The sequence below is a fragment of the Semicossyphus pulcher genome, unplaced genomic scaffold, assembly GCF_022749685.1.
Source record: "Semicossyphus pulcher isolate SPU_LCO1_2020_fin unplaced genomic scaffold, fSemPul1.0.p SCAF_8, whole genome shotgun sequence".
Lineage (NCBI taxonomy): Eukaryota > Metazoa > Chordata > Actinopteri > Labriformes > Labridae > Semicossyphus > Semicossyphus pulcher.
In genome coordinates, this window is record NW_027211759.1 from 26,995,626 (window position 1) to 27,139,804 (window position 144,179).

General features: G+C 43.2%; 3 protein-coding genes and 1 non-coding gene across 4 annotated transcripts; 2 read left to right on the forward strand and 2 right to left on the reverse strand.

The window, feature by feature from the left end:
* The first annotated feature begins 1,962 nt into the window (after positions 1 to 1,962).
* Positions 1,963 to 2,034, forward strand: trnap-ugg (transfer RNA proline (anticodon UGG)). The gene has a single exon. It is a non-coding gene; the product is annotated as a tRNA-Pro (tRNA).
* A 1,555-nt stretch (positions 2,035 to 3,589) lies between these two features.
* On the reverse strand, positions 3,590 to 56,137 carry lrp5 (low density lipoprotein receptor-related protein 5). Its single transcript, XM_069685884.1, has 29 exons — positions 55,989 to 56,137; positions 44,412 to 44,615; positions 44,103 to 44,319; positions 43,805 to 43,873; positions 43,594 to 43,722; positions 38,442 to 38,638; positions 38,193 to 38,324; positions 33,693 to 33,781; positions 33,367 to 33,585; positions 32,465 to 32,553; positions 32,129 to 32,300; positions 18,034 to 18,250; positions 17,798 to 17,951; positions 17,575 to 17,710; positions 16,264 to 16,508; positions 15,444 to 15,628; positions 14,898 to 15,046; positions 14,500 to 14,677; positions 13,032 to 13,228; positions 12,433 to 12,632; positions 11,696 to 11,886; positions 11,324 to 11,533; positions 10,470 to 10,595; positions 9,503 to 9,739; positions 9,266 to 9,376; positions 8,937 to 9,176; positions 8,670 to 8,812; positions 8,479 to 8,576; positions 3,590 to 7,380 (listed from the first exon to the last, which is right to left on the reverse strand). The coding sequence occupies exons 1-29, from the start codon at positions 56,062 to 56,064 to the stop codon at positions 7,056 to 7,058; spliced, it is 4,935 nt and encodes a 1,644-aa protein (XP_069541985.1). The 5' UTR covers positions 56,065 to 56,137; the 3' UTR covers positions 3,590 to 7,055.
* A 25,306-nt stretch (positions 56,138 to 81,443) lies between these two features.
* cunh11orf24 (chromosome unknown C11orf24 homolog) lies at positions 81,444 to 89,516 on the reverse strand. The gene is made up of 2 exons (XM_069687039.1): positions 89,507 to 89,516; positions 81,444 to 88,567 (listed from the first exon to the last, which is right to left on the reverse strand). Exons 1-2 carry the CDS (start codon positions 89,514 to 89,516, stop codon positions 87,633 to 87,635), a joined length of 945 nt encoding a protein of 314 aa, XP_069543140.1. The 3' UTR covers positions 81,444 to 87,632.
* An 8,958-nt stretch (positions 89,517 to 98,474) lies between these two features.
* Positions 98,475 to 102,979, forward strand: cox8b (cytochrome c oxidase subunit 8B). Its single transcript, XM_069686735.1, has 2 exons — positions 98,475 to 98,769; positions 102,672 to 102,979. Exons 1-2 carry the CDS (start codon positions 98,662 to 98,664, stop codon positions 102,765 to 102,767), a joined length of 204 nt encoding a protein of 67 aa, XP_069542836.1. The 5' UTR covers positions 98,475 to 98,661; the 3' UTR covers positions 102,768 to 102,979.
* The last annotated feature ends 41,200 nt before the right edge of the window (positions 102,980 to 144,179 follow it).

The following is a 144,179-nucleotide window of genomic DNA, read 5'->3' on the forward strand; positions in this document are numbered from 1 at the left end:
GGGGCCCCAGCTATTCTCTGCTACCCAGGGTTGGGAGGGTTATTTTAAAAATGTATTCCCATACAGTTACTAATTACAGTTACTAATTACCTTAAAAAAATGTAATCTGTAACTTCATCCAAGTATTACAATTTTAAAGTAACATAACTGATTACTTTCAGTTACTTTGAATTACTTCAACACTAAATCTGCAAATAAAGACAAGAGAAAATACATTTCAAAACTTTTGTCATGTGTGAATGCACATTTAAATGTACTTAAGTCTGCTGTTCACACTACTTCACGCTCAAACTTCAAGTAAACTGCCATAAACTAATTCGAGTCACAGGCTTTTTGTTTTTACCCACATCCCGTCCGTCTACAGCATCACCAGAGTCACAAAATATTTTTCAGTAGAAGAAGAAGACGACGACAGGTTAGCTGACATTTTAACTGAAATTCTGTGCAGCTAACGTTAGTGGTTGGTCTTACCTGTAAATGTTTCTTTAAATTAGATGTCGAGTCCTTGGATAGCGACAGCCAGAAGGCAGAACTTGCACTGTACTCCAATATTGTTCCCATTTTCTCCTTTGAACACAAAACGCTTTTTTTTTCACCACCAGCCATGGCAACTGTTGATGGCAACTTTGAGGAGCGGAGTTTTGAGACTTGTGTGTCTTGACGTTTCGTAGCGTGTGTGCGCAGGTGCATTGTATTATCACAGACGGTCAGACAGACGGTTTAGAAATGAGACTCCAGATGATACAGAGCATCTTTATATCGTGTTCCTTATTGAATGTATTTTGAAGTGTAAGGCTGTAAGTGACTGGATTACTGAAAGTGATCAGGCAGAGTATCGGCCCTCATTCCTCTGCTGCATGCTCTGTCCTGCATGATTTAGGTGTAATATTTGATCGATCCTTATCGTTCAACAACCACTGAAGCAGCTAAGCAGATCATGTTATTTCTTATAAACTGAGATCTGTAGTTTCATCTGCAGAACGTGAGATGCTTATACTCACCTTCATCTCACCTGTCACTGTTACATGTTAGAGGTCTTACAAGGTGTATCCATCAATTTAAGAGCCACAGGAAGTCAGTTAATATCATGTGACCAGTAATCAGGACGTTAGCGAGCATGCGGATGAATGGAGCTGTTTTATAACATCCAAGTTAATCCAGTGACATCTGCAGGAACTACTCTTACCTTCAATAGCATTGTGGGTATGTATGGTCTGTATAATCCTTATCTTCATTCTCAGATTATTATTTAAGAGAAAATATTTAGTTTGATGCTGCAGTCCTCTGAGTTACTTATTACTACTCGTGGGCCACTGAAGGCTCTGTTGAAGCACAGGCTGCTGTGTGTCTCCCTCTGTGGCTCCGTGGCTGCCTCACACAGCTTCAACAACCCTCTGCTAATTCAAATCACCTTAACAACAGTCACATTTCACTGCTTGAGATGCTAAAATACAATGCAATTTAATGGTTATAAAAGATATTAAGACAGTTTCACTTATATATGTAGTAATTTAAGTAGGCTACAAGTGAACAGGTGTTTTAAATATTTTACCTTTCGAACTGAACTGGCTGCATCCCTCATACATTTTCATAGCAGACATATTAACTTATCAGGAAAAGTACAGGTGGGTTTTTGTTTTGTTTTCACAGTCATGTTAGGAAGAGAGTATCTGCTGTTCATACCATTCATATCAGCTTACTGTACACTGCATTACTTACTGTGAAAAGGAAGCTGCTCCATATTTTATATTATTCATAACACTTGTTCTTTTCTTGCCACCAGACAAACCAACAAGGATCGTAATAAGAAACCGTGTTTATAGAAAAATTATACACGGTAAATCAAATAAAGTGCAAATGCTGTGATGGACCAGTAGATGGAGTCCTCACACTACTAAGAAAACCAAAACAGTGTCGCATGAAGACATTTAAATTCCTATCCACATATTGTACAGGCACAGCGGCTCGTTGGTCTAGGGGTATGATTCTCGCTTTGGGTGCGAGAGGTCCCGGGTTCAAATCCCGGACGAGCCCTTCCTTTTTTAACACCCTCCATCTTTACACTGTCTTCACCTATATTTGAATCGTCGTTGTATTCTCCTGTCAGTCCATTGCAATCTAAGGTGAAACACTTGTTAATACATGCTGGTTTATTTTCATTTTATTTCAGTCAAAACTCCAACAACAATAAAAAAGGAGAAATATTATTATACATTACACCTGAACATTATTATAAAAGTATATTCATCTTTTGTCAATAAAACAACATTATGGGGGTTTAGTTAATAGGGGCCCTACTAAAATCAAATTTAATGATTAATTATACAGTTCTACATATTTTGTATTATATTGCTTCATTATATCTTATTCTTGTTGTATATTTTTTATCTAAATTCTATTTAAGGTCCCTGACAGCAGCAGTTCTACTGTTAAATAGCTTTTTACTTATTTTTATTCTACTTCTGTGTTTATTGTTCTGCACCTAAACACCAAGTCAAAGTCCTTGTATGTGTGAGCCTACTTGGCTCTAAGTTGATTCTGATTTTACTGACTGCTAAATATTTCCAGTACGTGCTGCATAACTCAAAGAAAGAGGTCAAACATTCAGAAGAGGAAGATGAGATTGACATTTTAACTTTCTTCTTAAAATGCAAAACAAATGTTCTTATTTTTCATTATGCCTGCCCCTTATGTTCATCCGTACAATACTGGTACTCCTACCGGCAAAACTATAATACTAATACTACAAAATACTGCTTGTACAACTGCTGTCATTACTGCTACAACCTGTCCTACTAAAACCTCTAAAACGACTACTGTGTGTACGAAAACATTAATGTTGAATATTTTGACAGGAAAAGAACGGCTGCATTCCATTTAGCTTAGGTCAGAGTTTACCATCATTAAAGCTGCAGTAGGTAAGATGGAGAAGAGAGGGGACTTTGCTTCAAAATTCGAAAGATTACAAAGCCCTCCCCGCATAGGAGGCTGTCATGCGCACGCAGGCTAGTAACCACGGCAACTGAAGGAGCCAGATATACAATATGGCGGACACACTGGTAAAAACGTGAAATGACAACCGCAGCCGTTGTATTACACCACCAACACTATCGAAGCAGATACAAATCAAACCAGCGGAAATCAGTGTTTTTGCTGTGAACGGCAATCTACAGCTAATTCTATTTAGCAAAACCAGCTGTGCTTAGTTGGCTAACAGAGACTGTGGAAAAAACAGAGCCAACTAAGCAGCAACTCACTGATGTTGTAAACATTTAGCCGTGAGAGCACAGCCTGAGAGACTGCTCGGCTCTGATTGGTTGTGTGGTTCGGGAGCAGTAGGAGGAGCCAGAGGAACGTGTTTTTTTCACAGATTGTCTCTCTGCTGCATGTTTAAAGTGACAGTTTGAGCAAATATAATAAAAAGTTAGTTTTAATAATGTTACCTACTGCATCTTTAATGTGTCCCCACCTGACTGTGATGAATACTGATTTTTCCAACGATTACTTTTAATAATCTGCTTTGTACAGCGAACAAAGAACCACATAATGAATTGACCTTCAGCTCAAATCAAACACAACAACGTTCCTTAAAATAGAACCTTTATTATATAAAAATGCTTTTGATACAAAAAATGTCACAAGTGTAAATTACACAAAGCATTTTTAGCTGAGACACAGATACAGGTTTTAAGGAGTTTTACTGACACAGTGGTTTGAGGCGGGGCCGACAGCCCGAGTATTAATGAGTCACAGAGTTTCCACTGACACATTCAGTCACCTGACATCAGCTGTGAGGTCACCTGACAGGAAGTGGACACCTCCAGAAGTGCTGCAGATTTCTTTAACCAGGCCTAAACTGGTGAACCTCTTCTTGGCACCATGGCTGACACTGACACACACTTTACTACTGAAGTAAGCTGTTCCATGTGTGCAAAATCAAACTGTATTATAAAAATATCAGCAAAGAAGCTCAGAGGAAGATTGTTTGTCCAGGAATTATTCAGTAAAAGGAAACGGCAGTCTGTCTCTGAGCCCTGAAATCTCTCCCCGGCCTGTGTGAGCCTGACTCTGCGTTTCCTCCTTCCTGGGAAATAATGAGATCCCCTTTCTTTTGTAAGTGCATAGAATATCTTCACACTTCTTGTCGTATCTCTTGTGATGATCATTGTATAAAATAAAAACGGTGGTTATTGTGCCCTTGGATCAATGCTTTAATTGAACATCTGGGGAGTTGAGCCCTTGTATAACATGTCTAAATCCCCACTAAAGAAACCGTCACATTAAATATCACGAGATAATAAAGAACCGAGCGGGTCTGTCTTATTGCACGACTGAAATCTTTATCAAAACTGTCCGTTTTCAGCGTGAAGGTTTCAAGCTAACAGTTTGTTGTTGTTTAACGTAGCGATGAGAAAATGCAGACAGTGAAGGAGGAGACGATTTACACGTCTACTTCCTGTGAGCCGGACTACAGCAAAGGCAAAACAGAGCTCACTTTAAGGGCGGCTATGGCTCAGGAGGAAGACCAGGTCGTGACCCCTGACTCCTTCAGTCCGCATGTTGAAGTGTCGCTGTTTAAGACATGACCGAAGGCGCAGGTGATTTTTTAGATCTCGATGGGGTGAAGGCTGATGTTACTGTAAGGCAGACACAAGTCTAATAAGGCGTTATATAAGTGCACTCTATTTACCACTGACTCAGGTTCACGCTGCAGGAGGTGAGCACCTGATAGGCCTCAGAATGCTTCAAGTGCTCATCAGGCTGACTCACCCTGCATTCATGGCGGTGGAAAAATTACAAAATTACAAATACCAATTTTCTCTAGCTGCACAAGAGCTTCATCCCGGCACTCTGCAGATCTTTCCTCACAGAAGAATACAGACGGAGGCACTGAGTTGCTGTAGACGGAGCTCTTGATAATTAAATACATCACATCGTCCATTTTGTTTACACACGACCACTTGAAAATTGTGCACACTGTTGTAAAAACGACTTCCAAACGGGCGATTTGGGAACCACCGAGGAGCACGTGAATGCAGGGTGTCAGCGTCTAAACCAAATATCGAGAACACTCTAAGCACTGATTGGCCAGGTGTGAAAGTGGGCGGGGCCATGTGAAGCATATTAAGAGCTTCAGTATATTTCTGGGTCAGTGCTGAATGAAGTGCTTCAGTGGGAACTCTTTGACCTGTTTCTTACAGACTCCTTCAAACCAACAAACATGACTCACAAACACACATAATGATCTACACACAGACAGGTACGAATATCAAAAGTCGCTATAAGAATAATCTGTTATGAACTGTAAAATAGCTTCATGATCTATGGTCAGTATGAAAGTGGTAATTTGGGGCTTTCTGTGTAATAATCATAATAACTGGTAGAGTATGTACACGATAGCAGCAAACATACTTTTGGTAAACAGGAAGAAGAAGGTGATGGAAGAGGTTCAGATTCTCACGACTCAATCATTGACTTCATTACACATATGTACAATAGCTTTACATGTCATTTGGTATGTTGTGATGTCACGGGACACAGACAGGAGTCTTTGTCTTTGCCTGAAGAGCTCGACCACTTCATTAGGCCAAACGTTTTACTACAAAGAATTTGAAATGTGGCGATTTTTAAAACAATGTACAAAAGATTTCACACTTTGATTCAGGGCTGGGCGATAAAACCATGAGGAGGTTAAAGGTGATACATGTTTTTAGTCTGCATACTGGCCGTTAAAACGTTTCCAACGGTTTACTTTTTACAGTGCAACTCTGTAAGATCTGTTGGTTTTTATCTTTTAACCGGATAAAAGATTTTAGTCATTCTGAGGTCTGAAGTTATCAGAGAAACAAGCAGAGCTAACGTCAGCTGCAGCTCAGCTAGCAGCCGCTGAAGCCACACCAAAGAGCATTCTAGAAACACAGATTTTTAACATGAAACAGGTTTATCAGAGTTTTACTGGCTTTAATCACTGGGTCTGTTTGTTTCAGAGAGGAGGAGACCTCTGCGGATAATTCGGCTAACGGTAAAACCTTGTGAAGAATACCACTGAACAAATCTTTAAACTGAGCTAATGTCATTAGCAGCAGCTCGGCCTGGCCGCCTATGAGGGGAAAACACTGAATTTTCATGGTTTTTTGATCTTTACTAAAATACGACAGCCTTTAGAATGTGTGATAAAAACTTTAAAGTGGTTTCTTCAGGCCTCCATGATTATCAGGATGCTCTTCAAACTGGCAGCATGATCAAATTATACATGATAAATATCGATATGGATCAATATAGAATTGCCCAGCCCTACTTTGATCTTGGCCCTTATCCACCCACTAAATCATTCATTTATTCATTCATTATTCATTCACATTCATTCAGTCATCGTCTGTGAATTATCTAATGTCCTACATCAAGTGAAACATTCACGGCTGTCCACTCGTTCACCGCTCCATCGTCCACGCGTCCACTCGTCTGTCTGGCCTTGTTGTGAGGAGCGGTGGATCAGCGTGAATAAAATAGTAAAATAATTCCGATTTCTTTTGTTCATCTTATTTTAACACTATGTACAGTCCTGCCAACAAGGACGCCGTGAGGAAGGACAAGACAAACGGTGTGACACTGAGAGTGGCCGTCCACGCTGCACAACAACACACACCTCTCAGACTGAGTTCATGCACATGTTGAGGAGGAGGCAGGAGCAGCAGGAGGCTCGTGTTTGGACAGATTCGGGGCCCAGCAAATGAAGTCTTCTGCTTTTGATGGAATGAAAATGAAAGAGGGAGCTGCTGGCTGCGTTCACTCGTCATCTCCTTCTTGTGAGCGAGCGTCTGAGCGCGTAGAGGTCGGACTGATCGGATGAAGGTCACCCTGAGAGCTCCAGGACGACTGGAATGATGAATTGACGGATGTGGGACCTTGAGCAAGGCACTGGAGCCGAACCAGCAGACGTAGAGCAGCAGGTGTGAGCCGGTCCGGGCTGGAAGTCGGCACGAGTTCTTTCCCTATTAAAGTGGCCGGAGCAGACCTCCCCCTCCCTCCTCACAGGACTCCGGGTCGTTGAGGGGTCACGAGGAGTCGGTGCAGGGTGAGGGCGGAGGCGGGCACAGGTGGAAGTAGGAGCGCTCTGTGGAGGGGGAGGGGGGGCAGCTCTCCTCGGCTGACAGGTACTGTGAGCGGGGGGTGGGGGGTGGAGGGTAGGGGTCCGAGTCTGAGTTCAGGTCCATGTAGTACTTGTTGTGTTTGCCGTGGCTGCCGTGGCCCACGGCCTTCCAGCGGCCCGCTGACGATGTCAGCCCGGCCGGCGGGTGGTGGGGGGTGTAGTCGCTGTCACAGACGTCGGTGCTGCAGGGCGTGGTGGGTGGGGCGGCTCCTCGGACGGGGTGGTACGGCCTGAGAGGAGGAGACAGAGTTTAGGTCAGAGTTAGTGTCATCTTTATTTTAACTGTCTGTCTAAATGTCTCGCTAGCTGCTTGTTAGCTTATAATGCTAACTCAGCTAACGTTACAGCCTCAGTGTTTCTGTTGTTTTGTAAATTAGGGCCCTGCAACTATGAGTGGAGGAAACAACAGATACAGCATAGTGTTGACACGGTAACACCAAGTTTCAATCTTTTATAGTTGCAATTATAATTGTATTTTACAAATGAACCTTTTTTGCCTGAGGGTGAAAAAACAAATGTTTCCAGTCCACGAGATAGAGCTGTAGGTTCATTAGGTTAGATGTAGGTTATTTACTTACGGGTACATCATTTGCAGTTGAAAAAAAGATAATAAAGCAAACAATTCATGCTATTACAATACTGAGCATTTGGCTAAATGTTTATAATCCCCATGATATCCTATCGTGACATAAGTATCATGATAATATCATAGCATAGGGCTGCTGGTGATTCCCTTACCGACCTGTACGACACCCAGTCTTTGCTTGGGTATGTTGCAGGGTCACTATTTACAGACTACAACTCTATTCTGTTGAGATTATTTCCCATCATGCTCCTGGTGGGCATTTACAAGAAGAGAAACAAACAATGGAGCAGAAACACAACCGTTTGTCCACAGCTGGGTTAGCATTACGAGCTAGCAGGGAGCTAGTGATGCCTTTCCTTCCTCCCACTCAAACCTTCACCTGTTGGCTGGAGCTAACAGTGCTACAGTTCTGTGCTTACAGCAACCAAGCATCCAAGTCCAGCTTGAGTTGTTCTGAAAGACACTGAGGAGTCGGCCATTTGTTTCTTCATTAATTACATTTTGTTTAAATTATGTTTTTCACTGAGCAATCAACACCACAGATCACCCTGACGGTAGATGGACTTTGCTAACCACATAGCTACTTTTGCTAACCACTTGTTTCTCTGCAGCTCCACCCTCTTGTCCAAATATGGTCACTTCTGGCTCCAAAAAAACAAGATGGCTACAGCCAATATGCCAAAAAAGAGGAAGTGACGTCACAGTGTGTGTGTGTGTGTGTGTGTGTGTGTGTGTGTGTTACCTGTATGATCTGGTGGTGGAGGGACTGTTGGAGGAGTAGAAAATCTCAGTGTTGTAGAGGGAGCGGTCCGTAGCCGGGGACGGAGGAGGGTTCAGGATCTGCAGACACAAAGAATGAAAATATGCAGGTGTTATTTGACCGAGGAGAAGAAACAGTGGTGTGTGTGTGTGTGTGTGTGTGTGTGTGTGTACCTGAGGGTAGAAGGCTCCTTTGGTAGACGAGGAGCTGCTGGATGAGGCTCCGGTCACATGGTTTCTGTCGTAGAGAGGAGCTCCGCTGCTGCTGCTGCCCATCAGGCTGACGGAGCTCATCATGGACTTCCCACAGGAAATACCTGCACACGCATAGTCATGAAGCCCTTTGCATTTGAGTTATGTGTTTTTTTATTGACACAAACATAACAGACAGCCCAGGACACAACAGAAAGGGTCAGCTGAGGTCAGGTGAAATTATGTTACCTTGGAAGGTGCCGTGCTGCGAGCTGCTCGGGGCGATGAAGTTGAGGGGCACATGCGGCGTACCGCTGATGTACTCGTGAGGAAACGTCCCACTGGGGCCTTTGTAGCGTCGACACACGACACGCTGGCACACAAAATACGCCCCGCCGATCACGAAGACGAGCAGGATGATGGCGATGACCGGGCCGATGGTGTTGGGTCCGGTGTTCGGGATGCCGCTGGACGGAGGAGACACAAACTCTGCAGACAGAGGAGACGGGGTCAGGGACTAATGGAGGACAAGTATTTGACCAGGAGAATGACATATATGTGCAGGTGAGAACTTTTACCACAGGCGAGTTCATCTGATCCGTCAGGACAGTCGGAGTAGTTGTCACACTGTTGTTTCTTAGTGATGCACTGGTTGTCTCCACAGCGGAACTGGTTAGGAGGGCAGATTGCTGCAGGACGGCAGGAAGCAGAGAATGATTAAGATTAGATTAAAAAATAAAACAGTGTGTAATAAAGTACAATGTTAATATTTTAACTGCCAAAGAGTTCACAGTGAGTCATCATGTTAAACGTACTCTCACAGTCCTGCTCGTCTGAGTTGTCGGCACAGTCGGGCTCCCCGTTGCAGCGGCGCTGAGCGTCGATGCAGCCGCCTTTATCACACTGGAACTGAAACGCCGAGCAGACGGGACAGTTCTCCTCGTCGCTGCTGTCGTCACATTCAGGGAAGCCGTCACAGCGCCACGCCATGGGTATACAGTCGATCTCCCCTGTGGAGCAGGTGAACTGCTCTGTGGAGCAGGTGGGAGGCTCTGAGGGGAGGAGAGGAGGAGGAACAATGAGGTAAAGCAGTCCCACATAAGATCCTTCAGAGGGAGGATGCTGGTGCAGTCAGACTGGAACAGGTGAGATTGTAAACTTGTGTCTCATACTCCTCTAAGTTGTAAACTTTGTACACCTTACTTGTGTCGTGCATATATTTCCACACATTATTTCTTCACTTATGAGAAATGAAGACTGAAATATTTGACCATATTCCTATGTTTATTGCCGTGCACCTTGAAGGAGCGTGGAAGGAACTAAAATGTGTCACTTAGCTTCAAATAAGTTTTATTGAAAATTAATAAAAATTCATTTAGTACGACGTATGAGAGCACCATCTGGGTACTCTGCACTTTGACCTTATGGTCAGTGGTGTAAACGTACGCATGTACAAAAGTGTAAGTACCAAAAACGCTCATAAAGACACAGAGGGGAAGCTAACATGGCTAGCATGCTAACAACAGCAGTCCACAAAGTTTCATTTCATTTCACTGAGCGTCACCTCTCTGCCAGGGCTTGTGCAAACACCACAGTGACAGAGGTTTATTGAACCATGAGGTTAGAATATGAACACGAGGTCAGTCCCCCCCCAAACCACCTGGACCTTTCGGAGCCTCAAAGTTCAGTCATAACTCACTGTGTGGATGTGCATGTGAAGTGAGCGTGTTTGGACTTTCGCTCTGACTGCACCATGATCCTGTTGTGTGTTTTGTTGTTTACCTCCACAGTGCAGCAGGTCCTGCAGTAACACCAGGTGCATGGGACAGGAGCATCGAGGTGTGCCGTCTCCCTTAGCAATGCAGATGTGAGAACAGCCTCCGTTGTCACGTGAACAAGGGTGGGATGCTGGAGAGAAGAGACAGTCACTTTACTGGAAAACACCACATTAACATAACCAGACAAAAGAGGTAAAAGAAGGTGTAGTTGTAGGATTCCTACAGAGATTGACCTTTTGGTAAAGATCAAGATCCTTTTTTACATCGCTCTCTTCAAAGCCACCAAACTCCACTGAAAAATACAGTCATTTTACCTCGCACAACAGGGCTGTTCCTGGTCTACCGCTGCCTCAAGCAGTTAGTTTGTTTGTGTGAGTGTGTGTTACACAAATTTTGAGTTGAATCCGACCTAACCATTTAAACACAGGAATACAAAGTTGAGGCAGCGGTCGACCAGAAGCATCCGTGATCTGCAGAGGTAAAATCAGTGTTTTTATGAATGGAGTCTGGTGTGTGTGCAGAGAGCGATGTAACGTCTGTGTGTGGTTAAAACAATCATCTTCCTTTGTAACACAAAGGTCTATCTCTGTAGGGATCCTTGTAGGGATCCATCTGTAATGTTGTCACACACTTAGAATAACAATCTGAGCCTGTCAGTGGAAACAACAAGAACTTTTAGTGGACGACCTTTGACCCATCAAGGATTATGTTGCAGACATTACAGCCTGTTTCACTGCTGCAGGATGAACACATCTACTGGAGACATTCACTCACGTACCTGTGAGTCATTTAGACCCCAGGTTTTAAAATACCAGATTAAATGTATAAGGTAGTAAATGATTCCTTAGAGGTCCGTACCAAACTCCTGAGGATCCATCTCCTCCACGGCGTGGACGGAGGTCAGGTACGATATCCGTCCCTGTATGCGCGTGCGCCTGTCTCCTGTCAGTTTGTCCACCCTCTCGATCATCTGCTGCTGCCGGTCGATCCAGTACACGTGATCTCCCAGAATGGTCAGACCCATCGGCTGTAGGATGTTGGAGTCCTGGAGAACGATGCGATTGGCTCCTGAGGGAGACGGATGGATGAAAGAAACATGTCAGCGCTCCTCATTTGACTTCAAATCAAATTCAGTTTAAAAGGGAGGCCCGAAAACCGATGATCACCTGTCCATTTTTGTCCTAATTTTTCATGACTGCACACAAATAATATCTGTTTATGGTGAGTCACCTGTCAGGTCGCTGCTCTCGATGCGTTTGAGGTCGGCGTCGACCCAGAACAGTTTTCCCAGCTTGTTGTCCAGAGCGAGAGCGACTGGTCTGATGAGGCCGGTGGTGAACAGAGACTCTCGCTCCGTCCCGTCCAGACTGGCTCCTTCGATCTTTGCTGAGCGCTCCTGAACAGTGGTGAAGTACATGTACCTGCAGAGGATGGAGACAGGGTTACAAACAACATGCATGAGATCCACAGCTAAACAGGTCTCATTTGGGGTGTGAGAAAAACCAGTTCAGCATAGTGTCGTGATATTTTGCGTGGACATGCACAAATACACAGGCGGCAAGTATTGATTTTTAACATCTACATTATAACAGTGATATTGTTATCCTTGTTAGTATTAAGTTGCTGCAACACATTTTTGTTGCATCGTTAGAAAACGTAATAAAAGTTGTTTGGACTGAGTTGAGTGTTTTACAAGTTCAGGTTGTCAGCAGCAGCATGACACTTTTACGGCAGGTTTTTATGACCGTGTTTGTCTGCTTGACAATCCTGTTTGATGCAATAAATAATAAACGAGACATGAACTGATTCTTTAATTAGATGAAACTGATTTTGAAAGACAATTTCTCAGTAGTTAAAAGAAGGTAAAGAAGGTTTAAAATCGTTATATTGTTGGGCCTCTTGTTGGACGTCATTTATTTCCCTCCATAGAGTACAACATGTCTGAATGCAGTTCAGACACAGCTCACCCTTTCTCGGCGTTGACCACGATGGCGCGGGGCTTGTCGGTGTCGTCCTTCAGGACCACGCCCACCGTGTGTCCGTCCATCCGCTGCACGTTGATGGTGTTGGTGGTCTCACAGGTCCAGTAAAGATGGCGGCTGTATGGGTCCAGGCTCAGGTCGTGGAGCTGGTTGTCCTGAACGCTGCTGCTCACTATCGTGGACGACTGGAGGGAACAAAGACAGGTCACAAGGTCAACATCTGACAGGTTCAGGTCATCCTCAGGGCTTCACTGAGGTCCAGCTCTGATAGGACGGGTGATTCTAAAGTATACAGGTCTTCTTTAACTTCCTGGTGTCCCCTCCGGAGAGCTGCTATCCCTCCTGTAGTTATTTTCACTGTTGTTAGGAATCTGTCTATTTGTTTGTTGGGGAACCTACTGTGCACGTCTGCATCTTAGGACTAAAAAATCTTAACAGGTTTACTTCCTCACGTCACTTTTGTTTGTCCATATTCAAAGATTTGTGCTTCATAATTCCTGCAGATTTGACTTTTTTTTGGTCTCAAATTGTGAGAAAAATATGAAGGATAAACATGTTAGCGTCATGTATCATCTGAGCGTTACCATGGCTCCGTCGTCTCGGGCCCTGCGGATGTTCTGCCGGCCGTCCAGCCAGTACACCAGCCGGTCCAGCGGGTCGTAGCTGACGGCTCGGACGTTCCTCTGGACGTGGATGGGCAGGATGATGTCGGGGCTCTGCTCCCCCAGGACCATCCTGCTGATGCTCGCCTTCTGACTGAAGAGCAGGAAGCTGGAGGGAGCTGCACACACACAGAGACACGGAGGAGAGGGTGGAGGTCAGAACCCAGACAACACACGTTTACATCTGTTGGTGTTTGTAATTCATATGTTAACATTTCCAACTTCCTAAACTTTTAAAGTAACTCATTTTTTTATATTATCTACAACTTAGTTTTACACTCTATGTCTGTGGTATTAACCGAAACACAGCAGTAGCACGTATCAGAACTGTAACTGGCCGATAGATGCAAGCTTCCATTGTAGCGTGATTGGTCTACTGACGCAGCCGCTGTAAGTCCAGCGCCCTGTGTTTGACATAGTTGACAGTTTTAATCGTACAGCCTTAAAAACATTTGTCCTTGACACAGCGGCCGCAGGTTTGACTCCCGTCCTCAGCCCTTCGCTGCATGTTGACCCCCCTCTCTGCTCCCCTTGTTTAATCTATTGTTATCGGTATCAATTATCGTACTGGTATCAGTTTCCAGTATAAAGCAGCTCATTGACGAGCCGCCTCCCTCGTTCTCTCAGAATACTGACACTTCTAGAAAAGTCCGAATGATAGCTGAACAAAGCTTGAAGCCTGAACTTTTAGATAAATTCCTCGTCGTAAAAATCATTCAGCATTCTGTGCATGTTGTGTTGGATGGTCTGGCTTCTGACCTCTGACCTCCTGTAGACTTTAACTAAGGTCTATTCTTTTCTATAAGGCTGATCTCGGCCTGCTTTTATCGTACCTGTCATCATACCATCTTCCAAACATTATAGGAAGTTACTGCCTCCCCTCCCAGGACTCATCACTGTCTCATCACGTCAGAGAAACCTCTGAGCTAACTTTGACCTCTGTCTCAGTGGCTGAGTGACTGTCCTTTATGTTCCCTATTTGTACCTTTTATTTGAAACAAGCTTCTTTAAGAGACAGCCTTTATTCCTTGTTCCCATGTTTATGATATCATGTGGTCGTATTGAAATCAAACATCGCTCTGTTTTTTAATCATGTTGTTTCTGTCGATGCAAGCTCAACATTTCCTCCGTGCTCACATTCATGTTTCACTCTGCTGCTCTGACTTTCAGCTCACATCCTGTTTCCATTCATTAATTATTTACAGTCACTTCAGTACAATTAGCTTCCCTTAATAAAAGTCAACACTTCCTGCACAGGTGTTACACATCAGGCCTGCAGCGGCTCAGAGGGCTCAATCGATCCCTCGATCCCTTCAGAACAGCAGCGCTGTAGTTTCCCTCCCTGTTCAACGACCCAGCGTCTACAATAAGACACACGCTCTGTACTCACAGCTGCAGTTTCGTCCGTCGGGGTTCAGCGTGTAGTGGGACGCACAGCGGCACTGAGCGCCAGCGGGCGTGGCCAGGCACAGGTGGGCACAGTTCCCGTTGTTATGGGAACACTCGTTGTTGCCCTCCTGACGGGACGAGTGGAAGACCAGGATGTCCAGCATCAGCTCCAGCTGGCCCTGAGGACACAGTCATGCGACCACCGTAAAGCTCTCTGGATCTGATCGATGTGACCGACCGATCATTTTATTCTTTCTTTATTATTTTATGTCAAAAATATCCCCGATTTCCAAAACAGTTAGTGACAAGCCCCGATCAGAATGAGGCTAAATTAGAGTGAAAATATCTGGAACATTTTGCTGATTAAATGTAACACGTGAACAAACTAGTTCCACACACCTGCAGCACCACGGTGCGGTTGAGTCCGCTGCGTTTGTCCGCCCGTTCGATGCTGCGCAGGTTGAAGTCGGTCCAGTAGATAAAGTCTCTGTACTGAGTGAGGCCGAAGGGGTGAGGCAGGTCGTCCACGATGATCTCCCTCTGCAGGCCTGCAGGACACACGACAACGTTTAAATTAGAAATGAGGCGCTTTAACAGTCCGGGATAAACTGTAGATGACAGTGTATGTGGTCAGGAGAGGGTCATAACGTCTTTCTTTGGGTGTGAGAAAGTGAAGAGAAAATCTAATCCAAATCCAGCCTCTGATTTTAAAGATACCTGTGGCAAAGACAAACTAATGATGAAGGACATGCAGGTTACTTTTACTCCTCATTTTACACCCAACACCCTCATGACGTTTTTTATCATTGCCAAAACAGCTTCAATAATTCTTGTCGGGAAAATCAGTGAGATGCAGAACATCTGTGTTTGATGAAATATAGAAGGTTAGGAAGAAGGAAAATCAGACATGTATCATGTTATCATGCATGGTGACTGTCTGCACACCTTGCATGTTGGTGCTCTCGATCATGCACGTGTCCAGGTCGGTCCAGTACAGTCGATGGTCCACGTAGTCGATGGTGAGCCCGTTGGCCCGGCCCACTTTGTCCACCAGGGTGTTGGTGGTGCTGCCGTCCATGTAGGCCCGGGCTATACGAGGCCGACCCCCCCACTCCGTCCAGTACATATATCTGCACACACAACACACAGTCTCATCAAACCCTCCATCCCAGCGTGTTACAGATCATCAAAGACGCAGTAAAATGTGTTTGTTAAAATGTTTCTGTACGTGGATCATTTCTTCCAGAGGACCTGTTTCCACTCTGCGACGGCTGTTTCCTTCTAAACAACACGTTTCTCCTTTTAGCGTCTTTAGCTGTACGAGCATGAGAATGTGATCATTAAATTACATCAGACGCCTCGAGGCCGGCGTGCTGACAGCCATGAACCATGACATCATGAAGACATCACCAGGTGAGTGACACGAGCCCGGGCATCTGACAGGCTGGCACAGGTAAACACACACACACACACACACACACACACACAGGGGCAGAGGAGAGTGTCTCGGGGGCTTGGCCCGGGATGAACGGTGATGAAGTTGGCTTTGGTAACAAACAGGTTTAATACATCCTCCCGCTCTCAGCTGGAGGGTTGTGGGGAAGAAGAGGCGTGACGCTGGCTGTTATAGCTGCATACCAACACGGTGACATCGCTACACTCTCACTACCTCAGACTGAGTGAACACACACGCTACATGAAGTCATCTGCACCAACCCCTGAGAGACCTACAGGTGTTTCAGAGTCAACCACTTCCTGTTCTTACCCGTTGGCCGGGTCCAGAGCGAGTGATCGAGGGTTGTCCAGCGAGCGCGGGTTGTCGAGATCCTTGCACACCAGAACCTGCCGGTACTGTCCGTCCAGCCGGGCCACCTCGATGCGGTTGGTGCCGGTGTCGGCCCAGTAGATGTTTCGACCCATCCAGTCCACCGCCATGCCTTCTGGGTAGTCCAGTCCGAACTCGATGACGTGTTCTACAGAGCTGCCGTTCATGTACGCTCTGCTGATAGTCTGAGGGAAAGAAGAGAGAGTGAGGTGTACGGTCGAGTGTCCAGTCTTTTGTCCATCACTTTAGTTTCCTGTTTCTGTGATCACTTGTTTGTGTGCACTTTGTTCAGGTGTTACAGATGAGTTAATATAGGGATGCAGTTTTTAAAGATAACTTTTCTTGGCCTTTTGCCTTTACGCTGAAGAGAGACAGGACATGTGGGGAGGAGAGAGTGGGGGATGACATCCCCAAGTGATCGCAGATCGGCAGTGGAACCAGCGATCGGTGCGCTGGGGACTGTGTCTCTGTCCATGGGGTGACTGCTCTACCAACTGAGCTAAACCAGCGCCCCCTATGGATGCATTCTTGTAATCAAATCATAATATAATACATATATATATATATATAATATATATATATATATATATAATACATATATATATATATAATAGTTAAGCTTCGAGGTCCAGTGTTGGGAATCAGTGCTCTGAAGGTGGAAATCTTTTTTTCTTGGCGTCATGATTCAGTTCAGAATCGATTCCCAATTTAAAGTCTGCTTCTTGATTGAATAAATAGGAAGGCGTGCACTATTTTCAGACTCAGACTGAAATGCAATATGTTACAATGTTACAGTTTCATTAAACAGATGTTTTTGTCCAAACTGAAAGTGAATACAGGACAAGCAAGAAACAAGACAGGAGGGAACAAAGTCAGTAAGTGAGTGTATGAATCAGCTGGAGGTAAAGCAGTCTGTCACTTTCTGACTAAACAGAAGAGAAGTGTGAGTTTGCAGTGTTTTCATTTAAAAATGTTAACTGCATCTTCTGTGCTGTTGTTAGGAGGACAGCCCTTCTGCTGCAGCTTATCTCATCATCCAAAACTGTGCAGGTCTCCACTAACGTCACCTAACCTCTGGGTGAAAAGGAATGACGCATCCTAAAAGTATTATAAAGTAAATAAACCCAGAACACTTGCTTTAAACACATACATCCTTTTTTTTTACATTTGTGAATCGACTGAGAATCACAGAAGACAACAATTCAAAATTTCATCTTATTAGCAAAAACCTAACCACAAACTCTAACCCACCTTGGCCTGTATGTCTGTCCAATAAATTCTTCTCTCAGACACGTCGAAGTCGAGAGCAGACGCCTCTTTCACTCCCGTCAGAGGGATGGCCACGTCGTTGCTGTTGGTACCCAGAGAGATGCTGCGGATGTTGTCCCTGCGGAGACGGCAGGAAATGTTCCTTTTTTAATAGAGAGTAAATCATTTATTTTTCAGGAGCAGGAAGTACTGAGGTATAGTTCACCTGTTGGTGAAGAGCAGGAAGGCCTCAGGCACCACGCAGGTCTGCAGGTCTGACAGCAGCTCCATCCCCATGGGACAGGCACAGCTGACAGCCTGCCGACACCAGAAACAAAGATGGCTGCAGCCGCCGTTATCCACCGCGCAGCCGTTTGTACCTGGAGGAAGGAGGGAAAGTTTATAATCATATTTAACACCTTTTCGTGTTGTAATTTTCGCTCCGCATGTTCTGCTCCTCACCGTAAGTCTCCGTCACTTTCGTCGCCTTCAGCCCCATCAAATCCGGCAGCTGATCGACGATGATCTCTCGTACGGCCGTGGCTTTGTGGACCCTCTCGATGCTGCGTCGCTGCCAGTCCGTCCAGTAGATAAAATCCCCGAGCAGAGTGAAGCCAAAGATGTGAGGCAGCTTGTCCTCCAGCAGAGTCTGTCTGTTGCTGCCGTCCACGTTTATCACCTGAGAGAGGAGACAAGAGACTTCAGAGCTCGTCCTCGGATAGAGGCACGTAAAAAACTAATTCCTGTGCCCTCACAGTCTTTATGGTCGAATGTAATAAAAGGATCATTCAACGCTTAAACCCTTCCTCTTATGACCCAAAGAATGTGGTGACAGCTTCACTGAAATGTCCTTGAGCATCCACCATCAGCGCCATAGTTGCTATTCCGCAGCTGACCCTGACCTCTGACCTCTGGAGGGGGAACTCATATGATACAGAGGTTGGGGGTAAAGGGGCAGGAAGGGAGGAGAGCAGTAGGAAGCAGGATGGACTAACTGATGACACAAACAGTCAGAAAACGGGGATGTCCACAGGAAAGTGTGCGAGCGTCAGAAATAACTGATCTCTGCAGAACAGGGTGAAATAATGGAAACATGGCTGTAAAGTGATTTAAAAGGGGGAATTCCACCCAGTCTATTCTTTTCCTAATGTGATCACAAACTGACAGTTTAACATACAATGACAGAGGAGAGCCTGCTCTCGTGCTAATGACTTGTACAAAAGTGTGTGAGTGTCTCCAGTAGATGTGTTCATCCTGCAGCAGTGAAACAGGCTGTAATGGCTGCAACATAATCCTTGATGGGTCAAAGGTCGTCCACTAAAAGTTCTTGTTGTTTCCACTGACAGGCTCAGATTGTTATTCTAAGTGTGTGACAACATTACAGAAAGGATCCCTACAGAGATAGACCTTTTTGTTACAGAGGAAGATGATTGTTTTAACGTTAACGTTAACAGACGTTACATCGCTCTCTGCACACACACCAGACTCCATTCATAAAAACACTGATTTAAGCTCACAGGAGATGCTGCTCTGCTGCTGCTTCAAAAAGTTAGTTTGTTTGCATTACTGTTTGACGTTGGTGTAATTATGGTTAGTTTGGACCAACACACAGAAAATAATACAAAAAAATCAGGGCAACAGTAGACAAGCATGTCCTGCTCTGCAAGGAAAAATTATGTTTTTTGTCAATGGAGTCTGGTGGCATTGAAAAGAGTGATGTGGCCAAGCAGATTACTATGATAACATGCATAAAACCATGAGTTGTATGGAGGCAATAAATGGATAATTAAATTAGATTTCCCAGACAAGAGCACTTATTTGAGGCTTTTAATCTGAAAATCTAAAACAGTGGAAACAAAGGCACAATGGTGTTATGACTTTGGGATTTCTCTTGTTTATTTTTCAGTAAGCTCCATGGAAATGTAGATTAGTAATGCTTGTTAAATTATCATTAACATTGGTAAGGCCAAAGAGACAACATTTTGATGTGTGTGTGTGTGTTTGTGTTTGTGTGTGTGTGTGTGCGTGTGCGTGTGCATGTATCAGTCACAAGGCATCTATTACGAGACTGAAAGCTGATACAGACACGGCAGCCAACATATCCCCCCTGTGTGTGTGTGTGTGTGTGTGTGTGTGTAGAGAGAGTGAGAGCTGCAATCTAGAAGGCTGCAATTAGAGCTCATGTGCGGCCCTCCTGCTCTCCGCCCGGGTTATTACTGGACTGACAGGGACTGAAATAGACACATGCTTTAATTTTAGACACACTCGGCTCATCTGCACAGTGTTTTTCTTTCTTCCTGTGGTCTGTGTGATGCAGTGTCCTGCAGGCTGCACGCCCATGTTTAGACTCACTCTGACTCTGCACACAGGCCTGTGGCAGACTTTCTGCTGCCAGGCGCTGCTACGTTAGCCAGCCAGCACGCACATACATTACCAGTAGATTACGTTATATGATGCACAGTGTCATTTTAGTTTGAACTTACTGAGACAGAGGACAAGACAGACCAGCTACTGGTTTAACAGATGGCTCGTAGACAATTCAGATCAGCTATTAGCTACAAAGCTAACGCTATACTAGCAATATTCAGAGTCAATACGATTGCATACAGTTGACACAAAGTACATATAAAGTGACAGTTTGTTAAACAACAAGACTAGCTAGCTAACAGCCGTGTCATTGTCCCCTTATCAACATTAAGATTTTCAACAACAAATGATCGGCCATTTTTACTCTTAGACATTTTTACTATCTGCTGATGCCACTTTTGCAGTGATTTTTCAGACATAGATGCCCCCCCCCCCCCTTCCCCCCGAATTGAGCACACCACAGCTGACAATGTTTCCTGTCCGCCGTGTTCACTGTGTTGACCGTGTTTGCTGTCGGCCATGTTGTTCACTGATGGTCATGTTCTCGGATGGCCATGTTGTCGGCAATGTTTCCTGTAAGCCATGTTTACTCTGGGCCGTGTTCACTGTCGGACATGTTTACCGATGGCCGTGTTCACTGTCGGACATGTTTACCGATGGCCGTGTTCACTGTCGGACATGTTTTCCGATGGCCGTGTTCACTGTCGGCCATGTTTACCGATGGCCGTGTTCACTGTCGGACATGTTTTCCGATGGCCGTGTTCACTGTCGGACATGTTTACCGATGGCTGTGTTCACTGTCGGACATGTTTTCCGATGGCCGTGTTCACTGTCGGCCATGTTTTCCGATGGCCGTGTTCACTGTCGGACATGTTTACTGATGGCCGTGTTTACTGTCGGACATGTTTACTGATGGCTGTTAGCACGCATGATGGGATGTGAGGTGATGCTGAAGTGAGCCACAGTATCAGTAAGTTCAAAGGGGCTGTGCACTTCCTGCAGCTTGTGTGTTACAGGCGCCCTCCTGTGGTGATAAGATGTACTGCAGGACGAAACTCAGTGTTAAATAGTTTCTCTCTCTTCAGTCATCAAGGTTGTCATAATTTCCAAATAGGTTAAATAAATGTGGAAGTCCCTCATTCTTTTTAGTAGATGTAAGCTGATCAAAGAGTTGCAAATGTACAATAATATGGTGCTATCGCCCAGCCAACAGCCTGCACTGACAGAGTGATACTGAAGAGAGGGAGGGGAGAAGGACAGACACGAAGAAGGAGAGAAAGTCAAAGTAATGCATGGATGCCAACAGACACTGACTCCTTTGTCCACACACACACACACACACACACACACACACACACACACACACACACACACACACACACACAGGAAATGGTCCATTGGGGGTTGAACCTCTGTGTTAAGGAAACGACTACAGAGACCATTTCAGCGCTCAGAGCCAAACACAACTCAAACTGCAACTCAGTTTACCTCCATGGAAAACAAACTGACAGTAACAAAGGATGAGTTTTGTAAGAGCTGAAGAGTTCCAGTAACTCTGGATTTCACAAAACATTTCCTCGAATAAACCACATATTTGGATTTATTTCACCATGACCTCTGCAGCTCGCATATTTGTGCTGCTGCGCGCCCGAGGGAAAATAAAGCCGAATCTGAAGAATGAGAGTTGTTGCTGTGATGAGCAGCCGAGTATCCAGCTATCTGTTTAGTGAATACTAATTTAAATACCCATTCAGAGGGCGGGGGCGAGCAAACAGAAAAAATAAACCATTCACTTTGATGGGCCTCTGATCCAAGGGAGGTTCCCAACCCCTCCACAAAAAACCTATTCATTTATCACTGTGACACAATTAGACATGGCCATCCCAGTGAAAAGATGGCAGAGAGACTCCCTTTCTCTCCCTCTCCTCCTCTCCTGCTCGCTCTTTCTCTCCGCTGCCTTTTTCAGGGAAGAATTATGCACTGGGAGCGTGATTTTTTACCCCCGTCTTTCTTCATTTTGGGTGTGAGAACGTCTCATTTCTTGATGGACACGTAGGAGAAAAAAAAAGGACAAAAAGACAGAAAGAGAGAGCTAACACAAAAGTAACAAAGGTCTGATCGGACACGCAGGCAGAAGTCACACCGTCGCAGGACAGTTCACAGACGCTCACACACACACACACACACACACACACACACACACACACACACACACAGACACACCCTGATTCTGTGGTAAACACGAAGACACACACACGATGAATGGAGTCATGGAGGGTCGACACTGTTTCACCATGAACCCTGAAACTTTTCACCCAACAGGAAAGATTACTGCGTCCGTTTACAGTCACTAGCATCCCCTTTCTGAAACACCTGCCTGCAGCGGGAAGCATCCTGAACTGAGCTACGGGAGGCTGACAGATCACCGATGCCAATAATGTAAATGTCCTGATGTACCTGTCCTTCCACTACTTTTACATGATCAGATTTGTAGCGTATAAAATATTCTCCTGTGCCTCCTGCCTTTCTCCTTTCTCCATCTTCTACATCAGGGTCCTCACACTTCTTCTCCTCTCCCCCTGTACACACGTGATGTGAGTGAAACACCAACCATGCTGCAATAGATGTTAATTCCTGTCAATAGAAGTCCGGTGACCCAGGCGTCCCACTCCCCAACACAATTTTCCAGCTCCTCCTGGGGGATCCCGAGGCTTTCCTAGGCCAGACGGGACATCTAATCCCTCCAGCGAGCTCTGGGTCGGCCCCGGGGGTCTCCTCCAAAGGGAGGCGCCCAGGAGGCAATCCTGATCAGATGCCCGAATCACCTCAACCGGCTCTTTTTGATGCGAAGGAGGAGCGGCTCTACTCTGAGCTCCCTCCGATGTCTGAGCCCAGACACCCTGCAGAAGACTTTTCTTTCGGTCACTACCCACAGCTCGTGACCACAGGTGAGGGTTGGAACATAGATCGACTTGTAAATGGAAAGCTTTGCCTTCAGGCTCAGCTCCCACGACGGTCCGGTACAACGCCCGCATTACTCACTCATGAACGAGACCCCGAGATACTTCAACTCCTTCACTGGAGGCAGAGACTCACTCCCCACCCTGAGGGGGCAATCCACCGTTTTCCGGCAGAGAACCACGGCCTCAGACTTGGAGGTGCTGACTCTCATCCCAACTGCTTCACACTCGGCTGCAAACCTCCCAAACGCCTGCTGGAGGTCCCAGCTTGATGAAGACAACACAGTAACATCCAAGTCCAGAAATCCTTCAGTCTGAGCCTGAGATGAAGCTGAGGACTCATTCTTAGGATCCCTGCTATACTTCAGATAAATTACTTTATACACTGAATGAAGTCTAATGGTTTATTTCAAACACTTTTTCAGCTTGCAGAGGTGCAGTTGTTCTGTCTGCACAGATGACAATGTGTCACAGCTAATGAAAAAAGGAAAGTCATGAAAGTGAAGTTAAGCTTATAAAAATATGAACAAAAACATGAAGCTGACAGCTATCTCGTATTGAGCTTTATTTAAACATAAGTCTGTTGTTATTACTGATGTAATGTTAAAGCTTCTCTGCAGCTTGTATGAAAAGAAGTCGACCTGCTGTCTGTTGTGTCTCAGTCAAACAAACACACAGCTGTGCGCTCAGAGCTGCTCACCACAACACTGCTTACATCAGACCACAATATAACCATTCTAATGGGATACATGAGCTCAGCCACAACACACACACACACACACTGACACACACACGCTCTGCCTGTGTGCCAAAGGCTGAGCTCCCACAGGAAATGAGACATGCGGCTGCTGTCACTCGGTGGTAACGGGGATGGAGGAGCACACGCAGCTCCGACAGAGCGGGAAACAGGAAGAGACCAGGCTACGTTGGAAACTCTGAGCAGCAACAGGTGTGTGTGTGTGTGTGATTCTCTCTAACCTGAGAATCGGCACACAGGAAGCCGATCAGGATTTAGAGAAACGTGTCGGAGCAGAGGATCAAACCTCTGAACTTCAGGCTGCTGATGAAGATGTTGTGCGTGCGTTGTTATCACATGCGATGCAGAAACACTCCCTGTGACACTGTCAAATAATAATAAACAGAACAAACAATGTGAGCTGGACCTTATCTGACGTGTCTTCACCTGCCTGTTTTGATTGTGATGACAGTAACACACAACCTGTTTGACTGTAGTCAGGATCAACTCTGTCAGAGCTCTGGTATGATGCGTCTGTCATGTATCTTACTAAACTATGATTTCTGTTAATGAGCTACAACCAACAGCAAGTACGAGCCGTGAAGACCACTAACCAGGTGCGTTATTCTCATCGAGCCGCACAGGTGTAAGAGGATTATTTTATCTACATGGAGGTATTTTGTCATGTGTTCAGGCAGACACAGGAGATGTCCTGCTCTAACATCAATAATATGTGCCATTGATTAGCATTATGAATGAGCTCAGGGCTCAGACGATACACAAGCGACTGTTTGTGGACAGCTGTTCCAAAGCCTCGAGTTTACCATTTAGTCGTCTCCATCTTGTCTTTTGGAGCCAGAGAGTGAGGCCGAGAGGGAGGAGCTGGAGGGAATTCAAACGAAACGTATTCCTGATAAAAATCAACAGTCTTTTTCTCAAGGGAGTGACCTGTCAATCACAGGTAGCCCCGCCCTAAACCCTCCCCTCTCTCTCGCTGTGTGACTCTAAACGGGAGCATCAGTGACTAAATGAACATCATGTTGTGTTGAAGAAGACTTGGAACTAGAGACTGAGACCATAAACTCATTAGGAACATGTTTACTGAGGGAATAACTCAGGAGAGGAGGAGTCTCATAGACTTCTATAGGATCAGACTTATTTTAAACCCAGTGGAGTCGCCCCCTGCAGGACACTAGAGGCTTCCTTTCTGAAACTAAGAGAGCTTCTTTTATCGCCTCGGCATGTTGGTCTGGTTTCACCCTCACAAAGGATCGCTTGTATGACACTGATTTATTCCTGTCTCTGATTAAGATAGGATGATACACATCAGAGCGCTTTGGCTGTGAAACACAACATCGTGTTATCTTTAAAATCCATTAAACACTAATAACATTTTGCTCATAAAAACACAGCTTAGGGGCTGTGAAGGACTGCTAATGTCTTGTTTGTGGTCTTGTTCAACATCACATCTGACCGAGTGTGCTACGCAGAGACGTGTGCTCGCCTCTTCAACAGGGGAAACTACAGAACATTTAGTGATCCAGCCATAAGACCTGTAAAAACTGCTCCATGTTGTCTGGTCCTTTTGAGTCTGTCTTTGATCACACGTCTTAAGTGCTGATGTTGGTAGAAAAGGTCAGTGAAGCTTTGCTTTGTGTTAACGCTGGAAATGAAGAGAAGCTACAGTTCTGACCAAACCTTCAAACCACAGGAGAGCTCCACACTGACTCTTCTATGTCCACAGATGTGACACAAAAAACTGAAGACAATATCACAGAAAAGACTGAAGTCTTAAATTCTGATTAAACACATCCACAGCACTTCACTTATTAACATATAAGCTGCGTCCTGATCCAGCAGCTGCATCCTGCAAAGGCCGTATTTAAAGGCCGATTGTGTCACAGCGACGCCTTGAAGGCTGTCCTATTTCGAAGGCTCCTTCTGATGCGTCCTCCTTTTCCCGGGCCACAAAGGATCCACTGGGTGCATCCTTCGCGGCCCAACGTATCCCATGATTCATTGCGCACCAATTCAAACTAGATAGCAGACTCTTACACGGCCGAATAATAAACTTCTAAATGTAAAAGGTTTTTGTTTCAACTTCAGTCGAATAGCTGCGTTACACATGTTTAAAAAAAATGTAAGGGCCATTGAAACAAATTACCTTTAATAGGTTAAGTTACCTGAGGTTATTTATGTTAGCTAGTTAGCCCGCTAGCTACCTGTCGCTAGGCAACAGGAGCGGCGTTTGGTGACGCAAGGTTAGGAGCGGGAACAGCTGGTGATGCAAACAGGACGTCCTCCGTAGACCAGACCGTCTCATTTCAGGTCGGCTTTAACGTCTACACAGGCGAGGAATGACTCATCCTCCGTGGACCGCCTCCTTCGAAGGATGCAGCCCCTGAATCGGGACACAGCTATAGCCTCACTTCAGGCTACATGTGCACTATTTAATGTTGGAGCAGGGGCAGGTAGGAAATATGAAAGTCTGGAAGCTGGAAGTTCAGGACCAAGAAGAACTGAAAAACAATCCACAGCACGTTCCATCATCGTGAACTGGAGCTAGCTGTTATTTGCTATATTAGGCTGCTCTGCGCTTCATAGATTCATCAACATCTCCAGTTAAACCAGTGAACAGGAAGCTCAGTGTGCCGCTGCCTGTCAGCGAGCTGTAGCCTCAGAGTATGTGTTTTCCTGTCATTGGCTGCCGGCTCCATTATGGGCACAGCGAGTGTTTTAAAGAGCGGCTCCAGCGTCTCACAAAGCGTCTCAAATCATCTTTCACGGCCCTCACCGGGATAAAGCTCCGGGGCGGCACAGAGCCCCTCAGAGGCCAGCGAGCACACAAAACTTCATTTAATCTTTTATCTAATTGATCCATTGAGCTCTGAGAGGCAGAGACAAAGCTCCCGTCTTCATCTTCATCCTCACCGAAGACTGAGAACTCTCCTCTCATCGCCACGTTTCCATGTCCTCAGCACTCCACATGTCCTCGTCACATGTTCAAACTGTCTTACACTGAACACTATATTTATCCGTAACACATTCCTGCTCTAAAATAGTCCATGTAATGCTGTGTTAACCCCTCACCTCCTGGTTTATGGTCATCCTGAATTTCAGCTGAGCTCACAGAGGAAATACAGAAGCTTTAAAATACATGTTTTAACGTTCTGACTGCATCACGTGGACGATGATGCAGATATCTTCTATAGAGTCATGCCCCGATGTGTTCATCAGGATGTATTACACAGCTCTGATTGGTTGATTATGGTATTCAGAAGTGTAATTATTCCGCACCAGTCCATTGAAATGTCATGAATTTGCATGATTGCAGGATGCTGTGTCCAGAAAGCCAAGCAGCGTTTTGACACTGACCTCCTGATGTTGCATCAGAAACAGTCAAACCAAACCCCATTCAAAAAACGAGCATTTTAAAGCAGTGTTCTTGTCGTCCTGCAGACAGACCTGACACAGCCTGAGCTCACACCTGCATCCTGATGTAGTTATCGCAGCATCCTCTCAGCGTGTTTATTGTCATTAAATCTCAGTAACATCTGTTTGTTTTGGCTTCATAGCGCTGTAGTGAGACAGATCTCAGCCCACGTGTGACTTGATAGATACAGTGAAACTGCCACTCAGTGGAGACAGATGGACAGGCGCTCCACAGCTGACACAGAACGTTGGTAGTTGGTGTCCATCAGAGAAATCCTGGTACTGATCCGAGCTAACAGCTCATCACACTGGGCACTGGTCAGCCTGAAGGAGCTGGAAGCAGCAGGAGAGTTCATCCAGATCAGTGAAAGTAAAACGTATCACAGAAAGAAAACACTCGAGTAAAGAACGCGGTTAGAATAAGACTCAGGTAAGAGAGTTTCTATTCAAACAAGGTGCAGGGCCTTCAGAGGGGAAATTCCACCAGACACCTCCCAGCTCTCCAAGTCCCAGCTCACACACACACACACTCACAAAAGTGTTACCATATGGCTCCACAGTGTGATTGAATGGCGCTACGCATAGTCAATCTGCATAATCACAACAAAGCAGCCGTTTTGTGGGTGTGTGTGTGTGTGTGTGTGTGTGTGTGTGTGCAGAGAAAGCAACACATCAGTCAAAGCAGTGAACCCTCACACACACACACACACACACACACACACTCACACTCCTTTTGAAAAGGAGGGTGCCCGTGCGGTAACTTCAGAGGGTTTTTTCCACAGAGGAGGGGGAGGGGAGGGAGGCTGCAGAGGGGGAGTCAGATTTCTTTAAAAATACTTGAAAACAGAGAGAGAGAGAGAAGGAGAGAGAGGGAGAGAGAGAGAGAGAGAGCAAGAGAAGGAGAGAGAGGGAGAGAGAGAGAGAGAGAGACGCCCTTTTCATACAAAGATTCCACCTCAGCGCCGTGAGGAAGCTCCACCGTTACACCTTCTTTGTTTTTACACAGAACCAAACAGAGCCGTCATATTACTGCTTCAATGTGTGATTACACGTAGAAAGAGAGTTTTTCATGAGCCCTCTCATCCCGCCTCACTACCCGTCATTCAGAGCAGCGTGGTGGAATAACAGCGTAACAGTCCTGCCCTGAACAGGCGAGAAAAAAAGAGAGAGTTTTTACTCCTTCAGCTCTCCTGGTCGAAGTCTTCAGTCTGCCTCGGTCATTTATCATTCTCTCTCTTTTCTCTCCTTCAAAAGGTAAACTGAAGGCCGCTGTGCAGCTTTCAGCTCTCTGACACGCACCGCATTGTCTGAAGGAGACCTGCTGGAACAATATTTAATTATATACGAACACACCACAAATACAGTCAATAATCTGACGTATAAAAGATTTCACAGTCCAAACTCTGCCAGGCCTCAAACACACTGCAGCACGATGTTCACTAACTTGTTGAAAGACTAGATCTAATTTGCGGGACACATCTTAAAGAAGAAGAAGATTACTTTCCTGAAGTTGAGGTTTTATTCAGTGTTTTTCTAACAGGGCTTCTGAATTAATTGTTTGATGTGTAAAAGAAGAGTTTGATGTGGTCTGGTCGTAATTTAGAGAATTTAATCAGGATTGAACAAATTAAAGGTTCTTTTTCAAATGCAAGAATTTTAACTTTTACCATCCATTCTTGTGTTTGTGATCTGACACAAAGGAACAAAGCCTGCAGTGAGGACGCAGCAGCAAATGTTGAAACACTTACACACCATTTGGGCTTTTTAAAGGCCAATTCTGATGTTTTTAAACCATGGTTCTTTTTTAAACAAACTCTGACTAAAACGTACAAAAGTGTGTGACTGTCTCCAGTAGATGTGTTCATCCTGCAGCAGTGAAACAGGCTGTAATGGCTGCAACATAATCCTTGATGGGTCAAAGGTCGTCCACTAAAAGTTCTTGTTGTTTCCACTGACAGGCTCAGATTGTTATTCTAAGTGTGCGACAACATGACAGAAAGGATCCCTACAGAGATAGACCTTTTTGTTACAGAGGAAGATGATTGTTTTAACCACACACAGACGTTACATCGCTCTCTGCACACACACCAGACTCCATTCATAAAAACACTGACTTAAGCTCACAGGACACAGGAGCTGCTGCTCTGCCGCTACCTTGATCAGTTACTTTGTTATTGTTACTGTGCGACTTCGGTGTTTCTTATAATAATTTAGCATGAGGTGATCTTCAAGTTTTATCTAACACATGACCAAAACGATAAAAGAGTAGGACCCATCAGATGTTTGACATCTGTGCTAAAAATATTAAAAATCCTTTCCTGGTGAATTTGCCGTCCGCCAACCAAACAAACAATAAATAATTGAAACTTGCAGCACATCTCCTGTTCTGTCATCCAGGTATAACACTGTGGCTTCAAATCTTAGCCTGAGCCTTCGTACATGTGTGTAACAAACACAGAACATAAACCCACACAGACACACACACACGCGCGCACACACACACACACACGAGTGAGACACAGGCAGACATACAATGAAAATGTCTTCACACCCAGCAGCAACTTCTTTTCAGCAGGATAAAAACAAGGCTGAAACGTGAAAAAGCCCTTTGAGGTGGGTCCTTTCACCCTGACGGGGGGGAGGAGGAGGGGGAGACGGGGGAGGGAGGGAGGGAGGGAGAGCAGCCACCTTTTTTCAATTGGTAAGCATTCAGCCAGAAAGCTCCGGCATTCCCTCTTTTGTTCTTCTCCTCTCTCTTCCTCTCTCTGCTGCAATGGAAATATGTTAACTCGGGTAAACTCGGGCGATATTCTGCAGACAACAGAACGACGAGTAAACGACCGAATCACAGCGACGACGACGACGCTAACCAGACACAAACACAGACACAAACACAGACACACTCTGAGGAGCACAGAGGGACAGAAAGAGAGGGGGGAAACAGATGAATAAAAATACAGAGACAGGGTGTTTGATATGGACGGAGTGAAGGAGAAACACCTGCTTTAAAGGAGCTGCAGAAGTCTCAGGGTGAGGGGGGAAGGGCAAGCACAACAACAGCAACCCCCCTCTCACCCTCTCACCCTGCCTCACTTGGTTTCCTCTGCTGCTCACACCGAGCCTGCAGACCTGCTCACATACAAACCAGACAAGTTCAACTATAGCTTTTTAACACATTAACAAACCCTTTGAAAATATCCACAGAGTTCATGCAGGAGGTCTCTGCAACAGGAGAGTTGTTCTGATAGCCCAAACTGAAACCATCATTTGTTGTCCCCAAAAACGACCTTGTTTCAGGTAAAGGAACAACAGCTCGCTGTGAGCAGAGAGTGTGACATGAGTCAAAGCAAACAAAATGTCAGCTATCCATGTTTCCTCATGATGATAATATTCAAATACTTTCTCACACTGGTGTCAGAGGAGGACTTAGTGTCCAGCTCTCTGATCAAGTATCAGGAAGAAAGAGAAATCAGAACATCTCTCTGTGTTCAACAGTGCAAGTGTTCAGTGCTAAGAGTGTGACTGAAAGCTTCTATTAAGTTTTACTTGTGTTCATATTAGAAACAGAGAGTGTCCTGTCTGTCACACTGCTGTGGCTCAGTAATGTAAGCACTCTCACTTTGTCAGCAGTGACCTGATTTCACCTGTGATGCTGAACCTGAAGGCACAGTTTGACCTGCCGACCTGCAGCTCCTGTCATGATCAAACCTCATTCAGACTGTTTGACCTCTGTCACAATTTACCATCACATACAATGTTTGAGACCTGCAGAAAAACACTCAGAACAAAATCTGCACTCGTCCCTTCTGTCGACTTTAACTCTTGTTGAAGCTGCAGTTTTGATAAAAGTGAAATTGTGTGACGAAGCAACATTATGATTTAGTTCTGTGACGCTAAAGAGAGAAGAAGTTTGCTTTGTAGAGACACCTACTGTGACATCATCAGGATCATCAGGGTTTTTTTGCGCTCACTAATATCCTGCACATCTGTACAGTTTTTAATCACCTGCTGCACATATTTTGTATTATACGTTTTATATTATTAGTCTTATTGCCTGTATTTTATTAAAGTCTTTTACTTGTTTTTATTCTGTTCTGTGTTAATTGTTCTGCACCAAAACAAATTCCATGTATGTGTACTTGGCAATAAACCTGATTCTGATTCTTATCATGGCTCATACTGTGATCTTAATATCTGTCATAATAAGTTATGAGTGTGAGTTTGTGCAGCCCTGCTGTGAGCTTTAGAAGGTTATTTAATCATTTTTAACCAGACTCGCTCACAGTTATAACGTCTTCAGTCTGAGTCTGAGATCGACAACGAGAAACATACAAAGACAAGCAAGAGCAGGGAAACAGGAGGCGGCGCACAGGCTGCTGTTTCTGTTTAAAACATCACACCAGGAAGAAGCAGTCCGTTTGTAAGAGGGAACGTTAATGAGCCACTCATCAGATGAGTCTGTGTTTAAGAGTGCAGATCATCCTCTGCTTCCAGTTTGACTTTGAGTGTTTTAAGACATCGATCGTTCATGATCTTCCTCACAGGGAGCTTCTGACAGGTACAAGCTCCACCATTAATCAATAAAATAAGAAGAACTAACCTGAGGACCACTGAGCGTCATGTGGCTGTAAGGTTTCATTATGATCTACTGATGAGTCCATGTTCGCCCACAGGGGAAACACTGATGAGTGAAACCTGCTGCAGTTTGAAACAAGAGCCTGCGGACTCGCCGCTCATAAACATCAAACGCATTCAGAGCGCTGGACCAGCTCGTCTTCATCCCTGGAAAGTTCTGATTTCACCGGAAACAGGTGACAGGAAGTGGAATCAGACTGGACCAGACCGGACCAGCAGAGACCAGATCAGAACCAGACTAGAACCAGACCGGACCAGCAGAGACCAGATCAGATAACAACAATCTAACACACGAGTCAAGCTCTGCATTCCCCTGCATCATTACTATCCTGTGTGTCAGCTGCTGGAGCCACACACACACACACACACACACACACACACAGAGGACGATTCCACACATACATACATGCGGTTTTATGAGACGTACCTCTATCTTGTCCGTCTTAGCGTCTCCCCAGTACAGTTTCCCCGCGCTGTGATCTATAGCCAGTCCGTTGGGCCAGCCCAGCGAGCTGTTGAGCAGAACCAGCCGGTCCATCCCGTCCAGACTGGCCCGCTCGATCTTTGGATGCTCGCCCCAGTCGGTCCAGTACATGAATCTGAGGGAAAGAGAGAGGATGGAGCTGATTTGAGGCAGGGAAATTAGGCTTTTAACATGTCCTAGCCTTATGATTATCAGACGTTAGCTTCAGGAGGTCTATTTTTGGATTTATCCAACACCTGTAAAGTCCTGTTGATTTTGAAAACACACACTGACACCTACCCATTGACGGGGTCCAGGACGATGGCTCTGGGTTCATCCAGGTTCTCGGAAATCAAAATTTTCCGGGACGTTCCGTTCAGCCTGGTGACCTGGAAAACAAATTTTTACACATTTTAGGGTGTAAATTAAGATTTTACAAAACAGCTGTCACATTGCTCTCCAGCCACCAGACTCCATTGACAAAAACAGTAATTTAACCTTGCAGAACAAAGGAGTTGCTGGTCTACTGCTGCATGGATCGCTGTGGTTGTTTGTGTTATTCTGTGACTTTAGGGTTTTAAATGGTTTGTTCAGAACCAACACAATATTTGTCTTACAAACAAACTAACCACTCAGGGCAGAGGCAGAGCAGTAGCTCCTGTGTCTTGTGAGCTAAAATCACTGTTTTTATGAATGGAGTCTGGTGTGTTTGCAGAGAGCGATGTAACGTCTGTGTGTGGTTAAAACAATCATCTTCCTCTGTAACAAAAAGGTCTATCTCTGTAGGGATCCTTTCTGTCATGTCATGTCAGTGGAAACAACAAGAACTTTTAGTGGACGACCTTTGACCCATCAAGGATTATGTTGCAGCCATTACAGCCTGTTTCACTGCTGCAAAATGACCACGTCTACTGGAGACAGTCAGACACTTTCTGTACCTTTAAGTCATTTAGAGCCAAAATATGTAAAAATAGGTCCTAAGCTTAAAAATGCAGGACTACCTTTAAAGCATAGATAGAACATGAAGGAATGGACAATAAATGTTGATCAAACAATATAAAATCTCATCATCTGCAAAGATGCTGTGATTGGGTGCATACAGTCAGGACTGTAGATATTCAGTCAAAGGTTTTGTGATGTCACAGTGTACCATGGACAGCTTTCTACACCACATGAACCCTGATGTTAAGTCTCACATGTACCTCTATGCGGTCTGTCCCGGTGTCAGTCCAGTACAGATTTCTGGCCACCCAGTCCACCGCAATACCATCCGGGTGCTTTATCTCCGTGGTAACCAGCATCATGGCGTCACTGCCATCAATGTGGGACCGCCGGATAGCTCGAACCTCATCGTCTGTCCAGTAGACGTAACCCTCAACGGGGTCATAGTCTATAGCGATGGCATGGCGGATGTCATCCACCTGCACGAGCAGAAGGACAATCAGGAGAGTGCAACAAGACAGGACGGACATGTTTCAGTGTGTGTGTGTGTGTGTGTGTGTGTGTGTGTGTGTGTGTGAGTGTTTACCTGTAGGACTATATCTGTGAAGTCTGGCAGGTCCAGGGAGATTCTTCTCAGGTCAGTCCGTCGAGCCAGCAGCAAAACCTGCTCTGCTCCTGAACAAACACAAGAGATCATAGCTGTTCATCCTTGTTGATTTTGAGCTGCAGTCTGCCTGTACGCTGATGACTACCACCTTTACACCATCAGAGAGTCCTACATCGTGTACTGTCTGTCAAAGAAAGGAGTTGGATGTGTGGATTTCTTCCTAAAGGGGCACTTAGGTGATGCATGTCCATAAGTTTGGACAAACTGGAGACATGCATACTCTGTAACGCAAGCCCGGGACAAACCAAATATACAGGAAGTAGCGGTGAAGAAGGTTGACTGCTGTGAAGTTGAACGTCACCTGTGTCTGGGCCAAGAAGCCCAGACAACATTGCTCAGCCAACTATCACATGGGTTCTGCACCTGCATGCGAGGTAACAACTCTCCATACTCACAGGTGAAGGTCATTTGTGTTTGTCATTCAAAAAGGGAACCTGGAAGACCAAAAAACTGGATATACAAACTGTTAACTCAGACAGTTCTGTGATGAGTCTAGTTCTTATGGATGATCTGATAATAGAATGAACATGGCTGCAGCGCTTTCACCGTCTGCGTTTTGCTCGTGGAAAAGGACAGAACGAGTTGTTTGCCTGCTTTCCTCACGTCTGTTTCCTTTCTCCTGTACTGTTTCTCTTCTCGTGCACTGTTTCTGTTCTCCTGCACTGTTTCTGTTCTCGTGCACTGTTTCTTTTCTCGTGCACTGTTTCTCTTAGCTGGACAGTACATCAGATTGATTTCTCTCCCCGACAGGCTCCGACAATGATTCAACATGCTCAACCAGCCTAAAAGCCACAGACTAATTCCTACCTGTGCCAAAGGTGTGTGACATGGTTATTTCCTCATATTTGACAAAGACGTTTCCTTAAAGCTCCTGTGAGGAGTTTTTCTCTGGTAATGAAACAGACTGAAATACATTCTGATGCCTTTATTTGACCTACAAAAGTGAACCAGACCATCAGCGACAAGACTGATTATTTCTATATAGAAATTTCTAATGCCTGAAACTGCTGGCGGGGGGGTAGGTGTCAGGCGAAGTGGTTAACTACACACTGCGCTTGTTTATATTTTCCATGGCAGAAATTTAAAGTGAGTGATACATATGACTGTTAAAGAAAGCAGGACCACTTAAGCATGAACAGGACAAAAGACGGCTTTGTCCACAGGGGGCGCCACAATCAACAAACACCGAAATGTCCTCACAGGGGCTTTAAATAACAATCTGTTGCTGACCTCACGCTGATGCTTCAGTGACCCTGGTTTTTCAATCGTTAACTTCAGGTGAGATACAGGATGGTTACATAAAGTCCTTTGACTGTTTCAGCATCTTCAGCGCATACACCTCTCAGACAAGCAGACATTATGAGCTGAACTACAGTTCAGCTGCTCTATTTTGGAGAATTATCAGGAAACCTAAGGAACAACTGATAATCTGGGGGGCTAAAACACCCGCAGCGTGAGACGATATAAAAACATTTAGATGTGGGATCACAGAAACTGTAACTCTCCCTGTGTGAACATTTAGACAACGTTTGAGGTTTCACTCGTCTTTGGAAAATCAAACTTTCAGAACCAACACAAATACCACTAACTGTATTACCAACACTATTATCCATGCAATTGGCCAGCATGACGACATAATGATGAAATTACATGATATTCAATGGAGTTAGAAGGTCATGTAATCAAATATGGAACAGGCAGAGCTGGCTAAAATGAGTTGGAAAACATCAGAATATCAGATAATTGCCAAATCCAACATGGTGCATCTCGAGCTGGCTTTTTGTAATGATTTAGCATCGACAGTAAAGGCTTTTAGTTGATTTATTCCTCTTAGTTTCACAGTAGGAGTGTCTGCATTATCTTTCTGTTTGTAGCACTAAAGTAAAACTACCTAAACATTTTACTTAATTATTTTCCCCCCTCGCCTAACAGAGAGATTCTGACATCAATGAGCAAACAGCCGTGGTGGTAACAAGAAGCAACAAAGCTTAAAAATAATGACGTTCCATAAATGATAAAGTTACACAAACATAACTATCTGTGGTGCAAACAATTGAATCCTAAGCCCAGCTCTCCCCTCGCCTCCTGTCAGCTCCATCCAGTCTGGAAACAAAGGGCTCTGCTGTCCTGAGGGATGCTCCACTGTTTGGCTGTTGGTTCAGATTTAACAGGAGCCAAACTCACCTCATGGGAGACAATTAACTGTTTCTTCTTTGTCTCCCACACCTCTGACTGTGAGGAGCTCACATTTAAAGCAGTTCAAAGTGTCTCTCTCTCTCTATTCCCCCTTCTGCCTCTGCCTTTCTACTCGTCTTTGTCTCACTTATCAGATAAATTCACTCGACTCTGAAGCCAAAGCCGTGGCTGTATGGCAAACAAAATACTGAACCTCAAGTGTGTCCATAAAAATCAACATTTTTTAAAACTAAGAAGACAATATGTTCTATTATATATTATATATTTGTATTTAAAGAGGTGCTCTGGAAGAGAGTTAACAAGTACGATTCTTAAACAGCTGTTACATCACCTTACTTCAAGGCCACCAGGCTCCACTGACAAAAACAGTAATTCTACCTCACAGAACCCAGAAGTCCACCGGTTCATTAGTGTGTGTTAGTGTTTGACTTCAGTATTTAAAAAGGTTAATTTGGCCCCAAAACAATATTTGTTTAACACAAAAAACACAAACTAACTAACAAATCGAGGCAGCAGCAGAGCAGCAGCTCCTGTGTTCAGTGAGCTTAAATCACTGTTTTTCTCAATGGAGTCTGGTGTGTTTGCAGAGAGCGATGTCTGAACGTCTGTTTGTGGTTAAAACAATCATCTTCCTCTGTAACAAAAAGGTCTCTCTCTGTAGGGATCCTTTCTGTCATGTTGTCACACACATAGAATAACAATCTGAGCCTGTCAGTGGAAACAACAAGAACTTTTAGTGGACGACCTTTGACCCATCAAGGATTATGTTGCAGCCGTTACAGCCTGTTTCACTGCTGCAGGATGAACACATCTACTGGAGACCTTCAAACACTTTTTGTACCTGTAAGAAATTTAGACCTGAAAATATTTAGAATTAAATAAAAGTACATAATAAAACCTGTGGTGCTAAATCTCCAATATGTAAAACAATGTCTCTAATATGGAAAACACAAAGTTCTGAGAATCATGTAAATCTCTCTCCTCTTGTTCCAGCTGAACTTTCACATCCAATCAATATCTGGCTTCCTCGGCCTGCCAACCAATCAGAGCTGACATTGAGAGTTGTTCCATCGTTACCTAAATGACCGAGGCGAGGGACAGGATGAAAAGGAAGGAGGGAGAGCGTCTGTGATCCCACTCTCGTCTTTGCTTGACTTCACTCTTAGACACTTAAAGACCCCAGGCTAACAGTCTCACACACACACACTCTCTCACACACACACACACACTAACACACTCTCTGCTGCCAGCGCAATAACAAACGCCTTCAATTTAACCAGCCAAGCAAAACAAATTAGGAGCGCGGACACAAAGACACACACACAAACTGCGGCCTGACACAATAGAGCATTGTTGTTTTTATTGTCAACAGTGGCTAAGTGATTGGTTGGCATGCTTCATTCAAATTAACAACATTCACATAACAGACACAGACGCACTCTAACACAGGCCGGCTCTCTGCAGAATAAGGCTCTTTTGTTTCAGCGTTGTGGGAATCAACATGGCGGCTGGTCAGTTAATATCCCACTCTGCAGGCAGACAGGTCACTTCTACTTGTTTTCAGGCTGATACACTCTCAGCGCACCGCCACAATACACGGCAGAGACAATGGGAATGGAGGTCAGCAACATGCAAATACTGATCACACTGTTTGTCCACCATGGTCGGATTTCATGTATCAAGACCGTCTCTGACCTTCATTTAAATTGATTGATTTACTTTTCAACATTCAGGCTCATAACTAGTTTAAAGAAATAAATCCAAACTGACGTCAACTTGCGAAATCAACAGCTGACTGATTTGATCTTTGTAGAACAGCTGGAGCCTCCTGAGCACTGTTTTATTCATGTGTGCAAATAATAGAGTATATATAACACAATATTTAATTGTTCTTATGATTGAAATGTGACCATGTGATTTTGACTAGTCTGAATTTAAGGTGATGCAATCAGCTGACCCATTCACGTGGAGACTCCACATCTCAGCTGTCCATGAGCTGAATCTCTTTGACACTATTACAGCTGCTTGTTTGAACATTTAACGTTTGACTTTTACTAAAAAGCAAATGAGTCCAACATCAGAGGAGACGACAGTGAATGGACTCAGTGAAACGTTCTGAAATGCTCCCGTGGTCTAAAGGATTTAAATTGATTAAAAAGTAAAACAGGACATGATGCCTTTTTTAACCCTGAGTAATGTTTCAGGTGTGAATCAGGTCCATACCTGGCTTGCAGGTCTTGTTGTCGGCTTTGAGCTGCACTCCGGTGGGGCAGGCACAGCTGTAGAAGGGCTCGACTGGAGAGAGGAGGCACAGGTGACTACAGCCTCCGTTATTGTCACTGCAGGGGGTCTGGACTGCAGCCACAGCGACAACACGAGCACAGGGAGGTAGAGAGAGAAGATGATATGATCAGTTTGTCATCGAACATTCCTCAGAGATGTGAATGAACTCGTGAATAATGTGTCACTCACTGTACGGCTGCCTGTGGGCCTCCAGCACCTGGATGTCCATCGGGGAGTAGATCCCGCTGAGGATCTCTCGCGTTTTGTCTCCGCTGTGTTTGTTGCAGGCGTGGATGGAGCGCGTCTGCCAGTCGGTCCAGTACAGGGTCTCCTCAGACAGCGTCAGAGCAAAGGGATGAGTCAGCGTGCCCTCCACCACCGTCTCCCTGCAGGACAGAACAAAAGCTGCTTCAGAACCAGAGCGAGGTTTTAACCGCTGCTGTGGAAGAAAGAAGTACTGCTAAAGTTTGGATATTTAAAGTCTTTTTATTTAATGAAAGTAAAACAGATTTTAATTCCTGAGGCCGAAGAACAAAGTTCCAATCTTTGACTCTCGGGCGGCCCTATGAAGTGTTTTTCCATCTGACTAAAGTATCCAAAGTGTTCACAATTTAAATGTTACCTGAATACAAGCAGCTGTAGGAGAACTTTTTGATTTACTTTCTGACATTAGAGCCAGCTTTTAAATTCTTTCCACTGTTACTCAGAGCTACAGTCACTTTTTACAACTGAAAAGGTGTTGATGCCACACACCCAGCTCAGCGCAGACAGGTCCACCTGGAGGCAGATCCACAACACACAGACTATATTGAATGTAAATAGTCCTCTGCCTCACATGTACATAATTTAATAATGTATAAACTATACTTCTCAAATATCCTTATAATTATTATTATTACTTTTATTTGTTACTGTTTCGTTTCTGCTTCCTTATTTTATTTTATTTTTTTGTTCTACTTTATGTCTCTATATTATAACCGGAGGGACAATACACATCTTGAATGGAGCAACGATGACATGTGTGTGACTGCATCTGCTCCACTGCAGAGGCGTCTAAAGCCCCAGTATTCACTCATAAGCCCCTTTTTACACTGCCAGTTCAAGGCGGGATTATTACGCTTCTGTCAGGTTCCGTCTTCTATGTAGAACACACAGAGGTGTAACGGTGGGGCGAGGTCGTAACAGAGGCGTAACAGCGTCTGTGTGTGTGTGTTTGAAGCACGCGCTGTGTGTTTACACCTCGTGCACGTTTTGCTTCTGCAACAGAACGCTGTAAAAACACACTGGGGCGGCTGGTGTCCAGTGTAGAATGACAAAGGCTGCATGAAGGCGAGCTTCGTTATGGCGCTGTGTCAGACCGCCGTGTCGGCTGCAACGTTCATTTAACCATAGAGCGACTACAGAGGCTGTGCTGACATCATCTGCAGCAGGAGAGACAGGAGGTGATTTAAACCAAAGAGTTTGTCCTCAGGGGAGATGATCTGTCAGGAAGGTGGTTTATAATACGCTGAAAATGAGAGAAATGAAAATGCTAAAGAGTGACACGTCATGTGTTTGGGTCTGATGGAGGCACTAGGTTAAAGGTCAGCAAACCACCAGGGGCCCTCCTATGGGGGCCATGAACACCGAGAGCTGTGACCGTCTGTACGGCCACAACGCTTCGCAGGCTGTCAGTAACACAGCACAACAGGAAGCTCTGAGGCCGCGCTGAAGGTTCGCCTTCTCTGCACCTTTAGGGCCAAACTGTTACAAAGAGCATGAGGTGTGCCAGAGGAGTGTGTGTGTGTGTGTGTGTGTGTGTGTGTGTGTGTGTGTTGGACGAGGAGAGAGTGTTTTTTTTCTTAAACATACTTTAGAATCACTTACAGGAAAACACACTCACACCGACGCACCGCGGCACGCGATCAAAGCGGCTCGTATTTAGAATATCAACACAGCAGAAACTGGCTTTCATCAATCATCATTTTTTAGGCCTGTGTGTGTGTGTGTGTGTGTGTGTGTGTGTGTGTGTGTGTGTGCTGTAACTGCATTCGTGTCTGCCAGCAGTGGTTAACGGAAAACAGAAAGAACAAATTTAACCAACTCCAGATTTCAAAGCTCTGTTCAGCCTTTGTGTGTGTGTGTGTGTGTGTGTGTGTGTGTGTGTTTGTGCGTGTGTGTGTGTGTGTGTGTGCAGACTAATAAGCAAACAGCTAAATTAGTTCATCACTCAGGCTGTCAGGCACACACAGATTAGAGCCGTCACTTCTAATCGAGCTGTAGGTGAGCATGTTTGTGTGTCTGCTGTGACGCTGTGAGCACAACACAACATACCTTCAGATAAACTGTATCATGACAGCATGATGGATGCTGTGGTTACATAAAAACCCTGTGTTGTGCTGCTTTAAGCACTGAGAGTGAGACTGAGTGTGTTGCTGCCATAGGAACCGAGTCTCTGGCTCAGGTTCTCCTACATTTCCAACACGTCACACGTTTCCACTCCAGGAGACCGAGATGGGGACACCAGAGGTCCACGGCTGGATGTTGGAGTTCATGGACGGAGGATTAACTCCTGAACCAGCAGAGAACGACAATCTTAAGTTTCTGAGCCCCAACGCGGAGTGTCTGAAACTACGGGACAAGAAAATTGCACAGATTGTGCATAAATTGCGTGACTTGTCCATCACCTCTGCAGGGTTCTATTGTTGTTGTTAGTGTGCGATACAAGCATGAAATGTCTGCAGTGATTTCTGAGATGCAAAACACGGACGGATTGCAGAATCAGATAATAAAAAAGGATTTAGAAGAACAAGATGTAATCTTTCAACATGTGGATTTACATATCGATGTTTGTCTTAACAGTATACATGTTATTCAGAGCTCCATCGCTGAATTAACAGGAAGCAACTGTGCGGCGACTTCACTGCTTCGTGTCAGGTTTTCACTGCAGGGACCCGGCCCTCATTAACATCCTGGGCACTTTATTGTAGCTTCAAATGTCTTGTTGATTTCTAAACACAGACAGAATCACAGAATGTGATCTTAAAAATAGAATCGCATGTAAAACGTGTTAGATTGTACCGACTTTATTTAACCCCCCAATAAGGTCCCTCCTCCTGGGGTGGTACTCTGTAAAAGCACAGGGACTTTGGGGGTGGGCCTTGCAGTGCTGAGCGTCTCTGATTGGTTGAGTTCTCGTCAGCATTCAGAAAGTCTTGTCTCCACAGGTCTTTAGACAGCAGCGAAAAGGCAACAACCAAAGTGCTGGAGGAACGTTTCAAAGGTTCTTGGTAGGAAACACTGCGGCTCCCGTACAGCGCCATGACCAAGCTCCGCTGTCACGCCACCTTTGCCATTTCACATTGGACCAAGAGATGCCGGCGTAAAGTTGTCCCAGTGTGTTTGTTTAGTGTTCCAGCGTCGTGGAGGCAGAACGAGCGTGAGGTGTAAACAAACAGAACGAAGACGACGGGTCAGGAGAACCTTTGTTTTAGAACTTTTAAACTTTCATCAAATTCATCGTTATTCATTTAACTTTTAATACTTTGTCGCTGAATCGTTGAAATTTCATTCATCAACCACATGATCAGAGTCTCTTCTGATAGGTCTGGAAAAAATGTCATTAGATTTCATAGGACGCTGTATATGTGTGGTACAAGCAGGCGTTCTGTTTGACAGGGATGAGGATAATGGACAGGTCCCATGTGGGCTAAATGTATACGTCCTGCACCCTGTGTGGACCTTTGACTGTGACCCAAATCAGCTCCTCACTCAGACCTGTATCTTTATAACTTTAAAAGCACTTTAGTCTAGATGTGATCCTGCGATGATCCAGGAGAGCATTACGTCTGTTTCTTAACTCCGTCCTGGTTCTAGTTTCCTGATGTTCTGCTTCTGTGGAATTCAAGCTGGAATTTCCTCCTGAGAAACGTCGATACTCGAGAATAAATGATTTTACAGATGTGTGGATTCTGGAGGACTAACAGCAGTTATATATGAGCTCCAGTGTGCACTTCATTCTTCTCCTCCAGAGGTTCCTGATCTAGAAATGGAGCTTTTTTTTAATATTTAACGTCAGCAGACAACGACTGCTTGGAATTTTCCACAGAAGAGAAGCACTGAGAGGAAGATGGAGGGGGGCTGGATGGATGAAGAGAGAGGGAGAGAGGATGATAAGATGCCTGAAGCAGAGAAGGAAAGATTGATGCAGTGGGAGTGTGTGTGGAGCGGTGTGTGTTTTGACTGGGGCCTCCATACCACAGCTCTGTTTGTGTTGGACACCCCGCTCATACTCGCTCTATTTTTCTTTCATTCTGTCTGTGCAGCTATTTCTCTCCTCCCCTCCTCCAGGTCTTTGTTGCAAAGTGAACGGGGGGAGAACTCAGAGAACTTTCTGCTGATCTTTAAACATGAGATCCAGAACAGTTTTGTACTGTAACGTTATAAACGCTCCAAGTTCAAGGATGTGTCCATTAGCTGATAACTGAGACGACAACATCAGGCAAGCTACTGGTGATAAGCAACCGTTCACTAATTTACATCGTTGACTTTATGGATGTAATTTAACTTTATGTAATAATCTGGAATATCTCCAGTTCAATAAATGATTGAAATACAAAGAAAAAGGAACTGAATGTTCAGACGAAGAAAAACCGTCAGTGGCAGCGCTGTCCAAAAACACACCTGCAGTTAGCGCTAATCACCACAGGTGTCGCCAATGAGAACAAAATAGAGCTCTCCCAAACAAGCAAACAATATTAAGCCTTAATGTAATGTAAACAGGTGAGTTGTATAAAGATTCTCCCCTTACAGTTATGAAGAGAGAAATGAGCTATAGAGACCCAAACTGTTTTTTGTACCAGGCTGTAAACATGTTTATTTCTGCTGTAAAGTTTAACATGGGGCTCTATGGGGACTGACTCACTGCTGGAGACAGCCTCAAGTGGACACCAGAGGAACTGCACTTTGCTGTTGTTCTGTCTGCATCTTCTGTCCCCCAGTCCACCAGAGCAGTAGAGCAGAGAGCGCTGGGCAGCTGGGAGACATCATTCATGTGTTTAACAAAATGACATGATGATGATGTTGACCTTTAGTGACCTCTTATGTTTAAATTATCTCAGAGGAAATATTTTGGCCATAAATGGAGCTCGTTCAGCGAGTCAGCTCTGCAACATGCACATGACAAACCCACTGAGCACAGCGCCAACACACCAGTGTGTCTGCTGCCATCATCACTGTGTGAGCTTCAACTCAGGCTCACCTCTACCTGCTTCACCTGCTCCACCTGCACTGTGATTCTAGTCATGCGGGTGAAGATATTTCATATCATCACACCTCACACAAACATAAACAGGGTCCGTACCGTGCTGACCCGTCCAGGTTGGCTCTGTGGATGAAGCTCAGCTTGGCGTCGGCCCAGTACAGCTTCTGCTCCAGCAGGTCGATGGTGAGACCGTTGGGCCAGTAGATGTGTGCGTCCACGATCACTTTCCTGTAGAGACACACAATCACCTCACAGCTGCTGCTCATGTTGTCTTATTCGTGTATACGATGTGGTTTTAAAGTGAGCGTACCTGTTGCTGCCATCCATCCCTGCACGCTCTATCCTGGGCTCCTCCCCCCAGTCTGTCCAGTACATGTACCTGATGTAACAAAGAGATACCCCAATGAGCAACCCACCATCTGTACACACCTGCTGAACTTTTTTATTGGTCACTTCTTTCTGCATTTATTTATTTATTTATTGGTGAGGACGACCATTTCTGAAAGGCCACCGTAGTTTTCCCCCTAAGACACCTGTACAACCAGTGTCAGTAATTCTCTATTTAAAACTCCTGTGTGTGTGTGTGTGTGTGTGTGTGTGTGTGTTACCGTTGAGCCGGGTTCAGTGCGATCGCCCTCGGCTGGTCCAGGTCCATCCAGAACAGGACCTTCCTGAAGGAGCCGTCCAGGTTGGCCACTTCGATCCGATTGGTCTCCGAGTCCGTCCAGTACAGCTTTCTACCCAGCCAGTCACAGGCCAGCCCGTCTGGACTGTCCAGCCCGGAGACCACCACCGTCTGACCCGTCCCCAGAGCCTCCTGCAGGGCTGCAAACAGAGAGCAAACAGAGTGAGGAAGAGGAGGAGGAACCTGCTGTAGATACTGTTCCAGGTGAATAAGGGACAGCATGCAGGCTTACAGTTGACTGACGACTGGTTCCAGTGCGTCTGTTTGATGGCCTCCTCGCTGACGTCTGTCCAGAATATCAGACCATCAGAGTACAGGAAGTCCACGGCCGCTGCATCCTCCAGGTCACTGACAACGATGGACGACTCGCCCCGCACGCCCTCTGCATCCACCAGCCGCACGTCCCGCCGGTTTGCGAAGAGGAGGAGAGGTGAGCCTGAGGAAGAGGAGACAGTTTGATGTGACATTCAAACCTTTTCACAAACACCTTCGGATGCCGGTTTTGGTTGACAGGATGGAATATTACTCTTGTCTGCAGCCAGCTCACCCGTCTGTGACATTAACTGGATTATGAATCAAAACTGGGTCTGATTATTTGGTAGATTAGGTTGCATTGATGCTCATATTGATTAAATAATGTGCAAACAGAAAAAGCAAAATCAAATGCTCTGACGTGTATCAGTATTTGACCTGCAAAGAATTAAACTGAACTTATGTCACAAGGAAAACCTCAATAATTTGACTTGAACTGATCATTAGAGGTTCTGCTTTACCTTTAAGTCATGCATCCTGATGTTAAAACCTGGGGTGGTTATCCTTTGTTCTAAACAAGCTGAAAGGTGAAACACTTCTTTACCTGCTGTAAAAAACAAGCTCAACTTTGTCTGCACAGAACTGACTGTTATTAACATATCGGGGATCTTACTCACTTATGTTATGTTTCTTTAATATGTAAAAAGTGACCTGAAGTATGTTGTAATATTTGTCCTGCAGAGCTTTGAACTGATCTTAATGCTTATTTAAAATCCAACATAAGAAGTTCTTCTTCTTTCTGCACGTCTGTTCGTGCTTCAGGTTTTGTAACCTCAAGAACAATCACAGATACAACACTTCTTTACGTGCTTAAGAAAAGATTAACTGAAAAAAACAAACTCAGCAGCTGACAGAAAATGTTGCAGTCTTCAATGTTTTCTGGACAATGGACTTTAATTAAAGGTGTAATCTCGAAGATCTCAGTTTCGTTCTGTTTGTCTGCACCTTTGGCGATAAACGGACACTTCCTAATTTAAGCAGACGTCCACGGTCGGCTCCGGTTGTAACTCTTTGTTTGTTCAGCCATAGTAGATTACTGTTTACCGGCAACACTTGCAGAGAGCGGAAAAGCAGCCGCTTAGCTCCGCCTGCCCTCTCTGGCAGACCAACCACTGCTGGCTGATGGAAAACGCGTCACTAACTGGGCGTCGCCACAGACCCCCAGTCCATAATAATACTATATACTGCAAACGTAAAGGCTTTCATCAGTGGGCCATCAGCATGTGTTACCTCATTCAGAGAGAGAGAGAGACTTATTTACATGAAAGCCTTCCACATTAAATCTTTAAGGTGTTTATCATCTTATGAGCGTTTAGATTTGTTTTTCTTTTGTACTAAAAACTGAATTTAAAATTGAAGTCTGTTTTTTTCAGAGGTTACAATACTGAAGACTCGAGTCATTAACAAACATGGAGGACTAAACTTGATCACTATTGATCCATGCAGCAGCATGTTCAGGAGCAGAGCTGCTCTGATGTCAGCATCTGATGCTGCCTAAGATGTGTGTTATCGTGTGCATACGCCATTCAATGCACTGATCCCATACTATATATATTCATCGCAAAAAATCACCTGGCTTCAGGTAACTTATTGTGTGACAAACACACACAACATCAGCATGATGCTAGCAGAGTTAAGTCAAAGGTAGAAATGTGTTTTCCACCAACACTAGGTTTATGTCTGGGTATCATAATCTGTATAAGGAGACAATGGTGTCAGAACAACTGTGATCATGTGACTCAGCATCAGACACGGCAAAAACATCAGACCTCTCAGTAATAATGAATCTGTGACCCTGAGTGCTTCAGATAAAACGAACAAAGTTAGAACGTGAAGAAAATGTTAAAAGGAAACATGTTGCACCCTGACAGTACAGTGTGTGTGTGTGTGTGTGTGTGTGTGTGTCAGCAGCTGCCTCTGTGCTGTGACAGCCTGTGGTTTTGTTCTGGCCGGGTGGCAGAGCTGTGGTTTGGCTCGGCCGGCCTCCTGTGATCCCTCAGCATGAAGACACAGTGAATCTGTCAATCTGTCCCTGAACTGCAGCCTGTCCTTCTCTCTCTCTCTCACACACACACACACACACACACACACACACACACACACACACACACACACACACACACACACACACACACACACTGTATTGCCTCTCAGTCAGTTAGTATAAAAAGATGTTTGTGACTGACATCGATGTGGGTTTAAACTTTGACCTCCTCTGTTTACAGTCGACATAAACACACTTACATGACCACATCTCTTCTGTCAGAAGCAGCTGCAGCTCATGATTCACAGCAGCCAACAGGAGAAGCAGCAGCAGAGCGGGAAACAAGACGTGTTTTGGACCAAATAATGAATCAAAAAGTTAACACTAAATAAAATCTCCCTGCACAGGCCTGCAGTTATAAAACAGAGAGAGGAGAGAGGTCAGACCACACAGCGAGGGGCTCCTCAGGTCACCTAACAGAGACGCTCTCTGAGGATTAGAGCCGACAGACCTCTGAGGACATTCAAGGTTTCTTAAAGACTGAGAGGACGAGTCCAGACTGCAGCATCCAAACACAGCACGCACAAAGAGGATACACAACATCTATAAGAACGTTCTGAAAATGTTACGTGTGATGTTCTGGTAATGTTTTGCGCAGGAAGTTTTGATTTGGTTCCCAGAATGTTCCTTTAATAGCAGAAGAACGTTCTCTGAAAACATCTTCAGAAAACGTTTTGTCTTTACTTTGAAACTTTGAAATGATAAACATCCTTAAAACAATCTTTGAATATTAGATTAAAACGTTTCTTTCCAACGTAATTAGAACTTGTAGGTAATGTTAGCCGATGTTAGGGGAACGTTCCTTGCTAGCTGAGAGGGACAAGCACACCTTTACTCTAAATATGCAGTAATGTTATATGTTGGTTCTAGGGGCACGTGTCTGTAGGGCTGGGCGATAAAATTAGCGCTGATAAAAGACTGTGACGAAGAGGCACCAAGGCCACAGGAAAGTTTAACACCTGATTTACTCCAAAGAGGAAACTGTAGAGAAAGTTGTAAAATTAGCGGCTCGGCTAGCAGCCCTCCCCTCACCTGACATCCTGTGTCTGCTGAAGAGCGAACCAAAGACACTGATATTTAACCTGAAACCTGGTTAAACTGGTTTTAATTACTGCGTCTGTTAGTTTACTTTTTTGTGAATGATGGACACTGCAGGAATTTAAACAAGCCAAGCTAATGTTAGCAGCAGCTCCTCCTGACGTCTGTTAAAGAGAGTCAGCTAGCCTAACCTGGAATCACTCAGTGCTGGCACTGTGCTGCTGTTGTGTTTTCATCACATTATAATTCATCTGAAACTGGTTGGACTAATAAGTTTGACTCTCATGCAACAATCATATTCAGCCAGGACCACCAACACTCCAACAAATGTTGAGTCAGGAAGTTGTTTATTTCTCTCATTGATCTGCTGTTTTCCTGCAGCTCTTCTCATCACCTGCACATCTGTCCCATGACACACCCTCAGTGTTAGCATGGTTGTCTTGATGCAGCTTTCTTTTTCACTATACGTCCCTGTAGAGTCCATGCACCAATGACTTTCTTAGAGGACTTAAATGTGTTATTTAATCTTAATTTAAGCAGCAATATTCCCTTTGAGATTACAATAAAGTCCTGTCTGAGAAAGTTACCACATCATCTGTGAATCATAAATATTCATCTCTACTTTGCTAACTCGTCACCACCATAAGAACTCATTTCATCTTGAGACATTTAAAGTGACAAAGATTATCTGAAGATACAAACAGATGACTTTTATTTGGGGAAATTAAAAGTAAATGTTCATATTTTGTTGAAGGAAGTTGCATAAAAACTACTTCAGAGTCCGACAGCGTGATACTAAAAATCTGAACCCGTGGCAAACCATCCTTAACCCACATCCAGAAGGTTTAATTAATATAGTTGTTGGAAGTCTGGGAGCTTTCTGTTGAAGTGAGCATCAGAATCTGTCAACCTGTACATCAGTGACTCCTGCAGATAAACTCTGACACAGTCTGTGAGGGAGGAAAGGGAGGATACCTGCATCCGTGAGACAGACACAGTAAACCGCACCCATCAAGGCCACAGAGCTGAGAGGCCTACAACTCATCCACCATGAACTCTGTTCAACTCGGGACAATTTACACATTATGCACACACATCTCTGTGAGACACAAGCAGAAGGGACAGTTGGTACACCCAATGTAACACCTACACCCTCTGCGCTACCTCGTTACCAAAACCGTAAAAGGAAAAAGTCAAATCTTAACCAAACCAACTTAAAGGAGTGTTCACAACGATCTTTGAATAAAGAAAAGTAAGTGAGAAATAGAAAATCTCTCTTCTCTTCTCTGAGTGGTGAATAAACTCTTGAATAACGACCGTTTCCCAGAGAAGGCCCGCGGCCCTCTCCCCTGCGAGAATGTGACCCTCCAAGATCCTCCCTTGACTTTATGTTGTTTCTAAGTGACAGTAAGGCTGCACAGAGAGAGGACCTGATTAAAAGATCTGTTACACTTCAGACCCGGGTGGGTCGCACCCCCGGTGATCTTCTGACAACAGGCTGTACAAAGTTTAGAGTTAATGCTAAGACAACCCAGTGTTGTTCAGTTTACAGATGCATTACCAGCTTTGTTTTAACATCATTTAACCAGGTAAATGATTTTGGTCATCAGACTTCTAGATCTGAAGTTAGCAGAGAAACAAGCCGAGCCAAAGTTAGCACAGCTCAGCTAGCAGCCCCCGAAGCTACGCATCGGAGAAAAACATTTCATTTCAGAGTTTTATTCAGTGTGTTAGCGGTTTGAACCAGCAGGTCGGTGTGACGATTCGGCTCTCATGTGTTAATGTAGTGCACAAAGACGTGTGGCAGACTGTAGATTTGTGTCTGTATTTATGGTTACAATTTTCACATTCTCACTGTGAAATGTTACAAATGTGTGTGAGGACGAATGACATCACTGCACCTGGTGTTGCGTTTTGTGTGTGTGTGTGTGTGTGTGTGTGTGTGTGTATGTGTGTGTGTGTGCGCGCGGTGCAACACAAAAGAACTGACCAAAAAACTACATTTCAGTTTGTCAATGGGATTAACAATCAGAGTAGAGGGGGGGGGGGCGAGGCCTGAGTGTGTGCGTGTGTGCGTGTGTGCGTGTGGGGGTGTGTGTTGGGGGAGGAGGTCATACTGAGGTGGCAGCTTGAAAAGAAAGAGGGTCCCAAAGAAGTTTCTAAAGCAACGCACCGCTGCACCCCATTCTGTGTGTGTGTGTGTGTGTGTGTGTGTTGGTAGGCTTCCACACACTTCCAAGGATCTGTCACATTTTCCATTTCAGTATTCCAGGTTTCCAGACTTTTTTCTGGCATTACAATGTGTGAAAATGTGTGTTACATTCTGTGTGTTACATTCTGTGTGTTGTTTTATTGTCAGACTTTATATTTGTTTATTAACATCTCAGCTCACACAGGAAGTGAACTGACCCCTTTGGTGCTGCAGAGTTTCAGTCTTTGTTGTTTAAGAGGAGACAGCAGCTGCTGCATTCACGAACCAACGTGTAACATTCAACTTTAACCGAATAAAAAGTGACATCCGGACAGTTCAGACGATGCAACAGGCAACATCAGCAGGAGAACGCTCCTCGTGAAACAGGGAGATACATCGAATGCTTTAAGTGCCAAACACAGGCCTCAAACAGGTGACAGGTTACAGCCGCTGTTACACGATTTCTGGTTATTATCTGAGCAATAAAATCAGAGCGAGTTAAGAAATGAGCAAAAAAATATCTTTGACATTTGAGGAGGTTATTTTTCCAGCCTGAATCACTGCAGGGGAGCGTCCCTCATCCGGACAGATTACACTGTGCACTACTACAAACACATGCAGACGACTGTGTGTGTAAAGAAGTCAGAGATGTTGTTCTCATCTGGTGGCAGGTGTTTGGTTGAGTTGAAGGGACGCTGCTTCAGACACTCGTTTGTCACTTTCACTGACGTTGCTCGCCCTCAGAGACGATAATGCTCAAAAACAAACATGTTTTAGAAAACTGAACCGGGTAATAATCTGGAGACACGCGTTTCTTATTTCCAAACTTGTCCAGAACAACAAGTTACAAAATACATTTCATAGTTTTCCAGCTTGCGTAGAAACCCTGGATTCCTCTCTCTCTCCACCGCTGCTCCTCTTTCTCCCTCTCTCCTCCTCTCCTCTCCTCTCAGCAGTATTTCTCTCCTCCCTCTCACTCCTCTGGGTTTGTATGAAATCCTAGCAGCACAGCAGCTCTCTGGAGTTTCACACCAGTGCAAAACAAACAGGAAAAGATATCAATCTCTTCCTTACATTCCTCCTCAGCACTGTCACCAAATCTCTTCTCCTGACCTCCACGTTGCTCCTCTAACACGCTCTGCTCCTCCCTGCAGACAGGAGCTGAGGAAAGATTGCTCTGATGCATCTCAACCAACAGTTTAGCCTTTAATTCAGAGTTTCAATCGACTTTAAGAGCCGCTGATAGCTGAATGCATGGCCAGATTCCAAAAAGTAAAAATGAGTGGGGTTTTTTCTGATTTTCGTTCACGTTTCTACATGAAAACAGTTCTGTCGTCAGTCGCCTCGTCAGGTCTCTCCCTGGTTTGTTGATGTCGAGTGTTCCTCCATCCAAACAGACAAACAAACAGAAGGACAGGCTCGCACGCAGTGAACGCAGTGGCCCATATGTGCAGGCTGATGTTGAGGAGTCTGGAAGTTACCCACCTGTCTGAAAGTGGAAGTGAAAAGGCAGAGTTCACAGGGCATTTAAATAGTCTCATGTTTACCAGTTTGGAAAAATCTAATGAAAGATTTCAGTTGAAAGTAAACTTGTGATACTTTTCACATTAAAACTACTTTAGTACAAAGAAAGCACTGAGGTTCCTTCTGTGCCCGAGCCAGACGAGAAACAGGACTCTAATCTTCTGTCACCACCTGAGAGTCAAAGATGGTCAGAGTTATAATTTACAGGACTCTGAATGCACCTCAGTAACCAGCATCAATGTTTCAAGTTTATGGCTGAGTGAACGTGTGCCGCACTTGATAACGCAACATTTATCACATGCATTAAAGATAAAAATCCAATTAAGCAGTTTTTATGTAATTAAGTTTATACTCATACTTTAGCATACAAAGTGTCACTCTCGCAGTGTGTCACTGTTCACAGGTGTGCAACCGTCCTGTTCTTAAAGATACACCCTTGTCTGCGGTAAAAAATGAGACCTAAGTGGGATCATGAAAGAGTCTGAACTGGATCATGTTGTATGGCTGTAGTTTGGAAAACAGCATCATCATCCAAACCCTATGTAGAAGAACTTCCTGTCACCTCAACTTCTTCTGTTACTGTTCATTTAAATGTCAGTACAGCTCTAAGAATATACAGTATAACTTTGTGTGTTGGGTGGACAGAACACACCGTCAGCACCGTCCCTGGGGCTGAGTATCGATACGAATTTCTCAGTTCGATTCAATATCGATTTGGTTAGGGGTATTTAGTTACAATATCAGTGCACCTCTAACCTGGTGCATTATCAAAATCTTTCATGTTTCTAGTAACATCATGTCCTTTTTATTTAACATGACCAACTCACAGCAGTCAACACAATGTTAACAATGTTATGACTTAGACTTAACTTTTTTCCACTTTCAGATTTTCAGTCTGAACATGTGACTCAGGGTTTTGATTAAACGGACTGGGGTTCAACTTGCGCGAGATTTGGCCACGAGATCTCACAGCGTGAAGAACAAAACCACACGAGACTCATACATTTTTCCCCCTAAATATTTAGTTTTGAAGACAGTAGTTAGAATCCTGATCCACACTCCATACCAGGTGGTGGCTGTAATGCACCATAACGTTGTTTGCCAACCGCCATAAAACGCCACAAGAAGAAGAAGAAGTGGTGAACGACATGCTGTATTACAACAAGCTGAAAATACACTCGCTGACAGAGAGAGACATAAACATCAGAGCAAAACTAACTGACATATTCATGGACGTACGCAATAAAAAGAGTCCGTCGGCGATCACTGATGTCTCTGTAGGGATGTGCTGAGTCGTGCTGCGTTCAGGAGCGCTCAGAAACGTGAGAGGTCGGACTCGTTTGTACACATATTTTTTACGATCAATCTTGGGATTCATGAATCGATACTGGGTCATTCAAATGAGAATCAACTCGAATCAGAAAAATCGATTTTCATTTAAACCCAGCCCTATATGTCCCTTCTCCGTCTCTCCAGCACGTTCCTCCATGCATGGTCGTAACGCTCCCGGACTTGTTTCCATTTACTTTTGCAGGTTTCTTCGTCGACGTCTAAAACAGAACTTATCTGTCTGCAGCTGTTGGACAGGCATGTTTGTCTCTGTGCAGCGGCAACGACACATCGTACACATGTGGATAATCGTGGATTTGGTCTATCAGCTCGTCTTCAGAACTTTCTGCCATTGTTGTCCCAGCTGCTGTGTCGACCCTGTCACATCCCTTCTACACTGCCCCTACTGTTCATGTGCACACTGCAGCTTATGCTCCCGTAGCGTTCATTTTTAAGGACGTGCAGAGCCGACGCTCCAAACTGCACAGGGCAGCGATCATGCACACACAAATGTGTAGTTAAAAGCAAACAAGCTATATCTCCAGCTTATGACGCTTTTGGTCAGACGAGACCGTGATGGTTAAATATGACTTCTCTCTGTGTCACAGCAGGCGGTCATCAGCTGGAGTCAATATAAAATACATTGTCAACAGTTTAGTTTCCTCATTCAGATTTAATCTGAGAATCATTTATGAAAACAGCAGGAGCATTTACACAGAGATCCAACAGTCTGCCACACACACACACACACACACACACAGCTGTGATGTTTGCATGGCTGTGTACTGACAAGGTGTTGGTGTTTTTGAAGAGTGTGTGTGAAGTGTGTGTGCATGTGGTCGCCTCAGTGTTAAACTCTTCTCCTCGTACGACATGAAGATGTTAAAGTGGTTCAGTGTGTCCGGTGCACTCACTGCCCCGTGTGTTTGTTAATCATTAAATCTCTGAACGGTTGTGTAGCTTGTTTGTCTGCATGTTGTCGTACAGTGTGTTTGAAGTGCAGACAAGGTTGTTCAGAGTCCACTCTTATAAATATTTACCGTCCTGTTGTGGAGCTTTGGTGAATCCTGTCTGCTGCTGACCTTTGGATGTTTTCACCTTTGATTATATGTTTGACATGAGTCACACTACAGAGATCATTGTGTCGTTAAGAGGTTAGTATTTCAGGAAATCTGCCACAGTACAAAGAACACACGAGTATCTGCGTGAAGTCTGAGTAAAGGTTGATTTATTTAATGAGAACATCAGGTTCTGTATTTGTATTTATCACATCCCTTTAATATCAGAGCTCAACTTCACCTGTTAAAGAACTGAATCTTTGCAGGTAACCTACTGACACTGAATTTCTGAGCATCAATACGGTTTTTGAAAATGATAAATAACCAAACATATACATGTTTAGATATTTTCCTTTCCTTTGATCTGAAGCTGATGGCTCTTTTTATAGATCCATTTCTTCAACATACTATTCAATATATTGTAATCTGAGCGACACACCAGTTAACCAGGGCAAACATTAACAACGTTTCTGACAGAAAATAAAAGCATGTTTCTTCATACTCACAGAAATCAACAATGATCTGGTTCTGCTTCCAAAATACGGATCACATCTGAGCGAGGTTCAGCACAGAGACACAGACCGGTCTAATATCGTCTTAATACACAGGTGTAACTACACACCTGACAGGGTCTGATGTGTGTGTTGATCATCTCTGATTAACACCTCTCCTACCTTTCTTTAAGCTCATCACAAGAAGAAAAAAACTGCTCATAATCATTCACTGATTAAAACATAAATAAGATTATTTTTATAAAACACAATAAACGTGCTTTTATTTTGAAAAGAAAAGGTAAAAACGTCACTGGCCTATTTTCTAACTTTGCTTTATTTCCTTGCTTTTTATTTCATTTTATTTTCCCTTTTTTGTTTTCATTTCATGAATTTAATTTATCTTTATTTCTATAACTTATTAATAAGTTGCTTTGATTTTCATCTTACCTCATTCTCATCTTTATTCTTCCTCTAGTTTGACTTTGGATCTTACATGTGGCCCTGACACCTGTTTTTGTTTTCCAGTTAAGCTCTTTAAGTTTCCTGATGACGAAGCACTTTGATCTTGTATGACAGGTGATGTATAAATAAAATGTATTATTAATATCATTAATAGGTCCAGGATGACTCTATAGTTCTGACCTTTGGGTCTCTAATGAATCATGTTTATGGTTTATGTCAGATAGAAGCTGGAAGCTTCAACTCACTGTGAACTGTCCAATAAATGAATGCTGATTATTAGATTTGTGAGCACATATTTAGTGATTACTCTGACGGATATTTTGATTCATGATGAGTTACAGATTAGAAGATTTTATGTTCGATAAAAATGTAAATCATGATCATATTTCGTTTTGGTCTGAATAAAATCAGGATGTTTTTTTACATCAGGACTAAAAAGAGTTTTACAGCAGCAGCACAATACTTTATTATGACGCTGTTTGTCACATATTTATCTTTTGTTTTTAAGTCCTTCATAATTTGGAGTCTGCACTTGTCTTGGCCATATTAACATTATATAAATATTTGTATTGATGTTAAAGGCCAATGGCCCGTTATGAACGTTAGTTTGTGACAAAGCAAAGCGATGTTCAGACTCTCCTCTGTAGGTGAGGTTACAGGTTAATATTCCCTGTGTACTGAGAGTTGACAGACAGGTGTAAAGGTGTTATTAAGAACATTAAATATGAAGGTTTAGTTTAAGATGCAGCAGACAAACAGTGTGCAGCCGTAGCCCTGATGTAATGCCTCCATGCATCTATAAGAAGCGAAGCTCCGCCTCTGACTGCTCACTTTCACATTAAACATTTACACCACAAAAGAGACAGAAAAGCCGATAAAGAGGCAGAAAACCTTCAACCTGTCTGTCCATCAGTGTTTTACCTCCTGAATAAAGACTAAAATCAGGCTTCTGCCCCCCTCACGGCAGAAAGTCAGCCTGACACCCGACACCGAGCAGGAATGGAGGAGCCGCCGAGGCCCCGCAGACACACCGCGGCTCCAAACTTCTGCTCCGACGCGCAGAAAGTCACTAAAACTGCCCCGGAGGAGCCAAAACACGAGGGCTGCTTTATTCTAACACCAGTTTATCCTCCACAGATCACCACACACACACTACGATGCTAAGTTTCCACACTTTCACTCACACCATTGTGTTGTTGTACCCTTGGGACATAAAAACTGAACTTCCAGCGGAGGAATCACAGCCTGCTGCGCTCGGCTCTGAGCTCAGACACAACCGGAGCTCAGCACGGTTACTGCTGTGTTCTTATCGGTAATAACCCACAGCTCTGCGTGGTGTAAGACAAAGTGAACGTACCGTGCGCGGTGGACAGCAGGCAGCTCCACAGCAGCAGCACAGCGCCCATTTCAGCTCGTGCGCGCTTTAAATCCATAACTTCCACTCCATGTTCGTGTTTCACTCCTGGAGAAGTTGTAAAGATGTCCGCTGCTCCGTGTGTTCATGAACACAGCCCGGCCTGCACCCGCTCTGTGCTGGATGTGTGTCTGCACGCGCCCGTGTGCGTGTGTGTGCGGTGCTCCTGTATGCGTGAGTCCCTCTCTACACTCTCCAGACTTTTTTTCCCTCACTTCAGGCGCTCGTGCTACTTTATACTTTGGACTGTCGAGCTCGCGCATAGAGGGAAAAAAGGGGGGAAGGCGAACGTTGTGTGACGTCATTTGACACGAGGCAAGAAGATTGATTTATTTCACTTAGACTGACGTTTGTATGTTGTGATTATAATGAGAACAACTATAATAATAATAATAATAATAATAATAATAATAATAATAATACGATGATTAGTTTTACGTTAACATTGAACTTGTTGCCGTGTTCTCAGATTTCTAGTTTCCTCATTAAATGATTAAATGAAGCTGAAACAAAGAAAATCAGCGAACAATCATCAATAAATTGTATTATTATTGATTATTGTTATTGACTGTATTGACACAATGGAGAGACGGGTGAGTAAATAAACACTTCATCATGACATGTTTAATTTGTCTGACATGATGACGTTTTAAATATTTTTTGATTAATTGATCCAAATCAATCACATTTATCAATGTTTGCTGTGATAAATATTTCAGGTCATGGATTTCATTGAATGAATGAATGGACATCATCAATATTAAACATCAAAACGTCTTTTATTTCACAAAGATTAAGACACTAATATCACTGTTTATTTGCAATATTTGCCAGAACAATTAAATATATATATAAATATGTCTGAATGTATTTTCATATAAACACAGAGTTTAACTCCTCAGGTGACAAAAGGAAACAGTCATATAACTTAGAAAAAACGTAATTATCGTTTTTCCTTCCTTTCAATTAATTTGTGTAAATTCAATATTTTATTTATTTCTGTGACACGTGTGCTCCTATAGGTCCCTGTGTGAAGGCTTCAGGGTGACACGGACAAGAGACAAACAGAATGACACTTTGATGCATTTAACATTTATGCCTGTTCGGGTTTTACTAAAAGTTTATACTGAAACATGAAATGAGTGTTTGTAACTGTCAGACGCTCAGAGGGAGGACAAACAGGGAAAAAACGTACTCAGGTTACTTTACACCTTCATCATTAATAATAAGAATTTTACTTATTCTCATTTACACCTTAAAGGTTTTTTATCTTCACGTGTGTGAGCAGTTACTGATGCTTTGTGTTATGAACTTTCTCTGTCTAACTTACAGGCCAGAGCCCCGGGGCAGCTGTTATTATGGAGTCAGAGGGCAGGGGCCTCAGGACACACCTGCATTACCTCATCATCAAGTACATGTTGTGGGTCCTGTTGTGGGTACTGTGATCAAATTTACTTGATCACAATATTCCATGAAATGTGTCATCATGTGCCAAAGTCTCATGTGGAAACGACGGATGTTTTCCTCAGCGCTTCTTCACATAATGAACCTCAGACATCAACCTGTGCACACCTGCTTAATGATGATAATGATGATTTTATTATGTAGCACGTTTTTAAAAACAAAGTTACAAAGTGCTTCAAAAGACAGCAGAGCAATGGACAATGTGCAAACTCCCGTCTGACTGCAGGAGCGTGTCGATCAGATTATCATGTGCTCACATTCACCTCATCTCTATAAACTGATACCTGCTTATCAATACAGAAGCTGCAGGTGAGGACAAGGTGTTTGGTGCAGGAGGAGTTCTGGTTTCTGTTTGTAGTCTGACTGTTGACCAATCAGGTTTCAGCGAGCTTCGGGTGTCTGCATGAAAACAACACAGCAACCAAAATGTAATCACAGAACCATCACCTGTCATCAGACAATAGTTTAGCCTCGATAAATCTCCACAAACAGATTTCATTATATGAGAGCAGCCAATCAACGGCTTGCGTCTGACAGAGATCCTCTGGGAGTGTCCAGCAACTCCTCAGGGCTCCCGGTGTAACCAGCAGGAAAGGACTTCCAGCTAAGACTTCCTTTTCCGTGCGCTGCATTGTTTACAGTCCGACTAGAAACTTGAGAAGAGATAATAGAGTTGGAGTTAAGAGACGACGTCTAAGAAGGGCTTGTTAGCTGTTAGCATGCAGACGTCTGTTTATAGAGGTGAATAAAAAGATCAATGTTTGTCAGACGATGCTGATGGGAGTCGGGATGGTGTTACGGTGGATTTCGTTCTGCCTGTTTGCTCTACACACAGACTGCTGAGACGCTAGTGTTCCACACTACTCAGACTACAACCAGAAACAACCTTTATATCGATTAGAGTGCAGCTAACAAAGAGGTCGTCTCTCCACGGTGACTCTGTTCTTGTGCTCATGTTGCTGGAAGGACTGTAAACAATGACGAGCACACGACAGGAAGTCTTGGTGCACGTTATCACTTATCTGTGCATGCAGTGGCTTCACCAAAAATTGCCCGTTGCCCCCCGAGGTTTGGGTTGGTCAGACAGTAGAGGAAGCTTCCAGACTGCAGTGCACAGCACAGGTGATGTACAGGTTTACAGTCTGAATGGAAAAAGGATGAAGCTACCTTTAAGCACGGGTCAGTCTGGGATCAGGTAAGTACTTTTTGCATTTGCTTTCATCTCAATACATTTCTGACATCAAATGAATAAAAGGAAGAATAAATGATGGTTTTCAGCTGCTGCCAGAAGACAGTGGAAACACCCTCCTCCACAGGACGCTGGCATTTCACTTCTCTGGACAGATTTATCAGAGAGCTTCAGACAGAGGAGGATCAGTCTGTTAGACGATGCCAGAGAACACATCACTTTGATTGTGCACAGTGTCTTTATGTGAAACACCTGCACATGTTGGAAGATGCACTTGTTTTCTGTATTCAGCAGAAACTGGCAACAAAAACAAGCCAGCGATTACTGCAGTCGTTTCTGCTGAAAAATCAGCTTCTGGAGTTTGTCTTTATTATAAATGACAAAATAACTGAGTTTATCATGCGCTGTGTATTTCAAATCTGTGGGTACACCCTGTCTGTGATTACGGTGACTTACTATATTTCATCCTGCTTTTAAGGAGGCTGAAGTACGATCTGTAGAAATCATTGATCCAGCAGTGTGAACTCGATTACAAAACAGATACGTGCTATATTTGAAGAGGAAAATTGTTGAATGACATCTGGTTAAAATCTGGATCTTGAATTTGGCAGATTTAAAAACATCCAGGAGGAACAGAAGTGATTTGGATCAGGAACATTAAACACATTTTCTTTTGTCCCTGTTATGACGATCCGGAGATGTTTCGGTGCACTGACGTGTCTACGTTGGTTTCGTTCCCCTTTTTGCACCGTCATGGTGTCTTTAAAGCCCGTGTTGGGCTTGGCATATTATGTATACACGACACAATAATCAAATCAATCATCAGTCATAACCAAACTGTTAAACAAGAGAAACATCTGAGATTTTTACAGCAAAGGAGATGACTTTTGTTTTGTGATGCACAGAGTGTGACTGAGTCGCTCAGGTGGACGTTTGGTCTGCAGAGAGCCTTTAAAGGGAAGATTGTTGCTTTAATATTAAATGTAATAATAAATAAAAATCACCCAGGCTCATGATCTTTCCCTTGACTGAATCCTGTGAGAGTAAACAGACCCATAAAAAGCTGCAGCCTCGTCTCTCTGTCAGAAACACAACACATATTTTCAGTTGATGCTCGTTAAATCGTTTCCCCATTACGCTGATAAAAAACATAAACTGTGTTCCTTCCAAAATGTTTAAGCTGTTCAAAATTAGTATGAATGCAATTTCTAGGAAGTCGATGATGCAGGGCTGTTTCTCATGTTCTGCTTTGGCCCCTCATTAAAGAAACAGTTCACCTTTTCAGAAATTCATTTTATTTACTTTCTACCAAACACCTGGACCACACGGCAACCTCTGAGGGACAATACCTCGATTAACTCCAACAACTCCAAAAGGAAAAAAAAGGTAGTTAGATGAGAGGATAAGACACGCTGAAGCTCCCTGCAGCTGAGGCCGTCGTCCCTCACGTTCATCTCCTCTTTTCTGTCATGTCTCTGCTGTCCACTCCAAAAAGTTAATAAAGACACTTCAGTTTGATTATTACTATATGATGAGTTTGCCAGCAAGTCATGCAGCGCCTGTGTGTGCGGTGGTGAGTGTGTGTGTCAGTCTGCAGGCCAGGACAGAGCCTGAAACAGAAAAACACAGCCAGCAGAGAGGAGGAACATAACAGGTGAAAGGTCAATTCGCAGGTCGTCACACTGCCCTCCATAAGAGGTTCTACCCTGGACCAAACCCACAGAAGCATTTAGCATCATCATTAAACACACTTAACTAATTTAACTTTACAGTATAAAAGACTAAGATTACAACAACCAAAACCAAACAGCTCTTCATCACAGGTAACTCACCTTTTCAGAATCAGCAGTGAAGCAGACCTGATCACCAAACATCACTAACGCTGTCGTGTCTCTCTGCAGCAGGACTCCAACATCTGGTGGACAGACTGAAGCAGGACAGTGACGGCTGCTCTGGCTGCACATGAACTACAAAATACACATTTTACATGCTTTATGTCTAAATGACCAGAAACAACACGAGCAGTTGCTCTACTGCTGCCCTGATCGCTGAGTCTGTTTGTGTGACTTTGGTGTTTAAACTGTTTGTTCAGATACAACACAATGTCACACAAACAAACTGACCAAGTCCTCCTCCTCCTCCTCCTCCTCGTCCTCCTCGTCCTCCTCCTCCTCGTCCTCCACCTGTGTCCTGTGAGGTTAAATGTCAATGGAGTCTGGTGTGTTTGCAGAGAGCGATGTAACGTCTGTTTGTGGTTACAACCATAGACTGTTTAAAAAGATGGATGACATGACAGCTCCCTAAAACTGAAGCCAAACCCTCTCTATCGCCCCCTGCTGACTGGCTGCAGTATAGCTCATAAAGCCCGCCTCCTCCATGTTAACAGATGGGACATGAGTCAAACTATAAAATCAAAATACACGCCCGATAAATGTTTCTCAAACATGGTTTCTGTCATTATAGTTAGTTATTATCATACTGATTTACGTCCAAGTGTTCATTTTTCTGACAATTTTGTTTTTAATTAGTTATTTGATGCTGTCAAAATGATGATTGACAGCTCTGTTGACCAATACGGCTCCTGCAGCCGATCAGTTCCGGGTGAGCAGAGCGGAGGACGATCCGGGAGTGGAAACGTAACTAAAACAATCACTACAGTCAGTGAACTTTAACCTCAGACCAACACAAGAAGCTGTTCTGCTGTTAAACACGCCGGCGTGCGGGATCCTTGCTGTTTTTTCGGTAAGTTAAGTGTGTGTTTGGGTTAGCGGAAGAGGCTACGGCCGCTTCACTCGCCGATCACGCCGAGACTCTGGCTCCATATGACATCACCATCGCAAGATGGCAGCGCCTATCACAGGGGCTATTTTGGCATCAATTACATACAATGGGAGCAGATGGAGACGCGTTGTCCATCTATATATACAGTCATTGGTTCAAACAATCATCTTCCTCTGTAACAAAAAGGTCTATCTCTGTCGGGATCCTTTCTGTCATGTTGTCACACACTTAGAATAACAATCTGAGCCTGTCAGTGGAAACAACAAGAACTTTTAGTGGACGACCTTTGATCAGGAGCATTTACAGCCCGCTTTGCTGCAGACTGAATGAATTCTTTTGTTCCTATAACTCATGTTAGTCCTACATTATGTGAAAATGGGGCCCAGGTTTAAAGATGGCACGTTTAAGCTTTTATGGGGTATTTATGTACCTTCACATGCTTTGTGCTGCAGAGTGCATCACAACTTTACAAACTGTGTGTGTGCGTCATTGTTATGAAGGATCCTACAACAGATCCTTGTAGCATTAAGCATGAGCTTCTTCTGGTCACCCGCTCTTCTTCTTCAGACTAAAGAACATCTTGATTACGTGACATTTCACGTCTGGACTTTAATGTTCATCACTGAGGTACATAACTACACATCCTCCACGACCTCTTCCAAGAATACACAACATGTTAAATGCGAGCAGAGGAGCGTTCTGGTCGGTGTTTCATCCTGGCAGTGAGATAACTGGAGGGACTTTCTGTCTTGAGAACAAAAGATGGACACAGCAGAGATGAAAGGTCTCAGATCTTCACACACCTTCAGCCGAGCCAGCGCTGGCATCGCTCCTCTCCTCCCCTCTAAACTTGTTTCTCTGCTCCAGCTGGCCTCCGCTCTAAAGGCTCCTAAACTCAAAGCACATGTCCTCCTCCTCGGCTGCTCCGTGAACATGTGAGAGAGGAACACACAGCACAGAGCAGGTATGATTGTTCGACAGTGGTGGAAGTGGCACTGTGTGAAAACGCTACACAGTCCTCACTTCATTATTATTCTGAAGCAGAAGCAGTACGGCCCGAATCCAGAAACGAATGTGCCTCAGAACGCCAAAATAAATGCATTAACAGCAAATGTGTAAAGTAAAAACACAGACTAAATCTAACGGAAGTGATATTCTCCAGGCCTCCAGGGGGAGCTCTAAGGGGAGCTGGATTTTGGTTAAACTAATTTTAAGGAGAAAGTGAATTACTTTCACTGGACATGTGTGCAAACGGCTGCGTGTTGCTACAGCCCAAAAACTGTCAGCAACCGGTCAGCGACCACAAACAGAATGTCCGTCTGTGCTAATCAATAATCTATATATTTATCCAGCTAATGACCAGACCTGGAGCAGAGACTTTAATGAGTTACCCTGCATCCACGAGGTGTTTAGAAAATCTGAAAAAGTTGTTCTCCCCTGGACAGATGAATTTGTCCTCAAGTCAGAAAAAACAACAACAACTTGGATAGAAGGAAAAACGTTTGGTACACGACTCGTCCAGCTGACAGACCTGAAGTCGTATTAGGCAGAAACATGGAGGGAACATTTAAATATTCAGTTTATAAACAAAATCATATTTTTGGTAACTTGTTGTTGGGTGTAATATGTTACTGGTGGTTACCGTTAGTTACGGAGAGTGAGATCAGCTCTGGGAAAGAAAACTCATCACATCTTTGCAGCATCCATGTGGTTACGACTTAAAGCTCATTAGCACGCTGGAGATGGAAGGATGACTTCCCAACTCGGGAGCAGGGAGCATCTGAGGATGAAAGCAGGAGAAGTCTGTTTTTTCAATCAGCGCCACCTGCCGTCCAAATATGGTCACTTCTGGCTGTAAGAAAACAAGATGGTGGCGGGTAAAATGCCAAACCTGAGACTTGAAAAATGTCAGATTATGATTTTGACACCATTATTCTGCAACCACAGTGATTAGCTGTGGGGGTACGCTAAGCTAACTGAAGCTAGGGGGGGGGGGGGGGGTTATGAAAAACTTTGACAGCAGAACTTTAAAAACTGTTTCCATGTTTTATTCTCTGTAACATGCAGAGTTTAGCATGTTGCTGCTTTGTGTCAGGTTTACACGCATCATTAAAGTTATCTTCACACTGTATCTCCTCCTCTCCCCGTGTCTCTCCTCCCTGTGTCTCTCCTCCCTCTCTCCTCCCTCTCTGCCCCCTGTGTCTTTGCTTCCTGTGTCTCACCTCCCTCTCTCCTCCCTCTCTGCTCCCTGTGTCTCTGCTTCCTGTGTCTCTGCTCCCTCTCTCCTCCCTCTCTGCTCCCTGTGTCTCTGCTTCCTGTGTCTCTCCTCCCTCTCTCCTCCCTCTCTGCTCCTTCTCCGCTCCCTGTGTCTCTCCTCCTTCTCTTCTCCCTGTGTCTCTGCTCCCTGTGTCTCTCCTCCCTCTCACCTCCCTCTCTGCTCCCTGTGTCTCTGCTTCCTGTGTCACTCCTCCCTCTCTCCTCCCTCTCTGCTCCCTCTCTGCTCCTTCTCCGCTCCCTGTGTCTCTCCTCCCTCTCTCCTCCCTCTCTCCTCCCTGTGTCTCTGCTCCCTGTGTCTCTCCTCCCTCTCTCCTCCCTCTCTGCTCCCTGTGTCTCTCCTCCCTCTCTCCTCCCTCTCTCCTCCCTCTCTGCTCCCTGTGTCTCTCCTCCCTCTCTCCTCCCTCTCTGCTCCCTCTCTGCCCCTTCTCCGTTCCCTGTGTCTCTCCTCCCTCTCTCCTCCCTCTCTGCTCCCTGTGTCTCTCCTCCCTCTCTCCTCCCTCTCTGCTCCCTCTCTGCTCCTTCTCCACTCCCTGTGTCTCTCCTCCCTCTCTCCTCCCTCTCTCCTCCCTCTCTGCTCCCTCTCTGCTCCTTCTCCACTCCCTGTGTCTCTCCTCCTCTGTGTCAAATTCAAATTCAAATTAAATTGCTTTATTGGCATGAACAAAAACATGTTGTTGCCAAAGCAGTTTACAGAAGATTCATAGATTCATATTTACATATTAGATACAGAAACATACTTACATGACAGCACACTACAGTCTGTTACCATTGAATACATTTACACTGATGGATGTTGTGGTGGTGGTGAGTCCCTCAGGCTGTGGCAGGCAGAGACATATTTAGCTGCCAGAGGAGCTGCTGTCCCTTCAGCAAGGACAGCTGACAGTTTGTCCTCTGGGGCTAATGTTGGGAAGTTTGTTATTTTATTTTCGTTTAGTTTGAAGTTTAAATCTCTGATTGAAGAAAACGTGTCACAGTGGAGGAGGAAGTGCATCTCTGTCTCTATCTGGCCTGCAGAGCAGTGAGCACAAACACGTCGGTGTCTTCTCCCTGTGTCTCTCCTCCTCTTTGTCTCCCCTCCATGTGTCTCTCCTCCTCTTTGTCTCTCCTCCATGTGTCTCTCCTCCTCTTTGTCTCTCCTCCATGTGTCTCTCCTCCTCTTTGTCTCTCCTCCTCTGTGTCTCTGCTCCCTCTCTCCTCCCCATGTCTCTCCTCCTCTGTGTCTCTGCTCCCTCTCTCCTCCCTGTGTCTCTCCTCCCTCTCTCCTCCCTGTGTCACTCCTCCCTCTCTCCTCCTCTGTGTCTCTCCTCCCTGTGTCTCTCCTCCCTGTGTCTCTCCTCCTCTTTGTCTCTCCTCCCTGTGTCTCTCCTCCCTCCTTCCTCCTCTGTGTCTCTCCTCCCTGTGTCTCTCCTCCTCTGTGTCTCTCCTCCTCTTTGTCTCTCCTCCTCTGTGTCTATCCTCCCTGTGTCTCTCCTCCCTGTGTCTCTCCTCCCTCTCCTCCCTCTCCTCCCTCTCTCCTCCTCTGTGTCTCTCCTCCCTCTCTCCTCCCTGTGTCTCTGCTCCCTCTCTCCTCCCTGTGTCTCTCCTCCCTCTCTGCTCCCTCTCTCCTCCCCCCCTGCTCCTGGAATGCTGTAATGAAACATACTTTCCCTCCTCAGTCACCTGCAGCCTCAGCCGCCGGCCTCACTTTGATCCACTCCCCGCGCTCTGCAAATATCACAAGCATCTCTGCGTTGGTCTGCGCTCCATGAAGAGCGCGGCTTGGGAATTAAACCGCTGAGTGTAACAAATACCTTTCTCTCTCTCTCTCTGTGGGTAACGAGGAACAGGTGAGGAGAGCAGAGCTGCTTCACACGTGGACGCACTGCAGAATACTCGTCAGTCCCATAATCAGACGGCTGTAATACACACCTGCGTTTAGAGTCGATAAGCTGTTTCAGTATCTGTGAGGAGTGTTAGATAAAAGAGAACATGTAGAAGATAAGACCGCAGCTTTGACATGCATGCTGCAGTGCACCGTTACAGCCTGTTTCACTGCTGCAGGCTGAACACATCTAAAACGATGTATACATGTGGCCCAGGTTAATAATCCCAGCATTAGCCTGTCAGTGCTGTGTTGTTCTCCTCCCATGTTCTTGCAGCAGCTTGTGTTCTGTTGATGACAGAAGTGAGAACAGAGGAAACAAACAGGCTGCTGGCAGCGTTACATCATCTAAACTTAGAAACAAAAATCAGTCAGCCTGAGCCATCTGTGCTCGACACTGTGGAGTGGAAGTACTAATGAGAGCTTGGATGAAGTCTGTGGTTTTATAGTTACAGGAGCGTCTCTCTGGGTCACTGTGTCATCTGTCAGCTGCTCTCAGATCAGCCCTGCTCTCTGAGGTCAGACAGGCTGCAGACACGAGCGAGTGTGTGTGTGTGTGTCTGTGTGTGTTGAATGTTCAGTTCTTTTACTTTCAGTGAATTATACAAACTGTTTGCTCACAGACGTCAGTAAAAGTGTTACTCCCATCTACAGTTTATGTTGTGTTTATTGGACAGTGTTAGAGATGTTTATTATTCAGATCCTTTAAAACAGACAAAGCAGCAATATCATAACGACCACACACTTTGAAGTGCAGCAGACAAACGGATCTAAAGGCCCGACAGGTTGACCTGCTGCCCAGAGACGAGTCCAGTCCACAAAGAAACAACAAAGGAAAGACGTCGCTCCCTTCATCATCAGTGCCTGGTCACTCTTTCTTTCCCTTCGCTGATAATTGGAGCGCTTCCACTCAGCGCCCCCTACAGGCCTGGAGCTCTTCTGCATTGATGACTGTGTTTGCAGTGTTTTTCTGTTCTGACTTCGCCTTGTTTGTATATTTGCAGGTTTTAGTGAAGTTGTTTCGACTTTGTGCAGGCCATGTTTTGAGTCTGTTTTGGACTTTTGTGCATGTTTCCCTTTTTGTCACAACTTTAGACGGCTAAAGGTCAGGTTGAAAAGAAGTGATCAAGTTATCTGACCTTGTTGAAACTGTAAAATACACAAAGCTGGTTTGTCTCACTTGAAGTCACATTAAATGCTCCTGATGTTATTAATAAAATAGACCTGTTTAATGTTTCTGATGAGTGACACGAAGCAGAAGTTTAATGAGGCTGAATAAAGTTTAATTGATGTTAAATGTTGATCAAACCTTTGCACGTCCTTTGATGCTGATGAACCGGACACGAGCACGCTGCTGATGCTGCAGAAAGAAGGATATCTGCTCAAACTTGTAGTAACACAAATGCAGCCTCACTCAGGTACCGGGCAGGGGTGTGGCTGCTGACGGCCTGGCGCCTTTGAAGAGTTTTGTTCTCACAGTTTTCACACTTAATGGCTGCCATGTTTCCCTCTTAAAACTGTTGTTTTCCCTGAACCTGAAGACCTCCTGCTGTGTGAGTGGGTGTGTGTATGTGTGTGTGTGTGTGTGTGTGTGTGCGGTTCAGCCCTCACTGTGGGTGAGCTGGAAATGTTTTTGGGTGCACACGCAGGGAGCAGTTTGTGCGTTTGGTTCATATCAGCACCATGGTCCAAATGGCAGCTCTTCAGGACGAGCGGCCTGTTTTCCAACCGTTAGAGTTTAAACTGTATTTATGACATTACAGCGAGGTGGGTGGTGTTCTCTCAGCCGCAGAGAGAGAGGCACACGGGCATGTTAGGTTGGTCTTTCCATAACATGATCCCCATGCTTTTAAAGAGACGACTATCAGAATCGTTGTATTTTTTTAATGGATAATTCTTCTTCTGTGGCGCGCAAACACTGTAAAAGTAGATGGAATCAGAAGAAAGAACCAGCGTGTCGGAGGAAAAGCGAAGCTGTTCTGGTGATCGAAGCCCACCTGATGCTGTGAAAGACGTGACTGAAGGGTGGTAGGATTTTAAAAGGTTTTAAACCTTTTGGAAAACCATTACACCCCCTTTAGACACACTTTACCCTGAAATTAAACACCTGAAATAATTTTCCTCTGCAGGGTGTTGGGATCCTCCTGGGGTAGACCCAGATTACACTGGAGGGATGATATCTCTCATCTGGCCTGGGAACGCCTCAGGATCCTGCATGAGGTGGAACGTGGCTGGGGAGAGGGACGAACTGTTCAGCCTGCTGTTACCGCGAGCCGACCCCGGATACGCAGAAGAAACTTAATGGACAATAAAGTTTATCATATTGTTAGAGAACAAAAAGCATTACACACATCCTGTTCATGAAGATTTAACGTGAAGTTCATTTAATGCAGTTTAAATACTAAAGTTACAAAAAAGACACCGTGCAGAAACAAAGGTGTTGGTCGGTGCAAACCACCTGCACACTCACTATTCTGGAGTATGTTTAACTATGTAAGGTGTTACGTGTCGTAGTTTGCATTGTGTGTGTCTCTCTCCTGTGTGCTCCTCAGGTGGTCAGACTCACCTGTTACCACTTCAGCAATCAAGGCAGGTGTATAAAGAGCAGGAGACACGAGCCTGTGCCAGGGGCCCATTCAGCTGCGTGTGTGGTGGGCGTCAGCTAGCTGCTAGCTTTGCTCCTTTTGTGGAAGGATGGTGTGTTTTTTGTCAAGGCCTTGGTGTTTGTTTATTGTTAGCTGCAGTTTTTTGTTGATTGTATTTCAACTTGTGTTTCAGCTTCTCTTTTGTTTTTTGACCGAAGTTTGCTTTGTGTTTAGTTTGTTAATAAATTCCTTTTTAACTTGGCTACACGTTGTTCCTCCCTTATTTTATCTGGGTTTTAATTTGTTGTTACTCCCCTCATCCCCTAGCCTGTTCAGGGGAACGTAACAAGACACACACACACACACACACACACACACACAGAGCAAGCGCTGCATTCAGGCAGGACTCAGAAATCTCTTCAGTCTTTGTGTCTCAACCTCCTTCAGTCTTCTAAGACAAGACTCAGTGAGCAGCCGTTAAAACACCTCATAAGCTCTGAGAAACAAAACTGTCTAACCAATGAAACACAACAAACACACCTCTCACCATCAGGGCAGGAAGTCTCTTTATTCTAATAAGAATGTTTACAGTGACAGAGCGTTCACAGGCTTGTTGATATAACTTCTGCAGCAGTGTCGTCTCCCCCACACTGCGGTTAGTTTCTGGTGAAAGCAGCTCGAGTGTCGATGCTGTGTTCACCGTACTCACACGGCGGCCATCATTCTCCGAAAAGCTCAGATGCTGCATGCTAATATCTCGCCGCTGTGTTTCAGGTTAGCTGTTAGTTTTATAATTGTAGGGCAGTGATTGTCACAGTGTGAGTGGCAGCCCCCTGTTGGGCTGTGAAGGTACTGCAGGTGGTCATTTTCAATAAATAAATAAAAAGCTTTTATTTTCCTAAATACTGCTTGGACTCACTTTGTTGTTTTACAAATTCTACATGTGTGTGGATGGATTATTTATTTGCAGTGTGTTGCAGTGGGCTTGTTTTCATTTTATGAAATAAACATGTGTTGGGAAATACTTCGTCTTATTCTGAAGAGTTGATCAGAGTTTTGTGATCACTTTGGGAACGGCTGATGTTTTAGGAATCTGACAATTTGTATTATTTTACCAGTTCAGCAACTGAAAGAAGGACTTTTATTTATCCCATATTTCAGGGTAAAGCAACATATCTTATAATCCATTTGTAAACGCAGTAAGGTCAGCTCTTATCTTATTGATCGCTAATGGGTTGAAACACGGCTGGTTGTCCCTCACTGTCACTGTTTGTTGTCGTCTTAGTTGCTGTTCAATCAGGAAGGAGGGAAACGATTTGTCAGATTATCTATATTATTATGAATAACAACCTTGAATTCAGCACAAGTGATATTATGACATCAGAGGAAACGGCCTCCGTGTGATGTGGTCGCTGCAGAGGCTGTAAAACTGAATGAATCAGGAGGAAGAGCAGCCAAATGTTTTATTTCATATTTATGTGATTTAAATGTTCACAGTCTATATTTGATAAGTGATCCGTTGTGTTCATGCTGTCATTGCAGTTAACAAATACATCACTTCCTCAAAATACGAAATGTTGAAACCGACTCGCAGGATTTGTCACTTGTTTCAAATAAAAAACAATGATTAAAAAAATGACGAGAAAAATATGATTATTTCTCACATCTGCTGGTTTTCTGTGATTTACCATCAGTCCTGAGGTATTAGCTGCATCTCATCTGTAATTTCTCTGAACAACGACGGGATATAAACAGGATACAGAATAATCATCTGGAACTGTAGACAAGGCTCTGCAGGTCTGCTACCTGCTGGTTAGGACATGACACTTAAACTGAATACCATGTAAGAAAGGGTTAATATCCAGTGTGTGATACAGCTAACAATATCTGTGCTGGAGCCTGGAGTAGCTGCACTGAAATATTGATTTTATAGCTGTATCTGTTATTTACAATCATTTGTGTTGTACATACTTCGCTTTGCCAGTTTCCCAGTTTGGGATCAATAAAGTACATCCATCCATCCATCCACCTACCGACCTACATGAACATCATATTCACACACAGAATGTAACAAAAGTACCGTAAACCCAGAGACAGAGCGTTTACATTTGCACAATAATTCTACAGCTGCAGATATAGTAAGAAAAGCAATAATATATGATTATATGATCAGACTATCACTGAGCAGCGTGCGTCTGGGTTTCTGGTACTTTTGTACCACGAGCGTCGCTTACTCTTCCTGTTTAAACAGCAGTGTGGTTTGTGTCTTTGTTCATTTGTTACATTTATATTGATTCTTATTCAAACATTCATGATGAACTCTGATCATGTTTCCGCTGAACACCACGAGGTCCACCTGTGTGGTTTCCAGTGAAACGTCTCCATAGATACGAGCTGCCGGTCCTTAAATTGTGTCGCACATCCATCATCACTCTGGTGATCCTCTGACTGTCCCTCTAGCGTCACCATGTGTTCTATTGTGTCCACTACTTTGACTCTATTTCTTTTAAATTGTTTACCTTCCCACCATCCTCTGCTGTTCTTGTGTTTATTTAGCAGATGTTAGCACACACTAAGCTATTGTGGTGAACCCTGTAAACCTGTTTGACATCAACATGTTAACACTTTAATGTGAGCATGCATGTTATCATGAAGCTCAGTAACATCATGTGCAGCCTCACAGAGCTGCTGACAGGCTGCAGACAGAGAAATGCTTTAACCAGGTTAACTAGTGAAACATTTGAATGAAAGCATCCAGGAGTCATGAGCAGCATTGAGTGAGCGACGGAGAAGATAGAGGAACTGATCTCCTCCCAGGTGAAACTCTCCACACTCACAGAACTGACACTGTAGCTGCAGATTGTTAAACAGTTTCAGTTTAAGGCATGTAGACTAAACCAGCTAGAATTTTTCCAGGATCAGATGGCACGATAGCAAGATATACCCTTCAGCTAATGTGCGTATGAATCATTCAAATCCTAACCTGTAGCAGAGACTGTAGAAACAATCTAATATGGTTGTAATTTCTGGGGACAGTCGGCTGCAACTTTCTGCAATCTTTAAAAACACTTTCTTTTATCAATGAGATGAATTTCATACCTGCAGCTCCTGAGGAGTTTTCACTTTCAGGTGCTCAGACTGTTCCCTTTGGGCGACCTGTCGGTAATTTGCACATAGTAGATTTGATTCAGTGGAAATCTACCAAACCACCCTTACACTCATTACAGGAAGTGTGTGTGAGAATGTTAGAGCTCATTTCAAGCTTGAAAAATGTAAAAACCCCACATGGTGCTAAACTAGAGTCTAAAGACTAAAAGCTTTTCTTCTTGTACATCAAAGTGGACTGTTTTTGCTATATCTCATTATAAAGAATATATAATATATCAGAATTTAAATAATGTTTCTTGAATGGCTGACAGAGTTTTGCCCTTACTTCATGGTGTTCTTATGTGGGGAACATGTACAATGTGGGTAATGCGCAATATATTTGCAGGCTACTTTGTGTACATGTTGTTATTGTTCTTTATTCATTAAAATTTCTTTGTAGACTCTAATTGTGTGCAGCATCGGAGTCCAAGACAGATTTCAGTTGGTATATTGTATCGTACTGTATCGTACTGTATCGCATTGTATTGTATTGTGCTGTATTGTATCGTATAGTATCGTGCTGTAATGTATCGTGCTGTATTGTATCGTATAGTATTGTGCTGTATAGTATCGTGCTGTATTGTATTGTATTGTATCATATTGTATCATGCTGTATCGTATCATGCTGTATAGTATCGTGCTGTATTGTATCGTGCTGTATCGTATCGTATAGTATCGTGCTGTATTGTATCGTATAGTATCGTGCTGTACTGTATTGTATAGTATCGTGCTGTATTGTATCGTGCTGTATTGTATCGTATAGTATCGTGCTGTATGGTATCGTATAGTATCGTGCTGTATTGTATTGTATAGTATCGTGCTGTATTGTATTGTGCTGTATTGTATCGTGCTGTATTGTATCGGGCTGTATTGTATCGTATAGTATCGTGCTGTATTGTATCGTATAGTATCGTGCTGTATTGTATTGTATAGTATCGTGCTGTATTGTATTGTGCTGTATTGTATCGTGCTGTATTGTATCGGGCTGTATTGTATCGTATAGTATCGTGCTGTATTGTATCGTATAGTATCGTGCTGTATTGTATTGTATAGTATCGTGCTGTATTGTATCGTGCTGTATTGTATTGTATAGTATCGTGCTGTATTGTATCGTGCTGTATTGTATCGTGCTGTATCGTATCGTATAGTATCGGGCTGTATTGTATCGTATAGTATCGTGCTGTATTGTATTGTATAGTATCGTGCTGTATTGTATCGTATAGTATCGGGCTGTATTGTATCGTATAGTATCGTGCTGTATTGTATCGTATAGTATCGTGCTGTATTGTATCGTATAGTATCGTGCTGTATCGTATCGTATAGTATCGGGCTGTATCGTATCGTATAGTATCGTGCTGTATTGTATCGTATAGTATCGTGCTGTATTGTATCGTATTGTATCGTGCTGTATTGTATTGTATAGTATCGTGCTGTATTGTATCGTGCTGTATCGTATCGTATAGTATCGGGCTGTATTGTATCGTATAGTATCGTGCTGTATTGTATCGTATAGTATCGTGCTGTATTGTATTGTATAGTATCGTGCTGTATTGTATCGTGCTGTATTGTATTGTATAGTATCGTGCTGTATTGTATCGTGCTGTATTGTATTGTATAGTATCGTGCTGTATTGTATCATGCTGTATTGTATCGTATAGTATTGTGCTGTATAGTATCGTGCTGTATTGTATTGTATTGTATCATATTGTATCATGCTGTATCGTATCATGCTGTATAGTATCATGCTGTATTATATCGTACAGTATTGTGCTGTATCGTATCATACTGTATCATATCATATTCTATCGTGTGCTGTATTGTATCGTATAGTATCATGCTGTATTGTATCATGCTGTGTCGTATCGTATAGTATTGTGCTGTATAGTATCATATAGTAACGTGCTGTATAGTATCGTGCTGTATCGTATCGTGCTGTATCGTATCATATAGTAACGTACTGTATAGTATCGTGTTGTATCGTATCGTATTGTATCGTGCTGTATTGTATCATGCTGTATCGTATCGTATTGTATCGTGCTGTATTGTATCATGCTGTATCGTATCGTATTGTATCGTGCTGTATCGTATTGTATCGTATAGTATCGTATAGTATCGTACTGTATTGTATCGTATAGTATTGTGCTGTATTGTATCGTATAGTATCGTGCTGTATTGTATCATGCTGTATTGTATCGTATAGTATCGTGCTGTATTGTATCGTGCTGTATTGTATCGTATAGTATCGTGCTGTATTGTATTGTATAGTATCGTGCTGTATTGTATCGTATAGTATCGTGCTGTATAGTATCGTGCTGTATTGTATCGTATAGTATCGTGCTGTATTGTATCGTGCTGTATTGTATCGTATAGTATCGTGCTGTATTGTATCGTGCTGTATTGTATCGTATAGTATCGTGCTGTATTGTATCGTATAGTATCGTGCTGTATTGTATTGTATAGTATCGTGCTGTATTGTATCGTGCTGTATCGTATCGTATAGTATCGTGCTGTATTGTATCGTATAGTATCGTGCTGTATTGTATCGTATAGTATCGTGCTGTATTGTATTGTATAGTATCGTGCTGTATTGTATCGTGCTGTATTGTATTGTATAGTATCGTGCTGTATTGTATCGGGCTGTATTGTATCATGCTGTATTGTATCGTATAGTATTGTGCTGTATAGTATCGTGCTGTATTGTATTGTATTGTATCATATTGTATCATGCTGTATCGTATCATGCTGTATAGTATCATACTGTATCATATCATATTCTATCGTGTGCTGTATTGTATCGTATAGTATCATGCTGTATTGTATCATGCTGTGTCGTATCGTATAGTATTGTGCTGTATAGTATCATATAGTAACGTACTGTATAGTATCGTGCTGTATCGTATCGTATTGTATCGTGCTGTATTGTATCATGCTGTATCGTATCGTATTGTATCGTGCTGTATTGTATCATGCTGTATCGTATCGTATTGTATCGTGCTGTATCGTATTGTATCGTATAGTATCGTATAGTATCGTACTGTATTGTATCGTGCTGTATTGTATCATGCTGTATCGTATCGTATTGTATCGTGCTGTATCGTATTGTATCGTATAGTATCGTATAGTATCGTGCTGTATTGTATCGTGCTGTATTGTATTGTATAGTATCGTGCTGTATTGTATCGTGCTGTATTGTATCGTGCTGTATTGTATCGTATAGTATCGGGCTGTATTGTATCGTATAGTATCGTGCTGTATTGTATCGTATAGTATCGTGCTGTATTGTATTGTATAGTATCGTGCTGTATTGTATCGTGCTGTATTGTATTGTATAGTATCGTGCTGTATTGTATCGGGCTGTATTGTATCATGCTGTATTGTATCGTATAGTATTGTGCTGTATAGTATCGTGCTGTATTGTATTGTATTGTATCATATTGTATCATGCTGTATCGTATCATGCTGTATAGTATCATGCTGTATTATATCGTACAGTATTGTGCTGTATCGTATCATACTGTATCATATCATATTCTATCGTGTGCTGTATTGTATCGTATAGTATCATGCTGTATTGTATCATGCTGTGTCGTATCGTATAGTATTGTGCTGTATAGTATCATATAGTAACGTGCTGTATTGTATCGTGCTGTATTGTATCGTGCTGTATCGTATCGTATTGTATTGTATCGCAGTGTAGCGTATCATACTGTATCGTACGATATCGTATCGTGCTGTATTGTATCGTATCATACTACATGGTATCGTATTGTGTCATACTGTATCATCCCTTAATGTATCGTTGCATACCGTATTGTATCATATTGTGTAATGACACCTTCAGCTATTTGATTGTTTTTGAAGTCTTTATTTCAGAAAAGGGAAACAAGTTTTCTGCACAACCCAACCACAAGCTCAACATAAGCACATGAATAGACGTTCTCAACACAACTTAAGACTCGCTTCCCTTCCGAAATCTGTCACTGGGGAAGAACAACAACAATCTATGCTAAAGTAAATAGATGGTGGAGCAACAGAAGTAACCTCTGGAAACTATACCTTGCATTAAGGATTCTGTAGATGGAGGAGGCAAAGAAGGGGTATCGCATAGTATCGTGCTGTATTGTATCGTATAGTATTGTGCTGTATAGTATCGTAAAGTATCGTATCGTAAAGTATCATACTGTGTTGTATCGTATTGTATCACATCGTATTGTATCGTATTGTATCGTGCTGTATCGTATCATATCATACTGTATGATACTGTATCGTATCGTATAGTATCATACTGTATCGTATCGTATAGTATCATACTGTATCGTATCGTATAGTATCACATCGTATTGTATCGTACTGTATCGTATCATATCATACTGTATGATACTGTATCGTATTGTATTGTGTTGTATTGTATTGTATCCTATTGTAATGTATCATACTGTATCGTATCGTGCTGTATCGTATCGTATTGTATTGTATCGCAGTGTAGCGTATCATACTGTATCGTACGATATCGTATCGTGCTGTATTGTATCGTATCATACTACATGGTATCGTATTGTATCATACTGTATCATCACTTAATGTATCGTTGCATACCGTATTGTATCATATTGTGTAATGACACCTTCAGCTATTTGATTGTTTTTGAAGTCTTTACTTCAGAAAAGGGAAACAAGTTTTCTGCACAACCCAACCACAAGCTCAGCATAAGCACATGAATAGACGTTCTCAACACAACTTAAGACTCGCTTCCCTTATGCAAATCTGTCACTGGGGAAGAACAACAACGATCTATGCTAAAGTAAATAGATGGTGGAGCAACAGAAGTAACCTCTGGAAACTATACCTTGCATTAAGGATTCTGTAGATGGAGGAGGCAAAGAAGGGGTATCGCATAGTATCGTGCTGTATTGTATCGTGCTGTATCGTATCGTATAGTATTGTGCTGTATTGTATCGTGATGTATCGTATCGTATAGTATCGTGCTGTATTGTATCGTGCTGTATCGTATCGTATAGTATTGTGCTGTATTGTATCGTGCTGTATTGTATCGTGCTGTATCGTATCGTATAGTATTGTGCTGTATTGTATCGTGCTGTATCATATCGCATAGTATCGTGCTGTATCGTATGGTATAGAATCGTGCTGTATTGTATCGTGCTGTTTCGTATCGTATAGTATCGTGCTGTATAGTATCGTGCTGTATTGTATCGTATAGTATCATACTGTATCGTATCGTATAGTATCACATCGTATTGTATCGTACTGTATCGTATCATATCATACTGTATGATACTGTATCGTATTGTATTGTGTTGTATTGTATTGTATCCTATTGTAATGTATCATACTGTATAGTATCGTGCTGTATTATATCGTGCTGTATCGTATTGTATAGTATTGTGCTGTATAGTATCGTGCTGTATCGTATCGTATAGTATCGTGCTGTATTGTATTGTATAGTATTGTGCTGTATAGTATCGTGCTTTATCGTATCGTAAAGTATCATACTGTGTTGTATCGTATTGTATCACATCGTATTGTATCGTATAGTATCGTATTGTATCGTGCTGTATCGTATCATATCATACTGTATGATACTGTATCGTATTGTATTGTGTTGTATTGTATTGTATCGTATTGTAATGTATCATACTGTATCGTATCGTGCTGTATTGTATCGTATTGTATTGTATCGCAGTGTAGCGTATCATACTGTATCGTACGATATCGTATCGTGCTGTATTGTATCGTATCATACTACATGGTATCGTATTGTATCATACTGTATCATCCCTTATTGTATCGTTGCATACCGTATTGTATCATATTGTGTAATGACACCTTCAGCTATTTGATTGTTTTTGAAGTCTTTACTTCAGAAAAGGGAAACAAGTTTTCTGCACAACCCAACCACAAGCTCAACATAAGCACATGAATAGACGTTCTCAACACAACTTAAGACTCGCTTCCCTTATGCAAATCTGTCACTGGGGAAGAACAACAACGATCTATGCTAAAGTAAATAGATGGTGGAGCAACAGAAGTAACCTCTGGAAACTATACCTTGCATTAAGGATTCTATAGATGGAGGAGGCAAAGAAGGGGTATCGCATAGTATCGTGCTGTATTGTATCGTGCTGTATTGTATCGTGCTGTATCGTATCGTATAGTATTGTGCTGTATTGTATCGTGCTGTATCGTATGGTATAGAATCGTGCTGTATTGTATCGTGCTGTTTCGCATCGTATAGTATCGTGCTGTATAGTATCGTATAGTATCGTGCTGTATAGTATCGTGCTGTATAGTATCGTGCTGTATCGTATTGTATAGTATCGTGATTTATAGTATTGTGCTGTAATGTGTCGTGCTGTATTGTATCGTATAGTATCGTGCTGTATTGTATCGTATCGTATAGTATCATGCTGTATTGTATCCTACTGTATCATATCATATTCTATCGTATCGTATTGTATCACACTGTATCGTATCGTATTGTATCGAACTGTATCATATTGTATCAGATTGTATCGTGCTGTATAGTATCGTGCTGTATCGTATCGTATAGTATTGTGCTGTATTGTATCGTATAGTATCGTGCTGTATTGTATCGTATAGTATCGTACTGTATTGTATCGTAAAGTATCGTGCTGTATTGTATCGTATAGTATCGTACTGTATTGTATCGTGCTGTATAGTATCGTGCTGTATTGTATCGTATAGTATCTTACTGTATTGTATCGTATAGTATCATACTGTATCGTATCGTATAGTATCACATCGTATTGTATCGTACTGTATCGTATCATATCATACTGTATGATACTGTATCGTATTGTATTGTGTTGTATTGTATTGTATCCTATTGTAATGTATCATACTGTATCGTATCGTGCTGTATTGTATCGTATTGTATTGTATCGCAGTGTAGCGTATCATACTGTATCGTACGATATCGTATCGTGCTGTATTGTATCGTATCATACTACATGGTATCGTATTGTATCATACTGTATCATCACTTAATGTATCGTTGCATACCGTATTGTATCATATTGTGTAATGACACCTTCAGCTATTTGATTGGTTTTGAAGTCTTTACTTCAGAAAAGGGAAACAAGTTTTCTGCACAACCCATCCACAAGCTCAACATAAGCACATGAATAGACGTTCTCAACACAACTTAAGATTCGCTTCCCTTATGCAAATCTGTCACTGGGGAAGAACAACAACGATCTATGCTAAAGTAAATAGATGGTGGAGCAACAGAAGTAACCTCTGGAAACTATACCTTGCATTAAGGATTCTGTAGATGGAGGAGGCAAAGAAGGGGAAGTCAAACTAGCATCTCTGGATGTAGAGAGATCTGCGACTCGAGAAGGTTTCAAACACACATTCAGTTGGCACACTTTCTACTGGATCAGTGACAATAATAACCTGCTGACTGATAATACTTTGTAATGTTTAACAGCCTTTTCACAGATCTGAAATTAAAATTGTGGCTCGCTGATGGCTTCTTGTGTCGATAGTTTCCAGAGCCCCCTCCTCTGTTGGAATACCATTGGATTATTTTTCCTCTGGTTATTTTCTGTCTGTGGCAGTCAAAGTGTTGTTTATTGTGATCTGTGTGTATGTTGGTCCATTCCCATGATAGAAATAAAAGATTAAAAATAAAAGCGCACACTCTGAATGCTCCGTGCAGAGTAAATAGCCGTGTGTGTGCGTGTCTGTGAAGTGTGTTTACCGTGTGTGTGGTGTTTAGTCTGTGTGTGGCTGCATGTTTGCACCCTGCCTGCTGTGTTGTCTTTGTTGTGGGTTTGCTGGCAGAGAAATGAGGATGACTCAGATGAAAAACACTCGTGGACGTTCTGTAAAACACATCAGAGGTGAAGTGAAACACTGCACGACACGCTGAGGTCCACATGGAAACACTATCACTGAGGGAGTCATGTGTAATTTTAAAAGTTTGTTTGAGCTGCGCTTGTGTTACTGCAGTGGCTGTTTTGTAATCTTCCACCCATCCGTGCAAACATTTAGACTTGAGTAGAGAAAACACACAAGGACCGGTTCTTCCATTTTAAAGAGGTTCTCCTGCTTTTCACTTTTGTTCTTCAATACAAAACATAAATAAACTGAAAGACAGATCCTGTCCTAGCAGGCTGAAAAAATTAAGCCAACACTGAAGTGCCAAAAGCTGCAGTTCATCTGGTGTCCATTTGAGGCTGTCTCCAGCAGTGAGTCAGTCCCCATAGAGCCCCATGTTAAACTTTACAGCAGAAATAAACATGTTTACAGCCTGGTACAAAAAACAGTTTGTGTCTCTATAGCTCATTTCTCTCTTCATGACAACTGTACGGGGAGAATCTTTATACAACTCACCTGTTTACATTATATTAAGGCTTAATGTGACGCAGCATTAGGGGCGTGGCCTCTTTGAGTGACAGGTGGGAGCTGCTAGCTCTCTGCTAGGTGTCCCCTCAACTAACTCAGTCACTGAAGGTAACCTCTGGGCGGTGTTTGTGCTGTCGGAGCCTTTTGGAGATTTGTTCATGTAAATATCAGACAGATAATCTATGTGTGCACTTTATTGGACTAACAGACCGTCCAACACGTCTCACACACTGTTTTTACACTCATTGTTTTATTTAGCTATCTGTGTCTGTGCTCACCATACCTGATTAACTTAAACAGTCTATGGTGTCACCTTTAATCGGTAGATGAAGGTTTTTTAATGATGTTATGAAACTTGATGCAGTGTTATAGACTGAACAAACTAGGATACAAAGTAGGTTAAATTAGCTCCTGCAGGCCGGCTGTGAGATTAAACTGCCTCTTAGAAGTGAAAGCATCATTAATAACAATATAATATATTAATATATTTATTAATAACCACTACAAGGGGCCATTCTGTTGCAATTTACAATTAGGGAAACTAACTGATTAAATTATGAACTAAATGATTTATTAATAAGTGCTTCTCTTATAATTCCTCTTATATGGTAGATAATGATGAGCTATGACTGAACAGACGTGAAGATCTAATCATAATGAGTCTTTAATGATTAGTTCATGAATATCAGTAAATCGATCTCTCCGCCGGCTTCCTTCTCGAGTTGTTCCTGATTTACTCTGAACCAGCCGGTGATCGGCAGAAAACCAGTAACTACTCATTCATTACTCATTACTTCAACATGGCTTGGACGCCTCACCTAGTGTTACGTCATTATGAGTAGTCCGTTGATTTCACACTTGTGTATCAGTGCAGCAAGTTGAGAAGTTAAACTGCTGAAGGTCGATGACACAGGATTCATTTCGGCATCATTTCCTCATGTTGTAAGTTTCATTATTGTTCTGTACTAAAGTGTCCTTTTAAACACACTAAAGTTATGTTATAAATCTGCTTTTCCACAGTCGTGTGTTTCAGCTTGTGTTCTTTGTTGCAGCACATCTTGACGCGTTACTGCCCCCTGTTGGTGAATGTAATCTAGGTCAGTGTTAATTCCATCTATAAACAGGTCCTGGACCAATAACTGAGGTAAATAAGTGAATTTATACCACAACCGAAACACTCGGTTCTCCTGCCAGACCTGCTGCAGGAACACAGTTAGACACGCCTGTGTGTTTTATTAGCGCTTTCCATCTGATTAACATGAAAGAAGCAATAAAAATATTTCTCCTGTTACTAATCTGTGGAGCAGCAGCCAGGTTGAACTTGTTGTGCATCCTTCAGACTCCCGGGGGCTGAGGTGGAGCTGTGAGAATGTGAGGAGCAGATCGATGTGATGAACAGCTGACTCTGTGACGAGCCGAACACACACACACACACACACACACACACACACACACACACACACACACACACACACACACACACACACACACACACACACACACACACACACACACACACACACACACACACACACACACACACACACTGAACCGCCGGCTAAACCTGCAGCTTTGATCTGCACAGATCTCTGTTACTACACCGCAGCTATGAATTAAACACCATGTTCAATCGATGTTGTCTAATCATTGATCAACTCACACAGCAACACGGTGGTTCTTTTTCATTATTTATTCTCTGCAGTAAAAATATCTCTTCAAAGTGCATTCGTACATGTTGAGTTGGCACACAGCGAGCGTCTCTCTGTCATTTCTGACACAAATCCACCTGAACATAAATCCACCTGTGATGCTTCCAGGACCTGGAGCAGCTCTGGTTTCAATTATTGACATCATAAACTGAATTACAGCGAGACACATGGTGAAGAGGACATCCCCAGGACAGATTAACACAGTATGTACTACTTTCTTATCGTCAGTCCTGTTGAGGACGCTGTTACTCTGACAGAAGACGAGAGAAGCCTCAAGATGTGTTCAGACCAAAGCAAAGCTCATTTCTGGATAATGTAAGTTTGATTGTGGGATCATTTGTGTTGGTTAAAACAACCTGTGAATATTTAACATTCCAGATCTGTCAGAAAACCAAACTCCATCCTGTCTGCATCCCTCCTGTCCTCTCACACAGCTGGTTAACCTCCCCTCCTCCTCCTGATCTGTGTCTGATGAACTCTCCTGCTGCTTCCAGCTCCTTCAGGCTGACCAGTGCCCAGTGTGATGAGCTGTTAGCTCGGATCAGTACCAGGATTTCTCTGATGGACACCAACTACCGGCGTTCTGTGTCAGCTGTGGAGCGCCTGTCCATCTGTCTCTGCTGAGTGGCAGTTTCACTGTATCTAGCAAGTCACACGTGGGCTGAGATCTGTCTCACTACAGCGCTATTGTAGATTTAATAACAATAAACAGGCTGAGAGGATGCTGAAATAACTACATCAGGATGCAGGTATGAGCTCATGCTGTGTCAGGTCTGTCTGCAGGACGACAAGAACACTACTTTAAAATGACTGTTTTTTGAATGGAGTCTGGTTTGACTGTTTCTGATGGACCTCAGGATGTCTCTACATTGTTTGACTATCGTGACAATGTTATGACTATTTTTGCTTTAGTTGAAAAACATGCACCCTGCACAATCTTTGCATTCACAGAATTTGTTCTTTGCTTTTTGTCTGAAACACATTTAGATTTTGTCTAAAGACTTTTTGTGATCTCATTACATCAGGATGTTTTCTTGCATTCAACAGTGCACGAGAGTCCACGGTGGTTTATCTACACACACAGACATAAAGCAGTGACTGCCTTGTGTCTGAATGTATTTATCAAAGGATCTGTCAGTGGCTTAGAGTAATTAGTTTGTAACGGCAAGAAAGCAAACTTTCTTAGTGCTGAGATCATTAGTCAGTGATCATTCACTTATGTACAGAGGCCGTGAGCAGCCATGGATGCAATCACTGGTTTAAATCCAGATCAATATCTCATTATCGGAGGATAACGAGGTCTGTTTTAGTTAGTTATCAAACACACATGACCAGAAATGTGTCTTTTTTAAGATTACATGATGTACATCATATTTTCTTAAAAAAATCAGAGTAACAAGATAAAGATCTCCGACTGTCAAGCAAAAACATAAAGATAAAAAAAAAACAGAAATCAAATAATAAAAGCTTCTCTCTGCTTCCGTACTGATGATGTCTGCATTTCTCAAACCAGACAAACGCTGTGTTTAGAGGACACAACAGGTGAGCTATGGTGTGACATCACCTTCAAAGACATGACATCAACACAGAACTGTCAGGTCCGACACACAACAGGTTAACCTCACACACATCACACACTGCAGAGATACACACACGTGCGCTCTCAGGTCTCCTCATGAATCTCCTCTCAGCGCTCAGTCACAGGTCGATAATGGCTTTATGTTTCCCTTGGCTTCATCGTACGATAATGTGCTTCAGTTATTATTTGGCAAAAGTCCATCAGACATGAACTGTTAAAGAACATTAATACAAGCTGGTCGAGAAAAAGAAAAGGCAACTGTTAGTCAGTCTGTAGCATGAAGACTTTCACTGTTCCTAAAAACTACTGAGACCAATGTAGAGCCTGAAAAAGAAGTCAGGGGCTCGCAGAACATCGGCCCATAATCCTTAACATCATACTGACTTTGTGTTCATCACTTTGTGGAATGTTTTTTTAAACTTTAACACAGATTTTTTTTTATCTTTTAGAGCAAAAAGTTTGGTCTCATAATTATCTTTTTCACAGCGTCTATCTCATGAGCTGCAGGATTTCAGAAGAAAAACTGTTCTTTAGCTCAACGAGGAATCCAATCATTCTGATCACATAATTATTAAGAAACTAAATATTAATTTAAGGTCAAAATGTCCCAAAAAGCTACAGAATTAATGCAGTGTTTTGAGTGGATGATCAAATTAAAAATGTAAACAGAAGCATAAACGCTAAGCTACATTAACTCTGTTTAGGACTAAATATAAACCACAACATGGTCATGAACAGACATCAAACACAATATGATCAATACAGACGAGCATTGGAAAATACATTCACCGCGAGGAACAAGTATAAAATACACTGAAATAAGAATCTAGTATGGCCCTCTTTCCCATGATTCACTGCATGAGTGCAAAATCAGCAGAAACACCTCGCTGGTGTTTGTATTAACTGAGCTAAAGGATGAAACCTCAGAGGAATCATAAGACATGAAAACACTCAGACACGTGGGAGATGGTTTTATCTGCTCTACACAACATCTGAAGATCTGATATTTAGCTCCATCCTGTGAACGTCTTCTGGTATTTGTGCTAAGCTAGGCTGTGTTTTTGACCGTTAGCATGTTTAAAATGCTAACAGACATTGGAGGGCTGGTGGGAAATCATTAGCTTAGCTGTGGTTTCAGGTTTAAGATGATTTTTTATTATTGTATGCCGTCTCTTTACCTCCTGTGAGCTCAGATTAAACTGCACTTTGAAACCTGGTTTTACAGCAAAGACAGGAAATGAGGACAGAGAATAAATGGGAGCACCTATTTCCCAAACAAGACGTTTCTTCTTCTTTTTTCTAATTTATCAAAACCAGGTTTGCGTATCTGAGATTTAACTCAAACCTGCAAGGTCCAGTTTAGTTGAACCTGCCCTAAATCGCAGCTCAATGTCTTGCAGCAAAAGCACCTGTAGCATTTCTTGAACAGCTAGCTTGATGTTTTTATTCTCAGAAATCCTACAGTGATAGTGAGAGTGGAGGGAGTGAGGCTTTCCTCTACTGCAGCAGAGAATCAGAGGGAGGGGGCCGTAAACCACAACATACTGGGGGGGGGGTCACAGTTTACTAGTTTTTGTTTTAAGTTCATGACTTTGTTATCTCATTAATTGTCCCCTTTTTTTTCTGGCTTTAATCTCAAAACTTTCACGTTTTTCCTCTGAATATCACTCTTCTCCTCCAGTCTTTTGACTTTGCATTATCTCTGTATTTGCTTTTAATGTGCGTGTTGTGAATAAGTCTAATAGAAGTGAGCAAGCAAACAAAACCTTTCCCAACATGTCTGACTGTGTCTTTAAAGGAATGAAATGAACAAAACCAAAACAATACGTGCACATACCAACACCCTCAGTCATGTTTCACACAGGTATAAAAGGTCAGTTTACACTTTACAACAGTCCGCACCAGTTTGGACACACTGAAAGGTTTTGTCAGGAACGCATCAGGGACAAAGTGATGTGTGAATATTTCCAGGCGTTATCATTTTTTTGTAGGTGAAACTGCAGAATCAGGGAGCTCGTTCAAAGCTGCAGTCATGTGATTCTGTTCTGCCTGATGTGAAAGGATTGAAATGAATGTAACCTATCTCTGTGAATCGGATGAGGCAGTTTGTTTTAACACATCTGTCAGATCATCTTTAATGTCATCGAGCAAACAAACAAACCGACCTGAATGTACACACGGCAGAAAAACGCACACAGACTGACAGACACTGAGAAACTCGTCGGTTTGATGACTCAGTGGTCTCTCTCTGTCTCTCTGGCTGACTGACTGACTGACGCATGCCTTGTATACTCTGGCCCCGGCCCCCGACACACCAGCATCAGACCACATCTGGGGAAACTTAACGCAGACTGATGGAAATACTTCTACTGTATTCATCTGGCAGGAGGACCTGAGCGAAATGTTTCTGGGAAATCTTTCTACTCCTGAGGCCTCGTGTGACTTTTGATTTGAAGAGGCTGGCTCTCATCAGCGCTCTGTGCTGTAACGTCAGGTTTCCAATGACAAACTGCTGCTGTTTATTGGAGCTGAATACACCGATATTACTCCGCAACCGTACTCAGAAGGCTACTTTATCAAACAAATGAATCTAATAAAGATGATTTATTAATGAAGTATTCAGTCTTAGCGCGCTCTGCAGCAACAATATCTTAATCGACCAAAATCATCATTTCCTGCATTCAGTTCTGTAGAAAGTTCTCACATCGGCGCAGATACGATACATCTTCTCAAGATAATATTGTTTAAAGTCGAGCTGAGTTTTGTCCTTTGTACTTTCTTTTATCAATACTAAAACATTTTAAACTATAAATTAAATCATTAACTCATGATCTGATGCAGCTGATGGTTGATGAACGATAATGATCTTAAATCATCGCCCAGCCCTCATGATGAACGTCTTCTCTCCACTCTGACGTGTTTCAGTCGTGACAACTAAACTGCTGTACCTCTTCAGTCAACTCGATGGCCGTATAGGGTCTCTGCTGGTAAGAAAATCTACTTCCTGTTTCTGTTTTCAACGTTTTTTTAATCTGTTGTTTTTTGAGGAATAAGTTCACATTTAGAAATTGAAATTTGGGACGTATCATTCACAAATATGCTTTGGTGCTTTGCAGGGCTGTCAGAAAAGTGCATTTAGATCACAGACTGTATATATGAAGTGGACGGAGCCTCTAACAGGTAGCCAGTGCAGAAGTGCCTAAACCTGCAATCTTTCTGATGGCCAGAAGGGGGCGACTATAAGAAAACAAGCCTACTTCTCACTACTCCCTCACTTTAACCTTTTCCTAATGAAACTAAAGATTGAGACCATAAACTCAAGTCTTCATTAACACAGCATGATCTTCATTTTGGAAATAATGGTCCCATTCATGTAAAAAAAACGATGCTAGCACTACGATTAAATGATAACTTAGCATTTGTTAAACTCCTCCTTCCTGTCCAAATATGGTCCGGGGCGATGAAAAAAGCTCCCGTCCTGTATCACTTCTCACCTGTGTTAATGTAGTTCCAAAGCAAACGAGACTTGTGTACATTATATATATAAGAACTGGATGTATGGGTTCAAAAAAAGAAGCCTCTGTGGAAGTGCCTTACACCTGCATTTTCTTTAATGGCCAGCAGGGGGAGAAACCGCTGGAACATAACGCTACCATGTTCCTAATGAGTTTTGGTCTCAGTCTCTAGTTTCAAGTCTTCTTCAACACAGCATGATGTTCATTTAGTCACTGATGCTCCCATTGAGAGTCACACAGACCAGGAAGAGGGGAGGGTTTAGGGCGGGGCTACCTGTGAGTGACAGGTCGCTACAGTGGTGCACTGTAAGGTTTATTGTTCAGTGTTTTGTCGGACGAGTAAGCTGTTCACAGTTTCAGTAAGTGTATCATGTTAAAGCCTGTTTTAGCCACTTTTGTTGGAGCACTTCCAACCAGTCTACTATCAGGAGATATCTTTGTGTTTGCTAACCCCGCACCTCCTCTCCAGCTCCACCCTCTCGTCCAAATATGGTCCCATCCGGTTCAAAATAAGATGCCAAACCCAAGACTTCAAAACAGTAGTCTGCAGGCTAACGGTGGTTTTGCACTTCTGATATACAGTCTATGATTACGCTTTATGGGTTTGTAATTATTAACTTTCTCGTTTAAAGTGACAGCCCTGGTTCGTAACACGCTCTGCCCTTCTACATTCTTCTGAGACTGGTCGAGCTGTCTATCCCCATGGAGGCATCCCGATTGATCCAGCCACACTCGAATGAACTGAGCTGGACCGACCACATCTGGTCTGTTAGAGCGCTTCTCATAGAGCTGCAGTCGTATCCAGTTTGTAGCTTAACATTTGGCATAAACAGAACGAGCTAAACTCTTCACATTCAAACCTTTAAAGAAAAAAGCAGGAAAGAACAAAGTGTTGGCGTTAGAAGCAGATCAGACACTGCTTCAGAGTTCAGTGAGCTGTTAGACAGTTCAGAGAGGAGGAAGAATGGACTGAACTGACCAATCAGAGGCACAGGATCAACACCGTGACACCCTCCAGTCCATCTTCCATCCCACAGTCTCTGAAACAAAGCACAAAAAGAACCTCCGCAAGCTGTGCCTCCTCCCTCACACCCCGGAGTCGGAGTACATGCCGTTGATCAGGTAGTCCACCTGCGTGTAGTCCTTCCTCCTGTAGCTCTCGTAGGCCTGCGTGACGAACACAGCCACCGTCACCACGAAGAAGAGCAGGCCGAAGAGCAGGACGGCCAGCAAAGACGCCGTATCCACCAGCTGCCTGGTCAGAGCAGAGCCCGCGACTTCCACCATGTTCCCCTTGGTACCTGTGGAAATCTGCTCATGATGGATGGCTGCAGTGGTGGCGGCGGGTCCGGAGGGTGGAGAGGTGGTCGGGATTGACGGCTTCCTGGTGGTTGGGGTAGCTGCTGATGATGAAGGTGACTTCTTTACGCCTGTGGTCGTCACAGGGCGTGGTGTGGCTGCAGAGGTTGGTGTCGTTGTGGGGGGTTTTGTTGTTGTTGGTGGCGATGTTGTTGTTGTTGGTGACGCAGGTGTAGTTTTTGTAGATGTTGTTGTTGGTGGTGACGTTGCTGTTGTGGTTGGGGAGGTCGTTGAGGTTGTTGTAGACTTTATTGTTGATGGAGGTTGTGGTAATGGTAACGTTGTTGTTTTCTGTGGTGGTGGTGATGTTGTTGCTGCTGATGCATTTGTTGTTGTAGGTTGCAGTGACGTTATTGTTGTTGCTGCTTTTGTTGTTGTAGGTTGCGCTGACTTTGTTGTTGCTTTTGCTGTTGTAGGTTGGGGTGACTTTGTTGTTGTTGCCTCAGTCCTGTTGATGGCTCCGGGTAGTGGAAGCACAGGGTCTGGTGACGGCGGCTCTTGATTGGGTGTTGTGGTCTTGGATGCATTGTTTCCTCCTGCAGGCCGGTCGGGTGGAGGTAAGGTTGTTACAGCGCCATCTAATTTCTGGCTGGCTGAGTTTGAAGTGTTCTTCGGTGGTGATGTGGCTATTTGACGGAGGCTGGTCCCACCAACATCTTCACCTGTGGGACAAAGAAAAATCCATGAATGTTAAAGCTGAAAAAAAAGGATAAAAACATAAATCCATTAGAAATCATATTAGCTCAAAGCAATATAGCAAAAGCTTTTGTAAAGAGACAAGGAAGGAAACACACTGATGACAGTAGCTCTATCTAGATCTGTTGAGACTTTGCTCTAAGGTCGACAGTCCATAGATTTAACCCGATCAATACCTCTTGAGCGTCTGGAAAATATCGGAGCATCTCTCAGATTATGTCTTTGCAAATTCACACGTGGAAATCTTTGCACACAGAGGCAATCGAGCTTTTGTTGGCGAGGGGAAAATCACAGCTCAAAATCTTCAAGTTTATTTGTAATGATTGTGAAAAAAGAAAACGGAGCTCATGACTTGTTTAAGCACCGTCGTCCTCCTCCCCCTCTCTGTTTCAGTAGCACGGCCAAGGATGCACATGGGAGTTATGTTCACCTGCACATTCATTTACACTTCTGTGCTTTGTGTCTGCTTACCAGCAAAATGTGAATTTCATATTCACCTGCTCCCATCTGAGTTTGGTTAGAAAAGAGGGGTGCAACATTTCCACATAGAAAATAGTGCGTTCTTGTGCGCATTTATGGCCATGTGAACAGCATAGTGATATTTCATTGTTTGTAATGTCCATAATAACCATTGATAACTTTTTGTTGGAAATGTGCATAAAAATGTAAATAATCCTGGTGTAATATGAAGCGAGCTTTAAACAGAATATGACTATTCTTAAAAATAATGTCAACAACAACGCCACTACGTCTGAACCGGGAATCGAACCAGGAACCTTCTAGCTGTAGCACCATGTAGCCCTTATTTAGTTAAATTACATTTTTTGAAAGACGTGAGAGTTATTGATCAACTCATTTTTACCCCATTATCTTGTAAAAACCATGTTTTTAAATCCTGTGCTCACCTGTTAGCATTTTGGAAATATTCTTGGAATGCCGAATAGATAAATCGCACCATCATCATATTTAAGACTACGCCTTTTCTTTTTTCTCCAACCTTTTGGGGGAGTTTGAAAGAGAAACCCACACCAGAGAACACGCACGCTGCGACGTCAGATGGTGAAACCTTTATGCCGAACTGGAAATCAAAATTAACACCGTCACTATACAGTATATGGTGGGTCTCCCACCTTAAGTCGAGCTGAAACAGCATTTCGAGAGTATCCAGCTTCCGTATCGTGACGTATTTCCGAGTGAAACAGGACGTGCAGGCGGGACGTATCATTAGAGGGATTTGATTTGATCGTTGAGAAGTGGGCGTAGACAGACGTTCTCCACAGCGCAGTAGCTAGCCAACTGACCGAGCGTTCTTGGTGCTCTGCGGCTAAATGTTGCAGATTGATTGGTTGAAATTGTTTGGTGCTAACTTACGTAAGCACGCGTGAAATGTAGTTTTACCGGAAGAAAAAATGATCAGATTTTGATATAAGAATACGAAGAAATGGATTTTCTGTATTTTTTTTGGCCTATATTGTCAAATAGATGCACAATATTACCGAGGATGTGATCTAAAAGGATTAAAATGACATTTTTCATTTCACCTCGACTTTAATAATGCAGAAAAATGCAGTTTACATACTGAAATAAATTATAGTTTGCACACAGTCTGTCAGCTTGATATTTTGAATGAAGCAAACGGATAGAACGTTTTAAGATCTGTATCTATGAACATGTTTTAAAGGCATGTGTGCTTTCATGTAGCCACAGCTCCTGGCTCACACTCTCAGTGGAGCACTCACCTCGTGTTGTGTTGGGCGGGTTCAGGGGGTTGGCTGGATTTGGGTCTGTCCCTTGAGTCAATGTGGAGGAGGCGTCAGAGAGGAGCATGAGCAGACAGAGGAGGTGAACACACATCTGAGGACTGAGCTGGACCGTCAAGGGGAACAGGGACATTGTGGGCTGAGGGGGGGTGACACACACTCACTCACACTTACATACACCGCCTTACAGAAACACACTCGCATAGATTCAGAGTGAATATGCATACACACACTGAGCTCACGTGTGGAGGCTCAGGTGAAGGCATCAACTCTCTGCACCTGTAAGACATCAACACAAACACAAGCAGAGATTCAGTCATGTTTCATGTTTACTTCTAAAACTGAGCTGCAGAAACACGAAGCTTGATAACACGTTGACAACAAGGCATGTTTTGTTTCGTGTATGGTATGTTAGCATGATTTTAGTCCATGTTGGATAGGTTCTATTGTGTAACACAGATCTTATTAGTATCTAGTGGGCCAGTTTTCTGATATGTACCTAGATTTATCCCCACTATCGTCTGAATGTTTCTCTTTTCTCTCTTTGTCTGAAACAGGAAACATTCAGGACAAGAAATACAATTTTTGTTATTATTTTCAATTAGATCAGAAATGAGTACAAGGGGCTGAATACTTTCTGTAAGTAATAGAAAACACAGTGATACAGACGTCTTCGTGTCTGCGATACCTTCCGTTACATTTTAAAGAGCTCTTGGGGCTTGTGGAGGCAGACACACGTCTGAATGTTTTAAATAAATCAGAGTTCACTTTAAACCAACCGTAAGAAAGAAAGATTTTTATTTAATTCATGACCCAAAGTGATAGAATAAAAAACTACTGCAAATTAACTGCATTAAGCCTTATAATATAAACTGTAAAACACTTAAAGCAAAGAAGTTCAAGTCGAGCAGTTCAGCTCCAGCCGAGTGTGGGGAATGACTGCCCTCTAGTGGCAGAACACTGTAAGTGTCTGTGCTGTACAGAAGTGGCAGACACTCATGTTCATCTTATGAAACGGAAACATTTAACAAGTTAATGTTCTTAAATACAAAGAAAGAAATGATATTTAACTCCAGCCTGAGATTCTTGTATTGACATGTTAAAATACAGCTTAGGAAAAACGTAAGAGACCACTGCATTCATCGTTTGTGTCTGTGTTAAATGAACTTTTGTTTTATTGTAAACATTTCTCCACTTCCAAATCAAATCTTTTCATTGAGCTCTTCTTTTTGCAGAAAATGACGACTGGTTAAGAAAACCAAAAGATGTTTTTGAGAGCTGAATAACGCAAAGAAAACAAGTTCATGTTCATGTTTAAACAACAGAATACTAATGTTCAGATCAATAATGTGGGATAAGCTGGTTTTTAGTCACAGCTTTCATGCATCTCGAAGACTGTCACATTGTTTGGTGACGTTAGGCCGCTCTGCGCAGAAAGTCAAGCTGCTCTGCTTTGTTCGATGGCTTGTGACCGTCCATCTTCCACAGGTATAGTTCACCTATTTGTTTTTCAGTACAAAATTACAAGTGTATGGATTGACGATATAAATCTTATCAAAAAAAGTTTTTTTTCCCCTTTTGTTAACAATATTTAACAGGAAATTAAAATGGCCCCATGTTTCCAAAAAAACCTTCAAAATACCAAAAGTATCTTAGTAAGCTAATCAGGTAACTCTGCATTCAATCACAACCTACACGATCATTAACTTTAAGTATAAAAAAATAAATGTATTCAGGCCTTCATCGCACTCTTTGAGAAAGCATGAATTCAGTCTTTCAAATTCCCAAAACATCTTTTTATAAAAACTTGTTTCACATAAAAATAATCTTTTTTTTAAATAACTGCCTGAAAGCCTGTTTGAGAATCACCTGCTCACAGTTTTCAGTGCTTACAGAGCTGGACTGAGCTCTTTCTGATACATAAATACTTTTATGTTACAATTAAATTTACTGCACAATTAAAGCCGTTAAATAATAAAAACATCGGCACATGCCACCTTATTTGTAGATGTGTTTGCTGTCGACACGGTTGATATCGGCCGATTCCGATGTTCAGCTAATGCATCGGTGCATCCTTATGAGGTGTTTACAACCAACATTAGTATGTAATGAATAAACCACAGTCTATCTTTGTAACAAACAAACAAACAAAACAACAATAATAATCACAAGTTAAGTGGTAATTAACTGAACAAAAACTCTTCAGCTGAGGTGACCAGCTTTATACAGAAATATTGTATATTCTTTCTGCAATGATCTTACATCTGCTAGCTGTACATTCATCAGCCGTTGCAGTATCACACAATATAACATGAAGCAACATGTGCCATTAACCGAGTCTCTATTCTGATAAATACCGAAGAGCTGCAGGTGTGTTTATTTCAATCTTTTTGAAGTAGTATTCTGAGAGCGTCTGTTATCGTAGAGGTGCAAAACTGCAACAAAACAATTCGCCTAAATATATTTAAACTGTTTTTCTCAGATGCATCTGTGAATGGGAGCATGCAGGGCTTGCTAATGTGTGGACGATTAGGAATATTTCAGCCATGATGAGGGGAGGTAATCTTGATATCACACACTGATAAGTATATGTTGATTTAAAAGTTTGCTCTCCTACAGCTCCTGCGATCTTCAGCAGGGATGTTAAAGAAGAATTCCCTTCACAGCTTGAGCTTTGTTGTTCAGAGAAGCTGGAATCGAGAAAAATGGAAAAGACTTGTCAGGAGGAGGTGACGGAGAGATGAGAGAGGAGAGCAGAGTAGTATTTAGTGTATGTTGAGAGTATTGTCTGAGTTAGACTGTAACTGTTTAGCAGTATATTTTGTCAAAATCTGCTGTGTCATAAGAGGCTGTATTGTAGTTTTTGTAAAATAAGCTAAAGCTAACAAATTATCTACTAGTTAAACTAGTTAAATGTTGCCTGATGCTGACGGACATATTGAATACCTTACCAGAGAAACCTGAAAGATGGAGCGGGGGGAGAAAAGCAAACTGAAAATCAACAGTAAAATGTTTGTGACAGTTTGATGAATCTGCTGATAAAGGCACACCACACCTGCAGCTGTCAACACAACGCGCACATGCTGACAGAAACCAGTTATGATTCAACACTAAATCAAGTTAGACCTGCATGATATGAGGAAATGTGGATGAGGATGTGCGATGAGGATACGACAAAGTGAGGTGTGCATTAGCTACGCAGTGGTGCTGTTCTTTTCACCACGTGGTTTTCTTTAAACACATTTTCCTCGCTCTTCTCTCCTTCCTCTTTCATCATGTTGGAACTCGCAGCCACCAACGCACTGACAAATTAATCTGAGCGAAGTTGACGACTAGCTGGGGCTTCATCTGATTGGTGTGCATGCTGAGTGTGAATGCATGGCTGTATAAATAAAATGTTTTTTCATATTACTTTACATCTCATGTCATCTGCAATGTGGTTTTTTTTGCACCTTCAATGACATTGGCACATCAACATCTCTCCACCTCCCTGCATAGTATGTTTCATTTTAGATTTCTATTATTTTATCATATTTAATTATAATTTGTTGATGTACATATTTCTCTCTTCTAGTGTTAGGGCAGATTTACTGTGCATTTATTTATTTTACCGGTGCTATATAACCAGCTGCTGTAACACCACAGTTTAAAGTGTTCACACTTTGTTCATATCAACTCCAGCAAAGGGAACTGTGGGTCCTAATAACATGATTTAACTGTTCACTATCTTCTGTTGACTTTTACCTGCAGAGCTAGTAACGGTATGTATATTTACTTAGGGTCACCCAGCCTGCCATCTTCTAAACTGTCAAAACGTCCCTTCTGACACCATTAGAGAGATTTCTAGATCCACCTCTGCCTCAGTGAGATTTTGATTCTACAACTCGTGTCGAAATGAAGTCACTAAAAGGATTGAAAGCATTTATTAAGAGCTCGCGTCATGACGGAGACTGGAGTCTTGCAATAGGACACGAAGGGAACACGTGGACAGGTTTCATTCAGCGCTGTGCACAGGGACTTGCCCTGAATGTAAACAGAACACTCAAAGGTCAACACAGATGCCTACGTGGAGAGAAGTAGAAGAAGACACGCAGTCAGCGAGCGGCAGGTCCGAACTCCATTCAAAATTCCGGCTGTTTAACGCTCACATGACCTTGCACAGAACAATACTTCCAGGCAACTTTTCTTTTACACTTTTCTTTCTTAATAACCCGCCGATGTCTTCCAATCAGCGAGCACTGTGTCAAGAACTTAGCAACAGAAACTACATATTCATCTCCAGTGCTAATGTGTAGTTTGGTCCGTGATGTACTGAAATTACATTTAAGACAACGAGTTATTGTGTAGCTGTCTTGTGGTACAACAAAAGCAAAGGCACAATAAGTTATCAGAGATAACGGACTAATTTAATCACGGAAGTCGCTAACGGTAGTTCAGATAATTAGTCCCAAAGTTTAGCCCAAATTCTCCAACACCGCTAACACGGTCCCGGGAAATAACATCATTCATTTAAGTGTTAAGACAACACCTTGACCAATTATGTTAGCGGTGAGTGAAGTAAACATGCCAGTACAAGATGATGGATGTAAAATAAGTTAAATTCTAAAAAGATATCTCACCTTTAACAGACAGTTATCACCCAAGTTGTTGCTAGCTACGGCTAACCAGCCGTGTTCCTGTGTTTGTATTACTTGTATAACCTCATATGCCCGCAAACTCTCCTACGTATAATAAAGGTGATTCCGGAGACTTACCAGAGCTGTGTTTAGGATGATTAATTGAACACAACGAGCACAGACTGGTCAAATATCCAGGCTGAACTCATCACTTCCTGTAAGCAGGAGGTAAGCTTCTTCTTCTTTGGTTTTATTTCTCGCAGCGTAGACTCATCATCGGCGTATTTCTGCCCTCTGCAGGTCACATCAAGCTAATCACGACACCATTTAGCTGTAACACAACCTGAGTTTATTGTTTCTATGTGGAGGAAATTTAAGTGCACCCATACTGTTTTTTTTTCCATCACAAAAGCTGATATTAAAATGTCAACGAAATGTCAGTGAATTAGCCCTGGTCAGCTGCAGGGACATCAGAGTCAAAGCAAGCCTTCAACTCCCCAGAACCAAGGCTAAACCTTTAATATCACGTCTGTTGCATGCACACTGTGTACAGTTTATCAGCTCAGCTTAAAAAGAATGTGTGAAGCACAAAGATTTACTTTACTTTTAACCTCTACAGAACATACACATAACAGAATGAAGTCTGAGGTTTAAAGTTACTGTTTATAGTGTTTATGATATGTATGGTATCAGTGTAATCATTGACCATTAAAACATAGCTTACAACTTTTCTGATTTATAATATTTGATCAGAAGATATAATGCAAAAAACCTGATTTAGTTATAGCAGACTGCCACAAGGTGGTTTTTTGTGCTATGGCTGCATTTCTACCACTTTCATGATCTCTAAATGACAGGAATAACAATGTTTATGACAATTGTATTTATTTATATTTATAGGCTAAGGTTTTTACACTGATCAGCCATAACATTATGACCACCTGCCTAATATTGTGTAGCTCCCCTTTTGTCACTAAAACAGCCCTGACTCATCGAGGCATGGACTCAACCAGACCTCTGAAGGTGTGCTGAGGTATCTGGCACCAAGACGTGAGCAGCAGATCCTTTAAGTCCTGTAAGCTGCGAGGTGGGGCCTCCATGGATCGGACTTGTTTTTTCAGCACATCCCACAGATGCTCAAATGGATTGAGATCTGGGGAATCTGGAGGCCAAGTCAACACCTTGAACTCGTCGTGTTCCTCAAACCATTCCTGAACTTTGTCTGCAGTGTGGCAGGGCGCATCATCCTGCTGACAGAGGCCACTGCTATTAGGGAATACTGTTTCCATGAAGGGGTGGACTTGGTCTGCAGCAATGTTTAGGTAGGTGGTACGTGTCAAAGTAACATCCACATGAACGGCAGGACCCAAGGTTTCCCAGCAGAACATCGCCCGAAGCATCACACTGCCTCCGCTGGCTCGCCTTCTTCCCATAGTGCATCCTGGTGCCATGTCTTCCCCAGGTAAGAGACACACATGCACCTGACCATCCACATGATGTTAAAGAAAACGTGATTAATCAGACCAGGCCGCCTCCTTCCATCGCTCTGTGGTCCAGTTCTGATGCTCATGTGTCCACTGTAGGAGCTTTCAGTGGTGGACAGGGGTCAGCATGGGCACCCTGACCGGTCTGCAGCTACACAGCCTCATACACAACAACCTGTGATGCTCTGAGTGTTCTGACTCCTTTCTATCAGAACCAGCATTAACTCTTTCAGCAGTTTGAGCTACAGCAGCTCTTCTGTTGAATCGGACCACACAGATCAGCCTTCGCTCCCCACACAATTCACTTGGCCTTGGCCGTCCATGAACCTGTCACTGCTTCACCGGTTTTCCTTCCTTGGACCACTTTTGGTCGGTCCTGACCCTGCAGACCGGGAACACCCCACAAGAGCTGCAGGTTCGGAGATGCTCATCACAGTATTTGCCCCTTGTCAAATCAACTTTGAGGACAAAATGTTGACCTGCTCTCTAACATATCCCACAAATATTACAATATACACAAATATTTATTTGCGGGTCACAGGCAGGGGGACAGAGGAGAGACGAGACGAGGAGAAACTAGTAATAAGAAAAACCCTAAAAAATGTACTCCTGTTAGTTCTCTTCATGTTATGAACTGACCCCACCGAAACCCAAGTCTAAACCATCAATTGATGTTAAACCCCTCCTGGATTCAGCAGTAAAACAAACCCAATCATTGCGTGTGGGATTTAATCAACTGCTGAAGTCTTCCTCCAGAAAGTGTTTGTTCCAGCAAAGAGTCCCTCTAACATCACCCTTTGAAACCACTGATCTTCTCACCATGAGTTAGCCTCAGGGTCAGCGGCGGTGTAGCCAGCGGGTATCCTGACAAACAACAACTAATATCCAGGACCAAGACTTCCTCTACCCTTTTCTACTCAGTGTTTAAAGTCCAACTAGCAACTTGAAATGTGAGAATATGGAACACGTATAAGTATTTATTCAATATCCCACATACCAAGTGTTAGTTCAGTCTTTAACAGTACAAGTTGAAAGCCTTACTAGTTAACTGGTAGGCAGCAAAAGCTCTGACATGTGAACTAGTAAGGTCCAGAATATCCACTAGTGATACTAGGGAGATCCTTTAAACAATATTAGTTAACGTAATGACCAAAATGTCCACTAGTAACACTAGTTGGGGTCTTTTTGACCACACAAGTTAAATAGTGAGGTTCAATATGTTTACTATAGCTAACAAGTAAGAGCCAAAATCTCCAGTTTTCTTTACCGTACTAGTTAACTAGTGAAGTTCAAAAGAAGACGCTAGTTAACTGGGCAAACATGTCTTATTGACCCTACTAGTTAACTAGAAATGTTAAAATTTAAAAGTTCTCACTGATAAAAACTTATTAAATAATATTTTGGCCCTCACTAGTTAACATGTCAGAGCTTTTGCTACCAACTAGTTAAGACTTTCAGCATTTAACTATTGAACTAGTGCTGTTAAAGACTGAACTAATATAGGAGACTGACTGATATCAAGGACATGAAAAAGTGCTGAAAGATTTATTCTTAAACTGATGGGTTCAGGGGTCAAACTATCACTGTGACTCTTTATTTGGAGTCTGTTTCTGCAGCATGCTGTTGATCTCCTCATGTGACGCTGACCTGGTGGCAGCTCTAGTACATGAAAAACAACTATCTAGAAAGAATCAGTCCTCTCTCCGATGGTCTGTTTGCTTTTGTAGCTCATAAAGAGGCATCAGTAAATTAAGACGGTTTCATAACCAGATAAAAACTCCTCACAGCAGCTTTACTTTTACTCTATCCTTATTGTAAAGTGTAAAGTAAAGTTATTTTTACTAAACTTCTTTAACAGATCTCATGGATTGACTTTAAACACTGCAGCGCTTTGTTTTAGCTGCGGCTCACTGAGGCACGTGGGCGTCTGATCACTGTCGAGCAACATGTTTACAGTAGTGCACGCGGGGTGATCTGAGGACGCGTCCCGCGCTCATCGGTCAGGGTGTCAGATATCCGGAGGTGAGACGGCCAATTAAATTCCGACGCCGCCTGAGGGCTGACAACGTAACTGCCCCCTCCATCTGTCGTACACGCACACGCACTCGCGCGCGTGGCACTTTGATAAAATCTTACAGTACAGACAGTGAGGGATCATAAACATCAGTCCTGCTTGTTGTGTTGTCTCTGCACCGTCGATATGTCTCTGCCCGTCGCCTCCAGGCTGCTCAGGAGCGCTCTCCGGACTCAGCTGCTCCCCACGGCTCAGCTGTCCAACAAACCTGCTAAACACACCGTCTCTGCAGGGGTGAGTCCACGTCCACTGTCCTGTCCTCACATTACCGCTTCAGGACCCCTCATCCTGCAGGGGTCCACAGATATTCATCTTAAAAGGCTGGAAATCAACAACCGTTAGCTGCCACATCTCCTGATATGGCCTGACATGACGGCGCACAATCCTGCTGCACCCACACTTTAATGTAACTGCGTCAAACTTTACATTCTCCCGCTCCTCTCGTTCTTTAAATCATGAATCTCTTATTTTAATGACTAATGTGTTACGTCCCCGTCACCGTGCTGATTCTAAAAGTAATTAAACGTGTTTATTTTTAACACTTTCGATTAGTGCGTCAGTTTCTCGCCATTGTTCCGCCTAATTCCAACACGTACACATCTCTGCCAGCTCGACACAAATAGCTTTAACTGTAACAATATACCCAGAAAATACACACAGCTTAATATTTGGTATTTTTTCTACAATATTTTACACAGTTCTATATAGAGCTTAACGTTATTATTGCAGTATAAGTGTGACAGTGAGTTAATGTTGTGTCGTCGCTGTGTGACACACACACACACACACACTCACACACACGCTCACGGCGCCTGTTGAGCAGGTGCAAACTGTCCGACCTTCATGTTGATCACGGTCACACAGGTTTATGATTAAAGACTATAAGAAATGTTTTAATGGACCAATAACATACTTTTCTTACTGTAAAAGATCACCAGTCACATAACTGATTAATCACAACATTATTTACTTTATAAATATTACTCACAAGGTCAGTAGCTGACCTACTTACAGAGTGAATGCCTTAATAATGATCCAGAGCACTTTTATGTAGCCTATATTTAACAGCACATATTAACAAAGGGAGACTGGGGTCAACTGTAGCATGTCTTACTGTCCCTGAGTTAAAAATAACTGCTGCACATTGTTCATTTCATGAATAAAGTATCTTTATGAATGATAAGAATGATTAAGTGACACAGCTCTGGATGGATGACACAATGTAATTGGATGATAGTGAAGCTCAGAAGCTTGTTTCCCACCTGTGAAGCAAACTGTGTCATTCAATGTGTCGGAGCTTTTATCTAAAGAGGAATTTAACATGACTCATGATGTCTGAAGCTTCAAACATCACCGGTGCTTCATTCAGAAGTTTAGACAGTTTAACTGTGTGATTGGAAAGAAGAGAGAAGAATAACTAATGAATATAGTGGGTAATAATGTCAGAAACATAGGGCTGCACGATTATGTCCAAAATGATCATCAAGATTATTTTGATCAATATTCAGATCACGATTATTTATTAATTTTGTGACGTTTTTTTAATCGTACGTTCACATTTAACTAAACAGAGCAACACTTTCAATTCCATCTTGTGCTGTATTTCAGCTCATGTACAAATTTAGCCTCAAACTCAGACTCACCTGAATGTGGTGCATCATGGGTAATTTCAGTGTCTGTGGGAGTTGGGTGGATAGGGGCCCAATCCCAAATCAGCCCCTACCCACTACCGCTTCACTGCCAAGTGTCACTCCAAATGAAGTTACACTCACAGCTGTGGAGGGCACTACTAATGAAGGGGGAGGGTATAAATGGATAGCCTGATTATGGGACGCCCTCCCCACTCTATGGAAAAAGGAAGCAGCCGTCACCATGGCAACGGACAGACACCCTGTTTGCACGGTGGTAATGCTGTTCCACCGTTTGCGAGAGGTGAGGATAGCTGTCCCTGTAAACACAGAACATCTAGAACCATGAGAATGAGATATTTGGTAAATTTGACCTATTTTTATTTATTTTCACGTAGCCTGCGCGTGCATACAAATCACGCAACCTTAGAGACAAAATTATTCTCCTCTTTTTTGTTTTATCTTTGTATCTTTCTGACACCACACATTCTGTGATGATCTAAAGTCAGCGTGAGGAAAGCAAAGGTGCGAGTGCTAGATCTAAAATATTTGACAAAGTGGAAAGACGGAACTTTAACATTTATACGTTGTTTCCTCCGTTCTCCTCATGCGTACTTCCTGCTAGGGCGGTCGTAAGCCTGCACCTGTGCAGACTCACTATGTAAGGGCTTAACAGTCCACTTACACTCTGCGCTGAGTGGTTTGGGACGGCCCTTAATATGGCGAACCTCCACGAGAACACGCAAACGGAGGGGGTGTGGATAGGGCGAGGGGATAGGGGCTAATTTGGGATTGGGAGTGTCTCTATGCAGCGTCTCTGTTCTGGATGTCTGACTTGACGCTGGAGGACGGGGAGCAGCTCGTTCTTCCTCTCGGCCTTCACACACTCATCATGCTGCACTTTGTGCTGTTTTTTCAGCTGCTTCAACAAGTTAGTCGTGTTGCTTTGCGGGGCAGATGCAGGTTTCATGACCTCTTTGCTGATTATTGTTTCTTCTTAACATCACTTGCCCTAACCCTGAAACACCGGGACACACAACCTCATACCGTGTGTGCGCTGCAGGTTTAGCCGCTTAAAGTAAACACTCTGCAACAAGTCTGCTCCGTGAACGGTCCGTTCATTCAGCCACAGCGTTAACCAGCACCGTAGCAAGGTGCTGATGATAATGGGAATACATTCGCTGGAGCGTCTGCCTTCATCATCCCGCTGACATGATCTGTGACAGCAGCAGCGTTGCGTGCATGTTTACAGGCAGGTGATTCAGACTCAGTGCAGCTCAGTGATGAGTTCAGTCTGTGGTCTGGTGAAGAGCTGCACCGATGTGACATCAGACGGACTTTTGTTGTAGATAAGTTATGGAAAACGAGAGACTGTGAGTTTTCGTTTTGCAAAAAGCAACAAAAGTGTCAGAAAGACATTTTTTCAGCTCATTTGCTTATCATCACATGTCCTGCGACATGACTATTGCCTATTGTATATCGCTTAGCTCTACTGTGCGTCCCTATGAAAAGGATCGGAACTGAATGGGGAGCAGCTCATCAAAACTTTGCTCCATAGCGCCACCTGTGGACAAAATCTCCACATTTTAACCTTCAAATTCACAGACCTGACGCCCACACATGTCCACGCTTTAATAGTTTCAGTCTAATAATGAACTGTAAGAAAGCCACAGTGACAGTGGAGATTTAATCCAAACATCTGAGCTCAACACAGAAACAACAGTGATGTATCTGTAGAGATCGGTTTCATTAGAGACACAAATCTTGTACTCAAACTATTTAAGGAATGTCTGAGTCTTACAAATAGACGGGGACGGAGTGTTGTTTTTGGATTTAATCTGACAGACTTCACAAAGTAAGGGAGTTTGTTTAGCTATATTTCATGCCAAAGATAACAGCTTGACCAAATATGGACACAAGACATATAAAGAATGCTATTCTGAATGACAAAATAAATCATCTAGTTTATGTCGCACTGAAAGTTTACATGAGTCAGCAGTTTATACGTATTTTGTTAGAGAGAGTATCTGTAGATGTGTTCATCCTGCAGCAGTGGAACAGGCTGTAATGGCTGCAACATAATCCTTGATGGGTCAAAGGTCGTCCACTAAAAGTTCTCGTTGTTTCCACTGACAGGCTCAGATTGTTATTCTAAGTGTGTGACAACATGACAGAAAGGATCCCTACAGAGATAGACCTTTTTGTTACAGAGGAAGATGACTGATTTAACCACACACAGACATTACATCGCTCTCTGCAAACACACCAGACTCCATTCATAAAAACACTGATTTAAGCTCAGATCACAGGAGTTGCTGCTCTGCTGCTGTCTTTATTTTTGTTCCTGCTGTTCTGTGTTTAACAAATATTGAGTTGTGGCCTTTTTTAAACACCAAAGTCACAAACAACACAAAGAGATACTTCTATCAAGTTATCTGACATGTTGTTGTGGGCACTTTGGACATAGAAGTCTTGGAATCTAACCATCTGTCGGTGTGTGTCCCTCAGGAGCAGGTCATCGCAATGACAACCCTGTTTGTGGCCATCCTGGCTCCCTCCGGCTGGATTCTGTCTCACCTGGAGGACTACAAGAAGAAGCAGTAGAAGAAGATGAGGAGGAGGAGGAAGAAAAGGAGGGGGGATCATTCCGGCTCTGATGAAGATGCAGCCCAGACGTTCAGTCCACCCGCTCTCCCTCCAAGTCTCTCACTCCTTCAGCTGATGCTCCTGAGTCGTTCCTGCACTGACCCGTTCTAATGTTCATCTGTGCACCTATCCACCTCTAACCAATAAAGACCTATTCAGTGTAAACTGTGTGTTTGACTGCAGATTGTCCTGTTTTTGATGGTAACTGAATGGCTGATGGGTCACACGGAGCTGCAGCTAAAGATTGTTTCATCATCAATTCTTCTGTTATATTTGAATGTATTAGATTCATTGATAAAGAAATGAATCGATCATTTTCCTCATTGTGATTACGGCCGGAAGCATTGTGTTTTCTGTCCGTCCCTTTCTTGTGAACACGATATCTCAGAAACGCTTTGAGGGGATTCCTTCAAATTTGGCACAACTGCTCACTTGGACTCAAGAATGATGTGATTAGATTTTGGTAATCAAAGGTCAAAGGTCACTGTGACCTCACAAAACACGTTTGTGGCCATATCTCAAGACTTCATCACTAATTATGACAACATTTCACACACGTTTCTGAACGGTGATGATATTTTATATGATGATGCTTCATGTTGTCACTCCAAACTATTCTTATTGATTTAGACCCAGAGGTACTTGTATGAATCCAGCCTTTTCAATTCTTCCTGTTCCTAATCCACAACGAGCTCTCTGATCTGCTAATATTGAACTGATGATAATTGCATCATGTGTTAAAGCTCTTTATCAGAACTCTCTCCTCCTCTGGAAACATAGTGTCTAAGTGAGGGCAGCATATTTCTCACTGGAATCAAACATGTCGCTGTAGTATTCACTTCCATTTCACCAAAACATACACTTCACACCTTTTGTTTAATAACTCCAACATCTCGAGTCTTCACTGACAGAAATGTAACTTCAACTTCAACTTGACTAGTTGTTGGAGGCAAACAACTGTTTGACATCACTGTAAACGGAACATTTTCTGACTTGGGGTTGTTAAAGGCGTGGCCTATTTTTATTAAATCAGAAATAAACCCTTTGGGAACAGTTCATTACTAAGTGCACATTAGATAATCGCCACCTTAAATACATGCATGAAACAAAGGAGTCAATTTTGATTAAATATGATAAATACTTCATTCACTCACAAACACCAGCCAACTGTTGATTGACGGAGGATATCGTTGTTTTTTTAGTTTTTGTTGGTTCATAAACATCTTCAGACGAGAGACACCAGATTAACACGTCCATCCACTCACAGTATTACATGTCCACTCAGGGGTTCATCTGCAGGTCGCTCTGCTAATCCAGGCACTTTATTCCTGCCAGACACACACAGATTACACGTTTAGTCCACGGCTCTCTCGTCTGTCTCAGCACCTCTGTCGTCTCAGGACCAACTTAAAGAGTTTCCTTCTATCACAAACAACCTCACACCGACCGACAGAATTAAAGGAACAGACACAAGTTACGTCTCTTTTATTTACAAAATAATAAAGTTAACTCATTAAACTTCAGATTTTATAGTGTATACGGGCTGTCGTAAAATTTCCCTTCTTCCTTCCTTCTTTCCCTCCTGCCTTTCTCCTTCCTTCTGTCCATCCTTCCTCTCTCCCTCCCCAACACATAAAAAACAAATTATGAAAGAGATAATAGGTACAGCAGTGAATACATAAATTATACACAATATTTATATTTATACCAATAATTATTGTTTTATATTTGAAATATATAAAACAATCATATTTATACCCAGGTCCGTGCACAGACATTTTTGGGTGCAGGGCACAGACTGTATAAAAAGATGGCCGACATGACAGCTCCCTAAAAGTGAAGCCAAACCCTCTCTATCGCCCCCTGCTGACTGGCTGCAGTATAGCTCATAAAGCCCGCCTCCTCCATGTTAACAGATGGACATGAGTCAAACTATAAAATCAAAATACACATCAAATACATTTTTCTCAAACATGGTTTCTGTCATTATAGCAAGTAATTATCATGCAGATTTACGTCCAAGTGTTCATTTTTCTGACTAAAGTGATCAAAACCATGCTAATCTACCTGCTACATAAATTAATCGCACACTTGCAAGTTGATGGATAACATTAATGACTACAGAGGAAATTACAGTCAGTCCTACTGACCTACTTCATCCTTTTTTATATATCATAAAATGTTTTGTTTCGGTTGATTTCATAATGAGAACAGTGCCTGTCTCTGTGATGTCATTCACTGTAACCGAACTGTCGTGGGGCAGGAGTCATGTGAGCTTTACATGACAAGTCAAGACGCGTTGAATAGTTGATTGATTGAGACAAAATCATTTGGGAGGGGCTGGGGTGGTGAATGCAGAGTACCTCCCAAATTGATAAGGCATATTTTACGTGGATATGTCTTTATATTTAATAGAATTTATATTATTTTTATATATTGAATCCATATATATATATATATATATATATATATATATATCTGTGCTAGGGCCGGTGTGGATCAGCTGACTGACTGGAAGTTTTAATGACACAATCTGGCTTCAAAGCATTTCCTCGTCTCGGTTTCATCCATGAAGCACCTCCTTGTTTCTACAGTCACTGTTTCCTCAAGTGTCAGGTTCTCCTTAATACCTGGAATGGGAGGGTTTGTTAATTGGTTGCAATGTGTGCTCTCACCACTAGATGTCACTAAGTCCTTTACTCTGAGCCTGTTAGAATTTCAATTTCCAACTCAGCTGAACAAATGTCCCTCAGAACAAGTTAAACACCTCATAATGATGTTTTTGTGTGTTATAATCTGCAGAATATCTTTGGGCTTGTTTACACAGTTTCACGCTATAAAGGTAAATAAGTTATTTTGGCATCACTTTCGTACAATGGGAGCAGATGGAGACGCGTCGTCCATCTATGTATACAGTCATTGAGTTGTACAAAAAGAGGACAAATCAGTGTAAAAACAACATGGCTGCCATCTCTGCAGAATGATTCTTCAGCTGATGTCAAAGTTCCTGTGAGGAGTTTTTATCTGCTGATGAAACAGACAAACTTTATCCTGACGCCTCTGTATGAGCTACAAACGGACCGTCAGGAAGAAGACTGGTTATTCCTATATATTCATGTTTAGTGTGTGTGTGTGTGTGTGTGTGTGTGTGTGTGTGTGTGTGTGTGTGCGCGCGCGTGCGTGCGTGCGTTCGTGCGTGCGAGTGTGTGAGTGTGTGTACACCGGGTCCATGTAGGCAGGCAGATTAACTGCACGCAGAAACATAAAGATTCACGGTGGTATTTTTATGTACGATCCCCGTCTTAAGGTCAACAGATTCCTTTTTTTATTTAATGTCGGAGCAGTGGGTACACGTAGATTGCAAGAGTTTAAAAGTCCAGAAAATAAACTTGTTAAGGATATAAAAGTGAACTCTTCAGCTGATCTTGAATCCGTGTGGACAAGGTGATAAAACGTCATCATTTTATGGCTGGAACATTTTTATTCAGGTTTTGTCTCGTTTGTAGTTTTTGCACAAATTTGACATGCTTTAGCATTAGCAACAAGCTAACTGTCGGCTAATGAGGACGTTCTTGTTTCAGGACATTTGGACTTTTGTTTCATTATTTTTGTTTGTGCAAAAAAAGTGAAATAAAGTCTTAAAAACTTAAAATCGCAGGATCTTTACAGTTTAATAATGAAAAATGAGTTTGATAAGACATTAATGAATATGAATGTTATCACAGACATTAAGAGTGTTTCAAGGTTTTTATGGGCCGTAATACTTGTTCTGTGGAGGGGGCTCAGTCTCATGTTTAACTCAATCAAAATAAAATATTAAACATAATCTTACAAGTATTAACTGTGAACTCAGATCCTGAATATGTTCTTATGTGATTTTTCCTTTGTTGTTAAATAGATAACTGAAACATTTAAAATGATGTGTTTACGTTTGCTGCCTCTCATGTAGGTGTTCGGTTGGTGTAGTGCACCAGGCGTCCACCAGGTGGTGCTGCAAGTCTTTCATCAGAACCTTTGCACTACAAAAAGCGGAAATTTAAGACACACAGACATGATTGTTCACTGATTTACAACCTGAAGCTCTGATCACCGAAAACCGCATGAATCCTGAAAGCGAAACGTTTGTGATTTCAGACAGAAAAAGGAGGTGACTGCAGGGTGTCTTTGTTCCTCAGGTTTTATGTTTTATTATATTGTTCCTTGCGGTGGCCAGCAAGGGCAAACGCACTGCAACAGCCCAAACGATTTCGATTAGAAGAAACAAGCTGCAAGTTCAGAAACGATGCAAAGTCAAAAACACACAAACCCAGAAAACACATGCAAAAGAAAAACGCTGCAAATACAGCCCTCACAACGGAAGTGCTCCAGGCCTGTAGGGGGCGCTCGGTGTGACAGGTTTATTATTTACGGGAGAGAGAGGGAGACGAGACAGTGAATTTATTAACTAATCAGAAACAGTCTTTAGTCTTTCAGTGTTTTAAAGTTTAAAAATTCACTTATATTTCTGATGCACAGTGTTACAGAGAGATGAGAGATGCTGCTCAGATAGTTTTACTTCAGTAAAGTTTAGTTCAGTTAGAAAGTCAGTAAAGTCAGTGAATCTGCTGCTTGAAAAATGATTCTCAGAGATGTGACGCCTGTGTGTGTGTGTCTGTTTGTGTCTGCAGTTCTTTAACGTCACAAAACCATTGAGAGAATGTTCAAAACCATTTTTGGATTGAGAAGATCTGTCCAAACCCTGTCTCCCGGAGATCTGGACTCTTCCAGGCGCTGGAAGAAGTTCAGAGGAAGGGGTGAGAGCCCTTCTGCTCCAGGAGACCCTCCCACCATCATGAAAGGGCCCAGACGAAGGGGTGAGAGCCCTTCGTTCTGCGATATCAACATCCCTTTCATGATAGGTGAAGACCCCAAACGAAGGGGTGAGAGCCCTTCTTCTCCAGGAGTCCCTCCCACCATCACTGAAAGGCCCAGACGAAGGGGTGAGAGCCCTTCTTCTCCAGGAGTCCCTCCCACCATCACTGAAAGACCCAGACGAAGGGGTGAGAGCCATTCATTCTGTGATATCATCCACCGTTTTATGAAATGGAGGGAGTCCGAGCGGAGAGGTGAGAGCCCTCCGTTTCGTAGAACCAACAACCCTTCAACCACCAAGAAGGAGCACGGACAGAGGGGTGAGAGCCCTCCGTTTCGTAGAACCAACAACCCTTCAACCACCAAGAAGGAGCGCGGACAGAGGGGTGAGAGCCCTTTGTTTCGTAGAACCAACAACCCTTCAACCACCAAGAAGGAGCGCGGACAGAGGGGTGAGAGCCCTCCGTTTCGTAGAACCAACAACCCTTCAACCATCAAGAAGGAGCGCGGACAGAGGGGTGAGAGCCCTTTGTTTCGTAGAACCAACAACCCTTCAACCACCAAGAAGGAGCGCGGACAGAGGGGTGAGAGCCCTTTGTTTCGTAGAACCAACAACCCTTCAACCACCAAGAAGGAGCACGGACAGAGGGGTGAGAGCCCTCCGTTTCGTAGAACCAACAACCCTTCAACCACCAAGAAGGAGCGCGGACAGAGGGGTGAGAGCCCTTTGTTTCGTAGAACCAACAACCCTTCAACCACCAAGAAGGAGCACAGACAGAGGGGTGAGAGCCCTCCGTTTCGTAGAACCAACAACCCTTCAACCACCAAGAAGGAGCGCGGACAGAGGGGTGAGAGCCCTTTGTTTCGTAGAACCAACAACCCTTCAACCACCAAGAAGGAGCGCAGACAGAGGGGTGAGAGCCCTCCGTTTCGTAGAACCAACAACCCTTCAACCATGAAGAAGGAGCGCGGACAGAGGGGTGAGAGCCCTCCGTTTCGTAGAACCAACAACCCTTCAACCATGAAGAAGGAGCGCGGACAGAGGGGTGAGAGCCCTCCGTTTCGTAGAACCAACAACCCTTCAACCACCAAGAAGGAGCGCGGACAGAGGGGTGAGAGCCCTCCGTTTCGTAGAACCAACAACCCTTCAACCACCAAGAAGGAGCGCGGACAGAGGGGTGAGAGCCCTTTGTCCGCCAGACACATCGTCCTTTCCTGCTGCTGGAAGGACCAGGCACGAGGGGTGTGAGTCCCTCCTGTCTTGGAGATACCATCCCTTCCTGCAGATGGAAGGACCAGGCACGAGGGGGTGTGAGTCCCTCCTGTCTTGGAGATACCATCCCTTCCAGAAGACAGTCAGCTCCTTCTCCTTCTGTTCACAAGGAAAAGCATGAGAGAGATGAAGAGAGGAGGAGAAATGTCCAACTTATTGTTGATAAGTGGGGAAAAGAGGAGAAGGAGGAGAGAAAAAGAGAAGAAAAGGAGGCAAAGGAGAAGTATAAGAGGGCAATAGAAGGCTTAAAGCAACAGGAGAAGGAGGCAACAGAGAACTACAAGAGGGCAAAAGAGGAGAAAGAAAGGCAGGAGAAGGAGGAGAAGAAACGAGTGAAAAGGGAGAACCAGGAGAGAGAGAGAGAGGAGAAGGAGGAAAAGGAAAGAGTGAAAAGGGAGAGAGAAGAAATGAAGAAGAGGGAGAAGAAGGAGAAAGAAAGAGTGAAACGGGAAAACCAGGAGAGAGAGAGAGAGAGGAGAAGGAGGAAAAGGAAAGATTGAAACAAGAGAAGAAGGGGAGAGAAAAAGAGGAGATAGAGAATCAAAAGAAGGAGAAGGAGGAGCGAAAAAGAGAAGAAAAGGAGGCAAAGGAGAACTACAAGAGGGCAATAGAGGAGATAAAATGACAGGAGAAGGAGGCAACGGAAAACTACAAGAGGGCAATAGAGGAGATAAAACGACAGGAGAAGGAGGCAACGGAAAACTACAAGAGGGCAATAGAGGAGCTGAAACGCCAGGAGGAGGCAAAAAAGACTTATGAGAAGACAAAAGAGAGAGAAAATGTGAGGGCAATTCTCCTCCTGAAGATAATTTGTGAAGAACAAGCAAACTCAATGTTATGAATCAAGTCTCTTTACTTACATTTTACATGCAGCATGGAGAGAAGTACAGCAGTTCTCTCCTTGCAGTTACAGTGTTCAAGCTTATATACAACATCAACAACCCCCTACCCTATCCCCACATGGTACTTCACTCAGCCACCTGGCCTTCATCAGCAAGATAAGATGATCCTTCTCTGCTCTCCAGGGGAAACCAGGGGAAACCGGGGTTCACCAAGTCAACGTCATAAACTAAATTGCCCCCCCATATAAATTTAACTTTAGACAAGTTACCCCCTTGATGATCCCTGGAAAATTCCCACATTCCCTCCTTTTGACACAAAGTGTAAACATATCATATTGGGAATTGTATTAAACATTTTACATCACACATTCAATTTGAGTTACACTGTAAGACTTTTCAAAAAAGAAAAAACACAATACACCACAATAAACTACAATTACTACAATTACACTACAAATAACACCAAAGAAAAGAGTACACCAACAATAACACCATTCAACTAAAACAGTTCTTTTGACACAATTTATACACTTCTTCTTCTGGGGTCTCCGGACCCTGCGGTGGTGACATGCCAATGCCACTTCCCTCTGTGCCCTCTTGCACCCTTAGTAACATTAGTCCATTACCGCCCTCCTTTGATGGGTCGGGTGTATGCATATCAGTATAAATGAAATCAGTTTGGCTTTTGAATGCAAGTGGATCAGTTTGCAGTGTGGTGGGTGTAAGAATATATGAGGACGTTTGAAGTCCAATCCTTATTAGTCTGAGAGTAATACAACTTTCTTAAGTCAGTCAATGCTGTTTCTGTCAGGTCAAGTCAGTTTTTTTTCCCATGAGTCATGTCATACATGGGTCGGGAGATCTCCACAAAATCAAAAATCCATGGTCGGCACTAGCCTGCTATGCCTAAAAAGAAAAGATAACCCACTGATCGCACAACAAACTGCAGCAACAACACTGTGTCAGCTTGATGATACTCTTGTGTAGGGAAAACACACCAGAGGTCATCAACATACTGAACAAGTGTGCTGCCACACATTGGCTTTCAATATATATCAGTTAGCATTGAATGTGGAAGCAAACCAGAACTGTGAGTCAGGACAAACAGGAATGCTAAATATGCATTTGCCAAATCAATCACAGAAAACCAACATGTGTTTTGCTTACACCTGTGAAAGACAAGGATGTGAATTAGGGCATTCCACAATGGCACATTGATAAGCTACTTATAAACCTGTTTATAAGTGTCACTGATGCCTGTGTGTGTGTGTGTTGGCTCAATGCTTTGACCTGCCTCCGCTGTCTCTTATGGCTGTGTCAACGGCAATCCTGGGGGTTGAACAGCAAGTCCTGAGGTGGATCATTCGGCCAGGAGTCCCTCTGATCTTCTGCTCCACATTCGTCATTTTCCGGTGTAGCACAATCATGTGACTTATGACCAAAACCTTCACATCTGTAGCACCTCAGCTTGTGGCGGTCAATGCTGTCATACATTACTTGAGATCTCGGATGTGGACCCCATCTTCTTCTGTCGTTGCTATTCCCCCAGTGTTGTTCAGGATTCTGTGGGCCCCCCTGCTGGTAAAACATTAACTGAGCAATTTGGAGTTCTTTAGTCTGTTTTAAGTCCAACTCTACCTTGTTCCTTTCAGCGTGCAAGACGTGTGTCCACACATTTGCAATGGTTGCGGTTTCCCAGCCAATACAGGTAGCCATGACTCGGTTCCTGAGGTCCGGATGGAGTCCATTCACCAGGGCAGTCTTTAACAGGGCGCTGTATGCCTCATTGTCTGAGTCAATGCCAGAGTGAGCTGCGAAAACATTTTCCATACGAGTGCGATAATCAGCGACTGACTCACCCTCCTTCTGCTTGGTGTTGTGGATGTCAGACCAGCAGACCCTCAAGGGGAAAGCTGTACGCACTGCCTCATACAGCCTGTCCACCATCGTGGCAAAATCCCTTGTTCCAACTACTGGGCTGCTGGACCAGTCGGCAGGTCGGATGTTGGCCCATCTGAGTTTGAAACACCTGCGACAGACGGCCTCTACTTCCTGCAAGGTTGGGTTATACATGGCTAACAACTGTTGCATGGCTGTGACCCATTTCTCACCTCCAGTCCTTTGTGGGTCAGGCAGCTCCTCTGCGACCTCCTTAAGTTCATCCAGTTGCCATGGCCTGTACACCAACACCTCCGGATCCCAATGACTGTGTGTGTCTTCACCTGTCGCTTGGCTGGGGATTTGGGAACATCATCATGGGCATTTGTTGTATAGCCCCTTTGTCCCCTTGGCTTCGCAACCAATAGTCAAACGACGCTGCTAATGGAGACTTGGCGGGAGGAACAAGGTTAGTCTTTGTCACTTTGGGGGTTACAAGCAGGTTGGATAGGTCAGGGTATAATGTTGCCCCTTCCCCCTCCTCCTTAGGGTCATCAGGAGTCTCAGCGGTTGGGGAATGTGTTTCGTGACCAGCAGGAGTTGGAGGCATGGAGACAGCATATGGCGGGGGGAAAACCCTATCTCTTCCCCTACGTTTACTTCTCTCTTTCTGCCTATCACATGCACTTTCATCTTCCATCTGCTTCACCATCACACCAGCTATTGACTTAGATTCCCTTATTTCTGCTTCCCTTTCCCACTTCTGGTAAGCATGCCAATACATTCTTTTCTTTCCTACTTTCTTTCCCTGTTCATGTTCTTCTATAAGTACTCTACACCTTTTTAAACAATCCGTGCTCAATGTGCCTATTAATGGAAACACCCCCTGTGTGATATTGTGCCAAAGTGGAACATCCTCAACCACATTTTTTCCCCATTTGTCTACCATCAATTTAGTAGGACCTGAAAGAGGGTCAGGTAAAGGTTTTAGTTTCCCTGTTTTGTTCCCCATGGTTTAACTGACTCAGTAGGACAGCTGTGCTTGCACATTCAATGGGCTTATCTTTCACACAAAATTCACAGTCACACTGATCTTCCCATACAAGTATGGTTGGATCTTATCAAGCATACACTACCTTTGGGTAAATTATTCAGTCAGGTGGTTTGTACGACACATTCGTTCCGAGCAACGCACCCCTGTAGTACACATGAATATGTACTAGACACTGAATGAGCAACCACAAAGTTTATTCTTTATACATTTCTTAGATTTTTCAATCATACGCCCATTTTATCACAATGTGCTATACTCTTATAATGTGCTATATTACTATAATATCATTATGTTTCAACAAACATATTTAACTTCTGTGAGGATTATCTAATACTCCTCCACCCTTTTACCCTTTTTTTTCTTTTCTTGATTCCCCTTGTCAGTTCTAACAACCTTTTTTCCGGAATTACATAGAACTGGTCTACAATACCACAAAGGATTTACATGCCAACGGGCTCTGCTCCCCCAAGGAAATCCATCAGAGAAATACAACCATACGTTAGTTTCACAACCGCTTGTCTGGAATTACGCTGAAACTAGTTTCCAATACCACAAAGGAATTACAAGGAAACAACAGTTGTCCTATCACACAACAATTACACAGTTACCATTGAGAAAATGATTCATAACACCGTACTCACCCCAATAAAAATACATGGAGCATCCACTGTTCGAAACCCTTGTCTGACTTCAGGCGGGTTCCTATCACCCTTTTTTGTGGGGAGGTCACCCTGAGTCTCAAAAAAGACCCCTGCCGGCAGTTTACCCTCAGTCCAGACTCAGGAGTCGATCAGCGAAATGCCCATCCCACTTCTGACACCAAATGTGAGGGCAATTCTCCTCCTGATGATAATTTGTGAAGAACAAGCAAACTCAATGTTATGAATCAAGTCTCTTTACTTACATTTTACATGCAGCATGGAGAGAACTTTCGCACTTCTCTCCATTGGGGGTACGGTGGTGTGTGCAGTCTGACACCTTTAAGTTTAGCATAGCCATTCAGGAGAGACCACTGACCTGCAGAGGGATCCTTTCAATGGTCAGCTCTTTCTACGACCCTCTGGGAATCCTAGCTCTAGTGGTTTTTACCAGCTAAAAGGATCCACCTTTAAGACCTGTTACAATCCCGCGTATGGAGCTGACTGCGGCTGTTGTCGCAGCTCACATGGACACACTTTGGAGAAAGGAGCTAAGACCACGGCTTGAAGACTCTGTTTTCTGGACAGACAGTACTTCCGTACAGAAATATATCAAAAATGAAACTTCAAGGTTTCGAATCCTTGTGGCAAACAGAGTCTCAGAGATTCTCAAGGTTTCAGATGCATCTCAATGGAGATATGTGAACTCAGCTCAAAACCCAGCAGACCTTGCCTCCAGAGGCATGAGAGCAGAGCTATTCCTCAGGAACGAAACATGGATATCTGGTCCCCCATTCCCCATACGACCAGAGGAAGATTGGCCTGTTAACCTGGACGACTTCCACCTGGAGACCCTGAGGTCAAGTTATCTGCTGCCATTGAGGCTTCTTCGGCGCAAGATGTGGATGACGCCGTGACATCTTTGATTAAGCGCACCTCATCTTGTACACATCTCACAAGAGTAATGGGCTGGATCTTACGGTTCAAATCCTTGCTGTTAAATCTCAAGAAAAGGAAAAAGAACACTGAGCCAAAAACACAAACAAAGCTTTATAGAAAAAGAGGGAATACTTTAAGTATTAAAGCAAACCTCATCTTATCTCTACTACAAGCTAACCTTACTAGCCTCACCTGACCAAAGCTAAGCTAACCAAACCTTATTTGACCTAACCAGGGTTAACCCTGTCCTCACTAAGCTCAACTAACCAGGCCTACCCTGACCTCTAACCAGGGTTAACCCAGCCTGATCGAAGCTAAAATAACCAAGCCTAGCCTGACCTCTAACCAGGGTTAACTCAGCCTTATCTGAGCTAAAATCACAGAGCCTACCCTGATCTCTAACCAGGGTTAACCCAGCCTAAAAGTGCTGGTGATTCTCCTCTGCTGTTATAAACCTGGACAAAGTCCTCCCTCTGCTCCCTCAGTTATCTGACGGTGTGCAAAAAACTTCCTCATACTCCTCCTGCACCGAACCGTCCACCTCTGCAACCACAGAAGTTGCTGTTCTTCAACTCAATAGTCCTCTCTGCTAAGCCAGCTGTTAAATGTCAACCAGTGGTCGCTCAACTCTCACTTGAGCGACCACAGAGGTTAAGCTCCTTCTAGCCTGCTAATAAAAGTGCTGGTGATTCTCCTCTGCTGTTAAAAACCTGGACAAAGACCTCCCTCTGCTCCCTCAGTCATCTTAAAGTTCACAGAAAACCTGTTTAAGACGTCCTCAATCTCCTCCTGCACCGAACCGTCCGCCTCTGCAGCCACAGAAGTTGCTGTTCTTCAACTCAACAGTTGTCTCTGCTAAGCTAGCTGTTAAATGTCGCCAACCTCCTCCTGCATGGTGACTAAAACGTCTCCGCTGCACCCGAAAGAAACAAATCAAAGCCTCGTTGTCAACTTCTCTCTCCCTCCTGTTTGTCTCCGTCCACCTGGCAACCACAGACGTTCCAGTCCTTCTCACTTGCTGATAAAAAAAAACAGGACAAAGCCCTCCCTCTGCTCGCTCAGTCATCTGTTTGCAAAAAAACCTCCTCGAACTCCTCCTGCACAAACCTCCTGCCCTGAACCTCTCCTTCGTCTGCTGACTCCTGATTCAATCGTCCTCTCAGCTGAGCGAGCCTTGAGACTGGCTCACTGCGACTAAATGTCCTCGACCTCCTCCAGCATTTATCTTAATCTGTCTCCCTGCTGTAAACACTGCTGATAACTTTCTATCATGCACAACATCAGTGACCTCTGACACAAAGATGGCCACAGCTTCCAATGAGTCCTCCAGCTCCATATCGCCACCCTGATTGTATCTTCAGTCGGCTCAGCAGCTTAAAACCTGAAAAACCTCAGCTTGAGACATCCTCAGCTCCTCCCACATCGTCCTTCTGATCCCAGCTGCCGTCCTTCTGCTCTCAAACTGCTCTCAACGTTCTCCTCTGCTGAAACAGTCTGCCTGCATGAGCAACCACAAAGCATCATCACAAAGCATCATGTCTCTGCTGCTCCTGAGACTCGACTGGTCCAAAAGATGGTCTAAAAACAGACCAGGGCCGAACCTGACAGTTGATCCTGTTCTTCTTCTCTGCTGCTGAGAACCGCCTTGAAACAGTCCTGCCTCCTGCTTCAGTCGACTAAATGTCTGTTGCCTCCTAGACATGAACCTGACCACAGCACAAGTTGAGGTCTTTCCTGCCTGCTGACATCAACAAAAAAGCATCAGCACAAAGCTGCATGTCTCTGCTGCTCCTGAGACTCGACTGGTCCAAGAGATGGTCTAAAAACAGACCAGGGCCGAACCTGACAGTTGATCCTGTTCTTCTTCTCTGCTGCTGAGAACCGCCTTGAAACAGTCCTGCCTCCTGCTTCAGTCGACTAAATGTCTGTTGCCTCCTAGACATGAACCTGACCACAGCACAAGTTGAGGTCTTTCCTGCCTGCTGACATCAACAAAAAAGCATCAGCACAAAGCTGCATGTCTCTGCTGCTCCTGAGACTCGACTGGTCCAAGAGATGGTCTAAAAACAGACCAGGGCAGAACCTGACAGTTGATCCTGTTCTTCTTCTCTGCTGCTGAGTCTGGAAACAGGCCCGCCTCCTTATCCTCGGGTCACTTCCTGTATGTGATCCCAGCAAAGTAAATGTTTCCTCTGCTACACTTCAGAGTCTCATTAAACTGAACCCTGATTTCATGTTGTCCTGTCTGTGTGTTGAACTCTCCTCTGATCAATATGTTGCTCTGCCCTCAGTGACCTCAGAGACCTCCGCCTGCTCCATCTTCAGCCCCGCTGCTCCTCCTCATGAGTGTGTGACAGCTGCCTCCTTCCTGCCTGCACACAGTAAGACAACTCTGCTGCTGTTTATTTAAAGACGCTAAAAAGTCTTCATCAGGTTTGCTGACGTCACCGTGTTGATTGTCTTCATCAGCAGAGACGAGCAGACGTCCTGCAGGAGGAGATCTAGCAGCTGCACACGGGATGAACCAGAGAGCTGCAGACATGCATCCTGCACCTCCTCCTGAAGCTGAGAGAGCGTCCGGCCTCATGATGACAGTGACGACTGAAATGATGCAAAATGATGTTTAAACATCAAATAAACATCAACACAAAGTGAATCCCGGTTTTATGCCCTGATCAGTATTTGAGCTGCTGCTGTTGTTGTTGTTGTTTCTGCATGTGTTCAACGTGTCAAACTGAGGCTGTTATTGAGGCTCAAAGTGTCTGAACTGCTTCAGTTTGTTCGACTTCATCTTTATGTGTCATGTATGAAATGAGAAACATGTTCCCTTCTTCTGTTCTGTGAGAAGAACAAGAAGAGTAACAGTGGAGATCACTTAGAATCAGACTGTGCAGTACTAGTACATGTATTAAAACCAAGATGGAAGAGTATTTCAATCTTTACTGAAGTTAAAGCTGCAGAACCACAAGGTTAAAATACTCCACTACATGTTCAAGTAATGCATTTAACATTTCACTCGAGGAAAAGTACAAAATTAGGATCAGAAAAATAAACTTTATTCTCTAAACGTGTTTGCAAAATGTCCTTTTTAAAGTGTTAGTTATAATATGGAACATTACATCATCACATTTGTATTGATCTGAATGTTAACACAAGTGAACAACTATATCTGACAGATACATGGAGTCAAACAGAGTTTACAGCAACAAAGTGGAAATACTTCAATACATGTGTTGTGCTTGATCAAATTCAAATTGGTGCTTTCCACCACAATTTAAGAGGAAGAAGAAGAAAATGACAAAGAAGAAAGAGAGGAAGACGCCAGAGAAGAAGGACGACAATAAATGTGCATTTTTAACCTCTAAATAAATAATAATAATAAATAATAAATTAACACAAAAAAAACGTTTCTACTGAAACAAGTTTGGTGAAACATAAAACAGTGTTAAAATAATAATGTGTGCATGTTGGCGACACCTTGTGGTCGAATCAGATCAGTGCAGCTGTAACCGAAAGGGCCTGAAGGGGTGTGAATGTTTAAAGGACAAAACGAACTGATTGTGTTTCTCATTAGTGACAGAACGGTTTTATTTTCATGAGTCGAACTGAAGAGAGGACGAAGCACAGACACTGTGAGGGAATACATCTGATACTCACTCTCTGAAGGCAACAAACTGCTCCAAGTTAAAATAAAAATAAAAAAGGCAAGAGAAGGGAAATATAAAATAAATCCGAAAATACAGAAACATTATGGGGAAATCTGAAAAAGAATAAAGAACAAAGTTTTTTAAACTAAAAAAAAAAAAAAAATGAAGTTAAAAGAAAAAAGGGCAGAACAAATATAAACGAGAAAACAGATAAAAGATCAGCAGCTGCAGGCGAGAAGAGACATGGAGGAGAACCTGAGAGAGCTGAGGACACACGTCCAGCACCTCCTCCTGCAGCTCCTCCTGCAGCTCCTCTTCTCTTCTTCATGCTGTTGGTGCAAAAACTTTACGCTCAAAAAGTTCATATTTTTAAAAGGTAATAAATGTGTTTAACTCAGGAGACAAGGAGTGTAGAAAAGAAAAGAAAAGAAGAGAAGATAAACTTCCTGCGTTGAGGGAAATTCATCTGTTTCAGCATGTCTGACAGTCAGAGGCGGGACAAAAGGTTCATCAGTGATCAACAGAAGATGCTAACAACATCATTATCTATCCATCCATCCATTTACAGGACCTAATGTAGCTCTGTTCACCACACACAGACACAGGTCGGTTCTTTAGAAACGGGCGTTTATTTCTTGGGCATGTTTTTTTGATGAATCCACCTTTGTAATATCATCACGCCTTCATCACGCCGTGAGAACTATAACTGAATAAACATAATACAAACGCATCACCAACTTATACAGCACATGACCTAGCATGAAACAAATCATGGACAAAATGACATTGAGAAAGATAAAACAAAGACAAAAATAGTGAAACAAAAATACCTCATTGGCCGCTTGTCGTGGAAAGAGGTTGCAGAATCCTGAATAATCCCTAATAAGGTCCTTTTGACCGTCCGCTTAGACTTCAGACGTAGATAAATGTGACCTCTTGAGGTAACTGAGTGTACTTCTCATGCAGTCAGTGTAAAAGGTAAAGCAGGCGCAATCTGGCACCACCTGACACATTGTGTACCCTCACAGCCAGCGCCTCGCACCTTGGCCGAGACTAGGAAAGATTTGGCAGAACAAGCTGATGGAAAATAAATTGTAGAAGACCAATTTGATCCCAAACAAAGAAATATCCGTCAGCGAGTTTTATTTTTGTTTTGTTAGACATTAGCTGATCAATCATAACTGCTAAGCTAACAACCTCTGAATAGAATCAGTAAGCTTGAACTCCAATAGGGAGTTCCCCATTATCCTCACAAGCATATATTATCATTGCACTAGCTTGTTATTTAGCACATCAGTCTGTACAATTTTGTGTTGTGTGAATAAAATTTTCTGCTGTGTTTACACCTAGATATTCAGGGGAGATGGAAAGAAATCACCCATGGCACCCTTTTAGGCAACCTGGATCGTGTGGAATGAGAGGAACAAAATGTTGCCTCACCATCTTAGCCCTTATAATTACTCTTCCCTTGATTTGGTGGGAGCTAAGGATAATAGTACCACTCCCAATGCCTGTCCATTGAACCTTCCCTCAGAGAACAGACCAAGGTGCAGCATAGGGTCAGGTACATAGAGATTTACTCTCAATTTCACCCAGGGTGTCACCCGCACCTATGTGCTCGACTTCTGCAAGTTAGCATCCTGCCCTAGGAGGGTCGGGTGGAACACTAGTCCCCATGATTGGGGATATACGCCCAGGGGATTTACGGACAGACTGTCTATCATCAAGGGCCAAAGCACTGATACCAATTCTAATCCAGTGATATTGACCATCAGAAACCCTGATGTAAAGGATACGGGGGTGAATATAATGAGAGCCAAAGTGGCAGGGAAAGATCCCCTCTTCAATTCCAGATCAAGGTTTTGCTCAATACGACTGGTCCCTCCTCTGTCCCTCCTAAGACAGACTAAATCGATAGCGGAGTGAAGGTCGTCTCGTTAACCTCCCCCGGGGCAGCTGTCACATTTTAAACTGGATTAGCAGACAAAAACAAATGGCTGGAATGGATGTACCTTTCTGCTAAGACTGAGGGACTCGGTAATAGCAGTTGCTGGGTTCGTTGCCATATTCACCTGTTGTGGATGTTGTTGCATCCCATGTATTTGGACCCTGATTAATAAACTCATCCCCACTGCATTTTCCAAAGAAAGTGTTGCTGAGCCCCCTTCCTATCAGATGCCTTTACTAGCACCAGATAGCGATGGAGGAGAGAGTTCAGCTGATGAGGAAGATGACGGGGTGGAGTATGATATGTCTGAATCCCTCTAAGTGATTCACACCTTGTAGGTGTTAAAGGAGAAATTGTTAGGTCGGAAAAATTTTAAAAATGTACCCCTTGAGCACTGTGTTAACACATCTGTAATTATGCCCACAAAACCTACAGAATGAAGTGACCTGTTGAATAATAAGATGGTCGGAATCATTAGTCCCGTGTTACGATGGATTAATACATAAGAGAGTTTAAGCCAGGTTACTCAGATGGATCATCCTAAAGAGCACAAATATTCAGAAAGGTTCTTAGGCCTCCGTTTAGAGTGTGAGAAACTGCTGACTGAGATTCACCAAGATAAGTTCAAGGCTGCAAAGTGAAAAACAAACCCAGTATAACGAGTTCCTGTACCTCCCAGAAAGTTACAGATAAGGCCGCATCCCTGCAGCACCCCGAGAGTGGGAGGCAGAGTAGGTGAGAGCAGGGAGGATCTTTTTTACAGGGTGTTGACCCCGCTGATTGGGTGGCTGTGGACATGGACTTGTCCCTCCACCAAGAGAAAACACAACGGCAAATCAGAAAACACAACCAAAGAGAAAACACAACGGCAAATCAGAAAACACAACAACAAAAGAGAAAACACAACAACAAAAGAGAAAACACAACGGCAAAACAGAAAACACAACAACAAATCAGAAAACACAACGGCAAATCAGAAAACACAACCAAAGAGAAAACACAACGGCAAAACAGAAAACACAACAACAAATCAGAAAACACAACGGCATTAACCATGCCGGAAAAGGTAGGTACCCTCGGGCGACATGAAACGTCGCTGATTGGTCCGTCCTTTGAACTGGAAGTTGAAGTCCAAGTGTTGAGTGACTGAGGGGCTGGATGAGAGTCCATGTCACTTGGGGGCTGGAGGGGGGTCGGGCCTTGTTGACGAGGCTGGCAGCAGAGGGGAAGAAACTGTTCCTGTGTCGGGAGACTGTGACTGGGGTGAGAGGGGTTGGCCACAACATTACCTGCACGCCTCAGGGTCCTGGAGGTGTACAGGTCCTCAAGAGATGGCAGATTGCAACCAACCACCCTCTCTGCAGAGCGGATGATACGCTGCAGCCTGCCCCTGTCCCTGGCAGTAGCAGCAGCATACCAGACGGTGATGGAGCAGGTGAGGATGGACTCAATGATGGCGGTGTAGAAGTGCACCATCATTGTCTTTGGCAGGTTGAACTTCTTCAGCTGCTGCAGGAAGTACATCGTCTGCTGTCCCTTTTTGATGAGGGAGCCGATGTTCAGCTCCCACTTGAGGTCCTGGCTGATGATGGTCCCCAGGAAGCAGAAAGACTCCACAGTGGAAACAGTTGAGTCGCTGATGGTGATGGGGGCGGGTGTGGCTGCTGTCTTTCTGAAATCCACAACCATCTCCACTGTCTTCAGAGCATTAAGCTCCCGGTTGTTCTCACCACACCAGGTCACCAGATGGTCAATCTCCCACCTGTAGGCAGACTCGTCCCCACCAGAGATGAGTCCAATGAGGGTGGTGTCGTCCGCGAACTTCAGGAGCTTGACGGACTGATGACTGGAGGTGCAGCTGTTGGTGTACAGGGAGAAGAGCAGAGGGGAAAGAACGCAGCCTTGAGGGAAGCCGGTGCTGATGGTCCTGGAGTCAGAGACGTGTATCCCCAGCTTCATGTGCTGCCTCCTGTCAGACAGGAAGTCTGTGATCCGCCTGCAGGTGGAGTCGTTCAGCTGGGAGAGCTTGTCCTGAAGCAGAGCCGGGATGATCGTGTTAAAGGCAGAGGTGAAATCCGCAAACAGGATCCTGGCATGGGTTCCTGCTGAGTCCAGATGCTGGAGGATGAAGTGGAGGGCCATGTTGACTGCGTCTACGGACCTGTTGGCTCTGTAGGCGAACTGCAGGGGGTCCAGGAGAGGGTCTGTGATGTCTTTGAGGTGTGAGAGCACCATGCGCTCAAAGGACTTCATTACCACAGAGGTCAGGGCGACGGGTCTGTAGTCATTAAGTCCTGTGGTCCTTGGCTTTTTGGGGACAGGAATGATGGTGGAGGCCTTGATGCAGGCTGGCTTTTCTGACTTGCCGTTGTGTTTTCTGATTTGCCGTTGTGATTTGCAATTCAGGGCCACCGCAGTAAAGAGGTGATTTAACGAATATAATGAGCTAGATTCAACCAGCGTAGTGTGAGAGAGATGAAGAAGGAGGAAGAAGAATTACTGCTTTCTTTTACTTTAGGGAAATTTTTTTTAACTCCATTTATACAGTTTACACTCACTCACACACACACACACACACACACACACACACACACACACACACACACGCACGCTGTATGTAAAGCAAAGTACGGTCTGTTTTACTTACAGAGTCGTTTGACGCTACCTGCAGAAGGTATAACAATGAGAATCCGAATGTTTATTCGGGTGGATTCGAGATAGAAGATATATCCGGCGATGATGCAGACGGAGATGCAAGATCGGTTCCTCAAAGGGGTATTTTTCCACAGAATCCTGGACGAATGATCCTATTTCACCCAACTAAGCGACAGGCAAACGCTGACAATATCCAAACTCCGCCGTCCGTGGTGACGTCTGAAAACCAATCTACTTCAGCAGCAAGCGAGCCCGAAGATCCAGACCAGGCTATCCCAGCTCCGACTGCGGTGGGCGACAGCCGGGTAGAGCAGACTGCTTCCCCCGTGGATGTTTCGCAACATTCTGACGAAAACAGCGAGCCAGGGGAGAATATTCAAGCTCTGACTGCTTCAACATCCTCAGGTTCTGAGTCGGCGTCGGAGGAGCGTGAAGGTAATTATTTTTTATTTTATTTCAAACACTTTAAGCGTACCGTAACATTTTTTCTCCCTTCCACATCTCCCGCTTCTTCTGTTTGAAAAACCGGATATGATCACACGCGTGAGACGGGCTGAATGAATGAGGAAGTTCGAATGAGGGTTTTGTATTCTAGAGGGAGGAGACAGAGAGAAACTCTGAGTTTCCTGAAGAAAACCTGCTCGCGACCAGGTTAGGTTCATAGAGTCTGTTACTACAGTAACTGACCGAGAGCTTAAGTTACCTCCCTGTGTGAAACGGAAAACTCAGAGTTTCCCTCATTTCAGGGTTAACAGACTCAGAGTTTTCAATAAACTTGCTTTGTGAAACGGACCCCAGATGTATAAATGCATCGATTGTAAACTACTCTTTCCTCGTCACGCTAAGCATGAATGCGAAACTAAAAAATGTAGAATCTGCAGGGAGGATCTCGATCAGTCTGAAATTCCCTCTCCTCATCATCTGTGCTACATGCAACCCCTGAAAGCTGAAGACGAATACAACGAAAACATAATCTTTTATGATTTCGAAACATTCGCTTACCAGGATGGTGTACACAAACCTTATCTGGTGTGCAGAAAATCGCTCAGTGGGGAAGAGTGGAACTCTTACGGTGTAGACTGCGTTAAAATGTTTGTCCGACATTTCAGGAACAAAAAATACAGGGAGGCCACCTTCATAGCACACAATGCTAAAGGATTTGACAGCTACTTGGTCCTAAGTTACCTGGTGGGGGAGGGCATGACGCCCTATATTGTTACTCAGTAAAGGCAGTAAAATTATCTGCTTCACAGAAACCGATTTCCAGTTAAGGTTCATCGATTCTGTCGTTCCTCACCATGCTTCTCAATGCTATGCCTAAGGCTTTAGGTTTTGCAGACAAATCCAAGGGCTATTTTCCCCATAAATTCAGCCCGCAGGACCGGTTAAACTACGCCGGTCCCTACCCGGCTCCCTCCGATTATGGCGGCCGCTGAGCTGGAAGAGTTTCACAGCTGGTACAGCCTGGTCTGGATCTTCAGGCTCGCTTGCTGCTGAAGTAGATTGGTTCTCAGACGTCACCACGGACGGCGGAGTTTGGATATCCTCAGCGTTTGCCTGTCGCTTAGTTGGGTGAAATAGGATCATTTGTCCAGGATTCTGTGGATTAATACCCCTTTGAGGAACTGATCTTGCATCTCCATCTGCATCATTGCCGGATATATCTTCTATCTCGAATCCACCCGAATAAACATTCGGATTCTCATTGTTATACCTTCTGCAAGTAGCGTCAAACGACTCTGTAAGTAAGTAGAACAGACCGTACTTTGCTTTACATACAGCAATACTGCATACATTAAGTTGCAGAACGAAAAAAACAAAAAACAAAAACAAAACTGAAATAAAACAACTGAACATACCGTAATCCCCCTGCGTAAATGTTAGATCCTCAAAACTGTCTGGATAGGGTTAGGAGAAATTCAGAGCGATCAGATATTTGACCTGGTTTTCTATATCATATCAAGTTGTTATATTAAGATATTAAGTGAGAAAATAATATTTGACTTACTGGGAAACAGAGACGTCTCACCAGTGCTTGTTCCGAAGTCCATTCTGACAAATTCTCTCCTCAGTGTGTAAAACCAATTCAGTATTTAAAAAAACAAACAAAAAAACAAACAAACAAAACATAAATAAAACTTTACGACTTTACTCATTGGACACGCCATACCGTGAAGAAGACACTGAATGTGTGTGTGTGTGTGTGTGAAAGACATCTGCACTTATGTGTTTACTGAATTCAGATCATCCTCTTTTCAGGAACAGTTTTTTCTATATCGTGAGTCAGGTTCGTTTATCCTCGATGTGGGTGTGACTTTTTGATCACAGCTTAGAAGAAGCACTCTTAACCAAGATGCTGAAATACCAGCGGCCGCAGTAGTCTTTATATGTAGTCTTTATATTTGCTAGTCTTGGTCTTCTGCATAAGTTGGTGGTGAAGGGATTTCAGAGTTCCCCTGTGTGGAATGTTTAGCACTAGAATATAAGGGTTTGAATGCATCTCTGATTACTCGGTTCTAGGCTGCGTTCAGTCGGTGTTTTCGCAGAGCTGAGTGAGTTTGAGGTGAGACTGCACTTTTGAGCTGACTGTGCAGTGTAGACAAAATATCTACTAATTTAACCTGAGGAAATTCCACAGTTAGCTGCGGAGCCGGTGAGTGTCTGTCTTCTGCTCCCACAGGAATTTCAATAATTTCAATAATAAGCCCCCCCCTCAAGTTCACACGATTCTCCTTGGATTTGGGGGGGGGTTACGTAACAACAAAATCCGGTGTTATGTGGCAACAGCTGTGACCCTAGGGGTCAAAGATGTCATCAATCATTTTTTGACACAATGTGTATACCTATATCTCTCTCATCCGCCTGAAAAACCACTCCATTATCCTTTTTTCCCCTCTCCGTTTCGGTAGCACAACCAGGGGTGCACACTTGGAAGTCTATTGTTAACCTTAGCACACATTTACACAACATTAGGTTTCTTTACCGCGAGGTGCGCTGCATATTAATGCCGCCATGCGCCGTATGCGAGGCTGGTAAGAGAAACGGAGCGTCCCATTTCCGGACATACGGGCTTTTGGGTTTTTCATACCTATATTTGCCAAGTATATTGTGTTGGTTTGATAAAAATGGTTGTTAAAATGTATAAAATCTTATTATAAACTGTGTTCAAAGTTTAAAAGCTCCATGCACTGAAAATAATAAGAAACAGAGAGCGAATGTTATTGATAACGCCCAGTAGGCGGGGCTTCAGGTATATAAGGTGCTGCCTTGGGCTTTAGAGGGGAGTAGGGAGTTTGCTACAGAGGAGGTAACTACTGAGAAAACTGTTTTTGCATTGATGCTACTTTTTTTGATTTTTGCCTGTGAGTTGATGTGGAGCTCCTGCATTATTCACTTGTAAATTTTGTATATAGTATTTTTCCTGTATTTTTGTTGTAAATAATCACTGCACTTTGTTTTCCCAATTGGTTGGAGGAGTCTGAGAGAGAACCCCGCAATAAAGTAAAAAATATATTCACCACAGAGCATTCGTTAAACACTACATAGAATAATGTAGGACACAGCATCCAGGGCATGTAGTTAACAGAAAGTGTTTATTGTAAACGCATTTAGCAAAAAAATGATCATAGTCAAAGTGACATCTACATTTCAGCATAACAAAAAAAACTAAATGAAAAGCACATTACTGCACAAAGTCACTGAGATTCATTCTCCATCATGTTTTGGGCGTGGTCCGGCCAGAGGACTTCATCCACGTCACAGGAAATATTTTCCCTTGCCAGGCAACGGGGGAAAAACCCTCTGGTGTGCCGAACCCAGCCTTGACAAGACTCCACAGTTATATCATCACAGGCCTGTTCCATTGCCTCCAATAAAGTTGCCCTGGTGTAGGGCTGTCGGTCATAGACCTTCCACCGCCACGCAGAGAAAAACTCCTCTGTTGGATTCAGGAAGGGGCTGTAAGGTGGAAGGAAAACCTTTATCAAGCCCTGGTTGTTGATGAACCACTCACGTATCAGGACAGCATGGTGAAAGCTCACATTAATAATAATAATCACCTGTAGGCTTCCCAGAAATGTAATGGGATGTTCAGTGTTATATGGCCCCAGGTTTGCATGACGGTGGAGAACCCCCCAGTTACTTATGGCTGCACAAAGGGTGACATTGCCACCACGCTGGCCAGGGACTTCCACAATGGCACGTTGACCAATTATGTTCCTGCCTCTCCGCCTCCTTTTCGCCAGATTGAACCCTGCTTCATCTATGAAAATGTATTCATGAGGCCTTTCCATGGAATCCAGTTCAAACGCTCTCTGTAAAAAATAGATGAGTAGTTTAGTACAGTAAGTGATACAAAAAGACAGACTTCTGCAATAGTGCATTTACAGTATATGCACTCCAGATTTACATACATTACAATATAGTTTACAGTACTGTAAAAGTAGCAACTGCAACTACTAGCCTACAGTAACAGTAGTAGGCCTATGAGCATAGACTTGTACTGGAAGCATCAGTGCTTAAAGTGTGTGTAGGTTACACTTACTTGCACATCCTGATATCTTAGATCTTTGACTCTTGCAGAGTTGCGCTCAAAGGGTACTCTGTACACTTGTTTCATGCTAAGTCTGTTGCGTTTGATGACACGGTCAATAGGTGACAGAGACACACTGTTGATTCCATCAAAGTTGACATTGTCTTCAATCACTCTCTGCTGGATTTCACCGAGTCGGATGGCATTATTTTGAAGGACCATGTCAACAATGAGTGCTTCTTGTTGTTGGGAGAAAAGAGCAGTCCTTCCACCCTCATTTGGTCGTCTTTCGATTCTACAAAGGGGAAAATGCACTTATAAACGTATACAGCCAGTAAAAATAGTATTGTAATGAACATTACAGTACTTACAGTATAGTATACTGTATGTCAAATGTTGTACAGCAAGAAACAATTACCTGTTCTCTTCTCTGAATGTCCTGTTGATGCTGGCCACAGAGAATCTGCTCAAATTGGGTTGTACTCTTTGTCCTGCTCCTGCTACAATAGTTGCACGAATTTCATCAGTAATGACTGTTCTTGGTCTTCCTCGGCTTCTTCCTTGTCCCCTTCCTCCTCGTCCACCACCTCTCATACGAACTCCTCTGCCTCTCTGTATGTTTCTGTCCATTGTTGGATGCACATGGGCCACCTGTGCACTCTGAATTGACTTTTATCCTGCTTAATTGGTCTGATCACATCATTTGATGTCGTTAGATGTTAGGTCACCTACTGTCATACAAGGAACCAAACCCCACCATTCTTTTGTAGCTTGAAATGATGTAAAAAAAAAAAAGAAGATCCCTTGCGCTATCTACTCGAGTCCGGAAAGACAAGGGAAACCTCCAATGATGTAGAGGGAAAGCCCTTTCTGTCCCCTGACTCAAATACTAGATCACTTCAATTTCACATGGGTGATTCACAAAGTTGTACAATTAAAAGGAACTGTATTTCTACAGCAAATTTGATTCATAAAAGATTACACGGAATTCACATCCTGAATAAAACATATTCTTCTCCTTGACTCTTTTCACTTCAATCATCAAATCAAAAGGATAAAAAATCGTTACAATAATATAAAAATCAACATAAAACAAAAACCAATGGAATCAATCAGAGGTAATTCGCTTTACTTCTGATAATATTTTAAAAGGAATATGGGTCGGTCCTCGTTAAATAGTCTTCGCCCTTGATATGTATTTTACGCACAGCAGAGGGCCTGCACTTGTGAGAGGTTGCTAGCACATCATTTTACAAGGCAGTAAAGATCAGGTCCCACGTCGTCTTCTCTTAGGATACCTCTTGTTTTATTCAACTTATTTACCAAATTTTATTTTTATACATTTTCTGAAGTCAAACTAATACTGATTAGTTGGATATCACAGGTTTAAGTAACATGAACACACTCCACTCCATAATCTATGATCATATGGAGGTCTTAAGAAAACACTCAGCAAATTTCTTCTAATTGAGGATTGAAACCATTTTAATTTAATTGAATCCATTCTGTTAAAGCCCCTGGAAACCCAAATCCACAAAATCCTTCTTACTATGCAATTTAAAGTCTTATGTACACACTTGTAAGCATGTTAAAAGTTTTAGAAATGACTTTTAATCCAAACTGGAGTCTTTGCCATTCTTACTTTGTTAACTTCCCTGACGCTGGGGTTAAAATGGGCGTGGTCAGTGAAGATATTTATGTCGTCATAAATTTTCTCGAACCAATCGTGAAATAATCAACAGCAGTTGCCCCGCCCTCACAGGTGCAATAACACTTCTGGGCTCGCGATCAATCCCTCTCTCTGAGTCTGCGCTAACTCATGTCCACACACCTTGAACATCTCTGCACATACCTGTTGCAGTTACCTACCTAACGATCGCCTTTTTTCCCCATCATGCCTGTGTGTGCTGTCCCCGGGTGCACATCCACCATCTGAGATGACAACGTGTCATTCTTTTATTTTCTGAATTCGGCGGACTTGGAGAAGCAGCAGTGTTTCCGCCACATACATTTAATGAATTGTTGCAGCCGCTGCTTCAGAAGTTGTAATTGAACGACTCTTTGGAGAAATCAACAATCGTCCATCCTCTCCTCATTGAGGAAGACCACTGAAACAGTGAACTCGTGAAGTCTTGGCAACCACATAAACAACAGCGGAACCAGTTTACTTCTAACGGCAAAAGAGGGTCTGTCTAACTCCGTACGTCCCTACTGTAAAAACATTGATTGTCGCGCTTTATAAAGCTTATAAAAGGAGATGTCATTTGGTAACGATCGATCGTGCACACGCGACTCGCGTGCTGTGGGAACTGAATTGCGAAAGAGAAAATATGTAACTTTTGTGACTTAATTAAACAGACTGCTGATGAAGACAGTCAACACAGCAGACAGAGAGACAGACAGACAGAAGCGGGGGGGGGTTGAGCGGGGCCAGTAGTGGTGCAGGGAGCGGAGGTGCAGGTGTGTTGGGGGACTGAAGCGAAGTGATCAGATTAAAGTAGTTTGTGAATTAAAACTTAATGAGGTGAAGTAGAAATTACAATTAAAGCAATTCTTACCTTTCTGGCATTTTTACACTTTTCTTTTGTAATCATAAAATGCTCCTAATAAGTGTATAGCACAATATAATGTAAAAGAAATCCATTAGGCGTTGAAACTCCTCAATATTTAATTCTCATATATTTCTGATAAAAGTCTGACCAATCATTTTATTCGGTCCGAGTAAATTGATTTGCCGAGCTTCCTGTCTGTCATCCGTCGCCGTGTCCCTCCCAGTTGCACCGCTGTCACGGCTCGCAAGTCGCGCGCCTCTCTGGCAGAGCGGTAGAGCGGTGAGAGAGAGAAAGGAACTAGACCTGACAATGACTGACCAAGGCAAGCCGCCACTTCCAACATCAGCTGCCCCCACAGAGAAAATTATCAGGACCAAGAAAACTATTTCGCAGAAAGCTTCCACAAAGAAAGAGCTTGATGTGGCAAGAGGCAAGACTGGAGTCAACATCGGCTCTGCTTTTCAGCGATGGAGGAGGCTAATGCAGCTACATCCGGAGCTAAAAAGGGATGAGATGGTCGCAGAGTTTCTGCTGGACAGGTACGTTTAGTTTGCCTAATCCTAAAACACAACATTACATGTGATAACATCAGTTACCAGTTACTGTCGTTCTGTAATAGTATGTTATTTGTGCAGGGAAATTTAGCCTAGCGTTAGCGCCGGTAGTGTAAACAAACTGACTCTGCAGCTTGTTTTGTTTAACGTTACACTACCGGTGACGTTAGCTTCAGCGTTAGCCTCAGTGTTTATTGTGAAGTTGTCATTAACCCAGTTCTAGTATTATAACTGCGGTGTTGCGTTTGACTTGGTTGGCTGTACAGTAACCAGAGCTAGCTCAGCACATTGCTAGAAGACTTCTCCGGCTAATAGATAATGCTGGCTAGCTGCGACTGTGTAAATAAGACCGATCTGTCTATGTTTGTGACTTCTTCCATCCTTGGGAAGAAGTACTATTTACCAGTTGAGAATTTTAAATTGTAATAACCCGTCTATGTAATCTGTGTGTTTGTGTGTGTGTGTCCATTCATGTATGTGTGTTTTACAGTTATGAGAAAACAACTTCAGCTTCAACTTCAACTCCAGTAAGGAGGCCTCCTCCACTGCCATTGTCAACCATTGCAGACTCTATCTCAGAACGGTCAGTACATTTATATATAATATAGAAAAACACATTATTTTCTAATGTTATTGTTGATGCTCAACATGGATCACATATGTTTTTTTCATTTGATGTAACAATGAAAAAGTTCATATCAAGTTCTATTTCCACTTCCCCCTACACCTCACCTGAAAATCTAAACATAAAATTATGTTAGAACACAACAAATAATCTCCATTCATACATGCTGTGTGGTCACTTGTTTCATATAGCCAAAATTTTTTATTCATAATATCTTTAGAGAGGAGGATTTTGGTGTACCTGGGGTGGAAGAGTTACCCAGTTGTTCTGCTGAGGAGACCTGTGATCTCCCATTACATGCAAGGTACAGTAGTACATAACTTCAGAATTTAGAATGGTTTGAAAGTGCCAGTGATTTCAAACAAATTAAGGCCCATATTCAGTTATTTAAATTGATCATGTCATAAGCCATAAAGTTTTAATTTCTTTTTGAATGCAGCGTTACCTCAACAGATCCAACATTGTTTGGCATCACAGAGGACCAATTCAACAATATAACAAATTCTATGTAAGGTTTTCTTTTTCTTAAACATTCATTGTTAGGCCTCGGGAAGGCCATGACAAAAGGGCATACAGTTTGCAGCGAAAGCAATGTGATAAACTGTGTCCAGGCATTGAGGAGCTGAAGAGGCTGTACTCGTATAACTACTGTATTCTAGCTTGTTACTAATAGGAATGTTAATGTTGTGATTACTTTGATGTTTTACAGAACAATATCTGAGTGAAGTTAGTTGATTTTATAACACTCCCTCTGTATTCCTGCTTTTTTCAACAGCATTGATTATGACGAGGAGGACAACGACCCCACATGGCAACCACAAATGGAGACACAATCAGTATCGTCGTTTGAAGAGGATGAGACTTTAGAGGAAGACTCTGAGTATGATTATAGCGACGATCCTGATTACATACCTCGTCTTTGTGTGCGGTATGTTAATTAACCATTCTTCACACCAACATGTAAAAATATTTATTTTATATTTATGACTTTAATAATAATGAGAATAATAAATTCAGTTCAGCCTTGAAGAATGCCCATCTGTGAACATGGAAGACACTGTTCACGATGCAGGAGATAAAACCGATCAGGAACAGCATGAGGAAGACCTCTCTGAGCCAGAGCAGGAGGAAGAGTCACCAGCCCCTCCACAAAAAAAGAAAAGAAGTCACCCAAATAAAGCAGAGATGACAGTTGAAGTTGAGGAAGATATTATTGGCAAACCTGCTTCCATAGCCTACCATCACTGTCTGAGACAGCTTTGTGCTCATGTCACAGTACCAGTTGACATGTGTAAAGCAAAGGACCCCAGCACCAACAAACAGTGTCAGGCACAAGGTCCTTTTGAAATTCATGTCAAATCATGGGTCACAGCTGCCATTGTTGAATGGGTAAGTCTTGTGTTCACAACACATGGAAATATTTTTTTAATTTTGCAATTGGTCCTTTCTATCCCTTGTATTAAATTTTGTGTTTTCTGTCCTGAACCTTTTTCAGCACTGTCCTCAAGGTCATGTCGTTTGGCGGTGGTCTTCACAACCAACTTTAAAATTTTGTCAGTTGGGTGACTTCCTTATGACCTCAAACATATTGCTCTCAGGGAACCATTACACCAAAATCAAACTGCTTTTCAGATTTATGAATATGGGGATGATCAATGACAGATACTTCGCAGACATCCAAGACAACTACTGTGTGGACACCATAAAGACTTTCTGGAATGCAAAGAGAGCTGAAGTTATTTCGGATGTGAAGACATCAGGACCAACCGTTGTGCTTGGTTGGTAACACACACACACACATACACAAAGTCACAAAGTTGCATTTGACCAAAGGCAGTGGAAGCATCACAAATAGGTTAATGAAAAATCGGTATACTTCTGAAGTTTCAACTATGATACATGACACAGGGCTCCTAAATCAGAATCAGAATTAGAATCGCTTTATTCGCCAAGTAGGTTTTCACATACAAGGAATTTGATGTGGTTTGTTGGTGCGTGCATTCGCATCCCTCTCCAGGATGGAGAGAGTGGTCACTGTGGTGGGGGAGGAGGGGTGGGCCTCTGAGGTGAGTAGCTGTGAAGGGGCCCAGGCTCCTGCTGTGGTGGGGGAGGTGGGGCAGGAGGGCTGGAGCTGGTGGATGGTGTCACGGGGGATGATGTCGTCAGGACTGTCCCTTTGTCTCTCAAAGCGACAGTAGAAGTCGTTGAGGTCGTTGGCCAGGCGTGAGTTGTTCATGGAGTGGGGCGTTTGTTGTTTGTAGTTGGTAATCTGTCTGAGCCCCTTCCAGACAGAGGCTGAGTCGTGTGAGTGTGAGACACACTCACAACTGATATCATATATGCATTTTTGATTGAGTTTCCAGGGGCTTTAACATCCACCTAACAGTGACCCTACTGTGTAACCTTATAACTCACTTTCCTCCTCTGAGATGGAATCATCTTCATCAAAGGGGTAACACGGAGGGATCCACCACATAGCTTGGTTCCAGAATCCCCCACAGCCATTTACCTTTTTCAAAGCGCTCGGGGAATGCTGGAAAACAGTTCATCACTGCGCACCTGTTCAAAGGACACTCAAAGTTAAGGGGTGAAGCATGCTCTAATATCTAAATAGGGAAGGGGAAGGGGGGTTTTAAGAAAAACTTGTTTCTATTTTTTCTTCTCCATCTACAAGCGGGATGCCCTCAGAAGCGTCACAAAAACTGAGGCTTTCCCGTCAGCGGCGACACATTCATTAATCTGTCGCTGTAGTGCTCACGGATCACTACTGGGACTATGCTAGCGGGCCCTTAGCCCTCAGGGAAAAATACGGCTAGTTTCTCTGTCCCTTGGTCCGGTCCCTACCGTGAAACCCCTACACGTCCTTCTCCCACCCTAAGGCCTCATCCCTGACTTGAGGCTAAAATACAAAAGGGAGAGACGCGGGAAGGAGAGGGGGCTGAAGGAAAAAAGCCCCCATATCTGACTTTATTCACTGGCCTAAACACCCGTAAGATTTTATCTTCCTCCGTATGAGAGCCCTGTTAGTGGAACCCCTGTATGATTTAAATCCTAACAGCTATTGTAGTATCTGACCTGAGATGTGACTCTGGAATGTTGCTAATGCAGGAGTAGTAAAACAAATAATATGCCCTGTCGTAAATGATGTATATGGTACTATAAACATGCCAATGAGGAGATAACCATGTCAGATGTGTTGATGATTTAGGAGTCTTTTGGGTTGAAATGAGAGGGTCTTGGTTTTTGTGAAACAGATGGTAAGACAAACAGACACACACCCCGGACATATATAAGTGCATGTTGAACTGTGTTTCGGGGAGACACTATTTGGCTGAGGGTGATCTCCCAGGTATTCATGAAACCTGTCTGATGCTGATTCTTTGTAATAAATCTATGCTTATATACAAACAAGTCGGTGTCAACGGAAGTTCTTTTCATCATCTGCGCATCATCAATGTCTAGGAAACAACACTATGAAGGCCTCAATAAACATAGATGCCTAACATAGCTCAAGAAGGGGCTTTCTAAAGGTGCTCTCTGCCCTGTGTGTGTGTGTGTCTATAAATCAGTAATGTCGCCGTCGTGTGAATCTCATGAGCTTACCTCGGGGGCGTAACGGAGTCCTTTGAAGAAAACCTTTCTCACTTTTTATTTAATACCACTCACTCCGGAACAAAAACTCCCTCCAAAGGATTTCTTAAAGTTTTACATGCCTTTATTTGTTCACTCAGTTATAAATGACACAAATAATAAAAAAGAAAAAGAAAAGAAAAAAGTTAAAAACTCAAATTTGTCAGAACTGGTCTGGTTCTGTTTTCAGATGCCTTTAAATAAGGCTGAAAATGTAGATGTTGGACAATTTGGATGCAATTTAAGAAACCTTAAATTACATTCTCTGGCAGGCATTGATTATTCAGAAAAAATGGAGTCCTGTTTAGGTTTGTCTACCAAGAGATACCATGCAAATCCTCAATAGGCGTATTGTCGCCAGGAGCTTACGAGCATCCCCATTATGGCAGGCCCAACAGTTTTCGAAGTCTTGCTTCAAATCTAAATTACGCCAGAAGTTCAAGTCACAAACGGACTAGATTCAGATTTAAAGTTTTTCAGGCTATTTGCTTTACCTCTTCCTGCGAATGGAGAATCTCTGAGAGACGGGTAGGCATGTCCTGAGGAGAGTGGAGCGGAGAGTGAGCCCCGATCTCCGGACATTTGCCTTTATATAGGCCTCTGCGCAAAAGCTGGAATTTCCCAGCTCCTGCACCTGCAAGTTCACGAGGATCGTCTGCGTGAGGTGGGGTGCACGTGGCCCGTCCACGTGAGGTAAGGGACCCATGTCCAGCCGACCCATGACTATTGGCCAACCAGAGCCCTACCCCACGTGGGCCAGCTGCGGCCGGGTACCCAATCATAAATCTTTTCACAGACAAGACCAGTTTCAACAACTCTCCGACCCACAAATAAGTACTCAAAGAGAAGTTCTCTGACAACTCAATAAATGTAAGCATAAATGATAAATGTTTAACAATACATAGTCAAAAGTCCAATAAATGGATATATGACATGGTTACATGAGTACATAAAAGTACATTGACAGAAAAATCAACCATGCAGATTGATGAAAAGACTACAGTAACTACTAGAAGGAGAATAGTAGCACAAATCATTGATTAAAAGTCAAGGTTAAAATAATTCCTTGCAATTCACAATTCACCAATAAATTGTGTTAATAAAAAGTCAACATAATTGAGTAATACTCCAAAATAATATCTAATCAAACATCATTCTATTCTTTCTAGTTAAGAAATCAGATAATAATCCATTAATTAATAAACTCATATTATAAGTTGTGAGCTATAAGCTACACAGTGAGTTTACAATGTTCAAACTTAAACGCACACATATAATAAACCTAAAGAAAAAGACCAAGAGAGCAAAGGCTACAGTACATAAAGCTTGCTGGCTATAATGTTAAAGGCTGACATACAGTCAGTGTAACTGAGGGAAAACAGGTTATAAATCAAGAATAGGATCTTTAAAGACTCAACTGCAGTAATTCTCAAAACACTCAACTAAGAGCATCAGAGGCCAACATGGCAGTAAAACTTAAAGCATACATGTTAGACTCTGACACCTCAAGAGGAGTACAAGAGGAGTAGATCTAAGATCATACAGAGAACATAAAAGTGATATATTCTCAAGACTCAAAAATGCACAAGTTATTCATAACAAGTTTTCTGGCTACTCTTTCATGCCAGTGTAAGCTTATGGAGATTTCCTCCTTATCATTTGTTTTTATTATTTTTAACTTGTTATTTATATAGTCCCATAAGGGACATGGGCGAAATGCAGGAGTCCAAATACATGTAACCCATTACATCCTACATAAACGCTCATTTAAAAAATATTTAATTATAGTAGTCAAATATTAACAACAATTACATTTAATTTTACCTGTCCTGTCTAACAGGGGCAATTCATTTCTTTTGGTACTGTGGAGAGGTGACAAGGCAACATGGTTAACAGTCTTTTCTGCAACAGTGTCAGTGTCTTTTGTCCAGTTATATTCCACCGTGTGTTTCTTCTTTCTTACAGACTTTGATTTGAGTGTTTGAGTTTTGCATCTTACGTCAGTGCCAGTTTCAGGGATGTCCATTGCCTTATCCTCAGATTCAGGTCCCGTAGAGGATACGCTGACTGCATTCTGCTCCTTGTGGTGAGTACGAGAGCCCTCGTACTTGTGGTGCTGACCAGTTGCACCGGAACCATTCCGTTCCATCAGCAGTATGGGGAGGGGAAGAAACCTCAGGCCTCCCCTTAGATTCCAGCTCCTGCGTTTGAGGGAGCTAGCTGGCACCTGGATGCTTGAACCCATTCTGCCCTGCCCTCCACCTTCAGAGCAGTGCGAGTGACCTGTAGCACCTGGTATGGGCCTTTCCACCTAGGAGAAAGAGATTCCTTGTCCAAGGAATTGGGAGTCAAAGGTGGACTTGCCCCTGTGGACATTGGTCGTCCCATTAAAACCTCATGAGGGCTAAGCCCGATTGTGGTGTTTGGTGTGCTTTGAATAGAGTACAATCAAGTGGCAGAGTGTCTGGCCATTTTAAACCTGTTGTCATCATGGTTTTAGTCAATTTTCCTTTGATAGCGGAGTTCATTCTCTCCACCTGACCTGAGCTCTGCGGATGGTAGGGGACATGCAGTTGCACTGCAGCAAGACTCTGAGTTATCTTTGCTACAAACGCCGGGCCTCGGTCACTGTTGATCCCCAGAGGCCCCCGATCCCCCGAATCGTGGGATGATTTCTTTGATCAAACATTTTACAACTGTTTTAGCATCTTCCTTTCTGGTTGGATATGCTTCAAACCATTTGGAAAACATATCTGTAATTACCAACAGATATTTGTAGCCTTGACAGCTTGGCATATGTAAAAAATCAATCTGCATATTTACAAAAGGCCCCGATGGTGGTTGTAAGTGGTCATGTTTTATGGAGCTGTCCTTTTTCCTGGTTTGTTGACATGTTAGGCATCTGTCTAAATGGTAAATGGACTGTACTTATATAGCGCTTTTCTTGTCTTTGCGACCACTCAAAGCTGCTTTTACACTACATGTCACATTCACCCATTCACACACACACATTCATACACTGATGGCAGAGGCTGCTACGTAAAGTGCCCAACTGTCAATCAGATATCACATTCATACCCGTTGGCTATGCCACTGGGAGCAATTTGGGGTTCAGTGTCTTGCCCAAGGACACTTTGACATGTAGCCTGAGCTGTAGCTGGGGATCGAACTTCCAACCTTCCGATTGAAAGACGACCGACTCTACCACTGAGCCACAGCCGCCCCCATGCTTGTCTATCAATGTTTGTGAGGCCTGTGTGATACCTCTACATGTGTCGGACCGTGTGCAACATAGCCCAGAACATGGAGGAGAGAACAAGGACAAACAGGACGACCATCGGGGTGGAGCCACAAGCCAGACTGGGATTTGAGTGCAGCCTTTACAGATCCACACACTTTTCTCCCTATCATCAGCACGGTTTTGGAAATCCACCACATCATTAAAGGAAGGCATCGTAGTGGGTTGTGTAGGTTGCAGGGAGGTACACTGTTGTACCATAGAGGACGTGGAAACGGCCGCTTGTTTGGCTGCAGAATCTGCTCGCGCATTACCACGTGAAACAGGATCAGATCCAGAGGTGTGAGCCTCACATTTAATGATAGCAATCTGTTTTGGAAGCATTATAGCATCGAGCAAATCAACGATCATTTTATGTTCCCTGCAGATGTCAGGAACCCTCTCATTTTCCAAATTTGACCAAAGTAGTGAGCCGCGCCGAAAGCGTAATGTGAATCAGTTTAAATTGTTGCCACCTTGTCCTCTGATATAGTACAGGCCCTGCTGAGAGCAAACAACTCTGCTGCCTGGGCTGAGGTGCCATAAGGCAACGCTCGAGCCTCTATCACCTCCCAGTCAGTCACTACAGCATAGCCAGCCAGATGTGTGTTATCAGATGGGCGTGTTGCAGAGCCGTCAGTGTACAGTACCAGATCAGAATTTGGGATTGGTGTTTGCATGAGGTCTGGCCTGGGGGAGGAGCTGGTTTCAATTACAAAATAACAGTCATGATCATCCTCCACATCAGTGTGTGGGAGAAGTGTAGCTGGATTTAAAGGCGGTGAGCCTCGCAGAGTGATGTGTGAGCTGGACAAAATGATCACCTCATATCCTTAATGTCGTGCAGCTGTCATGTGTTGTGTTGCAGATGTGTTAAGAATGTGTAACACTGAATGTGGAACATGCACTACACAGACATTGGCCAGCACAATCCAAGCAGATTTCCCAATCAAAATAGCAACTGTGGCCACAGCTCTGAGACAACCTGGCATACCAAGCACCACTGGAGAAAGTTTGGAAGAGTAGTACACAACCGGACGGCAAAACCATCCTTTTCACAGACATGTAGATGAACAGCTGGGAGTAGTCCGGCTCTTCAAGGCCTCAAAGGCGTCATGCATGCTTTGTGTCCATTCCACAACGGGATGGGCTGTCTGCACTGTAGCTGCTCGTAAAACAGAGTCCATAGCAGCATATGTAAAAATCCAGTGGCGACAGTAATTAGTCATGCCCAGAAACGAGAGGAGCTGTTTTTTAGTTCTTGGGTGTGTCATGTTCAGTAACAGCTTCACTCTCACAGGGGACAGCAGACGTTGCCCATCCCTCAAAACATGACCCAAGTATGTGACCTCAGGCTGACAATACTGCAGCTTCGCTAGAGAGGCCCTGTGACCATACTCAGCCAGTCTTTTCATAAGGAGAATGGAATCCACACGGCAGGCCTCCTTAGATGGGGAAGCAATCAACAAATCATCCGCGTATTGAGAGTACTTCCACCAGACAGGTGCAAATCACACAGCGGCTGTGTACACACTCGGTGACTGGGAGAAACCTTGGGGCATCCTGGTCCAGGTTAGCTGACAGCCTTTGAATGTGAAAGCAAACAGATACTGGCTGTCTGGATGCAGAGGAATAGAGAAAAATGCTGAACACAAATCACTGACTGTGTAGTATTTGGAATCAGGGGGCGGGGAAGCTAAGATAGAATTTGTATCTGGTACAATAGGAGCTGATGGCACAACAATGCTGTTAATAGTGTTGTTTCTCAGACATCGATGATGCGCAGATGATGAAAAGAACTTCCATTGACACTGACTTGTTTGTATAAGCAGGTTTATTACAAAGAATCAGCATCAGACAGGTTTCATGAATACCTGGGAGATCATCACGGCCAAATAGTGTCTCCCCGAATTACAGTTCTACATGCACTTATATATGTTGGGGGTGTGTATATGTTTCTTCTTCCTTACCATAACAGGACAAGGACCCTCAGACTCTCAGACTGGGGGTTGCTAAATGCATCACCTAATAAGGAGTGAACCTCCTCTCAGTGTACATTATGTTGCTCACATCATTGTAAAAACAGAGCACATGAACATATTTACGACTCTTACACAGGACCCTACAGAATCCTCCACGTAAGCATTTTCACCTCAGGCCAGATACTTCAATAGCTTGCAAATCTTGCACAAATCTCAAATCCTCAGGACGATTTGGCTTTGGAATAGGTAAAATGGGAGTGTTGCATGGGCTAGTAGTTTCTACTAATACACCTTGGCTCAAGAGAGACTGAATTACACTCTCAATTCCTGCAATTGATCTTTGTGGCAGGTTGTATTGCCGAATTATTGGCAGCTTAGCATTTGCTGTGAGTTTCCCAATAAGAGGCAGTGCTGATGTCACAAATCCCACATGATTTTTATGTTTGGCCCACAGCACAGCGGGAACCTCAGAAAATTCTGATGGAGGTCCAAACTGAAGTGGAGAGGGTGGTTGTTGTAGTACGAAACTGCTCTGAGGCAAGCTGACATTATCATGAAGTTTTAACATGAATAAATCTTCCCCCAAGGCTGTTACGGGAGTTATCTGAGATGCTGATACAGTCTGACTCAGAGAGTGACCTTGTTTCATCATATCGCTCACATCTTTAGGTTCAAACCCAGCCGTGACAGCCTCAGTGTCGGCAAACAAAATTTGTTGTTTGTCAGACAATTTGATTGATAAAACACACCCTTGGGGACCGACAAACAAAAACTGCTCACACTGTAACTGATCTTGTGTATTTCAAAATGCATCAGCTACACGTTCCTCTGTAGGGTTTAGAGCGGCTAAACAACAACAGTGTAACACCGGCCTCATTGCAGACACCAAAGACGCACAAGCCGGTGATATTTTAGCAACGTTTTGGATGTGCATTACTGTGAAGGTGTCAATCATGTTAAACTCTGGCAAGGTCCAGCAGTAGGCACAGTTATTGAAAGATTGTAAACACTGAACTGCTTGCAAGGCTCTGTCATCAGGTATTGTTAAATATAACCCATCTGGAGTACAAGGAATAGTTGCATGCAATTTACACAACAGATCTCTTCCCATCAAATTAGTAGGGCAGTTCTAGCCGGGGGAACCCCTTCCAACGCAAGAAGAGGAGCGGGAGGGGGTGGTGGATATGCTGCATAACCGTTTGCTGCAGACCCTTGATTAGGCGGAGCGTATTGATTTGTGTACGGTTGTTGCGCCTGTTTCTGAGCACGTTTTGGGGCTCTGCAATCGCGACACCAATAACCGTATTTTCTGCAGTTGCGACGGTTTCCTTTCTTTTGGTTGAAATTGTTCTTTCCTCACCTTTTGTGGTTGTTTTCAGATTGACCGCTTTCATTTGGCGTGTGTTGCTGTTGCAACATATGTTTTGGGCAGGCGCAAGCCTTGCTAGTATTAAAGATCTGATTTCTGTGCATTCCCATTAACTCGTTTATGGTCTTAGAGTTCCATGAATGAGCCACCATCTTATAAGTGCTCGCCATGTGTGGGCATAAATTCTGCAAGAGTGTTAGAACGGCTAACACGTTATTGTCTTCTCTGTGCATTCTTACATAATTATCCCATTCTGTGACAAACCGATGAAGAAATTGGGGAAGTGACTCATTACTTTCCGGGACACAATGGACAATTCTGGAGAATCACAATCGTTTCGTGCACAACTTTGTATGTAAGTTGCGGCTTCCTCCAACCAAGTGCCCATTGGTTTGGATGTAGGCCATTGCCCACCTTCATCTGGAGTAGGGAAATTGAATGAATCTTTACACATTGCCCACTCACTACCGTAAGTGTAGTCAAGCAACTGCTCAACATCTGACACCAAACAGTTATAAAGTTTACAATTTCGTTTAAACCATGCGATATATGCTTCAGGACGAGAGATCGGATTATGGGCTTCTCTGACTATATGGATTCACATTAAACTCAACCAGTGCAAGTTTTTCAGCTTCAAACGATCCTTCCAACAGCCATTCTCTCTTCGTCCATTCATTCATGATTGACGAAAAAGGAACTACAACATCCCAGCCTTTCTCTCTTCCTACTACGCCTGCTGGTATAGTAGGGGAAGGCTGTTTTATACTGTTCAATCTGATCTGACGGAGTCTAAACATTTTTACCAGCGCATAATGGTTCACTGATCGTGGTTTAGCTGATTGTGGTGTATTTGAGTTATGTAATCTAGGTTTTGAACTTTTAATTGTCTGTGTGTCAGCATGTGTAGGAGTATTATTTTCACGTTTCATTTCATTCCCTGATGTGGACTGTTGATTACCCATTTTTTGCAACCGACAATTATATGCCTCCACATGCAAAGATGCAAGTTGGCCACTTAACAAACATGCACATTACAAACACTTCAAGATCATCTGGAGTCTTTAAACAGGTGTCTTCAATTTTTCTAAGTCATTAATTTTGTGTCTTTTAGGTGTTGAGGTATATTCAAAAGTATTAAGCATTTACAAATAGATAAACTATAAAAATAGATAAAAATAGCACTAAAGTCGCTGACTAAAGAGTCTTACTTTCCCAACGAACACAGATTCCCAAACTGGTCTTGCCTTTACGAAATGAATCCTATATATTAGTTCACCTCAGAACGTCTTCTCAAGGAAAATGCTTACAATTTGCTCCGTCTGTGTTGAGTGCAGTCTTCAGCTGACCCGGTAATTTGCCCCGCAGGGTTGCTGTGGGGGTCAAATCCACTCACAGTACCCTCAACACTTACCAATTTCTATTTGACTTAGTAATGTATCTTATTGAGTTAGCTTTTTATTTCAGAATTAAAATAGCAACTTGATAGGTGCACGACTGTACCATAACAAATGTTCTTATTTTAGTCAAGCTTTTTAATGAATTACAGCCGAATCACACAGTTTTCTTTTGATCTCGTCAAACTCAGACATGGTAATGGCAAAGAATAATGGAATACCCTCCCCAACCACCTGAGGGTCCCACAGACTGTAGATGTTTTTAAACGGGACCTAAAAACTTATCTTTTTAAGAAAGCTTTTTGCTAAGTGCCTTTTATAGGCTCTCCTTTTAACACATAAAAATGGTCTTGTTTTATCTTTCTTCTCCGTAGCACTTTGAGATTCCTTAAATATAAAGTGCAATACAGATAAAATGTGTTATTATTATATTATAATAAATTGTTTGCACTTACCAGTTTTGTTGTGTTGAGATCCTGCCGACAACGCCAATTTGTGATGGAGATTCTTGAGTTTGATGAACCAGAAGATGAAGAAGACTCAGGAGACTCAAGGAGAAGTGACAATACAATTCACTCAGAGCATCAGTGTAATGCCAAGTCAATTCCAACAGACCCGTCCTTGAGCTCAGTATTTAACCTACTGCATTCTTACCTATGGACAAATAAGACGTGTAACCTCAGGAGGCAGAAAGCAAGAATGAGAGCAGGGAGGGGAACTTAACAAGCAAGACGTGGGCCTGGTGCCATTCTGTCCACAATAACAGATAACTCGAAGGCCATGTAGCGAGTGGTGCATATCTTCTCTAGCATACAGTGGGATTTACGACTGATGCTGCAAGGGGTCATCCTGAACCTGTTGAACCTGATTTTCTTGAACAAATCTAAAATAACAATCAAAATCTTGTTGGGTGAGTGTTTAAGTGTTTATCTTTACCATCCATGGGGCAGTATACCCACTACCTGTCTGTACCTGTGATGGTTTCCACTGTGTACACCTGCAAATGTTTTCCCAAGCAAATTCTTGTTATTTGTTAATCCTCATTAGTTATTGCTAATTGCTTAGCTTTTAAAACAGGGGACCTTTTAGTAAAGGAGCCATTTTCACTTGCCCCTCCTCCCCCCAAAAAAATCAGTTTTACTTATTTGAACATTACAATAAAGGTAATCTCAGTTTACAGATGCTACATAGAAATGTAGCATCTGTAGGCAGGGATGTGGATTTCTGGGAAGGCAAGTGTTTGAACTACGCTCGTAATCCGTTTAATATTGACCAATCACGTATCAGCAGGCTGCGGCGTGTGCAGGAAAAACAGTCCGTGAGGAGAGCAAAAGAGGAGGAGCATAATCCACCGTAAAGCCATCCCGGCTCCGTCAGCGTGATCTGACAACGATTTAGCTTCTTATTAATGTCTAGAAACAGACATTGTTGGAAACATTCTTGGAGCCTGTGTGACGATCTTGATTTTCTGAAAACTAAACCATATATTATCAGAGTGAAAAATGTAACCTGTGTGTATAATCTGTGTAAGGAAAAATATATACCGAGCCATATCGAGTCAAACCTGATCAAAGTGAAGTGTTGAAGCCACATAGTGATCAAAGCAAGAAGAATTAAGGAAAATGTGACCTGTGGAAAGTTAGAAGACTGAAGTTAATGTGTAACCTGCTGGGACTGTAGGAGAGGGTTGTTTTCCATCTGTACATGCATGGTTGATATACCATGCGTGAC

Excerpts from the sequence above, each read along its gene's own strand:
- lrp5 (XM_069685884.1), bottom strand. The coding sequence starts at position 56,064 with ATGGATTTAAAGCGCGCACGAGCTGAAATGGGCGCTGTGCTGCTGCTG. Across the intron at positions 18,251-32,128 it reads CTAAGACGGACAAGATAGAG|GTGATAAACGTGGACGGCAG; the intron begins GTACGTCTCATA and ends CTCCTCTCTCAG. Across the intron at positions 15,629-16,263 it reads GCTCTGGACCCGGCCAACGG|ATATATGTACTGGACGGAGT; the intron begins GTAAGAACAGGA and ends TTGTGTGTGCAG.
- cox8b (XM_069686735.1), top strand. The coding sequence starts at position 98,662 with ATGTCTCTGCCCGTCGCCTCCAGGCTGCTCAGGAGCGCTCTCCGGACT. Across the intron at positions 98,770-102,671 it reads AACACACCGTCTCTGCAGGG|GAGCAGGTCATCGCAATGAC; the intron begins GTGAGTCCACGT and ends TGTGTCCCTCAG.